This window comes from Cibotium barometz, chromosome 8 (genome assembly GCF_041138505.1).
Source record: "Cibotium barometz isolate CiBa-2024 chromosome 8, ASM4113850v1, whole genome shotgun sequence".
Lineage (NCBI taxonomy): Eukaryota > Viridiplantae > Streptophyta > Polypodiopsida > Cyatheales > Cibotiaceae > Cibotium > Cibotium barometz.
Genome location: NC_141053.1, coordinates 59,015,304 through 59,159,482, shown reverse-complemented (window position 1 = coordinate 59,159,482; position 144,179 = coordinate 59,015,304). Strand labels below are relative to the sequence as shown.

General features: G+C 43.6%; 1 protein-coding gene across 8 annotated transcripts; it reads right to left on the bottom strand.

Moving 5' to 3' along the window:
• Positions 1-50,994: 50,994 nt before the first annotated feature.
• Positions 50,995-133,685, bottom strand: LOC147636485 (uncharacterized). 8 transcript variants are annotated; one of them, XR_015266551.1, is made up of 13 exons: positions 133,402-133,685; positions 132,964-133,166; positions 132,823-132,883; positions 132,584-132,665; positions 127,734-127,790; positions 113,299-113,353; positions 93,265-93,352; positions 92,887-93,011; positions 65,606-65,731; positions 65,430-65,523; positions 58,654-58,808; positions 51,395-51,532; positions 50,995-51,252 (listed from the first exon to the last, which is right to left on the bottom strand). XR_015266551.1 is itself a non-coding variant. In XM_086801940.1 (12 exons), the coding sequence occupies exons 1-12, from the start codon at positions 133,583-133,585 to the stop codon at positions 51,473-51,475; spliced, it is 1,290 nt and encodes a 429-aa protein (XP_086658066.1). In that variant the 5' UTR covers positions 133,586-133,685; the 3' UTR covers positions 50,995-51,472. The 8 variants fall into 8 exon arrangements, 6 of the variants coding, with proteins under 6 accessions (XP_086658066.1, XP_086658067.1, XP_086658069.1 ...); XM_086801940.1 differs by having other exon boundaries at positions 50,995-51,532; XM_086801941.1 differs by having other exon boundaries at positions 50,995-51,532; positions 92,905-93,011.
• Positions 133,686-144,179: the final 10,494 nt, after the last annotated feature.

Sequence of the window (144,179 nt, the reverse complement as noted above, 5' to 3'; positions counted from 1 at the left end):
GGCTAAGTGCACATCTCTAAACTTGACCCTTGCATGTTGTTTATGTTCTTCTCTCCCCCTCTCTTGTGTGCAAGGTGGTATGTTAGGATTAACACGTAATATTTGCCTCTAATGAAATGTATCTGCATTTGTTATTCCTCGTTTCTATAGTCTACACCTTGCTATTCTTGGCTAGCTATACTAGTTATTCTTTTGCTTCCAAATTATCTTACAGATTTCTCCAATATAATCGGACCATGTCGATGAGTCATGTACTTTCCAACCAAAGGTGATGGTTTGGGTGGGTAGGGTCCAATAGGTAGCACTGAGTTTGACGGTTCAAAATATATGAGCTTGCCTATTACCATGGTTGTAGCTATAGAAGAAGGGGTGAAATGTTGTGTAAGAGCAGGAGGGAAAAATCACAAGAGAAGTGAGCTATTATGCAAAAAAAGAGTCTAAAAAATAGAGCTTTAGCTTGTGTGTTGATTTCAAACTATTCTTTACTTGAAGTAACGTGCAGTTTGCTATCTTCCTCAATGAGCATGGAGAGTGGGTAGTAACTCTAGTGAGGGGATCAAAGCCCATATCTATTTCCTTTTTCATGAGGGTGTGTCATATGAGGCATCTTGCAGTTACTACACTCACGCCTATATGTGATCCCATATTGTTTCCTTTTTCCACATCAAAAATGCTAGAAATAGAAAAAGTTTTTCCATGTCATCACTTTTTGGCTTTTCTATTTGTAACTGCACACTTTTTTCTTGCATTTGCCTTCTGCCCTTACATGGTACACTCTTCTTACTGTCAGAGGATTGACCCCCATGATATGGCTTCACTTTGAATCCATTGACTACTTTTGGGAGTGGCATGCCATCCGGTGAAGTCAAACCTGCCCTCTTGTTCCAATTATCTAGTATGGTCATATCCATCTGAACTAATTTAGTTTTCTAGGATGTAAGCCAACTCTTGAGTTGAATGCCAACACTAGTCACCTTCGTGCCTTACTTCTACAGTGCATGACTTCTACCAGAATAGCACTTTTCTACATGTCCTATTCTAGTGCTAATAGTTGTTCTATAAGAATGACACTTTCTTGCATGTCCTCTTCCAGTTCTAGCAATTGTTCTATTTTGTGCTACACAGTCTAATCCCAGGGAAAGATGCTCTTGCACTGCCACCCTCATGTTTGGCACAAGGATGTCCGTGGGCGAAATTTCTTCTAGCCCATACACTAGTTTAAACGGTGTTTGCCCAGTTATGCCCTTGTATGCCAATCTGCATGCACATAGTGTAAATTATAGCTTTTGGTCCCGGTCTGTCCAATTTTGTTAATAATCCTTTTCAATATTTTTAATAAGACCTACTAGTTGGTGGATTCTACCTACCCACCATTACACTATGCACTATGGATAGTAAACTATTTTTTTTAATTATGTATGATCATGTGTTCTTGGTCGGATACCACATCATTAAGGAAATGTCCTCCTTGGTCACTTACCAACTCTACCAGACATCAAAACCTTGTCATTATATTCTCATACAAAAAAATTACCACTAAACTGGATGATTTATCCTTGAGGGCCTTTGCCTCTACCCACTTGGTGCAGTAGTCCATTGTAACCAATATGTAGCAATTTCTTGTCTGGTCAATTGTTGGCAGCAGGATAAACTTTGCCTATGAAATCTAACCCCCACTTCATGAATGCTTCAAGTGGTAGAATTGGATTGTGCGGCATTCTATCTCGGCTATCCTCCTAGCCTCTGACATATATCACATTGCTTAGTAAAATCCCAAACATCTTTTAGCATAGTTGGCCACCGTATGCCTACTTGCATTATCTTGTTTCCTATGATGTCACCTCTAAAGTGACACACCACTTATGCCCTCATGGGATTTTTCCATCAAAATGACTTGCTACTCATGATCTAACACATACATCTACAGAGTATTTGATCTACTCCCATTTTGCACAACTAATCAACTACTGCTAATGGTAATGTAAAGTATTAGATCTGACACACACATCTACAAAGTATTTTATCTACTCCCATTTGCACAACTAATCAACTACTACCAATGGTAATGTAAACATTCTTCTTTTTAGCGTCATCATCTTATCTTGAGTTGATTACTTGCCCTCCGTTTTTAGGAAAAATGACCTACTATAGAGAAAGGTTAACATATCATAATACAAATTTCCTTCATAGTATTATACCATTTGCTACATCTGTCAAATGATCTGACACTCCAGATTTTGTAGGTTAATCTAGCGAATATTTTACTGCCGTCCATTTGTTTTTCTACAAATTCCTCTCCTCTTGAGACTAACTACGTAACCTAGCCAAAGAGCTTCTTCTAGACATTAGTAACTCAGTGTTATGTTCAATTTCATGTCCTTCAATGCATTTTAAAGATCATAGTCTGCTTTTGCCTTGCTCTAGTAACTTCATTCCCTTATCTCCCGCAATATGTTGTGCATCAACTTTTGAGCTTTCTTTTCTCTCTGATGCTGCTATTAGAATTTTTGTAGTGTCATGTACATCCTCCATGTTCATATAGCTATCCATTATACTAGTTTTCTGGTGGCTTGGCCGACTACTTTGGTCTTTCCTTTATCTCTACTAGTAGCAACCTCACTTTGAGTCTCACTCTAGGCCTGCTCAATTTTTCTCGATTAACTTTGGCTATCTTGGTCTTTCGTTTGTTCTTACTACTTATTAGTAGCCTCACTCTAGGTTTGCTTAGCTTTTCTCTTATCATCTTTTCCAGTTGTACCTTAGGCTTCTTCATCATCCTCATAGCCTCAGCCCTTACATTGTCTTCCCATAAGACTACTTTACTTTTCTCATAAGACTACTTTACTTTTCTTATATGCCGGCTTCTTGCACCATCCTCATGGCCTCAGCGCCCTTACACTTGCACTTACACTTGCATGGTCTTCCCATGACACTGCTTTACTTTTCTTATATGCTGGCCTTTTGCGAATTCTACCTTTTATAACCTTGTGACTACCAGTAGCTCCATCTTTTCTTCTTCCCAGTTGTACTACATTTACACCCAGTTGGCTAGTTCCTCCATATTCTCCCAACTGACCCTATAATTCAAAATGATTCCGTATGAAATTTTGGAAGTCACTTTTTCCATGTTGTGCACCTTTGTTAATAATAGTAGACATCCCTTCCTCTTCCTTGGCCTCTCCTTCATGCAGTACTACCTTTGCAACAGATTATCCTCATCGGCTCTGCCACTAAAGGGACTCTATTCTCGTCCTTTGCATCTATAGTTTTGTGTTTCTAGACAAATCTAACATGTCAACTTAGAGGTTCACTTCCTTGAGGTGCCATTCCTGCCTACAACATCCGTAGTATACTCCCTTTCGGAATCCAAACCCATTCAAACTTTTGGCACTCTAGAGAAGAATACTATATTATTGAAGCGATATAATAGATAGCAAATCCCCACACCCATGTGCTCCTATGAAGGGAGCTTCGATGGCTTGATCTTGAACTACTAAAGATGGATGATGTATGCTAGTAGAAGCTCATAGGGATGATTGATGAACTATGTGGAGAAGGGGCTAGCCGTGTATCTATATAGGCCTATATATGTGGGGCAGTCTTGAACCCCCGACATGATTGTATAGGTTCACAGTGGCGGTCATAGTCACACTGCCACCGTCCACAATATAGACTCGGCCCATAAAGATGTATTATCAACTGCATAGTAAGTTTCCCCACCTCCCATGGCCATCTGAGCTCATCTTGGCCCCCCTCAGGGCCCACAAAATAGATAGGGTGTCCCAAGAGTAAAGTCTACCTATTCCATGTGTGGACTGTTATGAGATAACGGGGTAAGTGTAGCATGTAGCCTATTAAGCAGTGTGCCAAATCTAATCCAAGTTATCTCTACACTAACTAGCCTCATAGACCATGTGTGGACCGTTATGAGATAACGGGGTAAGTGTAGCCTATTAAGCAGTGTGCCAAATCTACGGGGATGTTGGGTGTCCTACTGCCATGCTCAACCATGGCTACTCCTCATAGTGGGGGCCATATAAACATGAGCTAGCCGGTGGCTAGATAATACAATATGAGGGTGGAGAATTAATATCCAACACAGTTTGCCATCTTAGAGAATAGTTTATTGAGGTATGCTCAATTCATCAACTCTTTCGACACCCAAAACAAGATAGTTTTCCACCTTGGGGAATATTTTTTTTCCTAGGTGTGCTTAATTTATCACCTCCTTTAGCACCCTCAACAAGACAAGCTGGCATCAAAGGGCTCAACAATTAGGATGTCAAGGTCAATTTCACCCACTCCCTAGTGAGGGAAGCCCTAACCTATCCAAGGTAGATATGCCCTATAAACAATATAGGACCACAAGATAAGACCACAAGGAACCCTCTCTAGGGTATATTGGCCCTACCAAAACAAATACCTAGGCGGAGTGGACAAGTATCAGGAGGCTAGACCTTGTGCTCCTTGCTCAAGTGATGTGCTTTACACAAATTTGAAGTGGCCTTGCTCAGTTGATGATGCTCACACACAGCCCTAACTAAGTACAACAAATGCATAGACTGGTAAGATTGGTGGTGGAAACCAAGGTCACCAACTTGGAGGTCTACTTCCATAAAGGGGTAGAAGCATGGATAGGTGGTGGCCTACTTTTTGTAGTTTGAAGCACATGGTTGTAAGTAGTAGTAGAGAATGGTTAAGTCTATTGCAAAACTATTCCAACATTAAAAAAATGTTATGTTAGCAAAGGCCAAAGGACTCAACCATAAAAGAGAAGAAGCCACATCAATAAAATGCATTAATAAATTTAGCTTTGGATACTGATGGAGTAGTGGTGGTATAACTATATCACTTTTCTTCACTCATTGAATGGCTTCCTCACTCCCTCCCTCGTCATCTGAGTTTTTGCAGTTGCTTCCTCCACTATGTTTCTAGTCTCTCTCTCTCTCTCTCACCCCTTCCTATATTTTCTATTTTTTAAAATCTCTCTCGCTCTCTCTCTCTCTCTCTCTCTCTCTCTCTCTCTCTCTCTCTCTCTATCTCTGTGTGTGTGTGTGTGTGTGTGTGTGTGTGTGTGTGTGTGTGTGTGTGTGTGTGTGTGTGTGCGCGCGCGTGTGTGTAAATGGGTTAGTGCATTTTAAATGGAAGATTAAACCATTTGAATGGAAGCTGAAGTATTGTATACATTTGAATGGAAGGGTAAATCAATTTATGCATTTTGAATGGCATGCTATAGGCTTCAAGCTCCAGCACTAAAGTCACTATGAGGATGCTATGACAAAAATCCTCCTAGAGATCTTCTTCATAGCCAAGTGGGAAAGGTAATTACGCTAATTTCAGCTTTCTTGCATTATACAATGTTTTTCGACATCCAAACAATTATAGGATAGTATATGCATACGTATATTCACACCAATTGTTTCATGCTGTTTGAAATTTAGACTTCTTATCAATGTATATATTATTTTCCAAATATGTGTACATGTTTCATATTCTCTTAGTATGTACAAATTATTCATTTGATCTATTAGATACAAGCAAATATAGGGATGTGTGTGTACAAATTATTCATTTATCTATTATGTACATGAAAATGTAGGGATGTGTGTGTATGTAAACCTAGATATTTTGCATGCTGACTTCTATGTTGGATTCGTGTCTTGTGGGCACTGCACATTAGCATGCACCAAACATAAACTATCCTTAATAGACACAGTTTTGCCAAACAAAGGAAGAGTTCCATGAAGAGTACAACCTCAAGTTTGGAGGGAGAGAACCCTCGATACTTGAATGATAAAGATATTCCTAAAAGAACCAATGGCTCACATTGTTTACAATGTTTACACATAAGCACAACACTGAGAAGATTTGTCTCATATCAGTGTGACCAGAATTCTAAATGGAGTGTTCATTATTATACCATAGGGTCTATTAGGTTGCCTTGCTTATAACAACAAAATCACTGTTCACTTTGCTCGTGGATTTGCATTTGAGAAGTGTAGTTCAGCGTAGAGTCATTCAAAGAAGTGTAGCTTGACATAGAGTCCTTCAAAGAAAGGAAGGCATAAGATTACTTGGGCAATGTTTGCCGAGAGTGTAATCAAGAATGTGATTGGCCAGAAGAATTTGCATAGGAAGGCATAAGATTACTTGGGCAATGTTTGCCGAGAGTGTAATCAAGAATGTGATTGGCCAGAAGAATTTGCATAGCAAGATGGACCGATGGAGGAGAAAAAATGGTCCATGCAATGTGCATATGATTAGCACCCCCTCAGCATCACAGGGATTTATGGGGCATAAAAGCTTTGATACCTCTCCAAGAGGCCACCATGCATTTTTAGCACAACCTTGCAACATGTCCTAAGATGCCACATTCAATGCAGCTTCTTTAGAACATGTTCAAATGGTAGGTAGCATGGTGAGTACAATAAGGGAAAGCTAGAAGAGAAAAAAAAATTGCTAGAGCAGGTCAGAGCCTTGCTAGATGAGGCAAAAAGCAAGAGAGATAAAGTTAAAGGCTTTGAGAAGGTTTTAGGCATGCTACAAGTGCGCTATAAGATCAGATCAATAGGGCTAAGGAAGAGATGCAGGTTTTGGAAAGCGCTTTTATTCTAAAGCAGGTTTCTATATGCAATTACATAGCTCAGATCATGGGATGTGAAGTAACATTAGGTTTGCTTAGCCTGGATGTACACTCAGCCACCTTGGATGCACCTGTGGCTTCATTACATGTTTGTTAAATTCAAATAGCTAGACCTTTTGTTGGCTTTTTTGTTTATAGAGAAGTAAAAGTTATTTGAGAGCTACTTTAGAATAATTACCTATGATAAATTTTATCTTATGTTTTCTACAGGAACAACACATTTCTCTATTGAATGAAGTCAAAGTGGTAGTTATGCAATGTCGCTTTTGCTAAAATAAGTAGAGAAGAGTCAACTTCCTACTTTGGCTCTCGCACCTCCTAGAGCTAATACAAGTGTTTATAAGGGGAAAGATTATAGATGAGTGTTTTCCTTGTAGATTATCAATAGAGGATGGTGTGTGTCTACATTATTCCATGTAGACACCCCTACCATCCTCTATGTTTTGCCAATGTGTGCCATGCAAAGGAAGATTATATGTGGCTTGGGTGCACACAAAGAAGCCTCGATGCTGCAAAAATAATAGTGTCTAGTCATCCCAGATACTTTTTAACCATAAAATGGTGTAAGGTGCATTGTTTTTAGCATTTTTGGCTACCATGTTCATTACATCTCTCACTTACATTGCGTGCTAGTGGTGTGCTTAGTAACATCGTATTACTTGTTTCCCTTAAGTAGTTTCGAGTGCTAAGTGCTATAGGGGGTGCCTCACATGGGGGATTTAAATTAGACTAGATTGCTTAGATATTAGTATAGATTGCTTTGGAGCTAGTATATAGAACTTAGTAGTAGACACTACTTATAAACCATTATAAACTACTTAAAAAGTAACAACAAAAGTATCCCCTACACAAAGAGCATCGGTCAATGTATCATGATGACTTCATCACTTAAGCTCTCATTTGATGAGTATTTAGGACCCTCTCCATCATCATTATCTCTTTTATCATGACAAGAGTGTGATACTCCCACATCTCCACATGTAACCTATTGCTACATCTCCTCCAAATACCTTGCATACACCAAGCACAAAAGCACAATAGCCTTTTTGAGCTTAGTGCACAAGTATCACTTTCTGAATGACCATTGTTGATGCAATGCATTGATTGTGCATTGGGCACTAGATTACAATCCCACTTGGGCCTTCTAGGCATGTCACCTTCCTTGATCTCCCAAAAAACCCTATGTACCTCCCTTTTCTGAAGAGTAGGTATGATGGGATCCACTTATTAGGTTGGCTCTCAAAAAACTCTACCACATTAGCTACACATTTCAAAATGGCACCATCTATTTTTAATCGCTCATGTGTGAGAACTCTTTTGGTAACTACCCCTACTCCATCATGCTCCCCCTTGCCATGCCTCAAACCAAAGAAATTCCATGTCATATGTAGTCTTGTAAGCTACCAAAATTTTGCAACAAAATAAAAAGGATCCTTAGCTTTGAATTGTGATGCCACTTTGTCCCTGACCATACCAATGTTGTTTCAGTGTAAATCCTGATTCTTTCAGCCATATGATCATGAAGCAAAATGCAATGCTACATAAATAATGTATCATGTAACTTATCATCTGAAATAAAAAAATGAAAGAGTATTTTTCAGCAAAGTCAACAATGGACACCTGCGAGGTGTGTTTGGAAGAAGCATAAGATCCTTGTAAAGCATCTTCTTGTATACTAGATCCTTTCGTTTCTTCTTCTTCCCTTCTTCATTGATTCCTATGTCTTGAAAGATCTTAACAGACACCTAAAAATTATTCTCAGCTTGCTCTTGTACACATAGTACTTGTTATGCCACATGTATCATAGTTTCCCATAACACATTTATGTGCATGAAAGGTAGATCCATTGGGTTTGGAACATAGTATGGATTCCAAAATAGTTGTAACACTCTTATTTGCATTCTGTGAAGATTTGCAACCATGTGTCCCTATCTCATCTTGACATACACTATAAGTACATGAACACAATGCACCATGGATCCCAAAATGGTGATGTCACGTTTGATTGATTGCATCCTTGAAAAATATCATTTGTAATTTAGCAACAAGTGTAGCATTCATTTAATTTACGCACAAAAAATGGCTTGAATCTTTCAAAATAGCATTGTGAGATCTCCAACCCTGGATACAATTCATGGAATCTATGGAAGAGCTCAACCTACCATGAAGCAAACACATAAAATAGATTGGTATAGATTAATGTGCAAGCAATTTAAAAGTACATTAATTTAAGCACTATAAGAAATATCCCTTTACTGATTGCATAGACTCCTTTCAACAATTACAAAACAATCCTTGTTGCTTTAAAAGCAGTATGCTGGGACCACTACAAAGCAAAATGCACTTTATAAAAGTGTAAGTTATGTTTTCAACCATTGCTTCAAAGCAATCTGGGCACTGCTTTAAAGCACTCTGAGCACTACTTCAAAGTAGTCTCGACATTGCTTGAAAAGAAATATATGTACTACAAAGCAGTGTCCAACACTCACTAGAAGTGTAGAGAGTTCTTTTAAGCAAAATACACTTTATAAAAGTCTAAGTTATGTTTCCAAGTGTTTCAAATGAGTCTGGGCCCTGCTTCAAGAACTTCAAAGCAGTTTGGGCATTGCTTCAAAAGCAACATATGCATTACAAAGTAGTATGTGGACCACATTAGATGCACAACAAAGTAGTGTCTAGCACTCACTAGAAGTGTAGAGAGTGCTTTCAAGCAAAATTCACTTTGTGAAAGTGTAACTTATGTTCCTAACCACTACTTCAAAGCAATATGGGCACTACTTCAAGCACTTTAAAGTAGTCTGGGCATAAAAAAGTAGTATCTAGCACTCACTAGAAGTGTAGAAAGTGCTTTCAAGCAAAATTCACTTTGTTAAAGTGTAACTTATGTTTCTAATCACTGCTTCAAAGCAATATAGGTACTACTTCAAGCACTTCAAAGCAGTCTAGGCACTACTTTAAAAGTACCATATACACTACAAAGTAGTGTCCAACACTCACTAGAAGTGTAGAGAGTGCTTTAAATTAGAATACACTTTGTTAAAGTGCGACTTATTACTTTAAAGCAATTTGGGAACTACTTCAAAAGCAACATATACACTACAAAGCAGTTTGTGGACTACTTTCGAAGCACAACAAAGTAGTGTCGGAGCACTCACTCTAGAAGTGTAGAAGTGATTTCAAGCACACCACACAGCAGTATATGCTTTCAAGCACCACATAGCACTCACTAGAAGTGTAGAGTGATTTCAAGCACCACATAGCAGTATGTGCTTTCAAGGACCGCATAGCACTCACTAGAAGTGTAGAGTGTGCTTTGAAGCACCACTTAGCAATATGTGCGCTAATTTGAAAGTAGTAAAAAGAGGCAACTTTGAGGATGCCTCCAAGGCACAACAATCTTGGGCTTACTTTACAGTAAAGAGGTAGTTTTAGGGATTCCAATAATCACTAAAACTATAGAGAGTGTTTTGAAAGTAGTATCTTTGATGACACCTCCAAGGAACAATAGTCTCTAGCTTGCTTTAAAATAAGGAAGCAATTTTAGGGCCTCTATTTGAGCATTACAAGTAGTGTATAGCACTCACTAAAAGTGTACAGAGTGCTTTCAAGCACCATAAAGCTATCTCCAAGACATATCAGTCTCTAGTTTATTTTCAAATAAAGCAACAATTTTAAGATTTCTCTTAAAGTGGTCCACGCAAACTAGAAAATGCTTGTAGAATTGATTGAAAGTGTGCAAAGTGCTTTCAAGCACTACAAAATAGTCTTTTCATTACTTTGACGTCAATGCAAGGCATTTCTTTACAAACTAGGTCCAACACATAGCAGTCTTTAAACTGATTTAAGGTGAAGACATAAGTAGTACAAGAAGTGTGTAAAGTGCTTGTTGCAAAAACCAAGGACACTAAAACCAAAAATTAAAAGTGTGCTTCCAAGCATCAGAAAGAAGTCTATGAGAAGTAGTATGCAGATGGCTTACAAACAAAGAAACTACATGACACACATAAAAATTCTCACTTGAGGCTCATCTAGAAGATGAACTGGGTGCTTCATATAGGCACATCTACCTAGCCTCTTACAACAAACATCTTTCTTGTCTCGGGAGACCCTTGTCTCAAACGTCCAAAATACAAATATGAGCTCCTTAATCTCGTATGTAATTTCAGTGGTGTTTGTTTTTCTTCGGCATGTGGACAAAGGCAACAATTCATCCTCGTTAAGTAAAGATGAGATTTTGGTAGTTAAAGATTTCTCTTATGGATCCCCAAAAACTTTATAGCTTTTGGAACATTCACATCTTTTGAATCATCGCCACCACAATTCATTAGCATCATGAAGGCTGATCTCTTCAAAAAAAGCTCATATGTGGTTCTTGGCACCTTCATATGGATTAAAGTGTTGTGAATGTTGGATAAGATTATTGCTTCAATATCTATTGTTGTGTCTTACAAGTCCTTGAAGGGAGGACATGAAAGTAGCTCTTGAAAGATTTCCTATCGAGTACTTGAGTCCACCTGTTGTCTGCTCATCGAAATAGTGTGCCACAACCTTATATTTGTTATGTCTTCTTTTATGCACATCTACTATAGTGTTGTCCTCATCATGAATCAAGCATTGCATATTCCTTGTTCTTTGTCATCTCGTGACTCCCTTTTCTTAGCAGCCCAATATTCTCTAATACCTTGTGATTTGCAATGATAGTTGTGATTTACAACGATAGTTTGCAGAGTTGCAATGGCACGTTACCATGGCTTGACAAAGTAATATGACTACTTTACATTACTAATTAGTATTGCTTGTGCAAGATAGCAATGTTGCTAATATTTTTTACATAGATATGTGGACACACACACACACACATAGAGGAAGGGGTCTACAAACCGAGACACACACACACACACACACACACACACACACACACACACACACACAGAGAGAGAGAGAGAGAGAGAGAGAGAGAGAGAGAATACCTATATATGTAGATTAGAGAAGAGGGAGATGGAGAACTAGGCTTGAGGCTCAAGCCTTTACCCAAGTTCTAGAGGCTTCTATCCTTCCTCTCCCTAAAGTGGATGCTCATATGTAGATTAGAGAAGAGGGAGATGGAGAACTAGGCTTGAGGCTCAAGCCTTTACCCAAGTTCTAGAGGCTTCTATCCTTCCTCTCCCTAAAGTGGATGCTCATTTTCCACTCTCTCTCCTAAATCTTCCCACTAAACTGAGCCCTTTTTATACTCCAAGGTCTCACTTTTACAAAGCGACCTACAAAATGACATGTGTCCAACCAACATATCCAAAATACTTACCACCATGACTCTATCATCAAAATATACAAATTGTGAAATGTACATAGGAGGCATTTCATTAGCCTCCCTCTCTTTTTGCTTATATCCTCTAGGTAGATGAAATCCTCATCAATAGAATCTCCATGACATGGCTCCATAACATCTTCATGAATAGAGAATTCTTAGAGAATGTGACAAACCCTCCACACTTCCATTCTGAGACATGAATATACTCTCAAAAGCATATGTACTATGAGCATCATAAGCATGTGAAAATCCCTCATGGACACTAACAACTCTCCTCAAACAATGAATCAACATCCCTCTTATCTCATCAACATCCCTCTTATCTCATCAATTTCATCACTTTCATTGCTCATCATTCTCTCCTTATCAATTTTATTTCCCCATCAATCTCATTTCCCCGCTTTCTCTCCTCATACAGATCTCTCTTAATCTCATCAACAATTGTCCTATTTGTGAGTTCCTCCCATATGTGATTACAATTCATGTCTAAAGCATCAAGCATACCCTATGATAGATAATGCATGTGTGCTTTGAAATGGTATGATGGTGGAAGAATGTGCACTCTAAAGAGAGTCATGCAATGATAAATTTGAAAAACCCATAAGTAGGCTATTCTCTACATTTGAGGGTGCCTCTTGTTTATAACAATTTCCAAGAGAATTCTCCATGATAGAAGACTCATGCAAAATAAGTACATCATGTTGCTAAAAAAAAAGTCCATGAAAAGTGTCCTCATCATCAAATGAACTAACTGCATCATGAAAAGCTTCCACTAGGTAGAATTACACAGGTAAAAGTAGCCATCCTTCCTTAAACCAAGATTCTTACATGTAGCACTCCATAGGTGCTTCTCTCACTGGTGGTGTGGGTTATCGTTAATGTAGGTCTTCTTCTTATCTCGGATTTATTTGTTGATGTAGCACTATTCAAGGAAATTTGTCCAAAGTTACCTTGAATATGGATGGAGAATTGACCTCTAGACCTAGCGTGTGCATAGTCCTCTCTGACATTACACACATTTCGGCCCCTCCATCTACATACACCCTGGATATCGTGTGACCCTTAACCCAAGCATCTAAAATTGGGGGGACATCTTTTGTGGGGATTGGATTTGATTAAAATCATATGCCTAACATGCTTTTTCCTGGGGATCCTAGTTCTAGATAGTTTTGCCCATCGCTTCCTCAAAAGGGGGGTGATAACTCCAAGATTTGTGGATAAGTAATGTTAGGCTTTTGTGAGCTTAAATCAACAGAAAGATTATAAGATTTGATACCCTTACCTAAAGGAAAGTCTTCCAGCAATCTTTTGCTTAGTCTTCTTGGCTTTCTTGACTCTCTTGTTGCTCTCACCTTCCTCCTTGGCTTGGCTTTTCTTCTCTCTCATGGTCTCCTCTGAATCTTCTACTTTGTCTTCTATATGTTGAGCTCTTGTCCTCTTGACTGCAGGCATGGCCTCTAGTTTTTCCATGGGTTCTTCTTCAAGTGTGTAAAGGCCTAAAACATTGACCACCCGATTTTTTGCTATCGGGTGACAGTTGTGGTGCCGGTGGTACTAGTGGAATTATAGCTCCCTGTTGCACTAGAAGGGGCATCTCTCAAAAGCGGGAGGGGGTTCGACGAACTATGGATACATACCTCCTTGCCAACCCTTCACGTTCAGTCGGTATAGTTAATTTCTACATCAGTTAATTGGTCGATTGGCAAAGCAACTAGGTAATCCAATTTGAATTCCCCAGGTTGCACCAATACACATCCTATAGCAAAATTTGATGCATCGATGTGCACATGGAATACAAGGTCCCAATTGGGTGGTCTCAAAATTGGCGCACTGGCTAGTGCTTTTTGCAACTAATCTTATGCTTGTTGGAATTCGTTAGTCCATTCAAAGATTATGAATAGTCTATATAATGGTCTAGCGATTTTAGCATAGAATATAATGAATCTTTGATAATACCCAACATGCTCCATAAACCGTTGTACACCTTTGTACTTTGTTGGTAGGGGTAATTCCAAAATTAACTTCACTTTGCTCTCATCGGTGTGGAAATACCATTCTTATACACAAAGTGTCCCAATTAAACATTGTGCTTGACCCAAAATTGGAATTTTAAAGGGTTTAAGGATATGAGATATAATCGTCGACATCTCTCAAAAACCTTCTTTAAGCAAGCCACATGTTCAGCCCGTGGTGAGCATGTAGAAAGACCGTCAATGATACCTCAAGCCACTCGTACACATCAATTGTTAGAATGTAGCAGGGGCATTAGTGAGACCAAAAGGCATAACCTTATAAGCATAGGTCCCCCACATTGTGTTAAAGGCCATCTTGTGTTGGTCCTCTGGTGCAATGGACAGTAACTATATCCTGAAAAACCATCTAAAAAGCTGTAGGCTTCTTTTCACACCTGCTACCCATTCTAATACATGCTCCGTAACGATCATGATTGATGATAGCCAATCTGTGTGCTCAATGTCCTCCTTTACAATAGCTGTGTATTTAGGATTCATCTGGTAAGGTTTTTTACCTAGATGGTCTTGATCCTTCCATGATCAGAATAGTGTGTTGAGACACGGGTGGTACACCCTTCATTTCAATATACTTCCAAGCAAAACAATCCAACTCTTTCAAGAGAGCAATGAGCTCCTTTTCTTCAACAACAGTCAAGTCATTAACAATGTAGACAGGTTTGGGAGATCCTCCCTTGGCTCAGCAATGTCTACCTCTTTAACTTCTGTTGTGGTCCATTGTAAGACATGGAATGTCCATTCTCCTTCACTCTTTTGGCCATCAGTTGGACAACCTTCTGCTCATTAATGGTGTAAGTTTTGAAATGGTCTGGCATTGGGTGCAAGTCTGGCTTGTCGTCATCATCATCCTCTTTCTGAGCCATTGCCTTCCTTGCCTCTCGCTTGGCTTCAACCAAAGCCTTATTTAGTTTCCTTCTTCTAGCCTTAGTAAGTTTAGGTGGATTAAAGAGTAGATTTCTCTTCTCGTTTCCCTTCCAAGGTGATCTTAATCAACTCCTCACCCCAGTTCTTAGAGAACTCATCGTGCATCTTAGTGACCTCGGGATATCTTAGCCATTGAACATCCATGGGTTTACTTCACACCAATAGGGCATTGCATCGAGTGATATACCTCTTTTGTTTCCATTATTGGGTGTCCGTGGGTTTACTTCACAATAGGGCATTGCATTGAGCAATATACCTCTTTTGTTTCCACCACTTCCTGAGGTGTTTAGTGTTTATGACCTTGCAACCCTGGCACTTCTATGCTTGAGGTTTCATCCTCTATTTCCTCTTCCATGAGTTGTACGTTCAACCATGCATACTGACGTAGTGGGAATGGTTCCCAATTCAACATACTTTGTTCCTCTGGGAAATTACACATCTATGGTGTGGCAAGTACATGCATCCAGTTTTCACTAAAGTCTGGAGGTGGAAGTGATGCATACATCTCTTTCTCTTTCTCTTCACATGAGTGTTCTTTAATTGGTTGGCAGACTTGTACGATTGTGGTTCATTCTGTTGTGACCGAATCATCTTCAAACGATTTCCCTTCCATGGGGTGTGCCTTCCACGTATGGAGATCGATCTTCACTCACAACTTGCGAATCCTTTTGTATATATACTTGGTCTAATGTCCAATTGTGCACCACCTTGGCTTCCCTCATGAAGGGTCTGCCCAAGATAATATCATATGAATCTGGTTGGCATAGGAATTCCATTACAACAAATGCATGATGGTAATGGAATGAAAAGACATTAAGCTTAACGTTTTTTAATAATTCCATTGACCTTGAGGATGTTCCATCTAAGGATTAGATCCTCTCTTTATAACTCCGATTTTCCCCAATTTTCCTAACATTTCTTGGTGATAATGCTCACACCCGCACCTCCATCCAGGATAGCAAGTGCTTGGTACCCCTGTTATTATGGTGGATTGGAATTTTAGCATTCGTGTCATTGCCCTCATAATACCTTCCGAATTGGTTGACAGGTATTTGGATGAATTTGGTGCTTTCCTTTCCTAAGGTACTAGGTTTTTCTCCACTAGAGGTGTTTGGCTCTCCTTTTTCCAGTGGTCATTGGAATCATTCTTCCTTCTACCTAATCCTTGACATTTGCCCACAATGTCGACGTGCTACGTAGCAATGGTACAAGCGGCATTTTGATAGTTGTGGATAATACTATTGAGAGATTGCCTATATCCCTGGGTTCTCTGGCAAGTGAAGTCTCCTTCCATGTATTTTTCTCATACTCAATTCTAGGGAATGAATGGTTTGACAGTTCTTGATCTGCATCTACAAACATCCCTGTCATCAGATCACTATTAGTCCCTTCCTTGGACTCTTCTAGCATTGGAGTTGGCACATATAACTTCCTTTCTCTTAGCAACTCATTCCGTGATACAATGTATCCCTAACCTTGTTTGCCCTTAATTTGGCTTCATGGTTACGTTGACACTCCTCTATAAGGGCCTTTGCTTCTTTGAGATCTCTTATTTCCTCCTCTGCATTTAGATATTCTCCAACACCCCTCTATAAGGGCCTTAGCTTCTTTGAGATCTCTTATTTCCTCCTCTGCATTTAGATATTCTCCAACACCCTTGGGGGTCGCTGGTCTCTCCTTTGCAGTTCCCTCTGCCTGCTTATCCGATCTCGATAATAGATCGCCTCCTTCGTCTGACTGGCTGGAGCCGGGTGTTAATGGTATCTTCCTTGGATCCATCCTGAATTACAGCCAATATGTCACCTTTGCCCCACCTTTTTTTCTCTTCTCCTTCTTCGAGCCTTAGAAGTTGTAATACCTTTAGGGTTTTGCCCTTTGTCCACCTGTTTCGCTTGTGCGTGTGTTAGGACATTGATTGACGTGATATTTCTAAGCTGCACACTTATAGTCCTAATGGTGGCATGCCTAGATATAGAAGCATTACCACTAGTGCGATAAGGGCAGTCCTTGATCAGATAATCAAATCCACACTTGACATAGGAAAGAGTTGGCATGATGTGGGTCTGTGCCGCTATCGGCCGAGATTGACCAGTATTAGCTACATTTTTTAGAGGACACTCCACTACTTGATGAGGTCCATTACAATGAAAACACTATATTGGTCCCCTTCTCATAGTCGAGTTTATGTCTTTTCCCTTCCATTGTACTGTGGTTTGAAACACTGGTACTGGCGTGCTATTTTGTAGGACATAATACTCTCGTGTGATCTCATGTCATTCCTCATAGTGGTCATTATTCACTTCTACTTCACGCATCGCTTCCCCATCTTCCAAGGGTTCTTCAATCAACAGTTGGTTGATCTTGGCCTGTGGTGCTGTGGTGGTAGAACATGTGGTGATAACGACATCATATCCTGCATCCTAAACATTCCTCTCGATAAATAGGATGCATTGGGCTGCCCTATAGGCACGTTGGGTTGCATTGGTGGTGTTGGTAAAGCTAATGGCACTCTGAGTGCTGGAAATTGTGCTAAGGGTTGGATCCTTGGGTATCTGCACATGGCACTATTGTAGTTCTCTAGTCTTTGACAATGAGCACAATAGAGCAACTATCTCGGTCTTAGGTGAGGACATCAATGCTTGTATGATTTTGTCTACAGATTAAGCACCAAATTAACTCCCTCGAGGGGTAGAGATGGGCATTCGGTGATGCTTCCCTCCCATCCCTAGTTTTTAGCTTCTCCAAGATGGCAGTACTGAGTTCAGTCACTATCATGTTGCCAACTTGCTTGTTTTTAGGTCCTGCGTCTTGAGAGACTCATGATGTTGCTACTATCGAAGCTGCCTTGGCATCTTTTGGTTGTGGCAACTCAAGCATGTTATCTTCATGCTCGATAGCCAACTTACAGCAGTAAGTATCTAGAGTAGTCGGTCGAGCTAACACCAAATAATCATGCATCTTATGATCTCATACTCCTCTTCGAAAACAGGGCAATAACTGATTATCAGCAAGTTAGTCTTTCCCTCCCTCATGGATTCATTTTCTTTCTGCTTGATGTTATGGAGCATGACTCCATCTATCACCACTTCGAGCAAAGCTTGGTATAAACACATTCTTAAGCTGAGTGAAATTGACTTTGTCCTCAGGCTTTCAGGTTCAATACACCTAGTGGGCCTTCCCTTCTAGAGTTAGAGAAAAGGCATGCATCATGGTCACATCATTCACCGAGTTTCACATGTTGACTCAAAGAGATCTCTAGGTGTTGGATCGGGTCCCCATATCCTGAGAACTTTTGCATGAGTTTCAAAATGATGTGTGGCTTCATCGGAGATGGTTTGGATTCAAAGGCAGTGCCCAGTTCCCTAATCATGCCTCTTCCCATTTTTGCAGCCATATTCAACAAATCTATCCTTGTGGCCATATTTAGATCTGCGTGGGAATCCACTATTAGCCTCTGAGGAGCTATCCACCCCCTCTACCAAAACCTCGTCCTCTACCTACATAGGTCCTTCTATCCAATCCGGGTCTATGGTTGGGTCCAAACAATTCCTCATTACCTAGTTTATCATTAGCAACCTCAGCCCACCTTTGTTGAATTAAGAGTTCCATGCTCTGCAAGAATGTGGGATTATTGATCATTTCGTTTATCTCATCCCTTATGTAGAGCCGATCCTCTTCTCTTGCAGATGCCCTAGGTTGATTGTCTACTTCTTCTCGCATTTTGAGGTCTTCCTCAGTCTCGGGCTCCTCATTTATGGGTTCTAGGGCTGGTATCCCTCCTTCTGTCATTCTAATCCCCATGTTATCCACAACATCCCTAGATATTTTTTCTTCCTTTCCACATAACAAAAGTAAATTATCAATTTTCCTCCGTTCCGCCGCCATTCTACGTGTATGGAGCTCTTGCCCTTTTAAGCTTAGAAGTCGTATTGACACTCTGCTTCAGCCATCTTAATGTCGACCTCCACTTCCTCAGATATGGGGAAGAAGATTTCACCTATCTTGTTAGCATCCTCCTTGTCTCGCCTAGCCCTAGGAGTCATTCCACTAAGTCTCAAGGTGTTAGTATTCCTGGGGTCAAACATTAAGGCTATTGGTGTTGTTAACTCCAGTTTTGGACCGTGTCCCGCGCTCGGGAACGGAACCTTGTCTCTGTAGATTGAGCTTCATCTTCTATGCCGGGTTGGAGACTAAATATTCCCCTGTCTATAACAAATATTCCACTGGATTTTACAGGAGAAGCGGGTTTCCCTTCCTCTCCAAGTCCGGAGAACCTTAGTCCTTCTTCCATGGATTCTTCAGTACTAGTTTCCGTAGAGGTCAAATTTCTCCAAGCTGCAACACTCAATTGTGAGTGCTCACCGAGCGACCTGAACCAACAATTTTTTGGTAGGAAGATCCTGTGGGCAATTAGATGCACTATTGTTAAGGATAGGGTCATCTCCCTATAAGCTTTCATGACCTCAAGTGCATGAGAAAATAGTTTAGCAGGCCAACTCACTACTCTAACTTTTATGCTTGGTTGTCTGTCTGACTGATGTTTCACGTTGTGAAATGGGTTTCACGCTATGAGAAGTGGTTCTCACGTTGTGAGATGTATTTCATGTTGTGAACAACTTGTGTGTCACGCCTTGCAATTTCAAGCTAGATTTGCAGTAACGTGAGTTGAGGAGATTACTACAGTGCACTTATGACTTTCTCTTGTCCTTGATCTGATAATCCTTCAATACGTGAACTCGACCTATCTCACATCGTGAGATGGCAGATATATTTCATGTCGCATTTCATGTCGTGAAATGTACCCGTTTCACAAGATAAGATTTTTTTAGTTTCCTTATATCAGTCGTGTGTGAAGATAAGATATACTAACTTTAGTAAGGCAATCCCGATATTTTCGGTGCTAAGGTAGGTAGTAGGATTTCACGCCATGAAATGTAATTACGTTTCATGTAGTGAAACACTTTCTTACACTTTCACGTGTTTGTCAGTCGAGCCAACAAAATGATTTTTTGAGTAATTTGGAGTTTGATTTCTGTGTCCAATGAATCCCGAATGGTCGTGCCTAGCAAAAGGAATGTAATGCAAGTAAAAAACACAATTAATGACTCCTTATTTTTCTGACAGTAGGTGCCAAAAATGTTATAGCTTATTGCACCTCCCAAGAGAACTCCACATATTCAAAACAAGCAATAGACAACCGTTGTGGGGTACCAATGTTCCGAGCTCACATCCCTTCAGGCTCTCCAAGCTTGCTTGTAGAAGCTCCAATCCTCCAATCCTCCAATCTCCACCTAAACTCTATCACCTTTTAGTTGCTCACACCACAATGCAAGGATATCGTCCTCTCACTCTCTCACAACCAAGCATAAAAGAGGCACATGCACTAGAGTACTCTCTCTCTCTCTCTCTCTCTCTCTCTCTCTCTCTCTCTCTCTCTCTCTCTCTCTCTCTCTCTCTCTCTCTCTCGCTCGCTATTTGCCCCTACTCGCCGCTCTCTCCCTGTTCGTTGTTCGCCCCTGCTCGTCGCCCTCTCTCCCGCCTCTCTCTCCCTCTGTTTGCTTCCGCTCTCTCTCTCTCTCTCTCTCTCTCTCTCTCTCTCTCTCTCTCTCTCTCTCTCTCTCTCTCTCTCTCTCTCTCTCTCTCTCTCGCTTTCATTCAGACTCAGGGTGCACGTTCACGCCACTCACAGCCTCAGCATCGACGATGTATGATATCTTATATCCCTCTTGGATGGAGTTAGACATAGATCTGCATAGCATGCTTGTACTACCCCTTTAGCATATAGAGATGCATCTTGCCTTAGCACTCCATCCACATCCCCACCCCCCTTTATATTATTTGTATATGGGCTCCACCGATCCATGATGATTCACAGTTGTATCCAAACACATGCACACGTTTTCTTTTCTTTCTTTTCCTTTTCTTTCTTTTTCTTTTCTTCCGATGACCGGAAGAACACAGTTGTATTATTTTTTGTCTCATAGGCCGACTTTGGCCTCTCGTAGACGTTAATATATCTTTCTTTCTTTCTTTCTTTCTTTCTTTCTTTCTTTCTTTCTCTCTTCATTGTTCGCCCCCCTGCTCGCCGCCCCCTGTCCCCCCTCTCTCCTGCCTCTCTCCCTCTGTTTGCTTCCGCCTCCCTCTCTCTCTCTCTCTCTCTCTCTCTCTCTCTCTCTCTCTCTCTCTCTCTCTCTCTCTCTCTTCGCTGTTCGCCCGCCTCTCTCCCGCCTGGCTGGCCCATCCCTCTGCTGCCTCCCTTTCTCTTTGCTGTTCGCCCGCTTGGGCTGGCCCGTCCCTCTACCTCCGTTTTCCTACCCACCCTTCCTCAGGCCCCCAAGGCAGCAACATAACTCTCTCTCTGCTGAATCTCTTCTCTTTTCTCTAAATGGCTTGACCCCCCCTGCTACTGCTATTTCGCGCTGCGCGCAGGTGTCATGGATTAATTTTCAATCCATTGGCTGTGGGAAGTTCTGCAAAAAGTCACGGCCAAGACCGGAGTTAAAGAGGAGCTCGTGAAGGTGGAGGACAAGCTCAGCACAATTATCAAAGAAAACAAGAAGATGGTCGACTCTTCCGTTACCGCAATCATAAACCGCCTCTCCAAACTCCAGAAGGGATGTGACAAAATCCAAGAGCTCGAAGAGAGAACATCCAGGCAAGAGTTTGAGATTTCAGCCTTAAAGGAGGAACTAGTGGAGGCCAAATTGCATGCTAAAAGTCAAGCGGCTAAAATCTCAGCCCTCAAAAAGGAGTTGGAAGCCACTTCACAAGGCAAGCTTGAGGATGGAAAGTTTCAGCCCTCCTTTATTGAAGAGCTGAATACCATCAAGGAACAAATCAAGATCATTCGAGAGGAGGAGGAGCAACATAAAGAGAAGACATCTTCATGGGTGGAGGTGATCACAGACACAAAAGAAAATGGACGAGGAGGCGGAGAAATGGATCGAGGTCACCAAGAAAGCGAAAGGTAAAGAATCGCCACCCATTCCCACTCCCACCATCATCAACATGACCCTTGAAGAGGAGCAAAGGAGGAAGACCCGGGACTTACATGTACGAGTGTCTGGTCTAAAAGACCGTGAGATGATGCGAAAGGGGAAACCAAGGAGCTCTTCTCTATGATGCGCATTGAAGCAACGCACACAAAGGCATGGAGAGTGGGAAAGAAGAGAGAAGGTAGTGGCAAATCTTCTAAGGAGAGAGCACTTACCATTCATTTCCCCTCCATGGAAGCGAAGAAGGACTTCTTGAAGAGACGTCCTACACTCAAGAAGACGGGAATATTTCTTGGAGATGACCTCACACTCTCACAACTTGCCCACATGAAAGAAGTTATGCCCTAAATAATAAGGGCAGCCCAAGAGAAAGGGAAAGTGGCCTTCTATAGAGATGGTAGAGTGGTGATTATGGAGAGGCGCTCTTCATGATGGCGCGCGAGACCTATGAGACTACACTCAAAGTTGCTACTTGGAATTGTAATGGATCTCTACGTCTTGATGTAGGGGCTTTTGAGGATAGTTTCACTGGGAGGGACATCATCTTCTACTCGGAGACGCATCAGGCTCCTGGACAGTCCATGCCACATGTTAGTGGATACCGATGGGAGACAACTTGTAGACAGGAGACTCGTTCAGAGCATAGAGGACGCGGCTCAAGAGGAGTGGCAATATTGTTTAGAGAGGAGTTGCAGCCCACTGATACATATAGTCCACAGAGATGAGCAGGCTAGGTACATGTGGATTAGACTAAGGGAAGAGACAGGCAGATATCTCTACATTGCTATATGCTATTTTTCTCCTAGTACATCAATGTATGCATCACCTCTAGCGGCGGGCAGTCTCCCTTTTCTATTTTGGATGATGACATTTGGGAGTTCTCCAGGGATGGGGACTTCAATGCCAGGACCACCCATAACCAGACAGTATTTTATGATACCTCAGAGGAGATGTTGAGGGAGCTTGCTGTTAGGGATATGGGCCTATCTAGACTCTCATAGGATAAGGAACATGTATGGGCGGTATTCGAAAGACATGGGGACTGCACATGGATTGGCCATCCTGAATGGCCTACAGATATTCCCGACAGCCGGGCGGTTTCACTAGCTTTCCACATCGGCATGGTGCTAGTACAGTGGACTATGTTATGGCTCAGCCCAGTCTCATTCCCTCTCTTCAGGATTTTATGGAGGCACTAAGCCGGTTGGAGTAGCAGTGGATCATGCTATCTTGTCCTTCACTCTCACATTTCAGTTCAGCATCGCTCCATTGGGACGACAGGTCTCCACACACACTCGTTATACCTTTACAAGGGAGATTGACACGGTGTACACGGATGAGATATACAGATGCTTATGCGTCGAGGAGCCGGGACGGCCATTAGATGAGCTCACTCAGATATTGATAGAGACGCTTCATGCTGTAGCATCGGAGGCATATCCCCATAGTCAGCCTACACGGAGACGATCTGGGAACATGCCCCAGAACAGCTGGTATAATGAGGAGTGTAGAGAGGTGAGGATCAGATTATAGAGAGAGGTGCTCATGGGTGTTACCACTCACAAACAGTCACGGATTACCTTTCAACGCCTAGTGCAACGGAAGAAGAGGGCTTATATCTTGCTCAGTTAGAGAGGGATTTGTATCAGTTATTTATGAGTCACGACTCAGGCGAGGCATGGAGACTATTCCATGAGCATTCACCCATGACCTTCCATTACCTCCACAGAGATTTGGGGTGAGTATGCAGCATCCCTGTACACAGCACCAGGACAGCCGCCCCTGCCAGACCCATCGGAGCCAGGCCCAGAGACATATGCTTTCTTTACTACTGAGATGGTAAGGAAAGCTATTGATAGGATGAGGACTGGGAGAGCATATGATCATGATGGTTTGGTAGAGCAGAGCACTTTATTCATGCCAGAGATATGCTTGTGCAGAGCTTATTGCTATGATGTTTAAGAGAGCCATGTGTGAGGGTTTTCCTGAGACTTGGAATATGTCCACGATTGTGCCTATCTTCAAGTCGAGGGATCCCCCCCATGCTTCCTGGGAATTATCGTACCATCATGATTGGTCACACATTGGCTAGATTATATGCATCTATTCTTGAGCAAGAGTTGAGTAGATGGGTAGAGAGAGAGGGCATACGTGCATCAGGCAGGCAGGGTTCAGGAGAGGTTTCTCCACTCTTGACCATATCTTGACACTCAGAGCTATTATTGAGGAGGGCAGATTATATGGGAGGAGGAGGATTTATTGTTGCTTTATGGATTTCCGCAAAGCTTTTAACATAGTACCGAGAGCCAGACTGATGCGCAGACTCCAGGAGATGGGAGTGCCCACCACATAGCTGATTTGGGGAATCATGGCTTTATACAGGACAGTTGTGGGACAGGTACGTACTACTCAGGGTATATGTGAGATGGTTCACTCCACTATTGGGGTGAAACAGGGGTGCCCCCTTTCTCCCACCTTATTTGGGATGTATGTGGATGAGGTTTTGGACTATGTAGAGCAGGAGGGTGACAGAGGAGCACAGCTAGCAGGGACATGGATTCCGTTGTTATTGTATGCTGATGATATTGTGCTGATCTCAGATTTTCGAGAGGGGATGCATCGTCATTTGGATGCATTGCACACGTTTGCATAGGACAGTGGATTGTCTATTAACCTTGGTAAAACCAAGGTGATGGTGTTTAACAACACCACAGCACAATGGGTTAGGAGGTCAGTACCCACATTTACATATGGTCAGGAGAGTGTGGAGTATACAGATGCATATACTTACCTTGGTGTGGTTTTTAGTGGCCCACTATTTTCCTTGAGGAAAGCAGTGGAGACCATATTGACCAGAGCTTATGCAACATTGGGGAGACTAGAGAGGATGTGTTTGAAGGTTCAGTTTCAGGAACCTCTTTGACACTTTGGTCACTTCAGCCATGCTGTATGGAGTGGAGATATGGGGACCCTCAGTAGATCACCACAGCCAAGCTGGTAGCACTGATGGATGGAGATGTATGGAGAGACCCTTGGTTTCTATGATTTCCTGGATGATTAGGGCCAAGGCCTCCATACCACATGATATTATCCGTGCAGAGATGGCTGCCCCCCCATTCATAGTAGAGGCACTCACTCGATCAGACTCCTTTATACATAGCACTTGGGCTCTCCCTAGAGACATATATGCTCGCTTAGCCCTGGAGTCTTCACGACAGTTGGCATCACAGGGAGACGGATCATGTTCGTATGCACAGATGACAGCTTGGTTCCAACTGCATGGCTTTAGTATGGACAGGATGCACCCTCCCTCTCTCTCACACGGGCAAAGATTACCAGACTTATCAGGCAGGACTTAACTCAGCTGAACACTAGGAGGACATGGATACAGCCGACACACGAGCTTGGTACAAAGATGGATTTCTATAGAGATCATCTTCTCCAGCTCACGGAGGATGGGTTTGTGATTAGACCCAGCTACATGGATACTCATCTTTCTCATGGGGTACGGTGTGCTATTGGTCAGATGCGCACATCCTCACACCAGCTAGAGATTGAGATTGGCAGATTCAGAGGAGTACCAGCAGCTGAGGCCAGGATTTGTCTGTTGTGCAAGATGGAGCCAGAAACAAAGTTACATTACATATGTCAATGTCCAGTATATTATGAGATACAAGGCCGTTTTCACTGCCTATTCAGAGAGGGTTTTGAATCACTTTCCAGAGTCATGAGATACCAAGATCAGAGATGCCTCGGATTAGACTTGCTGGAGTTGCGTAGACATAGAGAGGGTCTCTTGAGAGGGAGGGGATCAGAGAGGGAGAGACACCTACAGAGGCAGATTACAAACTTCTTTCGACCACCAGAGATTGAGCAGTCACAGGCCAGCAGGCATTGCAGCTAGCCCCAGAGTATAGCCGCACCAGAGGTACACTGATTGATCGGGCTATAGAGCTGGGGCGGTCCATGCGCCCCAAGATGAGAGGCCCATCCCGACACCGCAGAGACTACATCAAAGGATCAGGACCATACTAGCACGGCATGGGAGACGTCCAGTCAAAGTACTCACCATGGAGGACATTGAGGATATCCGCCATCGACCGATGAGAGACATCTTTGGATAGTGATGTATATGATGCTTACCTTTGGATAGTGATGTATATGATGCTTACCTTTGTTGCTGGAGTTTTCCTTCCTAGATGTTATCCATTAGGAGCTCCTAGTACCTTACTTTTCCTCATAGTTGTTGTTTCAGTTTTAGTTAGTTGTTTAGTTGTTTTAGCTTTTCTTACACAGACATTGTATCACATCCACCAATTTGTAACCTTTTTGGTCTCATAGGTCATTTTGGCCTTTTGAGGACGTTAATATATCATTTCATTTCTTTTCATTTCTCTCTCTCTCTCTCTCTCTCTCTCTCTCTCTCTCTCTCTCATACACAAGACAAGACGACAAGAGCTCTCATAGCACAAAGGGGGATTGTGCCTTTTCATTATGAGAATTTGCCTTATATACAACTGGCCCTTATTCAAACTAGGGAGCCCAAAACTTATTAACTAAAGCCTTGGCTAGCATCTCATAATGTACAACCTTTATAGTGCCTGTTACATAACACTTATTAATGTTCTCAATGGAAAAAGCATCTTTGTTAATCCAAAATGGGATTAACAACTCACTCACTAAGGGTTACTAGGATAATGGCTTCCCTAGAAACTAGGGAGAAGGGGACACCACCTAGCCAAATGAAAGTGGGCTAGGACACTGACACAAGGATGTGATTATTCATAACGGGAACAAGTGAGCAATAAGATGGGAGATCACCCCAAATGACATCAACTCTAATACCTAACTCAAAAATCTTCCAACGAATAAGAAAGAATGCTAAGAACACATGAGAGTCATGAAGAGGAGAGGAGTGATCTTATTAAAAAGGAGTCCTCATGTACAAAGGTTATCATAAGGGAAAGAGGATGGGGGAGAGTGAGGGTAAGAGTGCACGGAATGATAAAAAACATTGGTGCTAGGTGTAAAACTTACCTAGTGTCATTATTCACATTTTACTGAACCATTTGATGAATACATAGTTGATGGATGCTCCATGATGTGCAAAGTGCAAAAGAGTAGTGGGGGTACTTGGGTGTGCTAGGGATTGTATTGGGTAAGAGGGATGTGATTTGGGGTTAAAATGGGCTGGTATTGGGAGTGGAATTTGGTGCTTAAGGTCTAGTTTGGGGTGTGCCTATGGGGGGGTTTGTTGAGATTATGGGGTATGGAGTGTCTTGATAAGGGAAAGAGGAAAATATTTATAGTTACATGGAGCCATGGGTTAGGGCTTGGGTTGAGCTCCTAACCATGGTTGGAGGGGTTATGGAGGGGACTGCAGAAGTGGAATTTAGGATGAGTACAAGTGCCCCACCCAAAGCCCTCATGATAAAGCTAAGCGTGGTGAAGAAGAAGCTAGAGAGGAGTGAAGTGTTTTTTTACAAAGCTGATGCCATCGGCATATAATTGGCTAGACATGAAATTTAGACGTGGATTTACAGGGCTCTCAAGAGGGAAAAGTTGATGTGAGGATACCATGCCATCTTCACTGCCAAGAGCTCCCGTATCGAAGACACTCTTAGTTTGTCATTGTGATGTTGCTTTACTTGCTTTTTCTATTGGAGAGTATTCATTCACCATGACCTTACCATGCATTGGAGCACATCATCATTTCATGCATGGATGGATGGATGGATTAATGCCTCAAATTCATAGGACTAGTATGCATCATAGCTCATATATATACCACTATGAATTACATGAGAACAATGTTATTCTTAACATAGTTAATACTTATCATCATATGCACATGCTATAGAATTGGTGGGCATGCTTACATGGATGTTGATCTTGCCAACATCCCTCAATATTTCTCATCCATAATATATGATGATTACTTCTTCATATATATATATATATATATATATATATATATATATATATATATATATATATATATATATATATATGCATTTATACATATACATCTAATTCTGGTGAAGAGAAGGAAGAGTAGATACATTCAGCTTGGGAAGAGGTAGTAGGTGGCGCGCCGCTAGGATAAGGATTAAGCAGCCTACTGGGCGATATTAGAATATACAGGGTAAGTGTTTTTGAAAAATGAAGATGGATCCTAATCTTCACTTTAACCAGAGCTAGGGGGTGGGTGGCTAGGTTTATGAGCTTTAAAAAAGTTTTGAATTTCAGGGATTTCTTCGTTATCAACATCCGGGTAATTTATGTGAGTGGCATCAAAATTATAGCTTACGTTTGTGAGCATAGCCTCTAAATGCTTGTGTATATTAGTATAGAGCTTAAGGATGCCAACCGGGTGATATAAGGTAGACTCACCAAGATTTAAATGTTCGTGAGTATTATATACTTCTAACCACCCACGACTAATTAACCATTGATAAGTATTAGCCGCCACCTCGTAGTTGGCTGGCGTCGTTGGTATGCCATCTGGAACAAACAGGTCGAGTTTGTCAACCCTGTTGTCACTCAAGGATTTCTGAATTTTGTAACACACGACACCAACTACAGAGGTTGAGGACTTTAGGATGCAAGGGATAGAAGAAGATGTCTTGCAGGTTAGTTAATATAAGATCCCCCTCAAAATACCCATAATAATTGTTGGGTTAGCATCTCTTTCACTATTTTGTTTAATAAGGGTTAATTCTCCTATGCCTATATCTTCAGCTAAGTTGATGTCATATTGAAATAATGAGAGTGTTAATATAGATAAAAACAAGGTAAGAGTTTGAGGAGGGGCTCGAGGAGTTATTGGCAACTGTCCCAATTCTGAGGCGCGCTCAAGGAGGGTACGCAGATCATCGATGGGCTCCAGTCATTGACTCCTTTCTTGTGCGGCCAATTGGCGAGCCAGATCCTGCATGCGGATATCAGTGTTGCTGAGCTGGTTCGAAATGGCTCTCCCTGGCTGCTGACCATCCTCTCAACATCCAGTTCCTCAAATATTCTTGTCGCCGCCTCCTGTGCTCTTCTGGCAGTAGCTTCTCTTTGATGAGCCTCAGTAATTTGATTTAATTGTTGTGCGGCCAGTCTTTGTGTATCCTGTAATTGTGCTTCCAGTTGTGATATTGTCTCTTGTTTTCTTTGCTCCTCTGCTTGGTTGGTGAGATGATTGTCTCATTGAGGGCCTTGATTTTTTTTGCATGTGCTTTGTTAGCCTGCTTTCTTTCCTGTTGTAGTCCTTGCACTCTTTCTTGTTCTTCTTTGAGGTGGGTTGTGAGGAGCTCTATTTGTTGTCAAAGCATATCCTCAGCTTTGTATTCATGCATTGGCCTCTTCCAACTACTTCCATAGGTTGGCGTTCCTATCATGTAGCATGTGTGTTGTCAATAAATGGCAACGCCACACCTTTTGTTCCTGTTTCCAGTTGGTACTAGTGGCAGCTCCTATTTGTGTAAGGGGATCATGGAGTAATGTGTCTAAGCCTTCCAATGTATCGTGGATGAATTGCTAAGAATCCACATCCTTGAAAGATCCAAGTTGTGACAGTGGCTTATTATCATCCAACCTTATTCGTTTGCTTGGACTAGAAGTATCTGAGGAGTGTGGGTGCTTACTAGATTTTGCTGGATCCTCCAATTCTTGTGTTGCCCCACTGGTGCTTCTTCAATTACTGGTCCTTCCAAGGGATGGTCCTTTGGTGTTTGTTCTTCAGCTCCCTATATTGGTGTATCTGCTAGTTGTGAATCTTTGAGCGGGAAGAGGTCTTTGAAGATAAGTTGTGCAAGGCTCATTGGAGGGGAGAGCTGATGTTGTTGTTCCTGCACAGTTGGGCTTTGTAGCTTTTCTTGGAGGGCCTCTTGATATGTTTTGATCTCAGATGCCACTGCCACTTCCAGTTGTTGAGATTTTGTTGGCACGTCTACTAGTAGCCCTCTCATTCTCTTGTCTGTCTTCTTCTTTTGGTCCTTCTTGATTTTCTTTATGAGCTCCTTTGTTTCCATTAACACTGCTTGCCCCTCTTCCATCCTTCCAGTAGCTTCTATAGGTTGGGTAGGGATGATAGCTAGCTGCAGGCTTTCCTCTGGTTCTGGCTCTTTTAACGGCCTCTGTGCCACATGGTTAAGTATTTGAGTTAAGAGGTACGGGTTGCTGATCTTTGACTGATGGGGTTTTAGGTAATTCTCCATCTCCTTGTGCATGTAAAATGCCTAGTCCTCCTCCTTCTCTTCATAAGCTTTCGCTATCCTGTTTAGCCCACCCTGTTGTACATGTCCACTGACTTTATCTGCATCATTAATGACATTGCTCTACAGGCTTTTTCAGTGGCTTAATCTTTGATGTTTTCGTATTCCACGCCATTGGATTATAAGAATCTCTCTTTAGCATCTCCTTGATTGGCATTATATCTAGGGTGTGCCTAGGGGCTTTCACTACAGCGAGGAGCTGTAAAGCTTCTCTGATAAGGTCTTATGTAATAAGAAGCTCTTCAGTGGCGCCATCTGCCTTTGTTATCTTGCCTCTTTTTGCCTGCTTGTCATATGTTTTGAGGTATTCGACGCAGAGATCGGTGTCGATTACTCGGGGTAGCACTTCACCCATTCTGCCTAGGGCGACTTTGTCCAGCTTAGCTTTCACTTCGGCATCCTCTAATAAGTGGAGGCACTCCTTGTTATGGCATTGAAGAGTGACCTTGCCATGTGGTGTGGTGACCTCCTTCCTTATGAGTGTGCCTTGGAAGAACTGGGTGTAAGGGCCCAAGAAGTTAGTCTTCAACTTGTTGGCACTTTGGGACCCTATAGCACTACTGGTTTGTGTTGCTCTCACGATTCGGATTCTGAAACAGGCATCTGTGGCAACATACATGGTCAGTCGAATGATTGGTGGAAGCTACCTTTTTTTTTGGTTAATTAGTGTTAGTATGTGACACAGGACGTGCAAGAGTAGTCGTGAATGATGAAGGCATAAATTAGCAGACGTGAAAGTGAAGGCGTGAAGTTCAGGACGTGAAAGACTTCACGTGAAAGTCAAAGATGTGAAAGTCCTGACGTGAGGTTGACATGAATGAAAGTGAAGGCATGAAGTTAGGGACGTGATAGACTTCACGTGAGTTAGCAGACGTGAAGTTCAGGATGTGAAGGTCTTCACGTGAAAGTCAAAGACATGAGAGTCTTGACGTGAGGTTAAGGACGTGAAAGTGAAGGTGTGAAGTTAGGGACGTGAAAGACTTCATGTGAAGTAGCAGACATGAATCTCCAGTCTTGTCTTTTATGCATTTCACGCCTATGTAGGGATGTAGTCTTTTTTCTTGTAAAATCACAATTTGCAAATATACATTCAATGGATAATGCATGGCAAGCATTGATCATTCCATGAACATTCAATATAAAACAAGGGATTCTCGACTTGACACAAATTTATATTATCACGAATTAAAGACATTCAAAAAAAGGAAAGCAAAGAAAAGAAAAAAGCAAAAGGAAAAGCTCCCTCCTTGATTAGTTTGGATAGACGATGTCGGGAGCAAGGAAGCGATGGTGCACAAGCAATCGAAGAAGAAAAAACACGACAGCACTGAAAGCAAAGTGACGAGACAAGACGGAGATTCGATTTTACAACATAGCCGTCGGACAGGGCGGCTACGTTAAATGAAAAAGCCATGTGTCATGTTCTAACTGGTTGTTGAGTTCTTACCATTCTACGGCGTAAACTTCTTCGCACTTTTTCACGGCATGAAACACTAAAAAAATGGTTCAGGGGATTCACGGCATGAACCTTTTTTTGTAGTTTCACGTAGAGTCTATAAGATCGAATTTTTATCTTTTGTGCTCTTTAAGATTCCTGCCTCCTTCAGCTTTTGAGGTGTACAGGTGTAAGAACCTTCCCTTCTGATCTTATAATTAAGATCGAATTTTTATCTTTTGTGCTCTGTAAGATTTCTGCCTCTTTAAGAACCTCCCCTTCTGATCTTATAATTAAGATCGAATTTTCATCTTTTATGCTCTATAAGATTCCTACCTCCAGCTCTTGAGGTGTACAAGTGTAAGAATCTCCCCTTCTGATCTTATAATTAATTTCCTCTCTGAAATAAAAGAAAGATCCTGTTTTACCCTGTTTTGGCCTAGAGAGAGAAAATATCTAGAGAGAGATAGTCCAAAATTGAGATATTTTTGGATATAAAAATCCTCCTAGCGTCTAAAATGATTTCTCCTGAAACAAAAATTCAAAAAGAACTTTCCAATGTGCAATTGAAATTAATTGAAAATAGGTATAAAGGACCTTAGCCTAAGGGTCTAGATTTTTAAAAAAATTTAGATTATGATCCAATTAAGGATCCTATGGGCCAATAGAATCAATCCAAGTGTGGGGAGCAGATAAATCCAATTTATAAAAGAAAAATACCCAAAAATGAGTAAATGCCCACATAAGATGTAGAGTTGATTGAGTACAAGGTTTATTAGTAAAAAACTATGAATATTACTAAAAAATGAGATATTTTGAGTATAACGATACATTTTTGACACCTTGGTAAGGAGAAGGGGACACTTCAAGGAGGCGCGTAATTCCTCAATCAAATCAAATCAAGAGGGAGCCAAACTAGGTCCAAATCTTATCCAAATTCAGTTAAACTGAACCTGAAAATTTCTAGAAACTAGTTGGACTTGGTTAGAGGTCTCCCTCACCTATAAATAGATTCTTAGCCCTTTGTAAAAAAATGTATGAACTATACCATGCTAGTATTATACTAAAATCATGATATTTTCTATTATCCTCTAAAAATCCTCTACAATTTTGGAGAGATTGGAGCTTCTCTGTCTCTTCAACCTTCTTTGGAACCTTCCTCAACATACTAACCAATTGATTGATTGGGGATCTCTCCAATGACTAAAGAATCAAGCAAAACAAGAGGTAAAATGTGATTTTATGATCTTTTTCTTACTCTTCTAAATGTTTCACTTCTCAACCCCTCTCAAGCTTAAGAAGTATTCAATTGAATGGTTCTTTAATGCAAATGAAGCTCTAATAAATTTTAGTGATAAATCACAGTGAAAGAATAGATGTGGATGTGTAAGTGAAAGAATGTGATGACAATAGATGTGGATGTGTGTGAAAGAATGGATGTAGATGTGTATGTGAAAGAATAGATGTGGATGTGTGAAAGTATAGATATGTGAAAGAATGGATGTGGATGTATGAAAGAATGGATGCGGATGTGTATGTGAAAGAATGTGATGAAAATGGATGTGGATGTATATGTGAGAATGGATAAGGATGTGTATGTAAAGAATGGATGTGGATGTGTATGTGAAGAATGGATGTGGATGTGTATGTGAAAGAATGGATGTGGATGTGTATGTGAAGAATGGATGTGGATGTGTATGTGAAAGAATGGATGTGGATGTGTATGTGTATGTGAAAGAATATGATGTGATGTAAAGAGATGTGATGTGACATGAATATATGTGGATGTGAAGTGATAGATATGAATGTATGAATAGATGTGGATAATCGTACATGTGAATGATTGGATGGATGTGGATGAATGAGATGAGATATGTATGAACGAGATATGATGTGGATGTGATGTAATGTGGATAGAATGTATGTGATGAGATGGTGATGAGAATGAATGTGATGGATATGAATGAATGTGATGTAATAAATGTGAATGGATGGATGTGATGTAAATGAATGTGATGGACGTGAATGGATGTGATGTAAATGAATGTGATGGATGTGATAGATGTGAATAGATGTGATGTCATGTGAATCAAGATGTGAATGAATGAGATGTGATGACGTGAATCGAAATGTGAATGAATAATATGAGATGTGAATGGATGAGATATAATGTGATGTGAATCAGGATGTGAATGAATGAGATGTGATGTGAAATGGATGTAATGAGATGTGATGTAAATTGGGATAAATGTGAATGGATGATATGTGTGAATGAATATGATGTGATGAGATGTGGATATGGGTAGATGCGAGTGGATGAGATCTGATTAGGACAAATGAAGAAAGATGTGATGAGATGGAAAATGTTGTGATGAGAATGGGAATACATATGAAATGAATGTGAATTAAGTAATGTGGATTGATGTGGAACAATGTGGAAAGAAGTTCGTTGTAGAAACTGTATTTATGACCTGTTTTTAAATGATTGTTTTATGTCAAGAATGCTAGGGAAGCATTTTGACTGTCTTGTGAATGAGGTCGTGGAGAACCAACTGATAAAGTTGCAACAGCTGACGGAGAGTCAACGGAGGACGTCTCACACGTAGCAAGGTCGCGGCTGAGGTCTTGAACAGCCTCGATTGAATTTAAATGGTGAGCTTCTCCGGTACGGTGGATGAGGGACCAAGGAAGCGGCCTATGAGTGAAGTGCTAGGTGACTTGCAAAGGATCCTAGAGGGTGCTGACCATACAGTGCTCGGACTCTGGGTCGCCGAAGATACCCACACGTGCGTCGAGGAAGATACTGAAACAAGGAGTAAGAGTTGTTTTCTGAAACTGATCATGGATCTTGTTGATTGACCTTGCTGGTCCTCAAGGGATGAGTCCATGGCTCTTTTATATGGATCTGTTGGTTGATCTTGCTGATCTTCAATGGAGATTCCATTTTTGATTTTTATAAGTGAATATATTACTCGGTACTATGAGCTAGGAACTATCGAAAAGGCCCTTGAGTGGACAGGTGGTAAGCGTTCTAGTTACCAATGATACCATAGGTACACCGATGAAGGAATGATTGAAAATGAGAATTCAACCGGATATTTTGGAGGATTATGATCAGTGACACTATGGTTTCATTAAATGATTGTTTTAAAGACAGCTGAATCTGTGAAAAAGGCAATTTCATATTGGGTGTGTAAGTGGTGTGACTAGTTTTAAGTTTGCATGAATATCCGGCTAGGAGGCCTGGGAACTCTTTTCCCTCGTACCCGGGACAAAACCTAACCAAATTCCTAATTGGATCCCATCACTACAGTGGTTGGGCGGTTGGCTAACCCATAGGATTGGGTGGGGTTAGGCTAGACTGATGGATCCCTAAAATGAGACTCAATTCTATTATGGTACGATAGATGAAGTAAATCCCGGATAAAAATTGTTCTATGGAAAAGAATCAGCGGCGGCGGCTATGCCTCTCAATGAGAAAAAAAGCGTTGGTCTCTATGATCCAAGTGCAAGTTTCTTCCTTGATCTAACCGAGTGTCTTTACAGGTTCGATCGGATCAGTTTGGTTAGTGATGATGACCTTGACTATGTTAGAGTAAAAATATCCTGGAGGAATTGCCCGCCCTTTCCAGGCGGGGGAAGTTTTTTCGGATTCGGTTTTGAAAGAACCGATGAATTAGTCTCTTGTCCGGACATCCATGGGCGAGGTCCCGAGTGAGGAACCCTGCCCCGCGCAAGAAGTGCTAGTTCCACTGCTAGCACCCTCGAATCCGTTGCGCGGAGGGGACAGGGATCTTCCATGCTCAAACACTCACACATACACATGATGATGCATTGTTTTTCTTATCCCATTAATTTTACCATGGAAACCAAAAGGTTCTCCTTGGCACTTTTTGGCATTTTTTGTTTTGATGTAATCGTTTTAATTCTATTTGGGAGGTTCTTAGTGTTCCTTTCACCCAACTAAATATTTTTGTTGCAGTGTCCGATTGTGTATTGCTTATATTTGGGACACCATTACCTTTACCTTCACGTCTTGTTCCATTCCGTATTCAGTGTAAGTATTATTGTTTCCTGGGTCATTTTCAACTTCCTTTGCTGAATTTTCTTTATTCTCCACACAAGTGCAGGTGTGGGGTTATGCTGCAAGCGCTCACTCTCCTTTGTATATTGATTCGAACTTGTGGTTTTGACCATGGACTTTGGTTTGGGTACCCATATTGCTGTATTGCCTTGATAGCAGCCTTGTGCTTACAGTAAGTCTTTTCGGACCCATTGCTAACGACAATCACGAGGCCTCTGTCAGTGCTTGAAGTTCTGTCACTTAGTAGGTGCCGGCAATGTCCCACTTTTGAACTGGGCCTTCCCCTGAATACGTTCATTACTCATTGTCTCCTTCCTCTCTGGTTGATCCTTGAGTTGATTCTTGGGCACCCATTTATGTGTGCCCTTGTATGTTGGGTATTGTGTAGGCACATTCAACACAGTGGGTGTAGATTCTGTTTTTTGAGGTGTTGCTTCTGGAGTGATGATTTGTTTTCCTTGATTTGCCGAGGTCCATAATGGTATGGACATAACCTTCTCACCGATGCTCAATGATGTTCTTCTTCCTTCCCATTGAATATTACACTTGTTGGCACAGATCCAGGATCGTCCTAAGATCATCTCCTCTTCCATTGTACCTTTTGCAGGCATCACAAACACCTTTCCGACCAAGGGATTATTACTGATGAAAATATTAACATTTAAATACCCTTCGGCTTATAAGGTTATTAGGTGCACACTACGAACTTGCGCATCCGTGGGTTCAAGGTGTGGTCTTTCTAAAGCTATCCAAGTATTAAATGAGATTAGGTTGTGGCTGGATCTTGTCTCTATTAATGCAACACTTGTTGCAATGCCTTTAGCTGTTGTGAGTCCTACCTTGAGTCGTGCTGGCTTAATGTTTAGGTCCCCTTCGTCCTCAAGGATTACGGACGCCATGAATCAGGCCTTTCTGCATTTTAGCTTTTGCTTGCCAAGAGCCTTAGCCTCGTCTTGCGCTTGCTAGATATTTTCTTTTGCTGATTGTTTTTGTTGTTTAAGAGGTGCTCTTTACAAGAGCATCTCCTGGATTAATGGTCCAAAGAACTTTTTCAATTTACTTCCACATTGACATAGCCTTCCATTTGGATGCCATCAATTGTCTCTATTTAGAGACAGACCCTTGAGGTGTGATTTTCGATACTCAGAATGGTCCCAAACCTCGATATTTAAGTTTCTTTTTCCTGGCGTTTCCCACACCATACATTAAGACAAGGTGTCCTGTTTTTAATTCTTGTTATTTGAGGTTTCTATCAAACTAGTGTTTCCTGCGTAACTTTTCGACCCATGAGCCCATGTGATGCTATTAATCGGGTCTCATCCAGTTTTTCCAAGTCTATTAGTCTTTCCGCTAATGCATTCTCAGTCAGACGCTCTTGTACAACAATCCTTAAGCTTGGGACTAGGTATTCCATGGACATAACCGCTTCAACACCATAAGCTAGACGAAAAGGAGTATATCTTGTCGTTACCTTATATGATGTACGGTAGGCCCAAAGAGCTGCTGTCAGCTTATGCTCCCAATCTATTCGATTTGCTTCCAATGTTTTTGTCACACAAAATCTTATTGGTACTTTCTGCTTGACCATTGGCTTGTGGGTATTAAGGTGATGATTTCCGATGGATTACCAAGAATCCTGCAACAAGCAAATGATTAATCACCTCATTGATGAAATGTGAGCCGCGAATCACTCACCATTTCTAAGGGGCAGCCGAATCTTGATATGATTTGCTCATATACAAATTTTGCAGTTGTTCGTGCGTCTGCTTTCTTTGAAGCTCCGGCTTCCGCCCACTGAATCAATTTATATAGGGCCGCAAGCTTGATAAGCCTTTGCATCTTATCCTTGTTCAAGCTTGATATATCAATTAATTGCCGGCCCTATATCAATTGATTGCTATCATCTATGAATATACCATTTTTTGAGACTATGTGCCCCAGTATCACACCATGCTTGACCCAGAATTGACACTTCAAGGGGTTTAATGATATCCGATATAATCGACAGCGTTCAAACACTTTCCTCAAGTAGGTCAAATGATCTTCCCATCGAGAATGTACACATAGATCATCAATAAACACTTCCAACCACTTTTGCAAGTAGTCCTTAAAAGCTATGCACATCAATCGTTGTTTGAAAGGTCGTCGGGGCATTTGTGAGACCGAACGGCATGACCTTGTAAGCAAATGTCCCCCACATTATGTTAAAGGCTGTCTTGCATTGGTCTTCTGGTGCTATGGACACCTGATTGTACCCGAAAAACCCATCTAAAAAGCTGTACGCTTCCCTCCCGGCCACTATTTCCAAGACATGTTCAGTATACAGTAATGGGGGTAATGGTCCTTCCAAGTGGCTGCATTTACTTTTTTAAGATCGACACATACTCTTAGTTTCCCATTCTTTTTAGGTACTATCACAATAGGTGACAACCAATCCGTATGTTCGATCTCTCAGATAAATTCAGCAGCAATGAGCTTATCAATTTCCTCCTTTACAATTGCTGCATACGTTGGATCCATCTGGTATGGTTTTTGCTTGGCAAGCCATGAGTCTTCCATAATTGGAATCATATGTTGTACCACCTCTAGCGGTACCCCTTTCATTTCCTTGTAATTCCAAGCGAAACAATCCTTGTATTCCTTGAGGAGAGCAATGAGCTCTTCTTCCTCTGCAGAAGTCAAATCTTTAGCAATATATACAGGCCTTGCTTCTTCCCGGGTCCCGCAATAATTAACCTCCTTGACTTCTGGCGAGCCACCGTATGATGTCGACAACCCTTCCTCTTTTACCCTAGTGGCTGTTAGCCAGGCCACTCTTCGATCATCTACTGTATAGTTCTTGAAGTGGTCGCGCACTGAAAGCCCATATGTTTTATCCTTATTGTCCTTTTTGGCTTTAGCCACCATGATTTTCTTGGCCTCATGCTCTGCCTCTACAAAGGCTTTGTTGCGTTTTCGACGTCCCGCTTTTGTAAGTTTGGGTGTATCGATTTCTTGAAGGGTGATTTTCTCTTGGTGCCTCCCTTCCAATGATATTTTGCTCAACTCTTCGCCCCAATCCTTTGAGAATTCATCATGTACCTTTGTAGCCTCAACGTATCTCAACCATTGGGCATCCGTAGGTCTGCTTCGTAGAGCAAGGCGTTTCGTCGCGCTAGGTACCATTTCTATCTCCGCCCCATCGTCTGAGGCGTTGAGCACTAGTACTGCTTCGTGCCACATTATCTTTTGTACTTGATGTCTCCCCCCCTGATTCCTCATCCATGGTTTGCCAATTAACCATGCAGATAGAAGTCATGGTGGGGACGGTTCCAGATTCCAAATACTAGGTTCCCTTGGGTTGCATCACATCAATGGTAGCCAACACATGCATCCAATTTTTGCTAAAATCAGGGGGAGGTAATGATGCATACATTCTCGTTTCCTCATCCTTGGTGTCCTCATCTGTAGGTTGGCATATTTGTAAGGATGTGGTTAGCTCCATTTGCTGTGACCGAGTCATTACTCAACAATTGCTCTTCCATGGAGTGTACTTTCCATGCTCTTAGATCAATCTTCAAGATTTGTGAGTCCCTACGTACATATACATGGTCCAAGGCCCAATCATCAGGGAATCCAAATTGGTGCATGATTGGTCCAAGGCCCAATCATGCACCAATTTGGATTCCCTCATGAAGGGTCATCCCAATATTATGTCATGTATCATGTTGGCGTAGGAAGTCCATGACCACAAATGTATGACGATAGCGAAACGTAAAAAGTCTGAACTTAACATTTTCTAAGAGCCCAATGGGTCTCGAAGATGTTCCATCAACCATCTTATAACGATTAGATCTGCTCTTTTTAAATCAAGTTTCGCCCAGTTTTCCCAGCAACCTTTCGTAATAATGATGCTGACACCTGTCCCACCATCCAGGATAGCCAATGCTTGGTATCCATTATGATGAATCGAGATGGTAGCGTTCGTGTCGTTACTCTCATAGTAGCAGCCCAGTTGGTTAACTGGTATTTTAACGACTCGCGTTTTCTTTGTATGCTGCTTCAAGGGTCTTTCTACCAAGGGTGGTAAAGCCTCATCAATATTATCAGGTGGCCTTGGTCCTCCCTCGACCCATTCTTTTACATCTGTCCATAAGGTGGGTGAATTGCGTAACAGTTTCCCCAAGGGTATTTGGACAGGTGTCGATAGTACAGCTACGAGGCTTCCTATATCCCTGCGTTCCTTGGATACAAAGGGTTCTTCCCATCGAGGGGTCTCATACTCTTCCAAGGGAAAGGAATGAATAGATCCCCCCAACTCATTTTCCTCAAACATTCTAGTCATTGTGTTTGTTTCGGATTCCTCTTCAGTTCCTTCCGGAATCGGGGTTGGCATGTTCAAGACCCTATTCTCGGGGTACTTCATCTCTCATGGATAGATGGTATCCCTTACTTGACTCGCCCTTGGCTTAGTTTCAACGAAGAGTCCAGAGTGATACTATTTTTTTTTTAGAAACAAGAGACTAGATGGAAATTTTGAGTTATGACAACTGTTGGCCGATGCTCTATCACGAATGTGGGCTTGTTCATTGAAGGCAATCTCGAAGCTACACAAAGATTGGGTCATGCACATTCAAGAGGAATATCTTTTGGATGAAGAAGTATCACAAGTGGTGCAGAAATTACAACAAGGAACCCATGAAGATTTACCTCATTCTGAGCTCAAGAATGGTCTCTTGTACTATAAAGATAAAATTTATCTTGTACCTAGTTCATTATACAAGAGTACGGTGATGAAAGAAATGCATGCAACCACTATGGTGGGTCATTTGGTCTCTACAAAACCTTCGACAAGATAAGGAAGAGTTTCTTTTGGAAAGGGATGTGAAGGGATATGCATGCATATGTCAAAAAGTGTTTACTATCTCAATTAAAAGAATCCAACACATAAGCCGAGAGGTTTGCTTCAGCCCTTACCTATTCCTGAGGGAAAGTGAATGCAGATATACATGGATTTCATCAAGGGACTTCCTCACACAAGAAATGGTTGGGACAACTTGTTTGTACTGGTGGATCGATTAACAAAGATGGCACACTTTATTTCTACCGAGGTCACCCATTTGGCATCTATGGTTACAAGACAATTTGTGGAGTTTGTATTCAACCTGCATGGAATGCCTCAACAAATTGTGAGGAATAGAGATACCAAGTTTATGGGTTCATTTTGGAGAACGCTATTTGAGCTCATGGGTACCAAGTTGACTCATAGCACCGCTTATCACCCAAAAACAGATCGACAAATAGAGAGAGTCAATAAATAGGTGGAGATGTATTTGATACACTTTTTCCATGATACTCAACATGCATGGGATGAGTGGTTACCTTTGACAGAATTTTCTTAGCACAAGTCATGTACGGATTGGCACGTCACCTTTTGAGGCTACTTATGGGTACAAAGTGAATGCGCCAATGGTGATCAACAAGGAGGAGATTGCAAATCAAAATGCAAATGACAAGGTGAAAAGAATGCAAATCCTCATACAACAATGCAAGGATAATTTGAAGATTGCTCGAAGGAGTATGAAGTAATATGCCGATGCCCACAGAAGATGTGTGGAATTTAATGTGGAAGATTGGGTGCTTAAACGCATACCAAAATCTAGATATGCATCTCTTAAGGATAATACAAACACCAAATTGGCTCATAAGTACTATGGTCCATACAAGATTGAGAGGAGAGTTAGGCAAGTAGCTTATTATTAGCTGTTGCTACCGACAACCACACGTATACATAATGTGTTTCAGGCTCTCAATTAAAGGCTTATGTGGGGCCAATAGTGAAAGTACAAGATGAGCTACCTCCAATGAATGAGGAAGGCATGATTGAATATATACCAAAAAAAGTATTGGGCACTAGAGAGATGGTGTTACGCAACCGTTCTTTGGTGGAATACCTTGTCAAATGGAGAGGGTTACTCAACAATGAAGCTTCATGGCAACCCGCCTCAATCTTGGAAGGTTCTAAGTATCATGGATGCTTTTGGTAGATCACATGAGGGATAACATTGATTTTGCTTACTAGAATTTCTTGTAAATCATTGTTAAAGAGCTTCATACTACTTGGAGATAATGGAACTTGCATTTGGAAGTGTTGGTAAAGGAGGTACCATCACGGAGAGCAAGTTTGGGACTGTTTTGCAGGCCACTAGGAGAACTTTACAGCCATGGATCACTTGGAAATATCTCACATGAGTCATTCTTTTCGACATACTTGGTCGACATGTATTTGAGCACTTTTATGTGGATACCCAATCCATATGGAAGCCTCAATTTTGTAAGGTTTCTGAGATGAAACCTATGGATGAGGATGGTTTGTAATAAAGTGCTAAAGGATTATGGACCTTAGGCATGCACAATATGGAGGCCAAGGCATTAATAGGTGTGAAAAGGAGACCAAGGTATATAAAACAATTATAAGGCCAAGTTATAAATAATCACTTTTATCATCTTTACTCAATATCAATCAAGTCTTGGTCATGCAAGCTTTCATGGTGACCTTCACCCATGTCTTGGATTTCATGTAAATGATGTCCCGTGTTCCTGACTCCATGTTAACAAGTCATCCCCTTCCTCCCTTCTTTCATGTTTGTATGCACCGCGCACTTGCATGCACACCACTTCCCTATATTCACTGTGCACACACACCTCACACATGTGTCCACACATTTTCATACCATGGATACCCACATACATTCGCATGGACACACACGTCCCCTCCACTCCCTCCCTCAAAACAACAAAACCCACCTCCCCTCTAAAAAAACAATCCTAAAATTTTGTTTATGTGCCACTTTTCCGTCTTTCAAACTTTCCCAATCTCGCCTCTCACCCCCCGCTCCATGCTTCCTCTTTAAGTCCCCTTCTTTTTATTTTCCCTTTAAAAAAATAATCTTTTTTTCCTTTTTAAAATTTATTTTCTCAAAAATCCCCTTCTTTATATTTTTTTCTCAATCTTACTTATTTTGTTTTGTTTTTCCATTAAAAAAACCCATTTTCCCTTTTACTATTAACAAAAATACCCCTCCCCTCTTTTATTCTTTCCACTTTTTAAAAAGAATAGTTTTTAGTTAAAGTTATTTAAATTGAATAATCAATAAAACAATCATCAACAAGCCCCTCCCTGCTTCACCTTTTAATTAACCCAAACAAAAGAAAAAAAACTCGTTATCTCTCATTTTTCCCTCCTTTTTTCTATTTTTATTTTTTATCTTTTTCCTTTCCTTTTAATTTTATTTTCCTTTATTATTTAAAAAACCAAGCTTTTCTTTTCTTTTTCTCCTTTCTTTTTCCTTTCTTTTCTATTGCCAGTCATAAGGTGTTGACCGCTTCTCCCAACTACTTGATCTTGAAGAGTCCATGCCACTTCCACAACCAACGGAGCCATTTTCTTTGATGCAGAATTGGTGGCTCTAGGCCACCCTGCGTTTCCCTCCTCTTACCACGTCTAACAACAACCACACCATCGAGGATCACACCTCCCCACCTGACCAACACAACCTTCACCCTCCTTCCCACCTAAACCCTCAAAAAGCCTTCTTAGCCTCTACTTTTGGAAACCAACCCACTGCCCAACTTCGAAGAAGGCGAGATCCTGAAGAGTCTAAACAAATCTTCCCCCCCAAACTGCCCCTTCAACTGGTGTGACACCAGTGTTTGAGAAAGACATTCACGTGATGGACAATCATTTCCCTAACCTTGAGGACCAAGGTTCGTTTCTGACAGGCATCGTGCCCATTTTTGGGCATTTTGGCTGTAACATATAGCCATTTATTTTGCATGCTACCAACCCCTCCTTGTTTTGCCTTTTAATTAACCCAAACAAAAGAAAAACAACCCGTTATCTCTCATTTTTTCCCTCCTTTTCCTAAATTTTAAATCTTTTTTTGTTTCCTTTTAATTTTCCTTTCCTTTATTATTTAAAAAACAAAGCTTTTCTTTTCTCTTTTTCCGTTCTTTTTTAGTGCCAATCATAGGTTGTTGACCACTTCTCGCAACTACTTGATCTTGAAGAGTCCGTGCCACTTCCACAACCAACAGAGCCATTTTCTTTGATGCAAAATTGATGGCTAGGCCACCCCTCTCTTACCACGTCTACCAACAACCACACCATCGAGGATCACACCTGCCCGCCACACCAACACCACCTTCACCCTCCTACCCAAACCCTCAGAAAGCCTTTTTAGCCTCTGCTTTTGGAAACCAACCCATTGCCAACTTCAAAGAAGGGGAGATCTTGTTGTCCGAACAAATCTTCCCCTGCGCGAACCGCCCCTTCAAGTGGTGTGACACCCTCAACTACATAGAGTTTCAGAAAGACATTCACATGATGGACAATCATTTCCCTACACCTAAGGACCAAGGTTCGTTTTTGACAAGCTTCATGCCCATTTTTAGGCATTTTGGCCATAAAATAAATATAGCCATTTATTCTGGATGCAACCAACCCCTCCTTGCTTCACCTTTAATTAACCTAAACAAAAGAAAAACATCCCATTATCTCTCATTTTTCCCCTCCTTTTCCTTTTAAAAAAAACTTTTTTCTATTCTTTTAATTTGATTTTCTTTAATTATTTAACAAACCAAACTTTTCGTTTTTCTTTTTCCTTTCTTTTTTATCGCCTGTCATAGGGTGTGGACTACTTCTCCCAACTACCTGATCTTTACGAGTCCGTGCCACTTTCACAACCAACGGAGCCATTTTCTTTGATGTAAAATTAGTGGCTCGGCCCACAGATCTTTTCCCTCCTCTTACCATCTCTACCAACAACCACACCATTGAGGATCACACCTCCCCGCCTCACCAACACGACCTTCACCCTCCTCCCCACCCAAACCCTTCAAAAGCCTTTTTAGCCTCTACTTTTGGAAACCAACCCGTTGCCCAACTTCGAAGAAGTAACCCCATGCCAAAGAGTCCGAACAAATCTCCCCACCCCAACCGCCCCTTCAAGTGGTGTGACACCCTTGACTACACAAAGTTTGAGAAAGTCATTTGCGCGTTGGCTAATTAATTCCCTACCCTTGACCAAAATCAGCCAAAATGCCATTTTTGGGCATTTTGGCCGTAAAATATAGCCACTTATTTTGCATGTGACCATCTAAAATAAATTGTGGTATTATTTCTATAATGCCATCATTTTCAAGGGTGACCCAACCCATCAAAAATCATCCTTGCTGAGGACCCCAACCTCATCATTCAACAATAATTTTTGAAAACACTAGGCGAAAATACACATAAAATCCTCTCTTTTTTAATCTATGCTAAAAACCATTCCATTTATTATCTATCAAATCCGTTTTAAAAAATATATTTTTTCACCACAAATCAAATTGAAAACTGAAAATCAAAGCATGAACAAAACAACAAAAAAAAAATCAAAGCATAAACAAAACAACAAAACATTGAAACAAAATAACCATCTTATTAAAGTTAAAAAGACCTTGCCAATGGAGACAGCCTAGCGGTAAGGTTCCCAAGCATGAGGTGCTGGGTTCAAGACCTTAAAAGTTCTATGAGACAAAAAGTTACAAAGCTGTGTTACAAAATCTCCTATCAACTGAAATGAAATGGATAAAAGAAAGCTTGTCTACCTCAAGCCCAAGAGCTGTAGATAAATCATGTCAGCGTCAGTGTTGCATTACTACCCACATCCACATCCATAAGGTAGGATGGTTCCGATGTTATTGAAGTGGATATTGGATCTACAGCTCACACATAGAAGGACCTATCCTCTATTGGATTTGGCAAAGCCGTCTCATAAGTAACTCCCCATGGGAATGCGTTGCGTTGGCGGATGTGCTTGGGCTGAATATCCTCCTGCTCATAGGCACATGAGCATGCCGTCTGGTCACCTCTTGTGTTGTCTGGATAAAGTACCCTGTGCGGATTCTCTGTAACGTGTCTCCTCTTAGTCTCTTTTTTTCTTCACATAGAGACTTCTATTAAGTATGAGAAAAACATACAACAATCACAACTATAAGCCGGAAAAGAATAGAATCACCCCAATATGTAAGGTGATTTCAACTACTGAGGAGCATCATGATGCCATGTAAGACATGTGGTACTAAAGGAAAAAAAAGATGCCATGGTCCCATTCCCGCATAAATATCACATGCTTTGCCTGCGCAGAACGAGAGGGCCCCTGAATGCGAGCCCAAGCATCCATAAGAGTATGGATGATATCACCCCATATAGTACTAATGCACTAAGACCCAAAAATCTAGACACCCTCAATAGCCTCCGTGCATCTAGCTCTCCAGGTCTGCCATGTTGTAATACTGACAATAATCTCCTAACTGGTGTCAATCCTTTGTCTAGGGGGTGTATAATCAGAGTTAGGAACATCCTGCAATAAACCATGCTGGGCAATACCTCTACGAATGTTGTAGAATCTGTACCACTACCCTCATAAAAAAGTTGCGGACCGGGTTGGGAGAGCCAAGCAACTGCCCACATGCATGGCTCGGCCACTCAATTTGCCCATAAGTTGGGCTACAGGACCCCAAATCTGCTATGCAGTGCTGCATCCCCATAAACAATGTTGTACAGTCTCAAAATCTGCCGCACACCTAGGACAGGAAGGTGCTACACCGAAAACTGATCTCCACTAATTGGTGGGGAGACCACCATGTAAGAATAACCAAAAGAAATGGGAGATCTGGCTCCTTCTGTATGAGTGCCAAAGTCTATGCCAATATCTGCACTGTATCACTGGAGAAATATCATAGCTCTCCCAATGAGGCCTGAGAGTAGGGATCCATTGCTTCTGTCGAGTGAGGAGAAGCCTGGCATTCCAGATAGTGAAACTGAAAAAAGGAAGGCTTTTCAAAGGATCGAAGGCATCAATCCACACCCACTCTCCTGGATCCCACTGAAGATATCTGATAGGACTGCCACCATATAACCACAAACACCAAGAGCCATGAGTCACTATCTGAGGAGAAGGGTCAATAAACCAGTGCTTCCCCGAGCGACCAACAATCCTCACTGGACTAAGCCTAGTATCTGGAATGATCTCCTCCATACTACATCTCCTCAATCTCCCACCAGGCATGATAGAATAAATGAGGCAATCTGTATCCTCCTGGCCAGGGAGAGCAATGACCTGCAGAGGTATGCCTATTCTCGAAAAAACTCCCAGCCAACTCGGATGATAGTCTCCGTGAAAGGTCCCAGAGAACCACTCATGCGGAATAGCTGCATCAATCTGATCAATACGAATGCGAGAGCCCCTAAGATGCTGAATGGATGCAACTCTCCAATCCTTCAGAAGACTCTTAAAGGTATTCCAAGCAAGAACTGTGTATGCGCATCTCTCCCATCCTGACCATTGCATATAACGAGATGCACCAAGTGGCTGACCAACCTCATCCCTAATGAACTCGTTCCACATAATAGGTTGTCGGTCAGCCTCGTCCAAAGACCTAGCAAGCCTCTGCCGCCAAAAATATCTCATGCTTCTCCATGCTCTGACAATGGCTACAATAAGAGGGAAAGATGGTGCCCTAATATCAGCCTCTGTGAACAAAAAACGTGTGCTGGGCATCCAGTCTCTCCTGACCCTGGGTGTACATCGGGAAATTTGAGATAAGAAAAAATCCTTCCAAGGCTCAATGCCTGGTAGGAAACCTTTGACCACAAATGCCTGGTAGGAAACCTTTGACCACAAGTTTACAAAGCAACACCCTGCACTGAACATCCGGATCCATAATATTCAAGCCCCCCTCTCTTTTGGGCTGAATAACTGTGAGCCAAGCTACCTTGGCAGGAGTGTCTGAGGTGCCATCCAAACCCGACTAGAGAAAATTGCGGATCAATCTCCGCAGTTGCCCAATGCACGCACGAGAGAAGTACCAACAAGAGGCAATAAACCAAGCTGGGGAAAGCAAAAACTTATTAGCCACCGAAGCTCTGGAGGCTAAATCTAATCTCCTGGAGCTCCAATGGAGGAGCTTCTTCCGGATACTTATAAGTACCGAAGCAAACTGCTATGCAGGAGAAATATCAATCCCAACTTGGCATCCCAAATATCTAGGAGTGCATCCTCTGCTGATCCAAGTAAAACCAAGCTCTGCACCCCAATCAACTCTCGATGAATCACTAACCCAAAAACCAACAGATTTGTGCCAATTAATGAGTGCCCCTGCTACCAAACAGAAATCCTCTAGTGCTTCCCGGAAGGAACATAAGCATATATGTGAAGCCTCCAAAAACAGGGCTATGTCATCAGCTAACTCAGAGTCAACCAATTCCTCTTGACTACGAAGAGGCAACCTCAATCCCGAAATACCAGCAGTGGAGCGAAGAAAGATGCTCATGGCCTCTGCAACTATGATATATAATAATGGGGCTAAAGGGCAACCCTATCGTACTAAGCGAGAAATCTGAAACCGCTCTCCTCTATCACTGCAAGCAAGAACTCTACTGTGGGCATCACAATACATGCATGAAACTCCCTTGATCCATCTCTGAGAGAAGCCCATATGGCTGAGAGTACCCTCAAGGAAGTCCCAATCCACTCTATCATAGGCCAAAATGGCTTTAGCCCATTCGACGGCCTCCCAAAACGAGAAAATGTTATCAAAGATGCTCCTGCCGTGTAAGAATCCATTCTGAGTATCATGAATAACATTCTGCAAAATTCGCTGCAATCTGATGCTCATTGCCTTAGTAAGAATCTTATAGGCAGTCCCAAGTAAGGTGACAGGTCTCCACTAGCCAATCAATGTCTTATCCCCACTCTTAGGAATAAGATAAATAAGCCCCTCACTGAGAGAAGAAGGCATAGAACCTGTGTCCCACGTCTACTGCAAAGCCGATGTGATCTCAGCCCCGATCTCATCCCAAAAAGTAATGAAAAAAACAGGGGAGAGGCCATCCTCCCCTGGACACTTACCATGAGGTAAGGCATGAAGAGCATGACAGAACTCCTGCATAGAAAAAGGGGCAACCAGAGCGGCACACATCTCCTCAGTGATCAAATGTGGCAATACATTCCAAACCTTCCTTTGTGCCCTGTGTCTCAAATCAGAATGCGGCTCAGCACTAAGAAGCTGGCGATAGAAATTAGTGGCAATCTGTCTAACCATAAGAGGATCTCAGTGAAGTGTGCCATGTGAATCCTGCAACTGCCTGACACTATCTTTGGCATGAGAAGGGCCGTGAGAAGCAAAGAAATGTTTGTTACATCTGCCACCCATTTGTGTCCAAAGATTCCTAGGCATGGAAACGGTACTCCGCGCGCTGCTCAAGAGAGTGATGAAGTTCTGACCTAACAGTACATAAAGAATCTGCAACCCATTGAGCATGAGGATGTTTCTCGTGCTCTTTTTGCAAGGCATCCAATCTACGTCTAATAGCCCTTTCTAAGTCCAAGGCCTCTTGCCTCTTAGACAGGGCACACATGTGTGATAAAAGTCACTAATATCACAGAGAGCAAAGGCCAAGCTTTGAGAGGCCTGTAAGAAGTCATGAGATCTCCAAATATCAAGCATACGACGTGATAGCTCTGCATCTGAAAACAAATAATTAGGGATGCGTACATGGGGTGCGGATCCATGGCAATTCGGAACTCTAATACATAAAACCACTAGGCAATGATCCGATTTGGAGGTGCCTCTAGCAATAAAAGTTAGTCCACCTCTGTCAAGCACACAATCATCCACATAAAATCTGTCTAACCGTGTATAGATACATCATGCATCTCTTCTCCTGTTAGACCATGAATAAAGAAGAGTGGATGGACTCCTCAAAATGTCATCCTCATGCCAACAATCTCTACCATGAATGGAGAGTATAAACCTCTCCCAAGAAGCTCTTTCAAGAGGATGCACCAGGCCCTCATGTCCACCTCTTTTATCCATTGGCATCTCAACCATGTTAAAATCCCCACCAATAATCCAATGGTAGGCAAGAGGCATCAATGTAGTGAGAGATTTCCAAAAGGCAATCCTCTCACCTCTATGGTTAGGAGCATAGAGGTTGAGAATACCAATGCGTGTAGTACCCTGCATAAGAAGGATCCACTGCGCTCTCGCAGGCAAAATGACACCATGTCCAATAATGCAGACAAGATCAAAGCTGAAACAGAGATACAAACACCACCATTGGTACCAACAACCGGTGACCAGAAGGTGTCCCGAGAGAAGCTTGCCTGATCTCCCACACTGACTTCTCCTCTTGGTCTCTCTATGCTCAACATAGCCGATCTCGGTTGTGACACACCTCCAAGAGAAATAGGCCTAGAAATCACTGGTCCTCATAGTCCATAATCCTAGAGAGTGGGCCAAAACCTCCCCTGAATAGGCAGTGGTATCTGCCTCGTATGTCATAGTACGTTGGGCATCTGCATATGTAATCCTCCCGTCTCTACCTTCCCCATATACATCTTTTGCAAATCCTTTGCTCCTCTATGGCCTCATATCTCCCTGTCTATCCTCAAGCTGTGGGATGATACCCGAATTCGACCCATGGCTATCCTCATAGCATTTCACATGTGTCTCTGTAGGTAGCTTGGCCTCTATATGAATCCACCTGGTGTGAGCTTGATTCATAGAAGCGGGATTTAGGGGGTAGCTCCTCTGGACCCAACCATGTGGTGTGGGTGTCTAATCTAATCAAGACTGTGCGGATAAGGCAATTGATCTCTCTGTGGGAGAGGGGTAGGAGAGGAGCATCTAGACTGTGATCAAAAGGTGGCAAGTCATCAATGTTCAACGAATGAGAGATCAAATATACGCCTATGAAAGACCCAAAGGGTCTATGAGACCAAAAGGCTGTTATATGTGATCCATGAATAAACTAGAAGTCAAGGCAACATGAAAAACAAAAAAAGCAAAAGACTAGCTGCCAAAAGGATAGGCAGCAGAAGAACCTCATGTGTCCAAACTCACGTGTCATCGTTCTCATGAACAGTGTGCGAGGCCCAACATCCACCACCTGTGGAGCTGTCCCTCTCTGTCGCTGAAGCAAGTCCCAGGTCTCGAGCTGGCAAGTGAATGGTCTGGGTCAATGGGGCCGGGGGCATTTGCCTCTCTGGAGAAACTATGCTCTCAGAGAATTCCTTGGGCATGTGGTGCCGGTCTGCTGCTCGTCTGAGGGGTGCTCACTCAATGGGCACTTCTAGCTCTGTACTGGTCCATCCGTCCCAGTGAAGGTAAATTCATGCTTTGTTACCAAGGAAAGTTAGAAGCTTTCTATAATGAAGAAAATGCAGTACCAATGTCTTTGGTATATAACATATTACTTTTTGCACGATCACTAAAATCTACAATTAAAACTGTAGGACAACTCTTACTAAAGAATGTCTTTTCGAAACATTTTCATTAGAGAAAGAGTTATTTTACTTCAGTAGCTTGGCTTAAGGCAACTTTTGGGAATTGGTGTGCGAAAAACTATTTTGCAGAAATGTTCGAAGATCTGTTTCATGTAGTATCCTAAACGTATCGCACTTTCTTGTGTGCGCTCCAAGCTGACATGTTTTATGTCAGCCATATGTTAAGGAACTCATATCCTCCACGTTCCAAGCGACCTAGTTTGGAAGGAACACAACAATTGTCGAAACACTTCATGATGCCACTGAAATTTGCAAGGGTCAATCATACAAAGCATAGTGTACGTACAAAGTAATGTAGGCATTACTTTTGGTTGCAAAACACACATTCAAAACTGACCTATATCTCTCACACCACTCGATGAGCTGCAACACCTTTAATCACGTAACCGCTTGTGAGAGCTGCCGCAATTACACTTCAATGCCTCCATTTTTTTGCATGACCACTTTCCATCTGTGGTTCCAAAAACCCTCGAAACTACAAGAGAAACATAATTCTTATAAGTGACTCAAATCATGTCCATCATGGTTAGAATGAAAGACTATGTTCCTGTAGTGAAAATGACCACTTTCCATCTGTGATTCCAAAAGCCCTCGCAACTAGAAGAGAAACATTCTTGTAAGTGACTCAAATCATGTCCATCATGTTTAGAATGAAAGACTATGATCCTGTAGTGAACACAAAACAAGCATGCATAAAATCACGACAATTGTTCATGGTAATGAGCTAGAATCGTTAAATATGTTATCTTACGTCCATTTTACTGCCTCAAAGTTTATGCATGCCTTTAAACATACAGATTATCCCCCTCATAACAATAAAGAGAGCCAGTCCAGTCTTTACGGACCTACTCTCAAAGCTTTGCACCATCCACGCATTTCATCTAGCCTTTCAACATACATTAGAATGCCTCTTGAAGCAGACCCAGTACCCTATCAGTGTGTGTCTCAATCTGGTAGTAACTTTTATAACTCCTTATGAGTATTCATCTCATCCTTGATTACAGATAAATTAGAACATGTGTTTATACAAGGGGCCTTAGATGTGCAAGTACAAGTGTACTTCTAAGGGCATACCAATTGACACACTTTTTTTTAGTGAAACCACTGCTTCAATAATAAAAATAATGTACTTTCATAGCTGTCCTAGGCCTCCCAAAAGTTTGCTTGGAAATCGTGCCTGTAGGTGCCCTGACAATTTGTCCAAGAGGGCTCGAGAGTGGGAGTAGTACCACAGAAGATGGGGCACAGTCTCACATGGGTGAGCCTCGAGAGCATTGCCTACATAAGGCTGAAGCACTGCGTCTACGTGCCAAAAAGAATCCCCACCAAAAAAACACTCATAATACATCTCCATAGAACCAATCGTTGCTTCAAGGGAAATTTGCTCTTTGATATCATTCCTAATGACGCTTTCCACTAAGGTAAGCATTTAGACATCCTCCATAGATGATTCACATGCTATGAATCTAGAGGGGGACAAAGGGTGGGGGGGGAGGGGGAGGGGGGGGGGGGGGGGTGAGGAACTCGTATGCCCTAGAAACTCTGAGCTGATGAAAAGGAAGAGGCGTCAAAAAGCTGCCTTCTTGAAGCGTAGGCATTGGCTACAATTGTTGCATCATCTCCATAATGACCCTCCAAAACGACCTACGATGCAATCCCAAATGACAATGTCTGACTGCCTCTTCAAGAAACGAAAAAACCATACCATGCTCATCATTAACATCCCATATGTGGCAAATTGCAAGCACAAAAAAGTTATAGGCCTTCCTTGGCTGGGATAATGCAACCCTACTCCAATGAATGCTCTGCATAGTCATAGAGTTTCCCTAGTTTGGGGGCTAGTCCGACCAATGTAAGTGGTCTAACAAAGCTTTGCTATCTTGAACGAGAGCACTAGCTTAGGGAGAACCATAGTAACATAAAACATGTTTGGCTCTCTCGAAACGATACGAAACGTTTCAGAACAAAACGAAACCTGCCCATTGAAACGACGTTTCACCCAAATGTAAAGTGAGGTTAAAAAAGAAGCAAAAGTTTCTTCTTTCAAATGCGATTTCTGCCGTCGTTTTCGCTTCTATTTGCTGCCCGTGTGCCACTTCGTACATCCCACGCTTCTTCCCGACTACAACCCGCTACTCCACCTTTTTTCCTATCCACTCCTCCTCTTTGCTCCTTCGCTTCTTCTCCTCCACGCCTCCTCTTCCTCTTCCCTTCTCTTTCTCTCTTCTCCTACACGGAGACGGAGGAACATGTCCTTTTAACATGCCCACAATATGACCACATAAGAAAGGACTTTAGTACCATTCTAGAAGGATATCATGACTTGGTGGATCTACTCACACATGCCAAGCTTGCTACTGTAGGCATTTATATCACCAAGATTCTTAAACATCATGGCTACCTTACAGCACAATGCGACCATACGACAAGCTCCATATCACTCCCATGAAGGGAGAAGGCTTTGTATTTTCCTCCAATGAAGGGAGGAGGCTTTGTTTTTTTGTTTCTTACAGCTTTGTAATAATTTCGTGGAGGTCCCATGGGCCGTTTATCGGCTCCCAGAGGACGATAATACATTCTTCTTCTTCTTCTTCTTCTCCACTTCCCTTCCAACTTGTTTCTTTCCTTCTCTCTCCTTTTCTTGCCCAAATTTTCAAATTACCAAAAAACTTATTCCCAAAATCATAAATCTCATACCCAAGTCCCAAAAAATGCATCTTCATCTTTCTGTTACCCATGTTATAAATTTGGTATGTGTATATAAGAAGTGCCATTTTGAAACCTTTGTGTTTTGTCCAAAATAGACGAAAAGAAATAAATGTACCTTCGAAATGACAAAACGGACGAAACGTTTCATGTTACTATGAGGAGAACCTGTGATTTTGCCATTAAAATGTCCAAAAACTATATCATCATAACGGGTGACCAAAGTGTTGGAATTAGGGTAAGGGTTGCAACAATACACACACACAAGATAGAGAAGCTTCAGAGCACACAAACTCACTAGATTAGAATAAACAAATGTGTGCCAGATACAAAAGATAAGTACACACCCCAAAATGAATAGATAAGAGAGTGTATATATGCATGGGGAAAAAAACCTTCTAGTGAGGGAAAAAGTGTCCCGGCGGTCCTAAGTGTATTCACACACATCACTACTACATAATGCTACAAATCTCCCCTGCAGTGATAATGTGAACATGTACAGGGTATCGCCAATCAATCCTTTAAAGACAGTAAGCCCAAAGCTTTACGAAAAGCTTCGAACTTTTCACGAGCAAGAGCCTTCGTGAATAAATCTGCCATGTTGTCATGTGTAGGCACATAGACCAAGCTGATCTCTGCTGCAAAGAGTCCTTCCTTGACATAGTGGTAATGCACCTCAATGTGCTTAGTGCGAGCATGAAACAATGGGTTCCTCGCAATTACTAATGCGCTCTGGCTGTCAGTGAAAATCGTAGTACTAGACGACTGCCAACACCCAAATCAACCATAACATGTCTGAGCCACACACACTCAACTGTAGCTGTAGAAGCTGCCCTGTACTCAGCTTCACAGCTGGAAGTGGCCATTGTAGGCTGCTTCTTGCTGAGCCATGATATACATGAATCACCAAGGCAAAAGGAAAACCCACTAGTGGATACTCGTGTGTCATAACATCCAGCCCAATCTGACTCACTAAACGCATGCAGCTATGACTCACCCCCTTTTGGATAAAAAAAAATCCAAAATACTGAGTCAAGGTCACCACGAAACGTTTCACTATCGAAACGAAACGATGCTGCAAAACGTTTCAAAACCACGTAGGTGGACAATAAAACGTTGTGCCTGGTGACACTGTCTCTCTAGCATGGCCAAAGCTGCATACCCTCATGTGAGTCTATCCCTGGATTCCTATGCCATAGTAAATCTTCCTCGCGGAGTCGTAAATGTAATCCCTAGGTACACATATAAGTCTACCACCTCTACCTGTCCTCTTGCTAGTGTGAAGATGGCCTATCGTCGAACCGGCCCTGAGGTGTGGAAAATCATGGCCTTGGTTTTCCCAAGGTTCACTGTAAGCCCCCTCTGTGTGCAGAAGTCATCGAGTGCATGGAGATGGTGCTCTAGTCCCATCCGCGACTCAGAGACCAGAATAATATCATGTGCCTATAGCATAATGTGGACTGTGGTACCTGAGATGTCTACCCCGTCCCCACCACCGTGACCAATGAAGTCAGCCACCTCATCGATGTATAGCCCAAATAGTGTAGGAGAGAGTGGGCATCCTTGCTTCACATCTATGGTGCTAGCAATAACATCAGATAGCACCCCGGGGCATCGTATGCGCCTGAAGACCTGCTCATATAAAGCATAGATGCCCCAAACCATCTCTGATGAGATCCCCAATGACTGTAGGCGCTAGAAGAGTCTCTCTCGTGGCACCGTGTCAAATGCTTTGCGGAAATCCACAAAGCAGCAGTATAATCTCTTCTCCCGCGCCCTAGCCTAGTCAATCAGACATCTCAGAGTGAATATATGGTCAATAGTGGAGAAAGCTCGTCGGAATCCAGCCTGCCCTGGTGCTCGCAGTCCCTCCTTCTCTGCATATGCGCTCAACTCTGCCTCGAGCACTGCGCCATAAAGTTTGGCCAATGTATGACCAATCATGATAGTCCTGTAGTTGCTGGGGTCTAGCATGTCTCCCGCTTTGTGGAGAGATCTCATCCCGTTATAAATAACGAGATGGTGTCGCGCTCCCAGCTCAAGTAAGTGATGACCATATCTGGTGTTATCCGGCCCCATGTCCTCTGACACCCTGCAAGCTCTCGTGTCCTCCACCTCTAGTGTGTGCATCACCTCGGGGTGCTCGAAATCATAAATGTCGCACTGTCGGCTCTGTGTCCGTGCATTGAAGACCCCCACAAGGAGGACTTCCCCCAGGTTGGAGTAGTGTATGATCTCATCTGAAAGGGCTGCATATGGTGACTCTCCCAATGGCCCTGTCTCCTCCTCCTCGCCTCTACTCTCGTCCTATGCTGTCATGGCATATCTCGATCCTCTAGGAGAGAAGTAGCATAGAGCAATGTATAACACCCTGTCTGTTAAGAGCTGCAGTCTAATCCACATGTATCTAGCCTCCTAGTCACATGCTACCACCTGTAGGCGCTCCTGTAGCTCTCGCTTGAAGAGTACCGCTATACCTCCAGATCCTCTCGATGTGCTCTACCGTGTGGTCCCCCTGTATGTAAACTCCCACTGATAGCCCTCTACTTTGGGTAGCCCCCTCTCTTGGCTCTGGTGCTTCTCTTTAAGTAGTATGATGTCCCGTCCCTCCATGACCTCCTGCATCCTCCCAGGATGTGTCCAAAGTCCTCCATTGCAGTTCCAAACTGCTATGTGTATCTGTGAATCTGGATCCTCTATAGCCGATGTCCCATAGGCCGCCTGGCGCTAATCGGTGGCCTTGCCATCGATGATGACACGGCCATCGCGATAGAATGCTCTCTTGCCCTCTTTCCGGGCCTGTAGGACTCTCGGCATGCATGTTTTCCTGTGTTCTATCTGCATCCTTGTAAGGTCGTCATCCAAATAGATGGGATCTCCCTGTAGTCCTCGTAGAATCACCCTCTTTCTCATGAAGGTGACCCTCTTCGTCTCTCCTGCAAACTGTAGGATGAGGGCTCGCTTGCGTGTTTAGTCTTTCCCAGCTCTCCATGCTTTGGTGAAGGGGAGAGGGTCCTCTTCCCTGTAGCCGAGCTTCATGCATAGAAGTTGTCCATCTTTCTCGGGAGTGGAGTCGGGTGTCTCGGCTATACCTGTGACTCGAATGTTGAGGCGGCGGGCATGCCTCATCTTCTCCTCCTCAATGGTGGTGTGAATGATTTGGTGTTCTTCCCTTTGAGTGTCCTACCTCACTTCTTTACGGATGTTCTTCACCACCTCAACCCATCCTGACTGCTCCCACACACACACGCCCAGTGCACACACACACACAAGGGCATACATTCATACAAAGTTCTATGTACTGAGTTTCCGTCAGAGCTCCGGAGATACAGGACATCGGATGCGTAGCAAGGCACTAAGCAGGGATTGGCGTCCCATCTCTTTGATGCCTGTGGTGTACAAGCTTGTGACTAAGATGGTTGTGAATAGAATCAAAGGCTGGCCTTAATCCCATTCAGTATGGCTTCGTCCCAAGAAGGCAAATTATGGACAATATGGCCGATGCTTATATCGGCATTGAATATGCGAAATACACACACCAGGATGTTCTCATTATGCAGGTGGACATAGCTAAAGCCTATGATACTGTTTAGTGGGATTTCATAGCACACGTAATGGATAGAATGGGATTTGGGTGCAAAATGAAAATAGTTATTTTCTGGCCCTATCAAGAAGGTACAATGAAATGCATTTTGGGAGGAGAACTTTCAGCTCCCTGGAAGTTAGGCAAATCTGTCGGACAGGGTTGTCCTAAACCTTCACAAAGCTATTTTTTGGGCAACAATTAAGTAATTGACCATTAAGAGGATGGGCTATTTTAAAACTCCACCGTAAGCCTATCCCATCCTTGGAACTTCCATTTACCCAAATTTTTGACAGCATCATCCAGGTCGTCCTCAATAAAAGATGCATCCATACTAGATGCCTCATGTGTGTGTGTGTGTGAATTCCTAGTCACACCGAATTGACACACACACAAATGCATGCGCAAGATATGTTAGGGATGGTGAAGTCTTGAACTAAAACCCCAAAATATTTCTGTCAAGCCAAAGTCACCCACCAAGATCAAATAGCCGCAAGCATATATATATATATACCTAGATGAATCCAAGAACATGCCCAAATTCACCTTTTAGGAACGTGCATGTTATATACTCATGATAGTCAACCCACAAGACTATATAACTATCAACTCCATTATGCATAGTATGGACTAGATACTACGACATCCCCACTAACGTCATCAGTGACCAATAGTGGGTGTAGAACTCTATATCAAGATATGCTCTCACACACGCACTCCACACACACACACACACACACACACACATAAGAGCATATATTCACACAAAGCCCGTCGTACTGAGTTTCTGTCAAACCTCCCGAGATGCAGGGACGACTCAGCCATAATGAAGCCTAGCACTAAGGGAAGTAGCAAATAGAAAGAATTAGTACAACAAATAAGTAGTTGATAGGGCAAATGCACCGCTAAAGATAGAAAAATAAGCACAATATCAACTGGCCACAACTCGGACGACAACTTCACAATGTGAAATCTGCATGTCCACTAGCATGCCTAGACTCAGCCCAAGCTAGCATGCACCCCTCCTTTGTCTATGGAGCATTTCGAATTACATGCACATCAACATATGGACACAACATAGGCATAAACCTGGAAAACTCATCTTGATCAATATATGTCATCAAAATGTATAGTGAAGAACTTTTGAATGTAATTTGCAGCGGCCTTGAGCAGTTTAATTAATACTCAAGGGACAAGATCACTTTCAGTGCTACAAGGTTAATCCAAAAAAAAAATCAACAAGTTTAAGATTTATTAAGTTTAGAGAGGGTGCATCTAAGCATCATCTTATTGATAAAGAGGAGCACCTTGGTTCCATCTGCTGCCCAACGGGCTCCATAACCTTCCTTCACCCGAATTTCAAAAACAGAGGAGTCCGGAGGCATATAGTGCACGTTCAACCAACAAGCATGCTGGATCAGATGAGTAATGATATTCAATGCTAGCTGATTCTTTGCTTCATCTGTGGCATCCATACGTAAAATATTTAATAGCAAGAAAAGAAGTTGAGCCAATCAAAAATCAACATGAATACTTGAATGCATGCTCACATGCAATTCAGCTTAGAGAAAAAGTTCCAAAAAGTGACTGAAATAGATGAAACCAATAGGAAGTGGAGTTTTGTCATGTTAAGCACCAGTAGCACAATATATTCAGTTCTGGCTCGAAAAAGTTGCAGAACCCTTCATCAATTTAAATGTAAATTCAGTCTTTGCAAGATGTATCACTTTCAACAATCAAAACAAACATGTTCTCTTTCCCTCAATTTCATCCTCATCTCTGGACTCCATCTGTGTTTTCCAAAAATTGGCATCAGAGCCTTCCTACCACGCCTGTATAGTCCAAGCCTCTCTCAACTTGTTTTGTTGCTAATAAGCACCCCAGAAAATACTCTGCTTTTTCCATCCAGTTCTATTTCATCATTTCCCATGAAATCTTTTTTCATGGCTAACTGTTTTTCTTCTGTTCCTTTTTCTCTTGCTTCAATCTGCAACCAGTATAGGTCACTCTGGACCAATTATCCCACTGCATCGGTTGGAAGTCCATGGTATGGTTCCAATTTAAATCCATTTTCTAATTTGAGTAACATAGCTGCATCCAAAATTCACCAATAGGAAAGTGCCTTGCCTAAATTTTGCTGCTATTTTGTATGTCCTAACCATCTAAGTTTTCAGTGTTCCTAAAGGAAGATAATATTTCTATCAATCCATATAGATCTTACAAACAGATTTACAGAGAGACTCCTCATCCTCTCCCATATTTTAAGCCAGAAAGCCTTTAAGTAGGTGAGAAAAAGCCATAACAGCTTGATCATGATGTAGTTTCAGGTATAACTAGAACACAGCCAAAGAGAAGCTTAATATAGCCAAATTGTGATAAGTTCGGGATACGTTTGTTGCTTCTTCTAGTACTGCTCTAAGCCAAGTGACTGCATTCAACAAAAGTTGGGTGACTATGAGAACACTTATATGCCTTCAACTCCTCATCATTTTAGAATCAAGGAGTTCAGATTTGTTATGTTTAAAATATTTGACTGCCTCCAAAAAAGACACACTTGAGAACTCAGAAACTTAGGGTTTGCAGTCCTTTAAAAATTATTTCTCAAAGCCAAAAAAAAACACACTTGGGAACTCAGAAAATTAGCGTTTCCAGTCCTTTAAAACTATGTCTCAAAGAAAAATCCTGGAAGGAAGAGAGTTCTCTAAAGTTTGTCTGGTTTCATATCATAACATATAAAACATGAGTAGATGCCACTATGAGCTCCAGTAGGTACTAAGCCGATGAGCAAATGATCTACGTGCTGTAGACATCCTGGTTTTCTGATTCAACTACTCCAGATGGCAGCTCAGAAGGGCACTCCAAGTTCAGGAGTTTGTTGTGGAACTGAGGGCCTTGATGCTGTCTGTTTGCAGTGTGCTTTTCACACATGCCTCTTGCTTGTGCCCGCTACTAAGCCAGCTTAATTGCCAAGCCTCGGGATCTTCCATCCAGACCAACTCTTTCGCCCAGTCACTCTTCTCCACATGGTTGTACAAAACTTTCCACTAGAATTGTACATAATTTTTTTCGAATGGGTTGAGGGCAGAAGTTGGAAACATCAACTAATGGGGAGGGTTTGAATTTCGTAGAAGGCCCAAAATGAATTACGAATGTTTGCATTTGGTTCCAAATTGATGGTTTTCTTTGCCTTGGCTCTAATTTCAAGGTAAAAAGAAGCAGATTTGTAGGTAAATGCAAAAATTACCAAGAGCAATTTCAGGATTTCTGTGAATATTCTATAAAGTAAGGATAAGGTTCCTTGCATTTAAGTCCCAAGAGAAAGAACAAAAAAAAAAGGAAGAAGGAAAACGGGGGAGAGAAATGAAATGAAATGAAATGTTATATTAACGTCTTCAAAAGGCCATAATGACCTATGAGACCAAAAGTTACATCATGGTGGATCTGATACAATGTCTGGATAAAAAACCCCAGAAAATGAAAAATAAAGATGATACTACCGGCACCTAGAAAATGAAACTGGAACTGGAATATAGCAAGGGGGGGGGGGGGGGGGTACGCTATGGAGGTGAGTGGAGTATAGTGAGGGGATACAATATCATGTGGGACAGAGGGGTACACTATGGAGGTGCCTCCATCTCATAATATGTGCCGCATCGGACATTGGCGGATCTCCTCAATATCCTCTGTGGTCAGCACCCTGACTGGGTGTCCCGCATGCCTCGCAAGAATAATCCGAATCTGCCGCTGCAACCTCCGTCTATGCTGGGATGCCCCCCTCCGTAGTCGTGGGCGTCTGGACCACCCAAGCTCAATCGCACGATCAATCAGTGTACCCCTGGTGTGGGCGGTATCCATGTCCTGCTGCTGCTGTGGTCCATCTGGCACAGTGATGGCTGGACTAAAGAAATCTGTAATGTGCCTCTGAGTCTGGCTCTCTGTGCGCCTAAGCAGGCTATCTCTATGTCTCCGCAGCTCAAGCAAGAACAATCCCAAACACCTCTGGTCCTGGTACCCCATGACTCTGGAAAGTGGTCCAAAACCCTCTCTGAATAAACAATGGAAACGACCACGTATCTCATAGTATGTAGTACAATGGCATATATAATGCAGCTCTGTCTCTGGCTCCCCATGGCATACTCGGCATTTCCTAGCCTCAGCTGATATACCTCTATATCGGCCCATCTCAATCTCAAGCTGGTGTGAGGATGTGCGAATCTGACCAATAGCACATCGTACTGCATGAGACAAGTGTACATCCATGTAACTGGGTCTGATCACAAAACCATCTGCTGTGAGCTGAAGAAAATGCTCTCTGTAGAAAGCCATCTTCGTGCCCAGCTCCTCAGTCGGCCGTATCCATGTCCTCCTAATGTCCAGCTGAACTAAATCCTGACGGATGAGTCTGGTAATCTCTGTCCGTGTGAGAGTGAGAGAGGGTGCCTCCAGAGAATACTGGAAGGGAGGCAATCTGTCCATGCTAAAACCATGTGCCTGGAACCAAGATGTCATCTGTCCATACCAACAAGCCGTGTCTCCCTGTAAAGCTAACTGTCGGGAGGACTCCAGGGCGAGGCGTGCATATCTGTCTCGGGGGAGATCCCACAAGCCATGTATGTAGGAGACTGATCTCGTAAGAGCCTCAATCACCAGAGGGCCAGCCGCCAGCTCTGCTCGAATAATCTCATGAGGTACCACGGCCTTGGCTCTAATAATCCTAGCAATCATAGATACCAAAGGCCTCTCCATACCTCTCCACCCGCCTGCGCTGTGATGGCCCACTGAAGGTCCCCATATCTGCACTCCATAAAGCATAGCTGATGTCACTAGAGTGTCAAAAAGCCAAAGTTTCGTTCGAGGTTCCTGAAACTGAACCTGCGAACACATCCTCTCCAAACCACCCAGGGCTGCATGTGCTCTAGTCAATCTAGTCTCTGCTGCTCTCCTCATCGAAAACACTGGCCCACTAAATACTACCCCAAGATATGTATATGCATCTGTATACTCCACAATCTCTTGCCCATATGTAAATGTGGAAGCTGATCGCCTAACCCACTGTGGCGTGGTGTTAAACACCATAACCTTGGTTTTGCCAAGGTTGACAGACAATCCACTATCATGTGCAAACTCATGTAAAGCATCCAGATGACGCTGCTTACCCTCAGGGGAATCAGAGATCAACACAATATCATCAGCATATAACAATAGTGGGATCCATGTACCTGCTAGCTGGGCTCCTCTGTCCCCCAATCTCTCAATGTAGTCAGAAGCCTCATCCACATACATACCAAACAGTGAAGGAGATAACGGGCAACCTTGCTTCACTCCTATAGTGGAGTGAACCAAAGTAGAGACCCCCTCTGGGGTGCGTACCTGTCCTGCAACTAATCTATATAAAGCCATAATCCCCCATATGAGCTCTGTGGGTACCCCCATCTCCTGTAATCGCCTCATCAATCTGGCTCTGGGCACTGTATCAAATGCTTTGCGGAAGTCCACAAAGCTACAATAAATCCGTCGCCCATGCGACCTGCCCTCCTCAATAATGGCCCGGAGAGTCAAGATGTGGTCAAGAGTAGAGAAACCTCTCCTGAACCCTGCCTGTCCCTCTGCTCGAATGCCAACTCTCTCTGCCCATCTACTCAACTGCTGCTCAAGAATGGATGCATACAATCGTGCTAGTGTGTGACCAATCATAATAGTGCGATAATTCCCTGGTTCCACAGGGTCCCCTGACTTGAAGATAGGCACGATGGTGGACCTACTTCAAGTCTCGGGTAAGCCTTCGCACATAGCACGATTGAACATCACTGCTAGAAGCTCTACCAGCATGTCTCTCGCATGAATAAAGTGCTCAGCGACCAATCCATCATGATCATATGCTCTCCCAGTCTTCATCCTATCAATGGCCTTCCTTACCATCTCTGCGGTAAAGAAAGTACATGTCTGTGGGCATGGTGCTGGCGGGTCAGGAAAAGGTGTCTGTCCAGGAACTGTATATAGAGAGAGAGAGAGAGCTAACCCCCCGGTAGGAGAAGGCGGCCATCAAGGATATAAAGCATGGTGGTAACCTATAAAAAGCTCTGCAGATCCACTGGGCATGTGAAGGTGGCTATTATACTCTATGCCTCTCCAAGATCTCCTCAAGATGGAGCTGATGTCTGTGTTGCTAGCAACGTCCAGGGAATCTGGAAGGTCGGGCTCGCTGTAGTGATGTGGCCTGATCTAGAGTCGCACCAAAGTCGGGCTGATGTCTGTGTTGCTGGCAAGGTCTAGGGAATCTGGGAGGTCGGGCTCGCTATAGTGATGTGACCTGATCTAGAGTCGCACCAAAGTGGGGTCTAGCATGTGGTCGGGCATTCACGAATGTGTGGCTCGATGAGGTTGTGGGTATGTCATCCATGGCTGGTGGCATTCTCTCGTGGTGTGAAGAACTGAGTGATCACTGCTTGGGGCCAAGGTGGATGTCGACTCTGTAATCAGTGAGTCTCTATGGTGATGAAGCTCTAGTAGGAATAGGCCTCCCACCCCCGCCCCTCTCCCCTCAAAAGAATTTCTTCTGGATATGCTTGTCAAAGTCATGCAGCAGTAGCACGCACACCACCCTAGTGCACTGAACAATGTCGGCGGCTAGGCTCCCATTTCCTAGCCGTTGCTCCCCCCCAAAAACCCGGCCGGAGGAGATATCTATGACAAGGTGCCACCACACCCTATATGTGGCTCTTCAACTTCCCATGCTCTTGCATATGGGATAATCCACCACAACTCCTAGTCATGCGATAACCCAAGAGTAGCTACGAGAATTGCCACCTCCAACACCCTCCTTCAATTCAAACACCTCGATCAAACAGAGGTTAGGACTGCCCAGGACCACACAGGCCGAGCTCTGATACCATGTCAAAGTCACGCAGCAGTAGCACGCACACCACCCTAGGGCATTGAGCAACATCGGCAGCTGGGCTCCCATTTCCTAGCCTTGTTCCCCCCCCCACAAAAACCTGGCCGGAGGAGATATCTATGACAAGCTGCAACCACACCCTATATATGGCTCTTCGACATCCCATGCTCTTGCATATGGGATAATCCACCACAACTTCTAGTCATGCAATAACCCAAGAGTAGCTACAAGAATTACCACCTCCAACAATGCTGACTGCCATGTGCATCCTTGTACGTTCCTTTTCAAGGCTCTGGTGGGTCTGTGTAAAAAGCAATGTGAGGACCATGCAAGGTCTCGATCAATTTGCACAATGCAGATCATATGTTCTGTACGGAACCTTGTGAAAGGAGTGCATTCTTGTATTTCTGGTAGTCCCCTTTTAGGACTCTGGTATCTCTGTAAAAAGCAAACCATTCAAGGTCTCGGTCAATTCGCACAATGCAGACCATATGTTCTGTATAGAACCTTGTGAACAGTTCGAAAGGTGTTCAGATTCTACCATGCTCCCTGATCTCCATTTACTGTGAAATCACTGTGCCGGCATCCACGTTGCTCAACTTCAGAATTCTTCAAAAATAGATGTGACACCACCAGAAGCCAGCCACGTACCTCAGGATGAGCATTAATTTCACAAAAAACTTTCACTACATGCCTGCTGCTCATCGGTATGTATGTAATCATCCATCCCCACTTTACTCAGTACCATCACAAGTCCATGAACGCATCCTCAAACATTCAAAGCCTCTTGGAAACATCTGATCTTGGATAATGCATACATTGCATGTCCATGCATGCATTATCCATTCTCCTTCCAAAATTTGAGAAGTGCTCATGCTGCCTGTGCACATGTATGCCTGCATGCTCCATGTATGTGTGCAAGCATTCACAAGAGCAAAAATAGCTAATCCAAATATGCATGCTACGCTGCCAGTGCACGTGTATGCCTGCATGCTCCATGTATGTGTGCAAACATTCACAAGAGCAAAAATATATAATCCAAATATTGTGCAATGTATCTTGAGTTATTCATGAGCAAAAATATATAATCCAAATATTGTGCAATGTATCTTGAGTTATTCATGAGCTATCACAAGAAGAATATCCATACATTTATAAATTCCTTTCCTCATGTTTGCACTATCTTACCATTCCCTGAGAATGGACCCCACCAACCAGACGTGCTTCGATGAACATGTTTTGCCAAAGCCCTTCCGCCAGCTGTTAACTTAGTACCTGGAACCTTTACTATAGAAGAATCGATCACTGAAGAAAAAATTTGACAAGATGGTATATAAAAATTGAAGAACGGCACAGCTACTTACATCAGCACCATCAGCAGCTAAAAATGATTCCAATAGAGCAGACCGTGCTGGAGATAGTACATCTGTGATACTGCCAATGGTGGACCGAAAGCCCATCAAAGCTCTTACACCATCTACATCCAACACCTGTGATGCAAAAAGAAAACAAAATAACTGAATCGGGCACTATGTGAAGGCAAGCAAATATATTTTTTAGAGACAAAAACACACAGATATTGAAGGCAAAACTCGAACTCCTTGCAAAGATTAAATTACTCAAGCATGTCATTCACTTGCCGACAGAGTGGTAGCCAAGTGGTTGATGGCATTATCAAGCATGCCCGCGCGGGGGGGGGGGGGGGGGGGGGGGGGGGCTAGGTGTGGGTTGGGTGTTGGTTTTGTTTCCCGGGGTCAAACCTCCCCAAGGCAATACACATTTAGAGATGCAAAGTCGAGAGAAGGTCGCAAGGTAGAAAGCCCCGATTACCCAAACGGTCATTAAAAACAGTAAAACAAAACAGGAAGAAAAAAAAAGGACAAGAAAAAAAAAGTCACCCAAAAAAAAAGCCATTTAAAAAAAACAGTTTTGCAATAGTTTCGCTTGCATAGTTTCGTACTGTACCGTTTTTTACGTACCTCATGAGCGGGGCTAGTTTCGCAAACAACTATGGCCGGCCGAGTTCCAATCTAGGCTCCAACAGCCAGGAGAGGGGTGCGCAGCCAGTAGCCAGGCTGGTGTTGCAGCTGACAGAGCCAATCTTGAGATCTGGCACACAAGGTTGTAGGGCCTAGACCTAGCCATGCAGAGGCCTCTCAGGCTGTCCAGCCGGGAATACACCTGAAACCGGCCGTACAGGCCTTCACAGGTCGTACACAGGCCATAGGGTTGGTGCATATAATAGAGCAGGCAGATAGCAGCAGGGCAGTGCGCAGAGAAACAGGGAAAGCAGAGTAGGTAGCAAGTTGTTTTTTGGCAGAGAAAAAAACATGTTTAAGCCATCTATAGGGTTACTGTTTTCTTAACAAACAAGCATGCTATTTTTATTATAAAAAAAGCGTGGGGGGTTGTTTTTATTAAAACACAAAGGAGGCCCAAGGAGGAGGGGGGGGCAGGGGGGGCAGGGGGTTATATTAGCGCACACTTTTAAAAAAAGGCCCCTTTTTTGAAGAAAAAGCACTTGGGTGTTTTTTTAGCCATAAAAAGAAAGGCCTTCGGTCCATTCTACTCAACACATGACGAAATCAACTGAAGGCATAGGATTCTCCCCCGGCTCTTCATCTCTCCTGCGTGGAGTACAGGTGGGAAGCCTTATTTTGTGTGCTTTTCTCCACTTTCTCACGTGAAACTTGTGTTTCTACCCCGAATTTTGAGGATCCGTCACATAGGTATCTTGCAACAGCAGAAGTTTCGTTCTTTCTATTTCTCCCTTACCATGGCAGCATGTCTCCGACCGTGCGGAGGATCATCCTTAGGGGTCAAGGGAACACCTCGAGGTGCAGCAGGAGCAGTCAAGGGGGTTAAGAAAGATTAATTCGAGAAGCACATGGCACAACTCTAGGCAGATTTCTGAGAAGAGATTCAGCTTTTGCGGGATCAAATGGTTGTACTTCAACGAGCGGTGATTGGTGCAGTGGTGGCTCCTGTGGGACCGATAGCAACAGCTCCTTTGTTCGCAGTTGAGAATTTTGTAGGTGTGAAAAAGGAGAGAATCCAAGAGTGGTTAACTCTTGGCTCAACTACTGGAATGTTCACTTTGAGTTTCACCCGTTATCAGAAGCTCGGAAGATTCAAATGGTTAGGAGTCTCAGAAGGGGAAAGCCCTAACATGGTGGAGAGAACTCTACCATAAACCAATGTTAACCCATTCCTAGGGTTAACAAGAGCTACTACCATTATCTTATATCAAGGAGTCAAGGTAGATACACCAAAAAATCATATACATTCAAAATATGAAGCAATGGTGTCCAAATCTACAACTTGGACGGGCGCCCGTGATGATCCGTTGGAATACTTATGGCAATTCCTGCTTCAAGAGCATGTGGTAGCAAGTTAGGATGAAGTCCCAAGTGATGTACTTCATGGATATATTATGAGAGTAGTCATTGTAATAAAATTAGCCCTCTTATGGGCCTGAAGTGTCTGGTCGGCCACAGTTTAAGTGAGTGTGAACACTTATGACCATGTATATAAGTGAATCTCTCTCATAATACAAAGGACTATCCCATTGTGCAATAGAGTCTTTCTCTTACTAATCCTCTTGCTAATCTCTCTTTAATGCATGCTAGTGAGTGTGTGTGAGTGAAGTGAGATGAGAGGAGGGACGAGTACACGTAGTACAACAAGGCGGTGTGACAACGCTCGCGGGAGACGCGGTGGAATTGCTTCTCAAGGAGTTGTAGAGCTTAAAGACCTCAAGGATTACGAGATCGGCCATTGGAAAGATCCTACGACATTTGCGGTTCACTAAGTAATCTCTTGTTGGATGTGTTTCAAGAGGGGTTTGCGTAAGCCACAACATTTTTGGCATCGCTACCACAGACTTTTTCCTTGACTTTTTCCATCGTTTTTCTCTAATCTACGCATTACCCATTGCCCATTGTCTTTATTAATGGTTTTCCAAAGAGGTTCTTTTGATGGAGATCTGTGTGTGATTTTGCAAGAAATAGCTCTCTTTTTTATTTTATAAAGAATGTTTTTTTGCTTAATTTTTAGTTTAAATCGTTGTTTTTGTTGTTGATAATTTGGTTTTTAATGTTCCTAGGGCTTACACATAGAGTGTATTAGACTTTGTTTGCTTCCGTTGCATCAAAAAATGCAATAGAATGCAATTTTTTGTGATTTTAAACTCTCTTTAGAGTTAAACATAGAGTTAAACATAGAGCTAAAATCATTAATTTTTATTTGATTTGTGTGCATTAGAGTGTTAGCAAGTATTAGAGATAGCTTAATCCTTTAAAAAAAATTTCAAAAACACTTGAAATCGACTAATCTTCCTTAATTGACTAATTTTTGTTATTAAGGGTGATTAATCCAGTTCACGAGACAAAAAGATTACAAAATGTACTTTTTGGGAGTTAAATTCGATCATGTAAGACGTTGAAATAATTGTTTTGAGAACATCTAGATGCATCAAAACACCAAATTACATCAATTTCTTCATCAATTGAAGAAATTTCTCTCTTTTGCTTAATTTTGCATAAAGAGAAGAGACTAAAATTAAGAGATTAATAATTCTCTAATTATAGATTAATTTACACATTAGTTGATGCACATAACTTGGTAATTTCATGCTCTATCTAATGATGTGTTCAATGGTGTGTATTAGTTAGTGATTCGTGGTTAATTAGAACCCTTGATTAGTCCAAAAAAAGGAGAAAGATTAGTGAAAGAATTAATCTTTAATTAATTCGCAAGCACCTTTTTTCATAACTCATTACGGCTAATGAGCATTGAAAGAAAAGATGCCAATGAGTTGTCAAATTGTCCATTTTGGACGTCATTTATGAAGGGTGCAAGGAGATGTCATAAAAGGACTTTTTTGACTCCCACTTGACTTTTTGGTAAAATGTCCATAGCTCCTAAATTTAGAATATTTCCTCCACACAAGAAAACTCAAATTTCCCACTAGACTCCAAAAAAGAAAAATCAAGCATAAAACAGACCCCATGGCCCAAAAAAAAAAAAATCACGATGTAAAGCAAACCCTGCGGTCACCCAAAAAAAAAACGTGAAACCCCAATTCACGAATTGACCCTGCGATCCAAAAAAAAATCCATGAAATCCTAGTTCACAAATTAGCGTTTCACGAATTAGCATTTCATGAATTAGTACTTTACGAATTAAGGGTGTTTTACGGATTAATGTTTCACAGATTAAAGGTGTTTCATGGATTAGTGTTTCAAGCCCAATATATATATATATATATATATATATATATATATATATATATATATATATATATAGTCCATTTCACATCGTGAATGGTAGTGCTCATCGGAAAGCCAGTATCAAGCTCTTCGAGATTGGTCTTGAGCGTCCGAGGACAAAATCCATCATTTTGGCCTCCAAAGTTCAACCAATAGCCTCAAAACTGAACCCGAAATCCAAGACAAAAAACAAACCTTAAAGCACTAAAAATCGTCCAAAATAGCCCCGAAAAAGATTGTGAACTATATTCAAATTCCTTTTTGAGTGTCTAAACGACAAAATCCAAAAAAAAAAATCAAAGAGGCTAAGCTGTAGTACTCTAAAAATGCTACAACTCTCTCATACAAAGTTTTTCCAAATTCCTTTTGAAATACATTCAAAAACGGACTGCCAAACAAGAAAAATCTTTCCAAAAAACAACTTTCATCTTGAGAGTGATGGAAAATAGGTTTTGAGACCTCCTCTTCCATCTTGGATACTACTGACATGTAATTTTTCCAGAAAAGTTCATCCTAAGAGGACGTTCACATACACTTTTGAGACCTCGGCTTTCATTTGGAAAACCAGTGGCATGTACTTTTTTCGAAAAAAAAATATCATTGTTTACGTACGCAAAGCGCCTAAGCAAATCAAGGCAGACAAACACTCGTTTGACGTAGCGAAGGGTGTGCCAAGTCTCCTGAGGCTGTAACGAGATGTAAGAATACGAAAGAAAACCTAAAAAGCAAAAAAAAAAAAACACCACACGTGTACTTGCTCACTAAGGAGCAATTAAACATCAAGATATAGCAACGATAGAGAGATTACGTGGGCTCACACCCAAACTGAACCCAATGGCTGAAATCTTCGAGCCATTGAGATCCATGACCCAAATACACCTCCCAATACCATTTACGATACCGACAGCAAGCGTGTCATCGGGTTTTACATCCCCTGCCACATCAATCCCTCCGAGATTTGGTCCCTTACCAAGCACTACCACAAGACCTAAACCTTTAGAAGTGCTAGGTACCAACCCTTTGCAACCTCTAGATGCCCACACCTTGGACATATTGACTAATCTAGGAAGGGGGGTTTCCCAAGGACTAAGTGAGTCCCTAACCGCATTAGCATCCACACACGGCTTTAGTGACTCATACAAAAATACAACCATGCAGATTTTCAAAATCATGGACCAATACGCTAGAACGATTGATCCTGTTCAATTCATACAAATGTTTGAACAAAGATGTGAAGCCTTTCGAAATCCAAATTGTCCCACCAAGGTACATGCATTGAACCTTTGCCTAGTTTGAAAGGCTAGTCGATGATTTATCACATTGATATAGGCAACTAAGACAAACTTTAGGACCTTGAAAAAAGTCTTTATCGAGGGCTTTTCAAAACAAGGTGATTGGTGGAGTGCAACAAGAGAACTATATTCGATCGAGCGAAAACAAAATGAAATTAGAGATTTTATCCTTCGGATAAAAATCTTAGACTCACGATGTGAGCCATGGGAGAAACTAAACGATGCTCAATTGAAGAGATGCTTCATGATGGACATAAAGAATAACAGCTTACACAACTTTATCATTGTATCCAATCCGAAAACATTCGATCAATGTTGTAAAGAAGCAATACATTTTAGATGACAACATGATGGAGGATGATCACGATACAAGATGTTCCTCATCTAAACCAAGTGGAGCAATGGCTAAAGAAAAACTGATCTCGGAATTGTCATTCCCTGAATTCTATACAGCGTTACTTAAAGGCTTTGAACCAGAATCCCCAAGAGAGGATGAACCCCCTCTCAAAACCAAACATCCTTAATGCCTCTCAAGGTGATGCGCGAAATGCCTTGCGTTCATTGCCATCACTATGTCCATTCCAATCCCCAATGTGCGTACAATAGGCCTCTCTTTCTGTACTGCATATATTGCAAAACCTTTGGTCACGACACGCCCCAATGTCCCAATTCACCTACAATTAACTCAAAATCTCCATCTCCTGTGCCCCAAGCAAAAACAGTCCAAAGGGTAGAAACTGCTCAAGAAATGGTTAAGCAAACACTTCAGTTTTTCTAATGTCGTGGACCACACAAAGTGACAGAATGCAAAGTTTGGAATACTTTCATGTCCACAGTCACGGACACCTTGCAACCCATATGTGAACAATGTCGCATCGATCACATATTTCAAGATTGCCCAAGGCGAGTTGCTTCACTACAACCTGTCTCACAAAATACAACTCTTAACATCTTGAGTGTGCAAAACGGGCAATTGTCCATGGTACCCTTGAATGTGCTTGCACGCTTACAGGCTAAGACATGAGCATTAGTCAAAAAGAATGCCCAAAAAAAAAAAAGACTTCAAAATGAGTGGAAGAGCATGTTTTAAAGCAAAAACCAAAAGAGGAAGCAAAAGCTTCTAAACCCAAGAAAAAAAAAGAGACAACAAACTATCGAAACCAAGGTTGAAATAAAGGACAAAGGAAAGGAGCTTGTGGCGGTCCTAACCCCAAATGAGCCAAAAGCTACACATAATGCAGAAGCATCTATCTCAAAGGCTATCACTCAAACCACAAAAAAAACAGATAAGACAGAGAATAAAAAAGCAAAAAAGAAAGTTCGTTCTCGACGCATGGGCAAACATAATGAAAACCTCGCGATCCAAAGAAAGTCAAAAGATGAAACAAGTTCTAGTACGTCACTAAGTGAGGATGAAACAAGCTCTTATTCCTCACTCAGTGCACCTTACAGACCACTCAAGAAACTAAAATCCACCCAACCATCCCAAACTGAAAATCATGATCACATGACATATGCGCAACACAAAAAGCAAGCTCAAGAGAGCATGCTTAACATTGTTCAGTGTCATACAAGATCACCGGTTGTGATTGAACCTCATAATGTCAAACCTAAAAAAGCAGCTAAAACTCAAAAATTGGAGTATCGCTTCCCCTTTCAAGAGGAGGACGTACTCTCTACCGAAATAAACTCATCAAGCCAAGAAGAGTCTTTAGAGGCAAATTGCAGGAATGATGCAATTGACATAGCACGTGAGGAATTCAATAATTTCCTTATGAAATTAAAGCAATCTCTCAAATCCTCATTTAGAGGAGTGCTCTTCTCTCGTAGTGAAGCCAGCATCGCGTCAACACTTGCACCTTGAAAGACTAAACATGAGTTATACCAAGGTATCACGAGCTACATAGAACATGACTGCGAGGATTTGCAAGTTTTCCAACAGACCTCTGTTAAAGTTGTCGAAGGACCAAGTGTACCATTGTACACATTAGGCACTCTTTAAAAAGCTGAGAGCCAAAAAGAGGATGAAAGTGAATGGGAATATGAAACCGCAACGGGATCTGAAGCTAAAACAAAATATGATGCTGAATGCAAAAAGCTACAAGCCTCTTCCTCAGAAGCCCCTCTACATGAAGACCTCCCATCTGCGTCACTAACCAACTCGGACAATGCATCTACCCCTTCACCTCCATCCTCACCAACAAAGTCAAATGCCACAACCCCGCAATCAACAGCTATTCCTGACGAAGTCTCCCAAGCGCAACCATCTATCTCTAAAAAGGACCTCAAAGCAAATATATGAGTTATTGAAAATTATAAATGCACAACAAAGCACTCTCAAAGAAAGAAATGCAAGGTCAATAAATGACTATTGAAAGATACATGAAAGAGGAAATAAGGGCTTTAAAAATCCTAGCCCAAGCCTCAAACCTACTACCCTTTTGCAACTTTCAATGATGACTTTCATGCGATCTAATGGCAATTAACCTTCTTGATGGGTAGCTCCTTAAGGGTGCATCACTCAACTTGTCAAACATAGAAACCAAAGAGGCCACAAAAATATATATATACAAGAAAGTACATGTTTTGAAAAAAAGGAAATTTTTTTTGAGATTGTCTTAAAATTTTACGAGCTTCTAAGTTATTGTACATTGTCTTGTTCTTCATGGCCTCGACAGTTTGCTGCGTTTTCTGCAGATTTCAACGTAGAAAGTGCTGCGTTTTCTTCCGGGAGCAGAGGATTCCTCAAGAGTGCTGTGTTTTCTTTATCCAACACTTGGGACTGTTGTATTTCTGAATTTTCAACAAAGATTGCTGATTTTTCTGATTGTTGAAGCCCTCTTCTAAGTGCTAAGAATAGGGAACTACATCTTGGAGAGATCTTCCTCCTCCCTTTCAGTTTCCCACCCTCCCTCCCTTTCTTCTTGTTGTGCACAGCAGCCTGAGAGGAGGACTCGTTGATTTTTTCAGCTCCTTTCTTCAGAGAAGGTTTCTTGTCAGAGGACATGGCTTCACGAGGTTTCTCTGCTGCTGCTCCTTCTCCTGTTGATTCTCCAGCACCATCACAGCCTGGATCCCCTGCTCCCGCCGCTCCACAGGTGGTTCCTATTCCCAATCTTTCCTCTCTGAGTTCCTCTCATCCAGTCTTGCTCCCACCCCTACCCACATACCATCATACAATCCTCCCCAAGTCAGTGACTCCATGAAGCTTACCGCAACCAACTATCATACTTGGTCTTTCTACACTCAGTTGTTGCTGGGAGCAGCCGGTGTGTGGATGGCTATCTCCACATCTCACTTGGTGGACCCTGCTTTGAGAAGCATATTGGATACTCAGGCTCGTCTTATCATCATCCATTGCATGACTCGATCCATATAGGCACAGTTTCTCTCCTCCCGGAGAAATGCTCATCAAATGTGGACAGAGATCCAGAGGAGGTACGGGAGAGTTTTGACAGTGAAGATTGCCAAATTGGAGTCAGATCTGGAGAAGCTTCGTCACAAAATTCCTTACAACGTCTATGTTTTTCTACTGTTCATGTGTGGCATGTGGAGCCTGACATGACATACATGTATGGCTGGTGTGTCTGTGTGGCATATGGCTCTGGCATGCTGAACTTTAGTTCAGTCCTTGACTGCACATTCCCAATTGCAGCCCCTCTCCTCTCAACAAATGGACACTCTCTCTCAGTCAACAGCTCTCTTGCAAGCTAATGACCGACGGAAATCGGCCAAGTGGCAGGTTCGGGCAAGGATGACTCAATTCATGGATAAAGGCTGCTCTTCAAAATCTTTCTTTCAAGGATTACATGCTTCCAGGAGGAAGACCTCTTGCCTCAGAGTCCGTAAACTGGATGGTGAATGGACTCGGTCTTTCTCAGAGCTCCAACATGAATGCTTTTCTTATTTTCAGAAACTGTTTGCACCCCCTGCTACCACTTCTTTGCAAGAATTACAAGCTCGGGATACTCTTTTACAGCATGTTCTTCCCATTCTCAACCCACAGGAAGCTCTCAAACTTGATATGCCTTTCACTGATGTGGAGCTTGATGATGCCTTGTCCCATCTCAGCACTGGTAAGGCACCAGGGTATGATGGCCTCACGGTGGAATTTTTCTTACACTTTTGGGAAGACCTTAAAGGTGTTATCCTGCAAATGATTAATGAGGCTTGGCATACAGGAGTACTCCCCCAATCATGGAAGCATGGCATAGTTAGACTCATCCCCAAGCGGAATTTGTATGAGCATCTCATGGATTGGAGGCCCACCACATTGATGCCTGTTGTTTACAAACTCTTTGCTAAAATGCTGGTGCACCGTCTTCACCAAGTGCTTTATGAGGGTCTGCATCCCTTGCAATATGGCTTTGTTCCTAGGCGGCAGATCCATGATAATATTGGCAATGCTCTCATGGCTATTGAATATGCAAAATATTCTGACCAGGATGTTTTTATTATGCAAGTGGACTTTGCTAAAGCTTTTGACACGGTCAACTGGGATTTTATCTCACAGACAATGGCTCAGATGGGATTCGGGCCAAAAATGGCTAATATCATCTACTGCTTGTATGATGACTCTACAGCCCAATGCATCCTTGGCAATCATCTTTCTCAATCTTGGTCCTTGGGTCGTTCGGTCAGACAAGGGTGTCCACTCAGTGCCCTCTTATATGCCATTGCCACTCACCCACTTCTCAGATACTTGGATCATCTTACCGCGCAGGACCTTCTCATTGGTCTTCAGATTCCTGGAGCCCCTCCCTTTATGTCAGGCATATGCAGATGACTCCTTCTTTATGCAGCATAATTCTCCACAGCAGTTGAAGACTCTTATGGACACTCTCTCTATATATGGCATGGCTGCTGGCCTGCATGTCAATTTTGACAAATCCAGCCTCATACCTCTGCATCTATATGATTGGCATGTTCTTTTATGGCCCGGACACATTATACAGCCCTATGATGTGGTCCGCCATCTTGGTTACCCTATTGGCTGGTACATCACTAGGAAACAACAGTTAAAGTGGATTTTTGACAAACTTCATGCCAAGCTCCACTACTGGAAGCTCTCCACCTGGCCACTCCATGTTAGGCTCCGGATTGTCTAGTCGATTATCATGGCCTATGTTCAGTACTATTTGCCTTTGATACATTGGACCTCTCAGGACACTTTTGCTTTCATGTCTCAGGCTATGGAGCTGTTATGGAAAACAAAGTCTTCTGCTAAAGCTTTAAGACTTATGCGGATGGCAAAAGTTTGTTTCCCGAGGATGCATGGCGGATTGAATGTGCTAAATATTGCGCATCATGTCTTGGCAAGGAAAATTCCTCTCCTACTCACCTTTTTTCGTCAGACGCAACCATGGACTCATATGCTTGCAACCATGTGCACGGCCCTACACACTTCTGCACATGGTGCATGGATCACTGATCACTGGGAGGTCATTTTGGGCAGATTTGTAGGTTCTATCCCGGGCTGCCCTTTTGCCACTTCACTTATTTGCGATTGGAAACAGGTCCTTTCGCATGCTCATTGGGCACCCTTCCTTTTGTCTCATGCCAATTCCCTTCGGCAAGAAAGCATTTACTGGAGTGCTGTTTTTGATTCTCCATTGGCCCTGCAAGAGCCGATTCGGGCATACAATCTCAGCAAATTGGGGATTAGGTGCATAAATGATGTTGTTGATGCTACTGGTCAAATGCTTTCCTTCCCTCGGGCTATGGCTTCCTATCCACTAGCCATGCATCACAGGTTCATTTGGGGGAAAATTGCTGACTTGTTGCAGCCTTTTCTTCCCATCCCTCCTTTATCTAACAGGGACAGATTACAGGATTGGCAGTTACACCCGGTGGGCTCAAATTCTCGTCCTGTTATTCTTTCTGACCTAACGGTTAGGACGACATACTCTTTCCTCCAGCCATCACCATGGATTCATTCACATGCTAATTCTCTTTGGCATATGACAAAATCACTTGCTTGGTGGCGAAAGAATCTTCGCAATTTATGGAGGAGTAAATTGCCTTTCAAGCAAAAGCTTTTCCTATGGCGTTGTCTTACAGGTTCCTTATCTGTGGGGGTCACTCTTGCTAAACGAAGGATTGCATCTGCTTCTTGTCTTCGATGCATGGCCCCTTCTGAAACGGTGCCTCATTTGTTTTGGACGTGCTCCAGCACTAAGGCCTTCATCCGCAAAATTTCCATGTTACTTCGCCTTCGTTGCCCTAACTCTTTTTTTGGGAAACACTTTTGGCTTTTTGGCATACTCCCTACAACCACGGTCCATTACTCTTTACTTTTGTACTGGGTCAGATATTGGGCTTTCTGGACCATATGGCAGGATCACAACATGAGATATTTTGGGAAACCGTTTTTGCAATCTTATCAGTATTTTAGAAGCTCCTTACGGCAATCTGTTTATGATGCTTACCACCAAGGAGATCTTCATCAGTCATGCCTGGAAATAGTTTCTCTTTGCTTCTGATTTCCCGTTGAGGCTCTCCAACGTAGGTATGACGAGGAGGAGGATGTATTAGAGCGTCGGGATGCCCGTCATGGCAAGAAGGCCAAAGAGTTCAAATCAGGGGACAAGGACATTAAATTCGAGAGCTATAATGGAAAGTTGGATACTACCAAGGCACTTGCTTTCATAAGGCAATTTGAAATAGCCTTTTGCGCTGAGGAATTTACCGAGAAATCTATGCTCAAGCATGTGGGTATGCATCTTAAAGAGACTGCAAGTGATTGGTGGATGGCAAAGCTTTTGGATAGGACAGCTGCCCGTACATGGAGTGCTTTCAAAGAGCAATTTTATGATCAGTTCCTTCCTCCTCACTTTGAGAAGGATGTACGAAAGGAATGGGATTGGCTAACACGGGATGAAGGCGAATCCGTTTCTTCTTATGTTTCAAAGTTTTGGCGGATTCTTCTCAAAGTCACACATTTCATGACGATTAGTGAGGACGAGAAGAAAAGAAAGTTTGAGTCAGGGCTGCAACAAATCATTCAAAAGAGCCTTGCAGTGTACCCCCACAACACTTTACAGGAGCTCATATACTCAGCAACTATTTGTGAGGAGTTGCATGGCAAGGGAGCATCAAAAAGACAAGAATTTAGCTCATACAAGGGAAAATTCAGAGCTGAAAATGAGCAGAAAAAGGGTGGACAGACACCTAAGTTTATGTCTCTTGAGTCCAAGGATGCAAAAGGGGGCTCAAAAAAGAAGCCGGGGGGTAAAAAGGATGATCCTAAGTTGTCCAAACAATATATCTTTGATTGCATGAGAGAGGGGCAGTGCTTCTCATGTGGGAGCAAAGATCACATGAAAGCTCAATGCCCCCAAAATCTCATAAAGAATAATGTGCAGGATGCCAAACCGAGTGTGAATGTTATACCCGATGTTTAGGGAAACACTGCACTGCACATGAACCAAAGAGCAGGATTTTATGCAAAGCTTGGGACAAGTTAAAGGATCAAACAGCTTTATTCCTTTTTGATAATGCCTCAACAGATAACTTCATATCCATACAAATGGCTACTGCTCTTGGATTAAAGCCTAAGGAATTGGACATGGACTTTCATGCAGATGCTGCCTTTGAGGGCAAGGGAGTTAAGGTCACTCCCATCATTGGGAAGCTTCGCATACAGATTCATGGATATTTGGATCGTGAAGACTTCCTCATGGCACCACTTACGGGATGTGATGTGATACTTGGGATGCCTTGGCATTACCGATTGGATCCCAAGATTTTGCACAAAGATAAGAAAATTATATTTACTCATAGGAGTAGGGAAGTTTGTATTGATGCGAGTACTACTGGGAGTACCATACCCGTTGTAAGCCATATATTTATTTCAAAGGCAATATAGAAATCAGCTTGTTCTTACTTGGTCTTTGTACGTGATAATGTTGAGCATGATGTTGTAGCTCCCGTAGATCATGATAAGATTGATTTCTTAAGTGAATATGCTGATTGTTTTGTTGATTCACTACCAAGACAGTTACCCCTAGACAGGACAGAGGATCATTGTATTGACATAATCCCTGGGAGCTCTCCTCCTAACCGACCTCCTTATAGGGTGAATGCTGCCCAACAAGAGAAAATCATGACTCAAGTAAATGATTTAGGACTTGATAAGGCCAAGTCCTTCGCCTTGTTGTTCTCCAGTTTTACTTGTGCAAAAAAAGGATGGGACAAACAGGATGTGTGTTGATTATAGGGCTCTTAACAAGATTACTATCAAGAACAGGTTTCTGATTCCTCGAATCGTTGATATTTTTGATAAACTTGAGGGAGCCGCTTGTTTCAGTCGCATTGATCTTAAGAGTGGTTACCATCAGATTCGAGTGGTACCTCAAGATGTGCAAAAAACGGCTTTTCGAACATCATTTGGATTATATGAGTATTTGGTTGTGCCATTCGGACTTACGAATGCTCCCGCCACTTTCAATCGAATGATGGACAGAATTTTTAGACCTCACCGCAAGTTCACAAGAACTTTCTTTGATGATATTATCATTTTCTCAAAGAGTGAGGCTAAACATAAAGAGCATCTTGCCATTGTTTTTGAAGAGCTAAGGAAACATAAGCTTTTCATCAATGGGAAGAAGAGGGTGTGCACATACACGTCCACAGGGTGCCTAGGCGTCCCCGGCCCCATGGACAACACACGCAAAAATCTCAGGCATTGTCCAAGCAAACAGGACAAGTCATCCAAAGATAAAATCAAAGTCATGCACACACATGAGTGCAAATATATTGGAAGAAACGCCCATCTGCTTAGTTGTATCCAATAAAATGTCCACGACTCATGATCCTTCCGGAACCTTCACAGAACATGAATACACAAGATCTCCAAGATAGCTAGTCCCAAAGACTTTCATGATGTCAGGCTCCATGGCCATACATGTACACCCTATCAGGCCCCACAAGCCACACATGTACTATCATGTCAGGCTACACCAACCATACATGTACTACACCAGCCATACATGTATTGTCATGTCAGGCTCCATATGCCACACAGACACACCATGTCAGGCTACACCAACCATGCATGTATGTCATGTCATGCTCCACATGCCACACATGAACAATAGAAAAAAATAGAAGCTGTAAGGAATTTTGTGACAATTATTCCCCCCGGCTTCTAAGCAGTTGGCTGCAACTGAAAAGCTTCCAAGTAGGCCTTCAGAAGTTCAGGATAATCCGCAAAATAATCCTCGTCCATCCACCATAGCCGAATAGCTTTTAAACTTCACAAGATACCTGCGCACTAGCTTGCCACTTGCATGCTTGCGCTCTTTATGAAAAACTATCTGCTTAGGTTGCAATACCTCCTCAAGTTCATCCACTTTTGGTGGATCTTCCAAAACTGGTTCCATAGGAGGTGGCCCCACATAAGGCCTCAGCAAACTGACATGAAAGGCTTTGTGTATTTTCCAGTGATCGGGCAATACCAATCTATATGCCACTTCATTTATTTTTTTGCAACATTTGGAATGGCCCGTAATACCTATTTGAAAGCTTAGGAAACCGGCCTTCCTTACCTGGCCACTTCCGAAGACGTGCTTTCTCAAACTTTAGTAATACCCAGTCACCTTCCTTGAAAACCACCTCTTGCCTGTATTTATCAGCTGCCTTTTTCTACTTAGCTTGAGATCTTTCTATGGCTGTCCGAACTTGTGCAAACGCAGTATCCAAATCATGGACATACTCATATGTTGCAAAGATTTCATCTTTTGTTCATAAGATAGGTGGAAGCACCACCTTGCCATAGACTATCTCAAATGGAGCCTTATTAGTTGAGTTTGCTATTTCACTCTGACCATCCGTCTAAGGATGATAGACTGATGAGAAACTCAACTTTGTGCCCATATTATCAAACAATGCCCGCCAAAATAAACTGGTAGTCCGAGGATCTCTATCCCCCACAATAGACTTGGACATGCCATGATGTTTGAAAATTTGAGCTAAGAACAACTTTGCCATGTGCTCTGGCTTGATTGTTTTCCTCACGGGAATAAAGTGTGCTTGTTTGCTAAAACGATCTATAATAGTCCATATAGCATCATTTCCATGTGCCGATTTCGACAGTTCCATAATGAAATCCATAGCAATGCTTTCCCATGGTTCTGGGAAATGGGTAAGGGCTGAAGTAAACCAGGTGTCTTGTGTCTATCAAACTTTACTTTATGACACACTATGCATTCTTGCACATAAGCTTCAATATTCCTACGTAGAGCTGGCGAAAAGAAATATCTTTCCAAAGCCTGTGTAGTAGCCAGAATACCACGATGACCAGCATATGGCGGAGCATGACACTCTTCCATAACCTTTTGGCGTAATTCACTCACTACACAAATACGATTCTGCATCATCAGAAACCCATCTCTAATCGAATAAGATGGGACAGCAGTACCATGATTCAAATCAGCCCAAATAAGCTGAAAATCTGTGTCCAAAGCATATGTATCCGGCATACCTTATAAGTCCTGATGGTAGGCGGTAGTTACAGCATGCACTTGTGGCCTGCGTGACAAAGCATCCGCCACCAAATTCTTCTTGCCCGGGGTATGGAAAATCTGAAAATGGAACATGGACAAAAAGTTTGCCCACCTTAGATGCTTTTCCGAGAGTTTAGGTTGTGTAAGAAAGTGCCTTAAACTCTGGTGGTCTGTTTTTACCATAAATTCAATCCCCAAAAGATAATGCTTCCATGTTTGAAGGGCATGAATAACGGCTAACAACTCTTTCTCATAAACTTGCAAATACAATTCTGCATGTTGCAGGCGACGGCTTTCAAAAGCCACTCCATGTCCCTCTTGGTTCAAAACAACCCCCAAACAATCTCCACATGCATCACACTCAACCACAAAAGGTCTATGCAAATCTGGAATAATAAGAACTAGCCCTGATATGATGGCATCCTTCAACTTCTGAAAAGCTGTCTTTTCAGGTTCCGACCAATGGAATGCTACTTTCTTCTTCGTTAGATCATGTAACGGTGAAGCTAAGAAAGCAAAGTGTCGAATGAATTGACGATAGTACGAGCATAAACCAAAAAAGCTCCTAACGTGATGCACATTCTGCAGTTCTGGCCAATCCTTGATTGCTTGAATCTTTGCGAGATCCATGCGTACTCCATCCTTGGAAACAATATGCCCTAAATAGTGAATTTCTAACAAGAAGAATTCATGTTTGGGACTGACAAGTGGTCTACATGTGTTTTGCAAGTGGTAAGTATTCCCAAAAACTCAATTTACAACTTTATGAGTTCACATGTTAATAATTATGGGTGCAAGTTCACACTCACTTATAAGTGACCGGACAACTTATAAGTGAGTACACATTGAGTAGGACTTATTTAATACATGTGGCGGCCAAAGACCGGGCACTGGACATTATTTGGACCTCCTTCATGTACGCGCCCCCTTTTGGACCAGAAAAGCACACGTGTGGGCTGTTTTCAGCGAGGAAGCCTCTATTATTGACAAAAACTCCTGATTGGAGAGGGGCGCATGCTTTTCAGGGTGCATGAGGGCTGGTCGGCTGGTTTTCATCCTGTTGGCAAGTTTCTACAGCCATCCATCGTGACTGAAGTTCACCCGATGTATGGGAGAAGCTGGCCGACTCCTTCTGCATGTTCTCCACTGCTGGCCGGCTGATTTACAGCTTGAATAGAGGCTGGACAGAGGTTAAAAACAGGGAGGAAGAGCTGGTCGTGGGCTTCTAGACAGTTTTCTTTCCAACCGGAGGTTTGCAGGCTTGTGTACAACTGCTGGTCGCTTTCTTCTGTGGCTACTGAGGGATGGTCGACTGCTGAAAACAGCCTTTGAGGGCTGGTCGACTTGCTCTCTGAGAGACGGACCGGAGGAAGATGATGATGTTGGGTTGTCCCGGGCTGAAATGGGATGTCCATAGTTGTCCAGCATGTGCTTGATGCCAGGATGGTCGACTGCTGAAAACAGCCTTTGAGAGCTAGTCAACTTGCTCTATGAGACAGACAAGAGGAAGATGATGATGTTGGGTTGTCCCGGGCTGATGTGGGAGTGCTATGGGCTGACCATAGTTGTCCTGCATGTGCTTGATGCCGGGAAGGCTCAGTTGTGCTGAGAATTGTCAGCAAATTCAGATTATGTGATGTTTTCTTGTTTTCATATTGTATTGGAAGAAATAGGTGCAGCCAGTGGTGAACCTTGGGCACCCGCAAAGTTGTATTGGAAGGAAACTCCTTTTTGGTAATCTAACCATAAAGGGAGGGGGGGTCAGCCCATCTTCTGGCCCCTAGTGTGGTGTACTGTGCAGATTTGTCATCTTGTTTTATCTGGCCTGCTAATGTGTATTTTCAGATTTCATGATTGATTAGATTTTCCGTATTCAGTTGCCCCTTCCGTTTACAAGCTTACCATCACTCACTCACATAACCTGATTGAGAAGATTGAAGAGTTTTCCCGTATCAAGCTGCAACTCAAGGAGTACGGGAGCACCATCAACAATCCCATCCATAAACTTCTTGGTAAGTTGCATGCTTCCTTTGATTATTTCAAGGATAATAATTATTTCCGTGATCCTCTCCCCCCTTTTGAGGAAGTCGTGAGTTACCTCCACGACAAGTGCATGCTTCGCGGAAAAGGCAAGTCGGAGTCTGCTTTTGTTGCCTCTGACAAGAGCAAAGACAAAGGCGGAAAAGCAAACTCCAACAACAACAACAACAACAACAAAAACAAAGGCAAAGGCAAGGGTAAACAGGATTCTAAGGAATCCAAGTACAAAAGCATGAGTATAAAGCCAAAGATGCTTCTAAAGCATCTGACAAGGACAACACCAAAGATAAAGGCAAAGTTTCAGAGGAAGGATCTGCCAAAGTTGCATACATGGCAGTCACAGATTCATCCACTTTTTCACAGAATTCATTCCTCGTGATCACAGACATGATTTCTGATGAAGAGGTTAGTGTCACACCTGAAGCAGTGGAATGGGTTGGTGATAGTGGTGCTTTTGCCACATGACCAATCACGCCCATATCTTGGAGGACTACTAGACTATCTCTTCTTCAGTTCGTATCGGCGACAACTGTTCACTTCTTGTCACCAGTGTTGGTAATGTTTCTTTGGGTTCCTCTGCCACCTTACATGATGTTCTGCATGTACCACGAATTTCCAAAAATCTGTTTTCAATATACAAAGCTTCTCGAAACTTCGTGTGTACTTTGATGATGAGGTCATCGAAGTAATCGACAGGAAGTCTCTCTCAGTTGTTGCCAATGGAATCCATGATGGGGGTCTCTACAAGATCACCAATTTTTCTTCCCAAATCCCTCACATTGATTCCCATATTCATCAGCTTTTCTCACCTGTGTTGGCTTTGGTTTCTGAGCCAGATACTTCTTTGTGGCATTCTCACTTCGGTCATGTACCGATTGCTACCTTACAAAAGTTCCATTATAAACAAGTTGTCAGCGGACTACCTCAGCTCAGGTCTCTCTCACACATCTGTGGGGCTCGATATTTTTCTTCTTCTTGTCGATGATTTCACTCACAAAGTTTGGGTATGGTTTCTGGCTCTCAAGTCAGATGCTTTTGCCAGTTTCAGGACTTGGATCCCGATGGTGGAAAATCAGTCTGGGGGTAGAGTTTCATTCCTCCGGACTGATAATGGTGGCGAGTTTGTACCATTTGATGACTTCCTTGCTTCGAAGGGCATTCACCGAGACAGACTACAGTTCCTCAGCAGAATGGAGTTGTGGAATGAAAGAACCGGACCGTCAAAGAGATGGCTCGTGCTTTGTTGCATCGTGCAGGTCTCCCTCCTGCTTTCAAGGGTGAAGTTGTGGCTACCTCAGTTTATCTCATTAACCGCTCTCTCACAAAAGCAGTTGAGGGGATGACTCCGGAGGAGGCCTTTACAAGACACAAGCCTTCTGTATCTCATCTTTGTGTTTTCGGCTGTGTTGCTTATGAGCATGTCCTCGATAAGAAAAGGACCACACTCGCCCTGAAGTCAAAGAGGATGATCTTCACAAGGCTACAGTCTGAGATCCAAAGGGTACCGCTTCTGGGATCCGGAGATTGATGACATCATCATTTCCCGTGATGCTCGATTTGATGACAGCCCTCTCCACTTGATGCGTCTTCCGACTTTCTGGATGATCCATTCCCAACAGATGCTAGTGATCTTTTACTTCTTCCACATCCAGTTCCTCCTCCTCCCCTTGCTGCAACCCCGGTGCCAACTGCTCCTTTACAGTCACCCGTTCCCGTTGCATCAGCTTCTGCAGCTCCCAATCCCTCTACGAGTCCTGCTTTGACACCGGGATTACCCTCACCAGTGCTTACCTCATCACCAATTCCAGCAGCATCGGATGAGTCCTCTACTGTAGCTGGATCTTCTTCTTCACGCTTTGAGAGGAAGGCTGGCCTACCTTGGTGGGTTCAGCAACTCTTTAGACATTCTGGTCTCACTAATGCACAGCTCCATAACCAAATCTCTACCACCACCCCTGGCCCTCGCCGTTCATCTCGAGCTTCCACATCTCATCACACAGTGAATTATACTCCCATGAGTTCTCTCCAAGAGATTGATGAGCCTGAGAGTCCAGAGGAGGCTCTTTCACAACCACAATGGCGGCAAGCCATGGAAGCAGAGATGGCCTCTATTGAGAGGAATAACACTTGGTCTTTGGTACCACAGCCTTTACATCGTCGTGTTATTGGTGTGAAATGGCTTTTCAAAGTCAAGTTTCATGCAAATGGTACTTTGGACAAGTACAAATCCCACCTTGTTGCACGAGGATATGCTCAGAAGGCAGGTGAAGACTTTCATGAAACATTTGCTCCTACAGCCAGGTATACCACCATCAGGATTGTTTTGGCTCTGGCTGTACACTTCAGATGGCCCGTGTTCTAGATGGATGTCATTGATACTGGGAGGTCTACATCTGGATATTGCTTCATGCTTGGTATTGGATTGGTTTCTTGGAAGTCTCAAAAGCAGAGGACTGTTTCTGCTTCTTCCACCGAGGCTGAGTATAAATCCTACCTTCTCTCCTCCACCGAGACACTTTGGATTCATCAGATTTTGGAGCATTTGTGCCATGCCGACACTTCCCGTTTACTATTTTCTCGGATTCTCAGAGTGCTATTGCTCTAGCACAGAATCCTGTGATACGGGGACGATCCAAGGAAATTGAAGTGCATTATCATTTTGTACGCGCCTGGATCGAGTTGGGCCTTCTTCGATTGGCCTATTGTTCTACCAAGGACATTGTGGCTGATCTCTTTACCAAACCACTTCTGAGAGGAGCTACTATGGAGAGGTTACTTCAACGTGCTAGTATTGGACTGCCCCTCTAGCGCTGAAGAGGAGGTGTTGGATTATATCATCTCTAGAGGGTCTACATCACCTTTTTTCATGACATGGGGTGGAGGTGTAGTGCACCAAGACTTGGTAGGGAAAAGATTGATCACCCTGAACTGCTTTAAATGTCTGGAGGAAATTTTATATGGTCTATATCCTAGTGGTATGGGACGCTAGGATCTGCAGCATGTAGAGTGTTTGGGCGTGTGTATAGTTTATAACCTTGATATATCCTATCCTTATGGGGGTAGTTACCCTACAGTAGATAGTGTTACGCAAGACTTGACCAAGGTAATTTAAATGGGGTTGCTAGGATTGGGGTGGGTGAATCAATTAAATAGTTTTTGAGTGGGCTATATAGGGCAATGGGCATTTCATTCGGTATTGGTAACAGGTCCAAGCGAGGAGCTCCATTGATTTAGACCATGACTCATGTATCATTCCACCTGTTAGAGTGGAAGACAGTCAATACCTTTATTTGTTGTTCCGGGATGATAGAGTCTGTGTGCCGGATTGTGCTAGGATTATGAGAGGAATTCCTTGGGATTATGAGAGAAATTCCTTGGGATTGTCGCAACGCTTCTACACCAGGTTATCTAGAGATTCAAACGACTTGTGTTTTTGTAATCATCCTCAATCCGATGGGCAGACGGAGAGGGTGGGATCGGGTTTTGGAGATTATGCTTTGTGCATACTGCTCTAAGTGACCATTTTATTGGGAGAGATGCATCCCTATGGTCGAGTTTGCCTATGGTACTACTGAGCATATGGTTCTGGAAATAGCAAGAATATGTTAGTAGGAGTTGGGTTAAACCCCAGATTCCCTCAAACTTTGATAGCTTAAAGGAGACACAATTGTGATACTTGATAGTTTTAGGATTCTCTGGCTATTGGGGGACCTCTCCTGAAGCCGCTGTAAAGAGGCAAGACGACTCCTCAGACTCCTCTCCTGCTCCCGGAAGCCCTCCAATCGGCTCTGGGCTGCCTCCTGCAAGAAACTGTTGATCTCCCTTAAGCCCTCATCCAATGTGCAAGCAACAAAGCTTGAAAAGAAGTTCAATACCGGCCATATCTGCTCTATCCTGTTGCATATCTCGGGGTTCTGAATGAGGCTGTCCGGAATCCTCGACCTCACATGCTTGTTGAGCCTCCAAGGGTCCTCTAAAGAAATAATAACAGGGGCATGATCAGAGAATGAAGTGCCTCCCAAGATACCAATCATACCCACTCGGCTGCAAGCACATTCATCAACATAAAACCTGTCTAGTCTAGAGAGGTTGGGGCCACTACACCTCCTATCTGATCTCAAGAAGTAAAGGCTCCCAGCGCTACGCCCCCGAACTCAGGAAGATGCCAAGGGTCCTGTCCTCTGAGTGCAAGAATCATACTCAGCTCCTTAAAGTCTTAAAGTCACTGCCCAAGCACCAAAAGTCAGCCTGAGGGAGGGCCTATCGGACTAAGCAAAGGCAAATGACCTTGTTTTTATTAATGCAATTTTGCGTTTGCTTAACAAGGTTGCTAGGGAGTTCAGGAGGAGCGCTTAAATGGCTTCGGGTCTCATAGTGATGATGACTCAGTTGATAGTCACAGAGCAGAGGGTTATGCAATCGATGCATGTTTTGACAATGCCACATGCAGACTTCTCATTCCCATGATTGATCATTGTACTATGTAGTTTTGATTTATCATGTATTATTGATTCATTTTGTCATCGTAACCTCTTGCTTTAAGCTTGACTCGTCACTCTTCATTGTTGATCATCTATGAATTGAGTCTTGACATTGATCATTGATGTAATTTGTAATCTCGTTTTTCCAAAGGCCTCAGCCTATGAGTCAAGACTTGAAACTTGAAAGTTGTAACTCCGTGGTGTTCCCCCGTTTCCCCCATCCCCTGAAATGTTCCCGTTTCCAGGGGTCAAAACGTTCCCTCGTTCCCGTTGCTTTGTAACTCCGCCTTCAATCCTCCAACTCCTCATGCAATCAGAAACCTGAAAATGCCAAGACAAATATCTGCTAGCTGCAATATAATACCCATCCTTTTCAAGATCTGGTAAATCCTCGCACCTAGGGGATATCATACCTTCCTCTCAGCAGATCGAGAGTCAGCTTGTTGCCGCTCGCACAAAGATTAGATCCATAGAGAAGAGGAGGGTGGAGTAGAGGTATCACACCAGGGCCTCTTTCTAGACTCAGGCTGTCACGAGCTTGGACATTTCCCAGTATGAAAGGGGGTGGACTCCAGGATGTCTGAATATTTGGAAAGTACAAGCTTTGGGAATGGGGGATTATCCTAGAATACAAAGGACCACACTCCTAAAATTTAGGAGAGTTGCTATTTTTGGCCCGACTCCGATGGAAATTCTGTTCGCGTCGGAATTGAGCAGATACCAAGAGTTGGCAAAGTGCCTATGACAGAATGTCTACCAATTGGGATATTTTTAGAGATAAAGTTTATGGAAGGACCCATCTCTTAGATTGGGACATGTGGCAAGAAAGTGGACCAAAGTGAGACAAGTGGCCTGACACTTGTTAGAAAGTGGATCAAAGTGAGACAAGTGGCCTCACACTTGTCACTTCAGCTATTGTGTGGCTCTCCACTTGTCATTGTAGCCTTCTCTTGCCATTTTAGTTCATGGGAGGCCCAAATCTATAAATTGGAGCCCTCTCTCTTCATTACTGGAGGCTCTCTTGCTGCACACTAGCCTCTACCACCGTTACAGGCTGCCCTAATGATGGCTACTCTCTTTCTCTCTCTCTTGAAGGCTGCCCATGAAGAATACCGGCTATTGGGGACTGTTTTGGAGGCTTCCATCGCGAAGAAATACTGAAGGCAAGGGTATTTAATCATTTATTATGATTTCTAGCCATTGTACTTGTTGTACCAATCCTTGTACCGGTTGTACCAGCTTTTGTACTTGTTGTACCTGCTGTACCAGCCACCGTGCCAGCTGTACCAACCACCGTACCAGCTGTACCAGCCATTGTACCTGCTGTACCGGCTGAATGCAAAGTTGTACTTGCTGTACCAGCTCTATTGCATGAAGACCCGTGGTTTTTGGGGAAGAATCAGTACCCACACGGAGGTATATGGATTATGTTGTTGGCTCGGCATTTCTACAGCCTATGTTCCGGCTCAGTTGCCTTGTGTTGGGCTGCGTTATGGCATTTGTATATGGATAATCCGGCATCTCCCGTGGGGAGAGTAAGGCCCTCAAAGCTTTCAGCCCGCACTCCGAGTCTTGGGGGCTCTTGGCCGTAGAGTACTAGATGGATCTTCACAAAGATGCGAGCCCGTTGGTTTAGCCCGGCTTTTGAGGACAGATTTGCAGCCAGTTTGCTTCGTGCTTGGGACCTCTTAGGCCAACCCTCAGACAAATAGCTCCAGTTGCCTCAAAGGGGCGGCTTCAGCAGCATTTGGTCTAGAACCCCCTGATTCGTTTACTCAATGGCCACATATTAGGGTCCCGACCACGTGTATCTTGGGGTGCCTTCAGCATGGGACCAACCAGGTCTCGTGGAGGTTGGATCGCCCACAGACAATTACCACCGGAGATGCAGGAGAGAGGCCTGACTAGGATCCGCGGTAGAGATAGGCTCAGCACCGACATTGACTCAACTATCCCTCTGGAGTGGCTGACTCCCCCAAATCCGCCCCCCCCAGTGTGGCTAGGCGTCTTTACCAGACATGATACCCTCGTGGCGGTTCACGGAGCAGATGAGGACAGAGGTTTGCTCACTTTTTCTATTGGATCCCATGGCAGACTAGAGAGATCCGAGCTTCCCTTGGAGGATTTCAGTGGCTGACCTTGCAGAGGGTGAGGGTGATTGGTTTTTAGGCATGGGAATGGCACATTGATCCAGCACCCGCCAAGGTGGCCATGTAGAGATTATGGCGGCTATGGATATGGGAGTGCCGACCTCTCACGCGCCTTCACTGGGACCCAAGAGAGTGGACTTGGCATGATCCAGCGGATTGCGAGGAGACTCTGGATGCCTCCTTCTTTGCATATGCTACGCGGCTAGGCTGCAGGATCCAAATGCCTTAGATAGACGGCACACCGGCAGCAGCAGCACATTGGCATTCTCAGGACCTCTCACAACGTTTCCTTTCAGATTTTTGGAAGAGACTGTGGGATAGCTTTTGGGCTAGAAAGATTCCCTCTTTCTTTGGTTGATAGCACGTAGAAGTTTGGCGGTAAGTACTTGGCTAGTAGTTGGAGGTCGACCAACAGCTTGCCGGAGTGGCGGCCTACCCCCAGGAGTCTCAGCGACATTGCCTTTGGGATTGCCCGAAGGCTCAGCAGATTTGGCAGCGGATTCTCCGCATCTTCGCTATGGACAGGGCACCGACCCAGATCATTACATGGGGCACTATCACTTGGGCCACAGAGGCTGTAGTGGTCAGGGCTTACGAGGAGGATGGGGGAGGACTAGGCCTTTAGGTCTCTCACCATCGTATTGCAGCAGTACCACCCACAGCCCACCTACACGCAATTGGCAGCCAAGCTCATGCCAAAGATGGGAGATTTGCAATAGCATAGCAGCCTGGCACATTTGGCGTGCTAGATGTAGTGAGGCTATCAAGGGTACCCACACTCCGTCGACTGAGACTATCAGGAGCATATGGCTTGATATCATTCACACCCTCCATGGTTAGTGGGGGACGTTACAAGGAGGTTTAGACCGCATGCGGAAGCGGTGGGAAGCGTTGTTGAGACTTTGGAGGCCTGGCCCTTTCCTCACAGAGAGAGGCAGTGACCCCATTTGGCATTATAGACCACTAGTGTGGTTGTTTCCCCTCCCCCCCCCCCTCCCCCTATATGAGATAGCCTTCTTCTCACAGAGCGGCCAGCCAGAGGAGAAGCGTCTCTTCCCCTTATGATCATTTGATTCCCGCCCTTAAATGAGGCGAGTTTGTATTTAGACCTTCGTAGTTGTATCTAGCCCTTCGTGGCTGTTTTTTCTATAACTAATTAAAGGATCTTTTTCCCGGGGAAAAGTAAATACCAATCCTAAGAATATCAAAGTACTAACTCAATTTCATAGATCCTTGACAAAAGTCTACAATCGGATATATAAACTCGAGAAAACAATTCCACCATTTATTTTCAGAACTTCAATGCTCTTGTATGCCATTTTCCCTTAGTAAATAAGGGATCACCAGACACTTGTACATTTAAATGTTTGAAAAATTTTGTTTCTGTCATTTAAGACAGCTGGTATGTACCATAGCAGAAGAAGTGCTTCCTGGCACCATAGCCAAGCTAGGAGTATTGAGGCTTAGTTCAAGCACGATTCTCAGACACTGGACTCAAATGATAATAGGACAGCTTCTAAAATCAGGCAATGTTTATACACCCCCCAGACAGAGGATTGACACCAGTTGGGAGATTGTTGCCAGTATTACAGCATGGCAGATCTCGAGAGCTAGATGCATGGAGGCTATTGAGGGTGTCTAGATTTTTGGGTCTCAATGCATTAGTGCTATATGGGGTGATATCATCCATACTCTCATGGCTACTTGGGCTCCTATTCAGGAGTCCTCTCGTTCCACGCAAGCAAAGCGCATTGTATTTATGTGGGAGTGGGGGGACCATGGCATTTTCTTTTCCTCTAGTCCCATAGGTCTCTCATAGCATCATGATGCTCCTCAGTGGTTGAAATCACCTTACATATTGGGGTGATTCTATTCTATTCCATCTTACAGCCATGGCATTTTCTTTTCCTCTAGTCCCATAGGTCTCTCATGGCATCACGATGCTCCTCAATGCTTGAAATCACCTTGCATATTGGGGTGATTCTATTCTATTCCATCTTACAGCCATGATTGTTGTATGCTTTTTTCATACTTAATAGAAGTCTCTTTCCTGAAAAAAAACAAATCAGGCAATGGAGTCAATTTCGTGAGCATAGCTATAAAACCTAAGACCAAGATGAGGAAACTTCCATTGCTTCATTGTTGGACCCTGAAGAGGAGGCACCTATTGGCTACAATGGATACATGTCCTAGAATGATGGGAACTCAGTTTTGATGAATACGGAAATGAAATTGTTCCTAACAGAACCATATCTATCATACTCTCAGAACCAAAAAGAGTTGAACCGATTGAAAACGACAAAAACTCTCTGCTTGTTATTGATACCATTAAGAAAAAGAAATAAGGGGCCAGTGTCCAAACTAGCAATAAAGCACATGCTTGTGCTTTCAAAGGTGATAGGCACAAAAAAAAAGAGGAGCAGTAGAAGGAAAAGGAGAAAACACAAAAGGTCAAGCTTCAAGACCTTTCACCAAGAAATAAACCATAACTTGCAACCGGTGATTAAAGAGTAGACTTGCAGGAGTAAAAGAATGATTGTTATCTATTGCAAGCTTTTGGACATATGCTTATGCATGCATAAAACACACCCTTTCCCAGCACTTCTGCAAACTGGAAAGGCTGTCCTTGAACTCCTCAAAAAATGGCAGATTTATCATGCAAAAGTTACATTTAAAAGCGCAGCTTAACAAATGCAAATTGCAATCCTTGCAATGTTGATGATCTCACAGGAAGACGATTTGATACATGTATATATGATACTCACTAACAAAGGCTGCAAAAAGAACTAGAAGAGCAATGAAAAGTAGAATAACAGAAGTCCGAAAGCAACTTCACCTACTAAACTTCAGGTATTTTACTTTTTTTAAATGTCGTAACAAGAAATGGTAAGTATACAAGCACACTACCTCTACTATATCACCCACAATTTTTAGTGGTTGCCTGTTGTCAGGCAAGCGGTGCATCTGAATTGCTGGGACAGCTTCTACCATCTCCTTTTCCTCCTTGGATGGACTTCTGTCCACCAGCACACCTGTTTTATTAAGTTAGAAATGCTTTCAAACACACTGAAGTCAGTGGCAAGGGATAACTCCTTAGGAAACTACAAGCCGGAAAATATGCTTTCCTCCTTAATTGTTGCAAAAGAAAAAGCTGGAGACATTAAGAGTTATGAAGGGAGTAAGTGTACATGCCCACTACTTTTAACTGGCATCATGTGAAGGATAAACATCGATGCTGAGACAAAAGCCACCCTACACCTTTACGTTATTTAAGTATAAATGTACCTTTGGTAGCACCTTCCTTATGAAGAAGAGCTGCATACATGTCTTCAATTTTTAACATTTTACAAGAGGATTCAAAGTGATCTACGGCCTGAAAAAAAGCACGTTCCTAAAAGGTGAATTTGGGCATGTTCCTGGATTCATCTAGGTATATATATATATATATATATATATATATATATATATATATATATAGAGAGAGAGAGAGAGAGAGAGAGAGAGAGATCAAAACAAAATTCATAGGAGCTTATAAACGTATCAATGCTTTAAGAAAGTATCATGACTCTCATAGCATGCAATCTGAGACTTCAAAAAACTGACTACACATCCAAAAAGGTAATAATTCAGCCGAAGATAAACACAGCTCTCAAACCTTATAACCCATAAGATTATATGAAAATTTTTGTTCTTTTTTTTGCTATGAACACTATAATTTTGACCTTCCTTTCACCATAGCCCCCACTGCAGCCTGCCAGCGAAAAAAGGGATTGAGAACGAGTTTGAAAGAAAAAAGCCCTGCCTACAAAAGGCTAGAGTTGCATGACCCAAAACAACACTTTTTACCTACTTTTATTCTCCTACTCTTACCCTTATGCTACTCCACTACTTTTATCTCTCACCCTCTATCCACCCTCTTCCAAAACCTTTGATTTTAAGGCTAAACATTAGCGACCAACTTATTGCTTTTGCACAGCTCCAAATAGGGACAATTGTAACTGTACCCAACACACCTTGAATCATCATTAGCCACTTGATTGTCACACAAACCTAAAGCCCACTTCTTAGAGACTCAATTCAACAGATGCATTCTAGTCCTCGATTGGGAATTCTATAGCCGTGTAACAGCATAACATGCACCACATTCTCTAACAGGAGGGGACAAACTGTATCTTCTTGTGAAAGTCCTCTCCATGGCTCCCTCTGCTACAACACTTCTATCAATCGAGGCCTTTGTTCACTTGGGCTCCGACTCCTACAACTCTAAGTGCTGACATCTTACATCAAGCAGCTCCCACCGTGTGTTGCTCTCACCGGCAAGCCTTAACCATGTAGGTTCCTTTGTTGCATGAACCTACTCCTAAGACATCTTTCCTTGACTCTGCATCCCATGTTCTTGATGGTCTTGGTGTAATTGATCTCATGTGGATTCCTGCTGCTCATTCTCTTGCACTCACATTGGGGACAATCCCCTGTGGTCAAAACAATTTCTTGCAGATAGAGGCCAAGAGCTACAGGGACCTTGGCACCTTATCTCTTCTTGTTTGTTGCCAAGGTAGGGCTACAGGAGTTGCATCTTCCCATCCACGCACAAGAGAAGTTTCTTGACTCAGAGTTTGCCGATGACACAATAGCAGCATATTTACCTAGGAGATGAGGGGAATCTCCCAAGGATTCGCCAATGCAATAGAGATCTTCTGTCGTGCATCCGGTGTACAGTTCAACTGGAACAAGTGTCACCCATAGTTGTCACGGTACGAAAATACGATACCGTACGGTACGATATGAAATTTTGGGGTACGGTACGATAAAATACGGTTTTTATTTTTTACACTTACAAGCTATGGAGCTTCAAGCTTGAATGTGAGGGAAGGTTGGGAGGGGAGGAGTCTACAGTGCTTGAGAAACCAGTACATGGATATGTGTCTCTCCCGGTTGGATCTCCCGATTGTCTCCAAAAAAGAACCTGGATGGGTAATGCAATACCAAAGGTCTCCCAGTGTAGCATTTATGACTAAGGGACCGTCCTTGCACAAATACGAGGAGTGCATCTAGGGTGATAAGTTTAGGGATTCCTCTCTAGATCAAAATGGCCATGTCCAAATGTTCTCCCTTGTGCATAACTTGAGAATCTAATTGTCTAGCCTACCTATACGAGGGATCCCCAAGTGATGTAGCAAGATTCTCTCATCCTACCAATCAAGTGTTCACTACCAGTCTACCTCGCCAGATTTTTTAGGTCTCTATGGAATACTCAGTGGACACGAAAGTTGCGAAGTATTGCGAGCATTTGGGATCTTCGTAAAGCAGGGTTTCTATTTTTTTTTAGCATTTGGAAATGTTTTTTCAAGGAAAAAAAAATTTGGGGGGGGGGGAAAACTAACTAACTAACTAACTCGTACCGTACGATATCGTACGAATTCGTACGATATCGTACCGTACGACTCGTACGTACGAATAGGTTCGTACGCGTACGAGAAACAACTATGGTGTCACCATTTGGCTCCCTGAACAACAAGGTATCCTCAAATAAATGCAAAGAAAGATTCTCTCCGGATCTTTCTATGCATTTGGACACTAGTTTGACTGGTGAATCACCCTCGGGATGTCCAGTATTTGGGCTTTGCTGATATCATCAGTAGTCCTATGAGATGGCTTGATATTTCCAGAGGAATGAGAGCTTTGCTGATATGATCGGTAGCTCGTCTGGCAGTTCTAGTGTTACTAGTAGGGCTGGAGGTGTGACCAGTATGACTAGGAACACTGGAACTCGGGGTCATCTAGTATGACTAGACCCCTGAGTGTGATACATGGCTTGAGAACGAGGGATTTCCAATGTATATATATACCTAGATGAATCCAGGAACATGCCCAAATTCACCTTTTAGAAACGTGCATGTTATATACTCATGGTAGTCAACCCACAAGACTATAATTATCAACTCCATTATGCATAGTATGGACTAGCTACTACGACATCCCCACTAACGCCATGAGTGCGCAATAGTGGGTGTAGAACTCTGTATCAAGATATGCTCTCACACACGCACTCCACACACACACACACACACACACATAAGAACTCTATATCAAGATGCAGGGCAAACTCAGCCATAATGAAGCCTAGCACTAAGGGAAGTAGCAAATAGAAAGAAATAGTACAGCAAATAAGTAGTTGATAGGGCAAATGCACCGCTAAAGATAGAAAGAATAGCACAATATCAACTGGCCGCAACTCGCACGAAAACTTCACAACGTGAAATCTGCATGTCCGCTAATATGACTGATTTCCAATGTATATTTGCATATGCACTTCACATTATGTATGTGCGAAGATAAAAGAATTTTAGGTGCATGACTTGTTTTCGTGTCCTACATGCTTGCCCATGTTTGGTCTCGTAGCATTGGGGACGCCCAGAACTACTGGCTACGAGACTGTGTGGATGCCTTTGCTTGTTGATTTGCGATTGGCTTTTTGCATGCACCAAATCTGGCCATCGAAAGGCTCAAAAACAATGTCTAAGGCTTAGTTATATTTTATAAGGTGGAGTGTTCACACCCGCATTAAAAATGGGTGTCAACACCCCAATGGGCACACAAGCATTTAAGTTTTTTTTTTTTTTAAGTAAAGGGCTTGTGTTTAATACGAAGGCTTGTGGTATATAACATAAAATAAAAATAAAGGACTTCAATAGCCACGTGGAAACTTCTAGAGCCCTTTTCACCATGGTAGTCGTTGAACTGAAGCGAAACGAATACTCTCTATCTCTCTTTCCTGCAGCCAACTGAAGCGTACGATGCTCTCTCTCTCTACCACAAGAAGACTGAAGCATTCGATAGTTTCTCTCTCACACACCAGTCAATTGAAGTGTTCAAAGCTATTGCCCTTCCTCTCTCACACAGGCTGAATGAAGTACATCATTATGGCTCCCTGGCCGGACTGAAACACAAGCATCACTCCTTCCCTCCTTCCGGGACTGAACCAGTGGCAGGCCCCATCATGCTATCTTCTTCTGTTTCGTACAGAGCTGCAACCTAAAGGAGAGAAAACAGCTGGTCACACCCTTTACTTCTTTCGTACAAGGCAGTTTACTGTGCTGGACTGCATACTGGCTGTTTAAGGAGTGAGACAACAGGCCATCCCTCTCATCAACATTTACACGCTACAAACAGGGAAAGACACCTGATTGACATCATCAATTTGTCTCTCTCACACACACACGAAAAGATGGTGAACCCTTCATAAGATTCAGATGTAGAAACTGCTGAAGCCTCTTCATTGAATAGCTTACATTTGATACAAGAGAAGTATCCAAAAAGAAGGTATGTGTTGGAAAGAGTTACTGCACATATATGTTTCCATTTATGTGTAAAGACTAGATGAGCCTGGTTATCGAGGAGCATCTAGTATTGTGTGAGACTGGGAGTGCTTGTGAGAGCCACATAGTAGACTATGTGAGACTGGGCACCTCCTGTGAGATCCACACAAGGCTAGTGTAAAGCAGGAAACACCCCTTGCCTTGGGCTTGGGCGGAGTAACTAGTTTTACTTTGTTTTCATCTTTGATACTTGGAAATCCGGTGCAAGAGCACCCTCTACATGTATCTGCAAATACTCCTTGTAATAAAGTTTTATCTGGCCCCCCGCCCCCCACCCGTTCCGGACCCATTGTGTTGTCAACTTCTCTAAGTCTTTTATACTCATTAAGTGAGTATGGGTGAGTGTGGTTCATAGTCACAAGGGACGGGGGACAGTAACGGGGGACGGGGACGGGGACGTGGACGGCCATAAGTAGGGAACGAGGACGAGGGAGGAAACGGCACTCAAAAAATACTTTTTTTTTAAGTTTTTCTACTCTACACTTATTCTACTTTTGGAAGTACATCAAAATGAGTACAAATTTACACTAAAATGGTAAGCTTTTGAGTCATATTAACAAAATACGCCGATCAAAGAGTGAAGGTGTTGACGGTTCATTGTATTAATAATTACGTAGATACAAAATGATTCATGACTCAAGAGTCAGGACTAAGCCTTAAGGAGGCACAATACATGGAAGGACTCAAATGAGTCAATGACAAAAAGTGCTAAAGCCTAGAAGCTAGAGGCTAGAGCTAAGTAGTAAAGGCCAAGGCCCATGAATCATGATCCATGAATGATCATCCACGTGAAGTGCTCGCCTCATGGTCATGGGTAGCTTGTGCCAAAGGAGCATCAAGCTCATCCTCACTGGCATGGTGCTGCTGCTCCACCTCATCCTCTTGTTGCTCTTCTTGTTGACTCATCTCCCACTCAGTGAAGGGATCTGCCTTCTTGGTCACGCTCTTGCAAAGCATTCGCAAGTTCGCGCAGGGACAAAGACAAGGTCATTGGCACGCTCTACCTGTCAGAATATGCAGCGGAGATGATGACCAAATCTGGGAACACAAGAGCAAAAACGCAGGCAGAAAAAACAGCACAAAAAGAGAGAGATGTAGGCGTGTAACTCTGCTCTGATATACACAAGAAGATCCCGAATATGATACAATCAGTGGTATGGGGGTGGGGGCCTATTTATATGCCCCCACAAGTGCAGTCGGCCTGCTGAAAAAGGGCTCCACGACTGCATATGCAGTCGGCCAGCAGCATGCACCCAGTCGGCCAGCTCTGAGGAGTCCACGACTGATCAAATACAGTCGGCCAGCTCCAATACACATATCAGATGTAGTCGGCCAGCATATAGATCCTCCTACCAACTCAGGGATGCATCCCAAGCCACAGAAAAATGGGAAAAAATGGGGGAAAAATACGGAGAGTGGGGAAAAATGGGAAAACACCTCATAAGGGCGGGCACACCCACAACAAAGGCCCTGGTGTATAAATCTAGACAGGAGATGACTTCTAACACCCCCTCTCAGCTCCTGGCTGTGTGACCAACCACTGGGAGCTGGGGTGCCGCCTGAGCAAATCCTGAGAGCGACTTCGTGAAGAGGTCCACCGTACTGTCCTCCGTCGAACAGAACTCCAGCAAGATGTCATCAGCAACAATCTGTTCACGAACAAAGTGCCTCTGGATGACCATGGGTTCCTCCAGTGGAAGCCCAAACCTGCAATGTAACCTCCTCCTGCTCCGTAAAACTGCTCCTGGGGCATAAGTAGATCTCCTCGTGTCCGGATCTCCTCCCCAAACCGAGTCACTCCAACCGTGGAGTCGGACTCCATCCAACAATCCCCCTCCTGTGTACAAGAGTCCATGATCCTTCGCATGCCGCAGAAACCACAGGAAACGCAATCCTGCCTCACAAAGAGACATCTGCAACCAAGAGCTCAACTGCCTCATCAGGAAGCTCCCGTCCAATCCGGTGTCCATCAACCAGATCAATGAACCATACAGCTTCTGAGTCACAGAGACATCACACAGCTCACAAGGATCAACACCTGTTACGGTGCACAAGCAAGTCCTGGAAACCTGATGAAACCTGTCAACCACCCCCTCTGAATCCGGAACCACAAAGCCTGGAGAAACCACCTCCTTCTGCAAGTAAGCACCTGCCACCTGCCTAGCTTTCCGAAAGGTCCCCGTGGAAAGAACATCCTCAACTACTGGAAGTTCTATGTCCCGAACACGACGAGACATCAGAGCATAAGTGACCTGTTCAGCTTCCTCTGACTCACGAACACAAGAACTACCAACCTCAGTACTGGAAAGTTCCTGCCAACTGCTGCCATCTACTGGTAAGCTATCCACCACCTGGTCTCGGAAAGCCTGTACCTGCAGCGTATCCACACCTGAGTAGCTATTACCACACTGCCACTCATCACAATCTTGAGGACCTGGGAGAGAGAGTGCTGAAAGCCTGTAGACTCCATTCTCCACTCCACCTTCCCAAACCACTTGGCCTGTTGCTTTGTCCCGGAGAGCAACAAAATGCTCATCAAACTCCACCCGTACGCCAGTCTTGCAAACCTGATGCACTGACAACAGATGAAAACCAAGTGCCGGAACATACAACACCTGGGAGGAATGCTTCCCCCCTCTGCCATCGGGAACTATCTCCATCCTGCCCTCACTGTGAACTGGGATAGTGGACGTATCCCCAGTAAGAATATGACCAGAAACCATGCAGAGATCCTGTAAACCGGAACGGGAAGGAGTCATGTGCCTGGAAGCACCACTATCGAGAATCCACTCCCGAGTATCCATTGCGGAGAGTCCTCCAATCTCCTCCCTGCCTGAAGAAAATGAAACATCGGTGTCCATCACCTCCAGGTGCACAAAAGCCGGAGTCTTCGTGATTGCTGAGGAGTCTTCACCCTTCTCGGTCTTCCGCTTGGGACACTGCCTCCAGTAGTGGCCTTTCTCGCCACAATCATTACAGGTCCTCTCTGCCTTCAGTTTCTCGCGGTCAGCGTCGGACATCTTCTCAGAAGACTTCTCCGATGAAGCCTTCCCCTTGCCCGAGTTACGGCCTTTCGACCGTTGGCCAGTAAAGGCCTCCGAACCTCCACCCTGAGGAGGGTTCGTGAATCGTTCCTCCTGGTCCAAGACCATGGGCACAAGCTCCTCCCACGTGATGGTGCTGAGCCTGCCACTGGTAATCAACGACGAGTAGAATGCTGAGTACGAAGAGGGCAAATGTGACAGCAACGTGATGGCCATGTCCTCTGACGATATCTCCTTCCCAGCCTGAAGAACCTCCTGCTGAAGAGCCTGCAGCTTGTTAATATGCTCCCGCATCGTCGACGACTTTGCAGGGCTCATAACCCGCATCTGTACTTCCAAGGAAATCCTCTTCATGGGCGATACCCTGTTGTAAAGTGAGGCCAAATGCTGCCAAATACCTCTGGCCAGCGTCATATGCTTTATATGATTAATTACCTGTGGTGTGCAGTTGAGGAAAATAAACGAACGGACCCTGGCGTTGACGCGATCCCACATCTGCGTCTGGGCCTCCCGGTCCTTTCGGGTTGACGGTAACTCCCCTTCCTCTACTTCCGGCCGTGGAACACCAACAACGACGAAATCGGCGAGATCGTAGGACTCCAGAACGGATTCCATCATCACCTTCCATATGCCGTAGTTGCTCCCGTCCAACTGACGGTCCACCGGGAACGTGGGGAGTGTCGGGATCTTCACATGTCTCTCGGCCATCTCAAACAGATCTGCCATAGAGGGGATGTACTCTGAAAAGGGTGGGTGGGTGGGAACAAAGAAGAACTGATACCTGCAAGTGGCTGTCCAGCAAATCAGCCCGCCTTCCTCTTGCTTCTCCTCTTCCCGAACAGTCCAAAACAGTCCACCAATCAGCCACAAAAAACAATCCCCCTCTTGCTCACACAAATCCCAAGACCTATCTAGAGCCTATGGCTCTGATACCATGTCAGAATATGCAACGGAGATGATGACCAAATCTGGGAACACAAGAGCAAAAACACAGGCAGAAAAAACAGCACAAAAAGAGAGAGATGTAGGCGTGTAACTCTGCTCTGATATACACAAGAAGATCCCGAATATGATACAATCAGTGGTATGGGGGTGGGGGCCTATTTATATGCCCCCACAAGTGCAGTCGGCCTGCTGAAAAAGGGCTCCACGACTGCATATGCAGTCGGCCAGCAGCATGCACCCAGTCGGCCAGCTCTGAGGAGTCCACGACTGATCAAATACAGTCGGCCAGCTCCAATACACATATCAGATGTAGTCGGCCAGCATATAGATCCTCCTGCCAACTCAGGGATGCATCCCAAGCCACAGAAAAATGGGAAAAAATGGGGGGAAAATACGGAGAGTGGGGAAAAATGGGAAAACACCTCATAAGGGCGGGCACACCCACAACAAAGGCCCTGGTGTATAAATCTAGACAGGAGATGACTTCTAACACTACCTCGAGTCGGTTCCTCTTCCTAGAGGCAATGTGGCTGTAGGTGTTTCAAAGTTGCTCCAAGAAAGGAGAGCTGACGGCCTGGCTAAGTATGCAGATAGCCAGCTGCTGCTGTAGCTCCGGTCCATCCGAACCAAAGTCCTCCCACCATAGAGCAGCACCAACTTTGGAGCGGTCGATCTGTGCATCATGACAGCCATAGGAGCCATGAAATGACCTGTACATGGAAAGCTGGTCCCTAATCTTGCGCCTAACCGATGCATCAGGCACAAGACGGTCCAAGATGATCCTCAATCCAGTGCTCACCTCACGATCGCTATCCTGCTTGTTGCCTTGGAATTCTGGGTCCACTACATAAGCTGTTGCATGCAATGGAGAGTAGTAGGAATTCCACCTTCCTAGACACAAGGCATGGATCTCCTCGTATTTGTCTTCGTCAGGCACGAAGTCTTTCAACTTCTCTATCATGCGATCCATGGCCTCGTAGACCTTGCCTATGCATGGTTCCATAGCGTCTACAATCCTCAATAGGTGGACTATGGGCCTCACCATAGCATCCGTGGTCTTCACACGCTCCCACCAAGAGGCATCATCCACCCGTAACCTACACTCTTGGCCAATGTTTGTCTCGGTGTCACATGCACTCTGCACTCAATGCATGGTGACAAACTGGCTCATCATCAGCAGTGCAACATTTGTACATTATTAGAACCCAATAGGATGATATTTGTCGTACGCCGTGACCCCATTGTACATCCTCAGTCCAAGATAAGTAAGGCACGAGCTACGTAGGTCATTCCTCAGCCTTAGCGGATCAATCAGTCAGTCAAGTCCTTTAACCCACTTCGAGAGAATCATTCATGCATGTAGAGTCAGTAGAAGCCTTAGGGTTTGCATCAAAAAGCACTCTGCATTTTGCATAATGTGCATTCATATGCCTGTGCATCATTTAGAACATCACAAAAGCCTTAAGGATTTTACTAGGATTTATCTGGTATTTTTTCCATATTTTATGGTATTTATTTAGCATTTAATGTCATTTATAAATATAAACTTTATTAAATAAATGAACAGCCAACTTGACCAGCCCCCCCTAGTTAGTATAAATAGGCTTGCATAGGGCTTAGTTCTCCCATTCAGTCTTCAGTGAGCTAGGCACCTTCATCCTCAGCATTAGGAGCAATCCCGCCTTCAGCCTAGACTGGTCCCAGCCCTTTTGGAGCTTGCGTTTGTGCTTTCAGCCTTCCCTGTAGCTTAACGCAGCCATCCTGCAGTCCCATTCAACAACCAGCAGCTCCACAGTCCCTACAGCCATCAGGCACAGCCATCTGTACCCTAACGCAGCAGTTGTGTCCTTTCAGCCTACAAGCTGCATACAGCACACTTTCAGGCCCCAGTTCAGTAGGTACCCTCTGCGTTTGAGCATAGATCACCACCAGCATGTATTCAGGTCAGTTCAGTCTTGCGTTTGCAGTTCTACAGCAGTTTACCTTGCGTATTCAGCCCAACAGCAGTGCCTCCCTCCTCTGTGCATCATCCATACATGCTACAGTCATCTCGTGAAGGTAATATATCATTCATAAGCATTTTCAGCATATTTACATAGCTTAGAACAGTCCACCGCAGTCCTTTCTCAGCCTCAGGTGTGCAGCCCTTCCTCATGCCCTTGGGAAGAGTGCATAGGCTCGAGATCAATTCATTGAGGTGTTTCTTACAGCCGTGTATAGTTCAACCAAGCTTCCGATACTCCAAGATCTTGCGTTTGGCTTATCTACAGTCCACAGTCATTCTCTCTAAAGTAATAAAGCAAATACTATCTCGTTAATGGGATAGGGAGCCCTTCAATGGGTAATTTGGGACCCAATCTGGTGTACAGTTCTCATATCTCTCTCTCGTATCTCTTTAAAGTTTGAAGTATTAAAGTGGATTGCTAAACTCACGAAACTCAAGATACAGAAGACGGTGTGAGCATTTGTGTGACAGAATCCTTCCAATACGAAGACTTCCGCTGCATATTACACTGGGACTCTTGCATGTCTACAAACTCGTCTCGCAGGCACGAAGTCTTTCAACTTCTCTATCATGAAATCCATGGCCTCGTAGACCTTGCCTATGCATGGTTCCATAGCATCTACAATCCTCAATAGGTGGGCTATGGGCCTCACCATAGCATCCGTGGTCTTCACACGCTCCCACCAAGAGGCGTCATCCACCCGTAACCTACGCTCTTGGCCAATGTTTGTCTTGTCTGGGACTCTTGCATGTCGACAAACTCGTCACTAAGGAAAAGCCCCCTCAAAGCACCGCTACAATCCTTCAACCGGCCCAACATGAGGAAGTTGTAGGCAAACCAAGTGTCATAATATTTGAGGAGAGAGAGGAGAACCTCTTGTTGAACTCATGCCGAAATCTTTGGTGGTTGAGGACAAAGGAGACCATGGTGTTGGGCCTTGGCCTCCTCAATGAGCGGGGTAATCCATGGCAATGCACCCATGTCCTTGAGGAGGTTGTTTAGGCAATGAGCCACACAAAAGGACATCGTGACATGTCCATACATACCTTGGAGGATAGCTCCCGCCGCCCTATTGGAAGGCTCCCCATCCGCAACAAAGCCCACTACATGCTCGAGGCCAATGATCTCCATGGTGGTAGCCCACTCCGCCGCAAGCACATTTGCGCTCTTCTTGGTGCCGGATGGATCATGAGATGAGATGAAGTACATCTCTCCGCGGAAATATGCAACCACGCCATGAATAATCCTCTTGCCGGTGTCATTCCATCCATCCACAATGAGGGAGACTCCATTCCTCTCCCATTGCCGCTTTGTGTTGTCGGCCGCTTGCTCTACAATGCGCTTCTCCTTCTTGAGCAATGTAGTGCGCAAGCTCTCGGATGAGGGGGCGTACAGGTTGAGCAATACACCCCAATCTTCTTAACCACGATCTTGAAGTATTCCGACCTATTCAAGAAAGCAATTTACTAATGACAAGGAGACTAAGATGATGAAAACATGAATGATGAATTGGCAATGATCGATTGCACTTACCTAGCCGCTTGAAAGGCAATGTGGTCATGGAAGAAGAAGCGGGCCACCGCCATATCCACCTCCTCCTTCAACTTGGGTTCCAATTCTCCCCAAGTGTAGATTGTCGTCGTGGGCCACGCAAGGGTTGAGAGACCGTGGAGATGGAGGGTGCCAACGTCATGGATGGAGCAATATTCCGACTCAATGGTGATGGTGATGGCATGCATGATCCCGATCCACCACATGACTCCATCGTAGAGACTTGAGTTCCTCTCCCCATTGTCACAGGATCCACGGCCATTAATGGTGTCCTTCTTGCCACTTCAACTACCTCATAGACGGCAAGCTTGTCAAGAAGTTCCTGAGTGTAATGTGAGATGGGGGGTGGTGGCGGAGGGGCAGGTGGTGTTCAGGTAAGCGTGAAAGAGAGATAGGCATGGTTAGCCTCAAAGGGGGGTGGCCGGATGAAGAAGTCGGGGAGAAGGTGTTCCAAAGTCGGAGATCCCATAAGGTAGTCCACTGTGCTACTACCTCCTGAGTGAGGGAAGGAGGTGAGGGCGTCGGAGGAGGGCCATCAAGACATCCCATTACAAATAACGAGACCACGTGCAGCTCCCAGCTCTAAGAAATATCTCCCATACGCAATGACCTCCTCACGGTCCTTTGATTATCTCTGTAGCCCTGTGTCAGTGATGTCCAACTCCTATAGTATGATAGGGTCATCCAGATCGAGTAGTGGGACCTACTGACTTCCCGTCCTAGCATTGAAATCCCCAAGCACGAGGACTTCCCCCAACTGTGAAACTCCATAATATCCCCATATAATGGTAAGTACGGTGACTGGCCATGCTGTGCGGCGTAGGTGGAGCGGCGTGGTGCAAAATAACACACAGCACCCAAAGATACCGTGCATCCACGTCCTTCCGGACGATGCTGAGAATCTGTCGAAGATGGGATCTAAAAAGGACAGCTACCCCTCCAAAGCCACTACTCCTGATGTGTGGGTCTCGCCTCGAAAAGCTGACTCCCTCTCATACCCGGCTATGTACGGTAAGCCCCTCTCAGGGCTTTGATGAGTCTCGGTATAAAAAATGACATCCTTGCCTGTGAGAATCTTGTTCAAGCCTCCTGGATTCGACCACAGCAAGCCATTTCAGTTCCATACTGCCAACCTCAGGTGTTTGCTCTCACAGGCCCCGCGTCCCTATTTGGGGCGGCGCTCAGTGATAATGACCCTACCATCTCTATAGATAGCACACTTGCCTGCTCTACGGGCCTCATGAACTGTCACCATGCTTTTCATGAGGCAATGGTGCCACCTATGTTGGGGTGAGATCATCTCCCATGTACACCTCTGCGCCCTTGAGGGCAGCCCGCCGGTCTAAGAGGGTCTGTCTGCTAGTGGCATCAGGGAATCTACTAATGAGGGGCCACTCTCATGTCATATCCTTGCATGCCCTCCATGTATCCGCAAAGGGGGGGGGGGGGGGGGGGGGGGGGGGGGGGGGCGATCCCATCCACTCCTAGCATCTGGCAAAGCGTCATGGCATCCCCCTTGGGGGAAGCCGCCGCCTGTAGCCCCCGCACTCACACATGGAGGGCCCTATCCATGCGTTTCTCCTCCTCGAGAGTCTCATGTATGATGCTCTGTGGGGGTTTGTGCTTCTTCACCACCTCCACCCAAACTTTCTTAAGTCAGTCCTTAGACCCTCCTGAATATTTAGTTCCCCTTCCTCCACTGTATGGTCCTTGACCGTAGCCTATAGGGCTTCCATTTCTGCCCGGAATTCCCCTATCGCTGGGGCAGCCTCTAGCATCTTGTTGTTGCAGCTGGGTCTCTTTCAACATCTGAATCACCTCCTCCTAGTGGTTCACCTATGCTGCCAATACTTCAATCTTGTTGTTCTTTCCCTATATCTACTCGTGGAGGCCTTCTAGCTGTTTTTCATGTTTGTTCAGGACCTGAAAGAAAGTGAAGCAAATAGAAAACACATATCTAGGCCCAGGTACAAGACCTGTAAATGCTGGAAACTGATGTTTATTGTTGAAAACCGAGCACAAGGGAAGCCCGTAGGTGCTGTACAATGGTAAGAAGCAGAAGCAACTGCTAATGACCTCAACTGAATGCAAAAGAATGAGATAAACTGGGGGGAAAGGGAGTCAGCCCTTATATATTCCCCTTGGGTGTGCTGGTCGGCCAACTGTGGCAGGCCGACAGCAACACATTACAATAAAATGCTACAAAAATGCCTAAAATTACCCCCCAAAAAAATGGTAGAAAAAAGCTCAATAATCTCTGCTAAGATATGCCAATGCAGGCCCTCATAAATGGCCAATACAAGCATGAAAAAAGGTGACATAGACCCTCTAGAGATGATATAATCAAACACCTACTCTTCAGCGCTAGAGGGGCGGTCCAATACCAGCACGCTGAAGTAACACCCTCCATAGTAGCTCTCGGAAGTGGTTTGGTAAAGAGATCAGCCACACTGTCCTTGGTAGAACAGTAGGCCACTTGAAGAAGTCCCAACTCGATCCAGTCATGTACAAAATGATAATGCACTTCAATATGCTTGAATCCTCCCCGTATCACAGGATTCTGTGCTAGAGCAGTAGCACTTTGAGAATCCAAGAAGATAGTAACCGCGGAAGTGTCGACACAGCACAAATGCTCCAAAATCTGATGAATCCAAAGTGTCGGTGGAGGAGAGAAGGTAGGATATATACTTAGCCTCGGTGGAAGAAGCAGAAACAGTCCTCTTCTTTTGAGACTTCCAAGAAACCAATCCAATACCAAGCATGAAGCAATATCCAGATGTAGACCTCCGAGTATCAATGCAGCCTACCCAATCAGAATCTGTGAAGCCAACCAAATCAGCACCACTGGAGTAGGTGATGCCATAATCTGAAGTACCTCGAAGATAACGAAGAACTCTCAAAGCTGCCTGCCAAATGAGACCTTCGAGCGGCTAATGAGAACTGGCTAAGGACACTCATAGCATAGGAGATGTCTCGACGGGTGTTGTCAAGGTAAAGCAATGAGCCAACAATCTGCCGGTACACTGTGGAATCCACCAAGGGTGTATCATCCTCCTTAGATAACTTGGCATTGGGATCCATGGGACAAGAGAGAGGTGTACAATCTGACAACCCATAAAGTGAGATTAGCTTCCTCACATACTTTTGCTAAGAAATAAAGAAAAAGTCATCTTTCTGCCAAACCTCGAGCCCAAGAAAATAATGTAGAAGGCCAAGATCAGTCATCTCAAATGTCTCTGAAAGCTTGGACTGAACCTGAGTGATCAACACTGTATCTGAGCCAGAAAGAATGAGGCCATCAACATACAAAACAATGACACAAATATCTCCATCAGAAAGAAGCACATAGAGATTGATGTTAGCATATGCCCTCTCAAACCCAAGAGATAACAAGAAGGCATCAATCTTTTGATACCAAGCACGGGGTGCCTGTTTGAGACCATAAAAAGCCTTCTGCAGAAGATACACATGGGTGTCTTGTCCCTGAATCACAGAACCAGGAGACTGCTCAACATAAACTTCCTCCTCTAAATCTCCATTCAAAAAAGCGGATTTGACATCCATCTGAACCACGGGCCATCTAAAGTGTGCAACCAGAGCCAAAACAATCCTGATGGTGGTATACTTTGCTGTAGAAGGAAATGTCTCATCAAAGTCTTCACTTGCCTTCTGAGTATATCCTCGTGCAACAAGGCGGGCTTTGTACTTGTCCAAAGTATCATCTGCATGAAAATTGACTTTGAAAATCCATTTCACACCAATAACACGACGATGTAAAGGCCATGGTACCAAAGACCAAGTGTTATTCCTCTCAATAGAGACCATCTCTGCTTCCATGGCTTGCCGCCACTGCGGTTGTGAAAGAGCCTCCTCTGGACTCTCAATCTCATCAATCTCTAGGACAGAACTCATGAGAGCATAATTCACTGTGTGATGAGATGTGGAAGCCCAAGATGAACAACGAGGTCCAAGGGTGGTGGTAGAGATTTGGTTATGGAGTTGTGCATCAGTGAGACCAGAATCTCTAAAGAGTTGCTGAACCCCACCGAGGTAGGCCAGCCTTCCTCTCAAAGCGTGAAGAAGAAGATCCAACTATAGTAGAAGACTTATCCGATGCTATTGGAAGTGGTGATGAGGTAACCACTGGTGAGGGTAATCCCGGTGTCAAAGCAGGACTCGTAGAGGGACTAGGAGCTACAGAAGCTAATGCAATGGGAATGGGTGACTGTAAAGGAGCAACTGGCACCGGGTTGCAGCAGGGGGAGGAGGAGGAGTTGGACGTGGAAGAAGTAAAAGATCACTAGCATCTGCTGGGAATGGATCATCCAGAAAGTTGGAAGATGCATCATGTGGAGAGGAATCAATGCCAAACAAGCTCTCATCAAATCGAGCATCACGGGAAATGATGATGTCATCAATCTCCAGATCCCAAAAGCGGTACCCTTTGGATCTCAGACCGTAGCCTGTGAAGCTCCTCTTTCACTTCGGGGCGAGTGTGGTCCTTTTCTTATCTGGGACATGCACATAAGCAACACAACCGAAAACACGAAGATGAGAAACAGATAGCTTGTGGCCTGTAAAAGCCTCCTCCGGAGTGATCCCCTCAACTGCTTTTGTGAGAAAGCGGTTAATGAGATAAACTGAGGTAGCCACAGCTTCACCCCAAAAAGCAGGAGGGAGACCTGCATGATGCAACAAAGCACGAGCCATCTCTTTGACGGTCCGGTTCTTTCATTCCACAACTCCATTCTGCTGAGGAGTGTAAGGAAATGTAGTCTGTCGGTGAATGCCCTTCGAAGCAAGGAAGTCATCAAATGGAACAAACTCGCCACCATTATCAATCCGGAGGAATGAAACTCTACCCCAGACTGATTTTCCACCATCGCGATCCAAGTCCTGAAACTGGCAAAAGCATCTGACTTGAAAGCCAGAAAACATACCCAGACTTTGCGAGTGAAATCATCCACACGAAGAAGAAAATATCGAGCCCTGCCAAGAGACTCAACCTCCATAGGTCCTGCAAGATCTGCATGTATAAGCTCCAGTCTTCAAGTTGCTCGATGAGTGGCCTCCTCTGGAAATGTATCTCGATGATGCTTCCCATCATGCAAGATGAGCATATGTGTGAGAGACCTAAGCTGAGGTAGTCCGCTGACAACTTGCTTAGAATGGAACTTTTGTAAGGCAGCAATGGGTACATGACCGAAGCGAGAATGCCATAGAGAAGTATCTACCTGAGAAACCAAAGCCATCAAGGGGGAGAAAAGCTGGTGAATATGGGAATCAATGTGAGGAATCTGGGAAGAATAATTGGTGATCTTGTAGAGACCCCCATCATGGACTCCATTGGCAACAACCGAGAGAGTCTTCATGTCAATTACTTCGATGACCTCATCATCAAAGTACACACCAAGTCCTTTTTGAGAATCTTTGTATAGTGAAAACAGATTTTTGGAAATCCGTGGTACATGTAGAACATCATGTAAGGTGGCAGAAGAACCCAAAGAAACGTTACCAACACCGGTGACAACAAGCGAAGAGTTGTCGCCGATACGAACTAAAGAAGAGAGAGTCTAGTAGTCCTCCAAGATATGGACTTGATTGGTCATGTGGACAGAAGCACCACTATCACCAACCCATTCCACCGCTTCAGGTGTGTCACTAACCTCTTCAGGAGAAGTCATATCTGTGATCATGAGGAATGATTCTGTGAAGAAGTGGATGAATCTATGACTGCCATGTATGCAACTCTGGCAGATCCCTCCTCTGAAACTTTGCCTTTATCTTTGGTTTTGTCCTTGTCAGATGCTTTAGAAGCATCCTAGGCTTTATACTTGGCTTTGGCTACTCGAGAATCATCACGACGAGCAAAGCAACGAGCCTCAGCATGACCTGACCTGACACAACAATCACATTCATTGCTTTTGTCCTTGGATTCCTTAGAGTCATGTTTACCCTTGCCTTTGCCTTTGCCTTTGCCTTTGCCTTTGTTTCTGTTGTTGTTGTTGTTGAATTTGCCTTTTCCACCTTTGCCTTTGCCTTTGCCTTTGCCCTTGCCTTTGTTTCTGTTGTTGTTGTTGTTGAATTTGCCTTTTCCACCTTTGCCTTTGCCCTTGTCAGAGGCAACAAAAGCAGACTCCGACTTGCCTTTTCCGCGAAGCATGCACTTGTCGTGGAGATAACTCACGACTTCCTCAAAAGGGGAGAGAGGATCACGGAAATAAATATCATCCCTGAAAGAATCAAAGGAAGCAGGCAACTTACCAAGAAGTTTAAGGATGGGATTGTTGATGGTGCTCCCGTACTCCTCAAGCTGCAGCTTGATACGGGAGAACTCTCCAATCTTCTCAATCAAGTTATCTGACTCAGTGATGGTAAGCTTCTCCAGATCTAACTCCAATTTGGCAATCTTCACTATCGAAACTCTCCCATACCTCCTCTGGATCTCCGTCCACATCTGATGAGCATTACTCCAGGAAGAGACAAATTGTGCATGTATGGATGGAGTCATGCAATGAATGATGATAAGACAAGCCCAAGCATCCAATATGCTTCTCAAAGCGGGTCCACCAAGTGAGGTGTGAAGATGGCCATCCACACACCGGCTCCTTCCAACAACAACTAAGTGTAGAAAGACCAAGTATGATAGTTGGTTGCTATAAGCTTCATGGAGTCACTGACTTGGGGAGGATTGTAGGATGGTATGTGAGTAGGGGTGGGAGCAAGACCTAGATGAGAGAAACTCAGAGAGGAAAGATTGGGAATAGGAACCACCTGTGGAGTGGCGGAAGCAAAGGACCCAGGCTGTGATGGTGCTAGACAATCAACATGAGAAGGAGCAGCAGTAGAGAAACCTCGTGAAGCCATGTCCTCTAACAAGAAACCTTCTCTGAAGAAAGGGGCTGAAAAAAAAAATCAGCAAGTCCTCTCAAGCTGTGCATAGCAAGAAGAAAGGTAGGGAGGGTGGGAAACTAAAAGGAGAGGAAGAAGATCTCTCCAAGATGTAGATCCATGTCCTCAACACCTAGAAGAGGGCTTCAGCAAAAATCCGAAACCAAAAAAATCAAGAGTTTCTGAAACGTTTCTTGCGTTTCGGGGTTTCGGAGTTTCTCACTCCAGAAACGTGTTTCATGTGACTATGTGTACAATGGTAAGAAGCAGAAGGAGCTGCTAATGACCTCAACTGAATGCAAAAGAATGAGATAAACTAGGGGAAACGGAGTCAGCCCTTATATATTCCCCCAGGGTGCTGGTCCACCAGCTATAGCAGGCAGACAACAAGACAATAGCATAAAATGCTGCAAAAAGGCCTAAAAATACCCAAAAAAAAATGGTAGAAAAATGCTGAATAGTCTCTGCCAAGATATGCTAATGCAAGGCCTCATAAATGGCCAATACAAGTATGAAAAAAGGTGATGTCGAGCCTCTAGAGATGATATAATCCAACAAGACCCTGTCCAGCACCTTCTTCTATTTGCCCAACGACTTCTTGGTGTTGTCCTCCATTGTCTTGATGTATGAGACCAAAAGTGATACAATAGTTGAGAGAGAGAGAGAGAGAGAGAGTTATATTAAACGTCTTCAAAAGACCCAGTGGATCTATGAGACCAAAAGTGATACAATAGTGTCCATGTAATCTCATCATGGTACAAAAGAAAACAAAGATTGGAGCTCTGAGCTGGGAATGTCAAATCCGAGCCATATGATACAAAGTGGGACCATCATCATCATACAACCTATGGAGCTAACCCCCCAGTAGGGGGAGGGGGCCGTCAAGGATATCAAGCACGGGTTTAGCCTATAGAAGGCTCTGCAGATCCGTCGGGCGTGGGAAAGTGGCTATGCGCCTGTCCAAGATCTCCTCAAGCTGGGGCTGATGCTGGCGCGGTCCAGGGAGTCTCGGGCGTCGGGCACGTTGTAGTGTTGTGGCCCGGTCTACGCCAAAGTGGGGTTGGCAAGGGGTCGGGCACTCAAGAATGTATCGCTCGATGAGGCTGTGGGTATGTCATCCATGGCTGGCAGGGCGTCCTCTCGTGGTTGGAAGAACTGCAGATTCGCCGGGCGTGGGAAGGTGGCACTATGCCTCTCCAAGATCTCCTCAAGCTAGAGCTGATGTATGTGTTGCTGGCAAGGTCCACGGAGTCTGGGGCGTCAGGCTCGCTGTAGTGCCGTGGCCCGGTCTAGGGTCACGCCAGAGTGGGGTCTGGCGGGGATCAGGCATTCAAGAATGTGTGGCTCGATGAGGCTGTGGGTATGTCATCCATAGCTGGTGGGGCTTCCTCTCCTGGTCAGAAAAAACCGAGTGATGGTGGTCGCCTGGGGCTGGGCTAGATGTCTCCCATGGGGTCTCGACTCCCTACACACACCTGAAATATAAGAAGAAACAAACATTACCTGCACTTCTTGAAGCAAGACATTGTTTAGAAGGAATAAATCTCCTTGTACATATCTGCAAAAGTAATCAAAAAAACTAAAGTTACGAGCACTCCAATACTCAAAAAGAACATCGTAAGATAATTTTGGGCTCCTAGAACATCTGTTATTTTTGAAGCAAGACAATCTTACGTCGAGTACGAACTCTCTGTTTTCACATTCACAAACCTTACGTCGAGTACGAACTCTCTGTTTTCACATTTAACTCGGAAGTATACAGGAAAAGACAGTCGACGTGGATTTCATCTCACGAAACTCATTCTTTATTAATGTAAAAAGCACTCAACCACCATCTCTTAGACAGCTGCATTGAGCGTGCTCAAAAATCCACCCACTAGCTGGAGCAATGAGCAAGAGCATTGCTTGCAATACAACATGCATGGCAAAGTAGTAAAGTGTAGTAGTCAATTGTCAAGTACTCAGTCCAAAGAGTTACTCCTTTACAAAAATTTGTTTCTCACAATTGCTTTGACATGAATTTTTCCCTTAAGCTTAGAGAAACTCATTCCCACACAGCACTAACTATAACTCCCTATGGCCAAGGCACCCTGCTTCCTCCCTCACAAAAAGAGTACTTTCTACATTGATATGAGATAAATACAATACAAAATAGAGCCTTAAAACTTTTAAGACAAATACCTCACCATGCTCGTTGTGCAATAGCACGCCATGAAGAGGCATTAAGTCTATAACTGGAACGTTTTCTCATTTGCTGTAGGTTTTGGACATAAATCTTCTACTGAATTCTGCTATTTGAGTGAAAAATTGATGAAGTGGAGTTGAAGGAAGAATGGCTCCCTTATACAGAACCTCGTCCAACTAGCCAGCCTGTTGTAGTGAACTGCATAACCTCACCAAATTACGTACTATAAATTGTCAGGCTTTGTGGGGTGCACCAATGCTGAGTGCAAGGAGCAGAGAGGGAAATGCTCAATTTATCAAACCATCACAGGAGTTGTGAAATAGACTTTGCGGAAGAAAAGAAGCTTTCATCAAAACAAAGAGGAGTCGTCTCATGAACAAGGAATCTATATCACAATCATTGGAGTTGAATCACCACCAAGTCGTTAAAGGTAAGCCGACAGCTTCACATACAAGCTTCCCATGCCGCCATCAACTTCTTGGGCAAGCTTTCCATATAGACATTAGCTTCTTGTACAAGCCCCTTCTTTAGTATTCCCAGAGAGCATTATCGGCATACCAAAGCTTGAGTACCGCACGGGTAGACACCACACAGGGATATTAAATGTTATGATGAAGAATCCCCAAGACAAGGAAATTTTTGGTATTATAAAGAAAAAAACCCACTAATAAGGGCCTTACTGGTCCATTCACATGCCCAACCCATGGCCGCTCCTTGGGCGCCAGGTATACAGTGCCATGGAAAAACTAAAAAAGAACGTGAAACTGAAACATGACTCTATAAGCTTCCTGATAGCAAATGTGGCTATGGTGAGGGCATGTCATGTCGTCAAGGAACTCCTCTCAGACACGATACCCCATCCCTATGTAGTCGGAGCTCTATTAGGTACATCCCAAGACACTCATACTGCTTGACCCGTGCCAATAGCCCAAACTCCTGCAGGAAGAGGCAGTGAAATCTCCCACGTATCGCATAATACGATGGGCATGTTGGAGACATAGAAGGTCCGCATGGAGAGGGTCCCCAATCCCCCCTCACTTAGCCAACCTAGGGCCAAGGATACCCCCAAAAGGCATACACAAGGGATACCCAAGGCCCCTTGCTTCTTCACCCTTTATATGCCAAGAATCTAGTGCACACCAAGCCTACGGGATTAACCAAGGGGTCTACTGCCACATGTCAGCAGAAGGGAGACAATCTGTTAACACTGACGGCCACCAACAGACACATGACTGCCCCCATCAATAGAAGGAGCCAGCCCTCAAACGCCACAAAATTTCAATAGGAGGCGCCAAACATAAAACAAGTCACGGCCAGAATCCTCGAAAAGCAGTAACACCTTGCGGCAAAAGCAGAGACCCCACATGAGCAGCGCCCAAACCCATGCTGGCATGCTCTAATACCATGTTGGCAATAGAGGAGGTCAGCCTGGAGCGGTCCCCAGTCCCCTCCCGCCTAGCCAACCTAGGGCCAAGGCTGTGCACAGGGGATACCCAAGACCCCTTGCCCCTTCACCCTTTATACGCCACGAATCCAGCGCACACCAAGCCTATGGGATGAACCAAGGTGTCCACTGACACGTGTCATCCAGGAGCGGTGATGGTTCATCCAACAGGGCATATGAATATATAGTGGGCCTCGTACTCTACCTCCCCTATGGTGCATACTCTGCATATCCACCCCTCTCGTGGGATGTCCTCGGCTCTCCAAGTCTCTATATGAAGGCGGTGGGAGGAAACTTTGAGAGCTGCTCAATCGCGATGCGCATAGCATGTGACATCTGGATATCCATGTACCTAGGGAGCTAAAAGAATCCATCCCAGTGAGTCTCAAAAAATGCTTTCTATAAAACTCACATTTCATCGCTAACCTTAATGATGACATCCAAGTCTGGCGTACGTGTAGGCCAAGTAGATCCAACCAGATCATGTCGTGTGAGAGGTCAAGTTGTGGGGAGCTTAGATTGTACTAAGATGGTGGGAGATGATCCATCAGCAATCCATGTGCATGAAACCATTCAACTACCTCCAAGTACCATGCCTGCTGTGGTTAGGGTGGCGGCCGTCTTCTCTTCAAGATGGAGGGCAATCTAGTGGAGCATGCAGAAGCTTGATGGGTAGAATCGGTAACTTCAATGGATAGAATTCAGTAATCTTTCGCGATGAAGATAACACAAGATAGAGAGACAAGTGCAGAAATATATATATATATATATATATATATATATATATATATATATATATATATATATATATATATATATAGAGAGAGAGAGAGAGAGAGAGAAAGAAAGAAAGATTTTATTAACGTCTTCCAAAAGACCGAACTCGGCCTATGAGACAAATCGGTGTACTCGTATGGGGTATCCTCTGTCATCCCAACAAAATGAAAAAGTACTCAACTAAAAAGCTGAATCTGGGTGTGCAATAAGTACAATGAGTGGGGGAGGGGATGGAGCTCTACTACTAGGAGAATGCAAAGCTATATGCATGGAGTATACAATCATGATATGCAACCTAGCTAGCTCCATCCTGTACCATACTGGGGGTATAAAATGGTATACATCAATGAAGGGGGTGTCCACAGCTCCCTGAAGAACATGCCTGGGTGTGCTCTAAAGCGAGCCAGTCGCTCTGCACCCTCTCTGTGAAACTGACCTCTAATCTCTGTCATCTCTCTCTGGTATAGGCGTGGTGTCCGAAAGCCAGGTGTCCTCTGTCTCCTGCGGGCTCCGAGTGTCTCTGCTCTCTGGAGAGTAATTCCCTGCCGTGTAGGGGCTGGGAGTGGGATGGATCTCTGAAAAAATGTAGTAATCTGTGTCTGTCGTCCCCCCTCTGGAGCTGTCTGAGCCTGTAATGATGTCTCTCTGTGGCGCTGTGTGTCTAGAATGAATCTTCCCAGTATGCGCTGGTCTGCTGCCTCAAAGATCTAGCGTAGGGAATGTGGCTCTCTGAATAAAATGGGATATCTCTCTCTGATGGCTGTATATGCTCTGCATCTGCATACATAATGCTCCTCACTCTCCACTTCCTCTCTGCACAATCTCCATACCCTCTCCTCTCAGGGGATCCGTGCTACTCTGCCAGTCTCAATCTCCAATCGGTGTGATGAAACTCTAAGCTGACCAATAGCCACTCGGGAGCCGTGTGGTAAAAAGCCCTCCATGTATCTAGGCCTCTCTATAAATCCATCATCAGTGATACTCATGAAGTGATCTCTATAGTATAGCATCTTCGGTGGAAGAGGCTGTGTAGGCGATATCCATGTCTCTCGTGTATAGAGCTGCCATAGGTCCTGTCTCAATACTCTGTTCCTCTCACTATGAGAGAGAGAGACGGATATGTGGTGCATCCCTGTCATACTGGAATGGTGGTAGATGATCCATGTCTAGGCCATGCTGTGAGAACCAATGTGACCTGTGCATACCATGATCCTCTGTCTCCTGCCTCAGCCAGCTGTCTAGATGCCTCAAAAGCTCTGCATGACAATCTGTCCTGTGGCATCTCTCTGAATCTGTCTAGCAGGCATATGGTCTGAAATATGGCCTCTACCATCATAGGAGGCGCAGCAAACTCTACTCGGATAATGTCATGAGGTACTGACAGTTTGCTGCGTATCATGCGTGCCATCATGAGGGCCTGTGGTCTCTCTATCTGTGTCCACAAATGGGTAGCAAGGCCTGGCGCCCATACCGCTGCTCCATATATCAATGCTCTTTTGACTAACGTGTTGTGACTAACGTGTCAAATAGCCACCCCTTCGTCCGGGGCTCCTGAAAATGCGCCTGGTGGCACTGTCTCTCTAGCATAGCCAATGTTGCATATCCCGTGTCAATCTAGCTCTGGCTGCTGAACCCATGGTGAAGCGTGTGGCTGCTGCAGAGAAGGTAGCCCCTAGGTACACGTATGATGTCACCACCTCCACCTGGCGTCCTGCGAGAGTGAATGTCAGCTGACTCCTGCCCTGTCTCGATGTATGAAAGACCATAACCTTGGTTTTCCCAAGGTTCACAATAAGACCCCTCTGTGTGCAGAAATCATTGAGTGCATGTAGATGCTGCTGTAGACCACCTAGAGACTCAGACACTAATACAATATCATCAGCATAAAGCATAATATGTACTGAGGTACCTGCTAAATTAACTCCATCTCCGCCTCTCCGTGTAATGAAGTCAACCACCTCATCAATGTATAACCCAAATAGCGTGGGGGAAAGTGGGCATCCTTGCTTCACACCAATGGTGCTAGCAATAGTCTCGGACATACCTCCTGGACATCTGACTCGCCCAAAAACCTGCTCATATAATGCATAGATGCCCCATGTCATATCTACAGGTATGCCAAGAGACTGCAGGCGCTGAAAGAGCCTCTCTCGTGGTACTGTGTCAAATGCCTTGCAGAAATCCACAAAGCAGCAATAGAGCTTTCTCTTCCTCACTCTGACCTGATCAATCATACATCTCAAAGTGAATACATGGTCAGTGGTAGAGAAAGCTCTCCTGAAGCCTGCCTGCCCTGATGAGCGTAAACCTGCTCGCTCAGCATATAAGCTAAGCTCTTGCTCCAACACTGCACCATAAAGTTTGGCCAGCACGTGGCCAACCATAACCGTCCTGTAGTTGCTCGGATCGAGCATATCCCCTGTTTTAAGAATCGGCACAATGGTGTGCATCGTCCACTCCGCAGGCAAACCCTCTGCTAGTGCCCTGTTAAACAGGTGTGCAAGAAAAGGAGCCAAAGAATCTACTGCATATATGAGATGCTCACCCTGCAGGCCCATATGGTCGGCGGACCGTCCATGCTGTAGGCGGCGGATAGCTTCTTGTACCATCGAGTGGGTAAAGAAGCTAGCTGTGGTAGGTCGAGGCTCCTGTGGTGGTTGAGGTATAGGTGGCTGCTGTGGGGCGTGGTATAGGCCCTCTGCATATGTGTGCCATGTCTGTGGGTCTGCAATAGGTGTCGGTGTCCAGTGCTCTCTGAAGTGCCACCATGAGATAGGGCTATCTCTACTCATGAAGAAATGAAAGATCTCTAGCTCTTGTATCTCTGCGAAGGCCCGCCTTTTGCGGTGAGTAAGTCTCCTCATCTCTCTCCTCGACTCCTGCTCTGTGATGGCTCCCAAGGCTCTCTGTATGCGGAGCCGTGAGTATAGGGCTCTGCGCTCGTCATCATACCATCTGTTTTGGGGCATAGTCCCAGATCTCGCAGGCTCTCCTGAGTGGACACGATGTGGGAAGCTCTGTAATGCAGCCGTGTGTAGGAGTGATGCCAGCTGGGCTGTAATGGTATCCATAGGTGGACACGATGTGGGAAGCTCTGTAATGCAGCCGTGTGTGTCTCCTGTCTCCTCCTCCTGTGGCATGTCCTCTGTAATGACATAGGAGGATCCTGATGGAGAAAAGTAACATAGAGCTATGTATATAACCCTGTCTTGTGAAAGCTGTAAGCTGATCCACATGTATCTGGCCTCTGGATCCTGTGCTACCACTCTCAGTCTCCCCTATAGCTCCCGTCTGAATAGAACTGCTACCCCCCCGACCCTCTCGAGGTACCCTGGCGTGTGGTCCTCCTGTATGCTGACTCCCACTGGAATCCCTCTACTCGAGGTAGCCCTCTCTCTGGGCTCTGATGTGTCTCTGTCAGAAGTATGATGTCTCTCCCCACCATAACATGCTCCAGTCGTCCAGGCTGCAGCCATAGTGAACCATTACAGTTCCATACTGCCATGTGTATCTCTGTCAGTGGCTTGGTTTGTGTCCCATAGGCCCCAAACCGCTAATCCATGGGCCGGCCATCAATGATGACCCGACCATCTTGATAGAAGGCCTTCTTGGCTTCTCTCCTCGCGTGTAAGACTCGTGGCATGCAAGCTCTCCTATGCTCAAGCTACATCCTCATGAGATCATCATCCAAGAAAATAGGAGCTCCCTCTAAACCTCGTAGTATGACCCTCTTCCTCATGAAGGTGACCCTCTCCGTCTCTCCTGCAAACTGTAGGATGAGGGCTCGCTTGCGTGTTGAGTCTTTCCCGGCTCTCCATGCTTTGGTGAAGGGGAGAGGGTGCTCTTCCCTGTAGCCAAGCTTCATGCATAGAAGCTGTCCATCTTTCTCGGGAGTGGAGTTGGGTGTCTCGGCTATACCTGTGACTCGAATGTTGAGGCGGCGGGCATGCCTCATCTTCTCCTCCTCAATGGTGGTGTGAATGATTTGGTGTTCTTCCCTTTGAGTCTCCTCCCTTACTTCTTTACGGATGTTCTTCTTCAACACCTCAACCCATCCTGACTGCTTGGCTTCGAGTTTTCCCTCCATGTCCTTTGTGATCTCCTTGGAGATCTCTTCCTTGATGGCCATGAGAGTGTTGTCATTGACCTCCCCTTCTTCCTTCTCAGTATTCTTGATGGGTACCATTTCCACTTTCAACGCACTCACCTCCTCCTTGAATGCTGTGTTCTCTTGTTCGAGGTTCATGACCCGTGCTTCGAAAACCATGATGTGCCGGTGTAGTTTGTTCTCCACCTCATTGAGGTTGGAATCGGATGTCTTCTTGTTCTCCTTCATTAGTGCCTTCATTGCCGTCTCGAGGGCCTCGAGTTTCTCTTGGAGACTCGGGGCCATTCCTCCAGATCACTCTGCAGTCCTTCCCACAGGCAGGGAGGAGAGAAAGAAAGAAGAAAGAAGAAAGAAAACTATATTAACGTCCTTTAGAGGCCACATCTGACCTATAGGACTAATCAGATACATCCATGTGATTACATTCCACTTCGGGGGCAACAAAATGAAAATAGAGATAAAACTAAAAATAGTTCAAATTCCCTACATGAGACCGTAGGAGAATCCTAGATAACATGAAGGATTTCTCTAGCAGCTACTCTTCATTACTACCATGTTTGGTTGTCCTGAAATCTGCAATAACAGCTCTACCTCTACGGTAGACTACCCATTTTCCTTGTTTCCTTGCTTCGTATACTTTATTGAGTTCTTGTTCCCTGGTTTTTAGTTGTGTGGCTGTGAGTTCATCGTGCCATCCACACCTTCGTTCCCTTAAGTGACCTTGTTTGCTTCATGACTTTAATTGTCTTTCATATCTGCGTACCTCAAAACCACATGTTTTCCTTTGATTGCCACTGAGGGATCTCCAATGTCGATGAAAGGGATAGCTCTGCACAGCTTTCTTTGTAGAATCTCGCATTCCGGGACATAAGTATCATTCGCAATCTCCTCGTCCTCCAATACCTCCACCTGTTCCCAACCCTCTGACAAACCACCCACCCTAATTTCTTTTGCAATCCATTGCTGCTCGTTCTCTTCATTAATCTGTGATATTACTTCTTTAATGAGAATTTCTTTAGGCTGTGGATCAAGTAAATTTACCTGTGTGATTTCCTCCCTGTTTTATTTTTCGTGTTGTTGTTCCTTAATCTGTTTCTCCAGGGTTGAAAGATGTTGTTTTGTCTAATGTAGTTCATTTTGCAAGGCTGAATTTGTTTGCTGAAGATGTTGAATCATGCTCAGGAGGTACCGCTCCCATGGTGATGGTTTTTCATTGGGTTTGGTAGGAGGGGAGATAAGGGTTTTCGGAGAAGGTTTTCTTGCTGGCCATGTCAAACTGCTGGACTGTTTGAGAGGTTGCTCTTCACGAACCCCACCCCCATGAGGTGCAAGCCCTTACCTGCTTGGAGGTGGGTTACAACCCTACCCTACAACTAGGGTGAGCAGGTGGGCAATAGGTGCACAGGTCCGTATGTGAGTAGCAGGAGAGATGGGCAACGGGAGAGAGAGAGAGAGAGAGAGGGAGAGTTATGTTGCTGCCTTGGGGGCCTGAGCAAGGGCGGGTGGTGAAGGGAGGCGAGGGGCTGGTGGGAGGCTGGCGCAGATATGCGAAGGCGAACAGGCGACACAGGTTCAAGGGAGGCTAACTGAGAAAGGGCGGGTGGGGAAGGGAGGCGAACTGAGCAGCAACGGGTAGGGAGAGAGAAGAGAGGCGAGGGGCTGGCGGGAGGCAGGCGCAGAGGGGGCTGGCGCAGATATGCGAAGGCGAACTGAGTAGGGGCGGGTGGGGAGAGAGAAGAGAGGCGAGGGGCTGGCGGGGGGGCTGGCGCAGATATGCGAAGACGAACAGGCGACAGGTTCAAGGGAGGCGAACTGAGAAAGGGCGGGTAGGCGAACTGAGCAGGGGCGGGCAGGGAGAGAGAAGAGAGACGAGGGGCTGGCGGGGGGGGGGGGGGCTGGCGGGAGGCAGGCGCAAAGGGGGCTGGCGCAGATATGCGAAGGTGAACAGGCGACACAGGTTCAAGGGAGGCGAACTGAGAAAGGGCGGGTGGGGAAGGGAGGCGAGAGAGAGAGAGAAGAATCGCCTTTGTCTGTAGCAGCTATGGAGGCAAGCAACCAGCTATAAATCAGCCCTGGCAAGAGTCGGCTAGCTCTTGGGAGGTGTTGTGCGTGCCAAACTGACACCTGTGTGAAGCCCTAGAGAGAGAGAGAGAGAGAGAGAGAGAGAGAGAGAGAGAGAGAGAGTTATGTTGCTGCCTTGGGGGCCTGAGCAAGGGTGGGTGGGGAAAGGGGGGCAGCCAACGCAACGAACAAAAGGCGCAGGGGGCGGCGAAGAGAGAGAGAGAGTGAGAGAGGGCGCAGAGTGAAGCGACGGGCAAGCAGCGAACAGTGAAGCAACGGGCACAAGGCAAAGGAGAGAGGCGATCAGTGAGAGAGGGGGCGGCGGAAGCGAACAGAAAGCGCAGGCAGGCAACAGGAGGGAGGGGCGAAGGGCAGGCAGCAGGAGGGAGGGGCGAAGGGCAGGCAGGCAGCGGAGATAGAGCGAAGGGGGGCGCAGGCGCGCAGCGGGAGGGGGGGGCGCGGGCGCGCAGCGGGAGGGAGGGGGGGCGCAGCGGGAGGGAGAGAGAGAAAGAAAGAAAGAAAGCTGTATTAACGTCTACTAGAGGCCGAACTCGACCTATGAGACAAATCAATGTACAACTATCAATGTCTTCTCGATGTCCAGAAAAAAAAAAAGGACAAAATGAACATGAAATAAACTATGACAGCACTGAGCTAGTGGGGGGGTGTGATGGATGGAGCACTACTGCTAGAGGCTCAGTATGCAACCTATATACGCAGGGTATACAAGAATGCAATGCAAATCCATCCAGCTCCAACCAGTACCATAATGGGGGTGTAATATGTGATACATAGGCGATGGCGAGGCAAAAATACCTCGGATCATGATCTCTGGGTGTGAGTGTAAGTGAGCTAGCCGCTCCTGGATATGGTGCCGATGTCGAGCCCGTATCTCTGTGATCTCCCTCTGATGTAGTCTGGGAGTCTGGTAGCCTAGTGCTCTCGGTCTCCATCTGGCTCGGAGGTCCGCAGTGTGCTGAAGTGTAACCCCCTCCTGTGTCAGAGAAGGCTTGAAGGCTTTTATCACGAAGAATCGCGACAAATTGAAGATTTCAACACTCGAGACGCTTCCATCACGAAGACTTCCGTTGTCTCATTGACTCTGTTTGCGATTGGTAAGCTTTAATGCTCTATGGAAGCAAGTAGCAGGCAGAAGGAGCACGACTCCATGTTCACATACCCTATGTAGTGTTCTCTTGTCCTACATGCTCTCTTACAGATTGTTTTTACCGTGTTGGTAGAACAATAGAAAGCATATGGTAGAGAACACGGGCACTTGAGAGGGTATTGTGAGTTACAGACCTTCACCGACAACCATATTGTTTGCAATATTGTATTCACAGGCATTGGGAAGGTGGAAAGGTACGGTAAGGTAAGGTATGCATTCAGGTTCGGGTTGAGATTTTGAAGTACAATAAATACATAAGGTCCATAAAAACATAAAAAAATATACTATATAGTGTACATGTATATACAAAAAAATGAATGAAAAAACAATTCATTTCTGAACATTCAACAACACAATTACCAAAATGAGAGCTCCATTTGTCAACATGTTTCCTTCGCTATCATACTCTCAGCTCTGGCTCTGCAATGGCGGTGACTGCAGTGGGGCTGGCACCGCATCATCATCATCTCTCGCTGCAATACCTATATCAATGAGAGGAATGGCTATGTTCACACTTTACATAAGTCGGCTAAAATCGGCAATGGCAGCCAACCTAGGGTTTTTTTGGCCCAAAGTAACAGCCACGTACATGCCAATGAGGTGATAGCTCAAGTGGTGAAGGTGTTTGCCTAGGACCAAGAGGTCTTGAGTTCAAAACCCTCCTTGGCGCTTCCTCGATGGCATCGCTCTACAGGTGGATAAATAAGCGCCTACAGGCGGTGAAAAATCGGTAACTACGGGAGGATCTTAGGCCAAAGGTCAGTCGGGGGCGGGGGGAGGGGGGTAAAACTACCACGTATGGATCTCTGCAGTCCAGTACTATACACTAAAACATACCTTATAATAAGGTACGTACGTACAGATGCAACCTTGGGCATTGGTATGGAAATCTCGTCAGCTCCTCTCCTCCAGTCAGCCAGCATATTCAGCTCCAGTCGGCCAACCCTCCTCACCTATAAATAGGTGGGGCTGGCCTCTCATTATTCATTCAGTCTTGTACATATTTTGCTCCCTCACTTATGAGACTTGTAGTGTCTCTTGCTTGTTGGGACTGTTTTGCTTCAGTATATTCAGCATAGTTTTCTCCATCTCTCTCTCTCTCTTGCACTCTCTGTTCAGCACATTCTAGTGCCACTCTGCTTCCGCTCTGTGCACTCTTTCACGGTATCATGGCTCCCGGTTTAGCAACCTCTTTGCTGCCCCAGATTCAGCACTGTTTTCAGCACCTCCTTCTCTGCGTTTTCCTTCAGATCTGCAGCTCTTTCATGCTGCATTTTCTGGACTGAACCTGGTCACTTTGCCTCTGCGTTTTTTCTCTCAGATCTGCAGCTTCCTTTGCTGCGTTTTCTGGACTGAACCTGCTGGTTGCTGCAGTTTGGCTTCATCAACACAGCCTTCAGGTACTGTTTGACAAGGTTTCTTCTATTCCACGTGGAGTTTGGGACATAGGTGGCCTGTTTTCTTCAGGACAGCAGCTTCCTTTGCTGCATTTTTCCTCTCCCGTGGGTTTGCTCCTTTGTAGAGAGGGGGTATTTGGTGTTACAGGCTTTGGTGGCACTCTTGGTACCTGTGGAGGACACTTCTACTTCAAAGATTGTGCGTTTTCTTGAGGAGAGCCCAAGCTATTGTCCTTGTTGTTGCATTTCCCTCTTGCACCCTCTTTCAGCATATTCTCGGGTGCTGTCCAGCCTCTTAGGGCGGCGTTTTGGTGGGAGGAAATACCCTATATCAGCGTTTTCTGATTTGGATAGTTTTATTTTATGAGGGTTGGTCCTATTGATTGGATCAATAATGATAGCTTTATATTTGGCTCCCGTACCACTCTCTTGTTATTTCCTTGATGAGGCAGACAAGTTGGATGGTGGTAACTTTCAGTCATGGAAGTTGCAAGTTACTTCTATTCTCAGGGAGTATGGTTTGATGGAGTTTCTCTCGTACAAGAATCGGTGCTTGCCGGACCTTGCCTCTGCGGAGGATGTGTGTCGGTGGAGAAAGACTGACGGATAGATCTATGGCTTTCTCCTCCTGAATTGTCAGGATTCGGTTCTTCGACACTTCATCTATGCTCCTGATGATGCTTCTACTTTCTCTGTGTGGCAGTTGCTTTGTGACTTGTATGGTGATGCCAATGATCAGCAGATGCTTTCTGCTTCTGGGTGCTCTACAGCTAGTGATCTTATGGATACTTCTATCGGAGATGTTCCTGCAGTGAAGAATAGTGGGCCAGTTTTGCTCATTGCATCTGAGGAGTTTGTTTCTCCTGTTGCCCTCCCTCAGTTTCTGTGCATACTTCGCCTTGCCACGATGATATATCTAGTAATGTTTTGGAGGAAGATAGTGGGCTGTCTTTGCTCACAGCTTCTGAGGGGGTTTTCTCCTATTGCTTCGCCTCCGATTCTTTCTTCATCTACCAGTAACCAGGATGTGTTGCTGGTCCCTTTGCCTTCTATGGAGGAGCCTGCTTCTACACTGTGTGATGCTATTGAAGAGGCTACTACTACTTCAGTTACTATTACAGTGGATGTTCCTCTTCCTCTTACTCTATGTGAGGATTCTGGATTGTGGTCAGGTGTGTCCGTGACCGTGCCTAGGGCACAGACTCTCTTTGTTCAAAGAGAGTAACTAGCCATGTGTCCATCCCAGCTTGCACACAAGTCACTTTCCTCTCTACCTGACATCCAAGGTGGACATCTCATCATCTCTCTTCCTTCACTCTAGAAGTTGACACCCTCCTTCATGAGGCCTTTTGGCTGTATTTTCTGAACTTTCTCCTTCCGAACACCATATCCAAGCTTATTAGTGTGTTTTCCAAGCTTCCAAGAGTGTTTCTAGATCATATTTACTCTCCTACACACTCCCAATGACTGAAATTCAACAAAACAATCCTTTTCCTTGCTATTATTTATGGTCCTTTGGCTGAAAGCCCTAATTTCAGCCTTCCTTTCTCAAGTTGAACCATAGGAGAAGCTTTCGAGGGTTCCCTGCATCCACGCTTTTGTCGCGAAGAATTACAACAGATTGAAGATTTCAACACTCTAGACGCTTCCATCACGAAGACTTCTGCTATCATCAACTCTACTTGCAAGTGGTAGGCTTTAATGCTCAATTATAGAAGCAAGTAGCATGAGGGAGGAGGAGGACTTCATGTTCACATACCCTATGTAGTATTCTCTTGTCCTATGAGCTCTCTTGCAGATTGTTTCTACCACTTTGAAGCATATCCAATCTGTACACATGCAAGAGCAACACATCCATAAGTCCACCTATAATGGCAGATGGAGTTGATCCTTAACAAGGCACAAGAAAGCCTCCCTAGACCATGCCCATTCCATGGAACAATCGTCATGGTAAAGAAGTGGTTTTGATTCCGGACCCGAGTAACTGCTTGACCATAGCATGATAATTGAGTACTTTAGGTATAGTGCAGTACAGTACGTGTATGGTACGAGTACCTAAAACACACATCATGATAATGATTTTAAGTACCTTTACTTTTTCAATTAGTATATATATATATATATATATATATATATATATGTGTGTGTGTGTGTGTGTGTGTGTGTGTGTGTATATAATACGATAATAATCATGGATTAAGCATGGATTATTATACGATAATCTTCGTTTGCTTACACACACACACACACACACACACACACACACACACATATATATATATATATGCATCAATGTCACGGGACCCTTTAATCTTCTTGAAGAAATAATTAAAAACTCATAAAATATATCAAAAATTAAAACAAAGACTTGAATTTAATTGAAAAATCAAATCACATAGCATAACATAAGACAAGAGAGAAAGAATAACATCACCATCAAGACAAGATTGGGTGCAATCTCTCCCCTGACATGTGTGGCTCCACTCCCACACGCGGTATTTAAATCATATTACTACATTTAGCCCTTAGAGCCATAAATAGCATAGCTTTTCCAAAATTGGGCTTTTTATAAAATTGAACCTTAGTCCAATGCTTTTTAAAGCATTTCATCAAAAATAAACCTTGCCCAATATATAATTGCTAGTGGGCCTTGTTACATAAATGACTATGTACACATTTACACCTATACATTAATCTTGTGCCTATTTGCATATTCTATTAAACTGAATCCTGCACAAATTAAATTAAACATATTTTTGTAAGATTATTAATTCATCAAAAATATGATAAATATATACCTATAACAGTCCTCCCGTTTGAGGAAGCAATTGTCCTCAATTACGTAAAAGAAAACGCTACAACAACAACAAAAATCTCGTGCAACACCAAAATTGGTTATGCCCGCACCATCATCAAGTCACAAATAAATAATAATAATATGCTATAGACAAGATCCCTTATGTGTGACACACACACATTGCTCATCACCTATTTCTGTAAACATATCCCAATATGATACATTGATAGGCACAAAGTTAGCATATATTCACCACTTGTTTCACTATGATGAGAGTATCACTATTTACACATCATCTAGCATGGTGTGAGCTGTCACTTGTTACACTCCAATGAGCATAGCACATCAGCTGCATAAACTATTGAACGACGAATTCAAGAGCTAGTATTCCGTCTATATTTATTTGCGTTATTAAATTACAATGGCTACTTTACCCATTCTGCCCATGGTTCAAGAACAAATCTTAGCACTTCAAGAACAAATTACTAATGAATGAGAACTCCGACGCAAATTAGAGCATCGAGTCAAGCATATCAAACGCAAACGTGATGCTTCTGATTCTTCCGACTCAGATAAGGAGAAAAGTAATCAAGTTAGAAGCACTGTTAAAGCTACATTGCGTACTCAAAATTCTAAGAAAGACTCACGAATCAGTCGAAAGGCATTCACTTTCCAAAATTATGATGGCAAGAAGGATGCACAAGTTCTCATTGCTTGGATTAGCCAACTAGATGACTATTTCTCAGGCAAGAAGTTCTCAAAAAAGGATAAAATTAAATGTGCTTATAATCACTTGATCGAAAGTATTGCCTTATGGTGAAATGTAATCAAACAAGGTGAACATAGACCTTCAACGTGGAAAAAGTTCCAAAAACTCTTAAAGAAATATTTCCTACCTTCACAATACAAAGCTAAGACTCGACAACGATGGTCTACCTTCAAACAGCTTAACACAGAAAATATATCAACTTTTGTGGACAGGTTTTGGCAAACTTTATTACAAATGCAAGTAATCGAGAAGGTTCGCACCAAGGATCCAATAAGAAAGTTCGTAGCAGATTTGAAACCTACAATTCCATCTGAGGTAAATATGTTTCGACCACATTCTCTTAGTTCAGCTATTTCTCTAGCTTTGAATTGTGAAAAGAAAAATGATTTTTCTAAGAAAACAATGACTCCTCAAACCTCGGCATCAACATCTTTGAACCCTAAAACCTCTCCAAAATCACTTGACACATCTCTTAATGACCATAATTCACAAAAAGCTAATAAACATGATTCCAAGAAGTATTACAGGTGTAACGAGATTGGACACATCGCATCAAATTGTCCATGAAAGTCAAAGTTTATTTCATTAGGACTCAATATGATCGATGAAGATGAAGATGAAGATGAAAAAGAAGAATACCACGACGACTACTCGGACTTTTGAGGTAACATGTTTATTGCATTTGGTTATTTAACACTTTTTGGTAAACTCAAGGAGAGTTTTTATGCATCAAAAGTATAACTTCTTGAAGGAACTGGCACTTCCATCTTGAATTATACTTTATGAATTTTTCACAATGTATTAATCTTGTGGTATGGGACACGAGATTAATCCTATGTGAAGGATTGCGATGCATACTTATCTCTACATCTGTGTGGGATAATTTCTGGTGATATGGGACACTAGAATTTATTACACATAGAAATCCTCGAGATAATGTATTTTATTAGTGAACATACTTGAATTTAAATAGTATATGACAATTGATCTCCTTTGCTCGCATAAGCAAACAAGCATTTAAGGTCAGTTCCTTACCCAGGCAGGAGGAATGTTACATAATGTCCATTCTTTAGTTGTACAGGGACGCCCGGACACTAGTGTGCCATGCTAGTGAATTGGTATCGTGGTGGGTGACTCCACATTAAATATTGATTACCTAGTGGTATTGGCATAGCTTGAGACCATGCTTGACGGGTGTATGTTGTTAAAGTGTAACAAGTAGTGTCATGCTTGACAACTATATTGTGGCCAAGTGAACCAAGAGGACTATGCTTGACAACTACACACGGTCGAAGTGAAACAAGTGATTTATGCAACTGATGTGCCATTTTTAGGGCTAAATTTATTAAAATGATTTAAATACCGCGTATGGGAGTGGAGCCACACACGTCAGGGAGGAGATTGCATCCAATCTTGTCTTGATGGTGATGTTATTCTTTCTCTCTTGTCTTATGTTATGCTATGTGATTTGATTTTTCAATTAAATTCAAGTCTTTGTTTTAATTTTTGATATATTTTATGAGTTTTTAATTATTTCTTCAAGAAGATTAAAGGGTCCCGTGACAGTGGTATATGTGTGTGTGTGTGTGTGTGAGAGAGAGAGTAAACGAAGATTATCGTATAATAATCCATGCTTAAGAATGGGAAGTAACCTCACGAGGTGAACTGGGAACAATTGGTGAGAATAGCCTTTTCCGACGACGGAACAAGATCGTAACCAACTACTTATCGGGGTGGGGTTCGGGACAACCGAATGTTCAAGCTCTCTGATCAAGGATTATAGAGCCAATGAGGATTTAAGCTCTTAGGAAGAGCCGTGTGAGGCCTATAGCTCATGCACGGTTCGGAAGCCAAGCCCAGTAATAATGATGTGGCTTAGGCTGCGTCTATCTGGCAACATGTTGAATAGGGCATAGTCACCCGAAAAAGACTCCAATTTGCCAACTTTCGGCCCCATCTTTCACCAAACTACCGGGCTTGCACGATGATCTTCATTCGTCTGAGACGCTTTGTCGTCAATCGTGCTTTTGTGACATGCTATGGTCTCGTCCACCCTTCGCGGGGGTTCTGGTGAGTCCCATGCATGTATGCAATTATGGCCTTGCCTCTTTCGACCGCAGATGATCTAACGGCCGCCCCACCTTTTCCATCAATATATATATATATATATATATGACTTACGAGTTTATACTTCACCTACAAGGTGGTCAGGTATATGTAGATGTGGTATGAGATGATAGGTGTAAGGTACAACTATGGTATGATGCACATGAGGATACAATATAGAACATGGTTAACAAATTTGGTTAAAACCATATATAAAGAATGAACAATCAAGCACTTATCAATCACAACTAACATGAAATGGACAAGTAGAATTGAAATGTCAATCGACTATACTCTTAGACATGAAATGTCAAATGCACTTAGGCACACAAATAGATCACAGACACTAGTGTAAATTTGAAATCATCAATATCAATATATATATATATATATATATATATATATATATATATATATATGTATATATATATATATGTATATATATATATATATGTATACATATATATATGTATACATATATATATGTATACATATATATATATATATGACTTATGAGTTTATACTTCACCTACAAGTTGGTCAGGTATATGTAGGTGTGGTATGAGATGATAGGTGTATGATACAACTATGGTATGATGCACATGAGAATACAATATAGAACATGGTTAACAAATTTGGTTAAAAACATATATAAAGAATGAACAATCAAGCACTTATCAGTCACAACTAACATGAAATGGACAAGTAGAATTGAAATGTCAATTGTCTATACTCTTAGACATGAATGTCAAATGCACTTAGGCACACAAATAGATAAGAGACACTAGTGTAAATTTGAAATCATCAATGACACACAAATAAGTATGAAAATAAGGAAGCTATCGATGTCAAGAACCAGTACAAGCTGAAATATAAATAGATGACCTTCCTTGGCTCGAAACTACAGCGTGAAGATGCCTTATTCTTGACCTTCAAGTTCACCCAACGTTAGCCTTCCCTTTGGCTGTCCTGAGCCCTTGGAGTGCTTCAGCAACTTGTGAAGAATGAGATGATTTAAGCCTTATGCTGCCAATTTCTTATATATGACTCTACAATGTTGGTCGGACTGTAGAGAAGTTGTCGGCCTGTTATTTATTGCTCCACAACTTAAAAACACCATCAAGTAAGCGCCTTTTCGTCACAATGCTTAAGAAAAGAGGTAAAATACTCAGTCCTGTAACAGTGTTTAATCGCATTGATAGTCATGTGTGAAAACCCCACCCGGTTACAAGAGCCAAGTCTATAAATCCTATCCTCCCTCAAAATGCACTTTGCTCTCTCACTCTCCACATGGGATGAGACTTCATACTCCAGATAGAGCTTTGTGGAAGTTAAGGAAGGTCTATCCATGTGGTGCAAATCTGTAGTTGGAGAATGTCAGAGCAAATGAGCCCGTTAGTATCCTACTGATGTTTGACATTGTTGGAAATGTGGGATGCTTGTATTCGGGCATAATCAGTAGCAAATCAGCATAAAGCATAAGTGGACAGATTTCGGGCAGTTTTGGACCAGTTTTGGGCAGCCTAAGCATTTTCAAATAGCTTGGCCAAGGGGCACCCTTTTAGCCCAGTAGGACTTGTCAAGTGACTTTTATCACACATTTAAAGGGCTGGCCAACTTGTGTGTGTTAGAGAGGATTTCCCAAAGCCCATCATCCCTCATCATCTTCCACTTCAGCATCATCCACCAGTCTTTAATTCAATTGTCCTGATTTAACACTTCTGCAAAGGCTCCCCTTAACATATGTGTTCTACTCCCTCTCCTCTCTAAAACTCTTCCTCAAAATCCTTCCTCTTTATTATCATTAGATACACCCTATGTGGTTAACATACTTTCATATAGAGATACTTTGCAAAGATCATTTTTATATATGTTGTATGTGCATGTAGGAGGCATGTCAAGAAACCACAAAAAAGTTACAATACATATATGTTTATCAGCCAGCCATAGTATTTGGAAGGGAATGCTAAAAACACCTGTTCTGTGTAGTGATTGCTGATGCACCCTCGACAATATGTGATGTCTCTACAGTTGTATAGAAGACATCCTCTGATTTCTCTGCACTTGTATAAAACATGTATGAGCGAAGCAGCCGATTTCGGTCACACATCTTTGCACTAAAGACCAGCAGGTGTCTCTCATTTATCTTTGCACTAAGAAAGACACGATTATTTGTTTTGTATTTTGAGCTGGGGTAAGATGTGTTCTAATTCACCTCTTAGCTGTGAGAAGAGGGGTTCTTGTACTTGAAGCCGGAGCTTCACACGTTGCAACAACTGCATGCCAGTGGGATGAAACACTGTCAAACTAGTAGTACCGATCATAAACTAATCAAGTAAGGACAGCTTAGCTTTACATTTTGCAAGGTTGCCAAGGGTTCTGTAATCTTCTCAGTCCAGAGCTGCGCTTTGTTTTCCAAAGAATCATCCTCTGATAAGCCGGGTATGGATTCTAATCTCCTTGGGAAGAGGGAGCTGGCCATCCACTCGCACAGAGCGCGTGCTAGGTACTTACACAAGGGGTAAACCGGCACACCTTGTTTGAATGAAACGGGTGCTTCTGCAGCACAGAATTAAAACCCTCAGAAACCCTAGAATAAATTCAGAATCTCATCGCGCATAGGAAGCCCATCCATCTTAAAGCACATAAGGGATGTGAGGTTTCATTAGATTTTTTCAGTGTGGAAGATGAAAATTGATCTGTTGAAGATTGTTAAGGATCTCCTGATTCGGAGTTTAGGGCTTTGCAGATGATTAAGGTTTTCCTGCTAAGAGAGTTAAGGTTCATGTCTTACCGGGGGAACAGAGGCGACAGGCTTGGGACTTGAGAGCGGCGGAGATGTTGAAGGCATGAAAGTCCTCCTCGGCTCGCAGGAGGGCTGCTCGGAATGCCGCCGGAAGGGGGCACGGGGAATCATCCTGCCGGAGAAACATCTCCAAGAGTGTCGCAACGTCATCCGGGAATGAAAATGCAGACATGTAAGGTGAATTCTGAGAAATATTCAAATTCAAATCGAATGGAACTCACAGAAAACATTATTCCTCAACCCTTAAAATCTTAGTGTGAGCTAAAATATACCTAAATTGCTTAAAATCTTAGTGTGAGCTAAAATATACCTAAATTGCCTTAAATTTTGCACATTCTTTGAAATTGATGAGAAAATAAAATTTGCAAGTGAAAATGAAAACATTGCAAGTGCTGTTTGCACGCTTTCTGTGAACCGTCATCTTTTGGCATACCATGATCCATGTCATTACCCTTGAGCCACGTGCTTCTCTATCTCTTCTCTATATTATCTTAAGGAATTGTTTCACAAAGCTATCACGTGGTAAGAATCTCTATATTATCTTAAGGAATTGTTTTACAAAACTACCACGTGATAAAAATCTCTATATTATCTTAAAGAATTGTTTCACAAAGCTACCACGTGATAAAAATTACCATGATCCATGTCATTACCCTTGAGCCACGTGCTTCTCTATCTCTTCTCTATATTATCTTAAGGAATTGTTTCACAAAGCTACCACGTGGTAAGAATCTCTATATTATCTTAAGAAATTGTTTGACAAAGCTACCACGTGGTAAGAATCTTTATATTATCTTAAGGAATTGTTTCACAAAGCTACCACGTGATAAAAATTTGGAGGTTCGGGAAGGGGAGGAGGAGGTTTGGGTAGAATTTGAATTTGAAGTCTCAAAAGACGTGCGAAGCACAGGTTGCCCACTAGCGCCTCTTAAAAAAGAGCGCATCTAAATAAGGTGCACCCTTGCTTTTGAAAAGAGCACATCAATTATTGTAAAATAATGATTGTTTCTTTTAGATCACTAGTCGGCTGACCCGTGCTCCGCACGTCCAAATTCAAATTTTACCCCAACCTCCTCGAACCTCCTCCTCCTCCTCTTCCTGAACCTCCAAATTCGTGCCACGTGGCAGCTTTGTGAAATTCCTCCTTGAGATAATATATACAGAGAAGAGAGAGAGGAGGTGGACGAGTGGACGAGCGTGTGAGTTGTAGTGGGTGGTACTATCAAGTTAACTCACTCGTGTTAGGACACATGCCCACGTACGTCGAGGGGACCTTATACATGCATGCACGCCTGGGATGGCTATTCCTTGGCTGCAAGAGATGGTGGATCATGCAGACGCTTGGGGGGATTGGGAGCTTGACCAACATAAGGAGATGAAGCGCTCGCGTGTGAAGATGAAGGTGGTGAGAGGGCGAAGAAGAAGAATGCCCCCCGGACTGGATCAACGAGAGGCTTAGTAAACAATCTGTGAATCACGGGAAGGTATGCATGACAGTCAGCTTGGGCAACTCCTGCTAAAGCTGAGGTGGGCAAGCGGTTGCAGGAGGACATCTTTCATGAGAGAGTGGTTTCGAATGTGTTCTATCTAGGTAAAGGGTTTTTTAACGTTTTGTTTATTAAGGGCCAGTCTATAACATAACTGTTTGTGAAGACTCCTCTCTTTATGGGGCATAGGTTGGTGCATGTGTTTCCCTTTGATCCTTTGTTTGATGTAAATAAGAGTCTGCAACAGGAGGCCTACCCGATGTGGGTAGAAATTACTGGGCTTCCTCCTTGGCTTAGACCTGCATTAAGAGATATTGCATGTGCCTTGGGTCCAGTTTTATACCTTCCAAGTGATGACACTGGGGATCGACAAGCTAATAGTGTGTGCATATCTTGGAATACTAAAGTTGAAATTCCTAAAACTATAGAGGTTGACCTTGGGATGCTAGGGAAATTGGAATTAGGCCTCAAATTTGGCCCTTTTTCGGGCGCATGTTTTAGATGTGGGGGCTTTGGGCACATAGTAAAAAATTGCCCAAGACTATTGCATGCAAAATCTAAGAAGTAGGGGAATCAGGAGGGGAAAACAGTGCTAAGGGGGTGGAGCCTATTGCAACCCAGGGAGGTGAAGTGAGAGGGAAAGATAAAGTGTGTGAAGGGGAAGAAATGCATTCAGAAGGAGAGTGGGTGAAGACAAAAGGGAAAGTTAATATTAGGCAAGTTAAAAATAAGGCAAGAAGAAATCATACCAAACCAAGGAGGGAAGGGAAAGGGAATAAATCTCAGGGTAGTGTGAGTCCGTTGATATATTCAAATCCATTTACTTCCTTGACAAAAGAAGATACTGACACATCCTCTATACATAGATTTGATTGTCAAGTAGAGGAGGCTTGGAGGATGATTCAAAAGGAGGATGATGGGCAAAAGGGGATTGAGGAAGTGGACATGGTACCTGAAACTGTCTTGTCATGAATAAGTCTATAGATATTTATGGGTGCACATGGAATGTTAAAGGTATTAAGGATAAAAGTAAGAATATTGCTTTTTAGGGTTTGGCTAAGGAATGGGGATTATCCATTATGGCTATTCAAGAACACAATCTTTTTGGGTCCAAAATCTTTAGGAAAGATAGGTTAAACAATTAGGTTATTATGTATGGAGGGGTGAAGACTCGATATAGCGGTGTTATGCCTATTATCAAAAGTGATTTGAACCCTAGTGTAGTGGCCAATCACCCTAATGGTAGGATTTTGATAGTGGAGATTCAGTTAATGGGGAGAAAATGTGGATAGTTAACATCTATGGAGCTCACAACCATAAGATCAAGAGTGGGATGTGGGATTGGATTGGTAATTTGAACATTCAGAATCACTATATCATTTTGGGGGAGATTTTAACATGGTTGAGAGACAAATAGATAGATGTGGGGGGAGTACTACTTTAATGGGTCGGGAAAAAGGGAGATGGGATGAGGGGAGAGGGGAAATGGGATGAGGGGAGAGGGGAAAATGGGTTTGGTGGATGGGGAAATGGGATGAGGGGAGAGGGAAAATGGGTTTGGTGGATGGATGGAACCTTGGGGATTGGAGGGACCATCTTGGACACACCTATTTTAGTCTGCAATACATTAGTTCCTCTTCCAGGATTGATAAAGTCTTCTTTAAGCAGCAAGCTTCTTGGGTGCCTCACACTCGGAGGGTGTCCATGGACTCTAGCACTGCTTTATCTCATCTCATGCTTTTGAAATGGGGCCGGCACTCATCTGGTTGGGAGGAGACTGAAATGAATTAGTTCCCCACTAGGAAGCTAAGAGTCAATAATCTGCTGCTTAAAGATGATTTGTTTATTGACTACACTGAAGAAGCCATTAGGAGATTAATAATCTGTTGCTTAAAGATGATTTGTTTATTGACTACATTGAAGAACCCATTAGGAGATTAAAAAGGAGAGGGATGGTTGAAGGTTCATGGAGGTCTTTTGCCAATGAGATGCAAGGAATTATTAGAGCTATTGCGAAAGGAGAGAAGACAGGAAAGGAAGATTTGGGCAATACAATTGGAAAATCTTTAAAAAAAAAGACAGATTGCCAAGCTCACAGAGGATGAAATTAACCAATATGTTAGGTGCCAATCTAGTCTAAAATAGGAGGATGAGAAGTGTGCCAGAAACAAGGAGAGTTGGTTAAAATGGAAAACATTCAATAATAAAAGGAAACCTGAGAGATACCTTTTCAAACTCACAAAAGGGAAAAATAGTAGGGAAGTGGAGGGAGGATCTTAGATGAGAATGGGCAATAGTTGGAGGGGGTGTTTAGCAGATTGCTAAAAAGTGGGTTGAATTTCTTGGATCTACTCTTAGTATGAAAGAGGATTGTTCTTATAAAAGGTTCCATGCTAAGAATAAACTACTTGGACTGGTCAACCACCATAGTGTAGACCCTGACAAGGTCAGATGTTGGCTGGAGAGAGAAGTGGATATTGAGGAATGCTGGGTGGCCCTTCTTGAAGCTCGGTAGAGATAAAGCTCCAGGATGGGATGGTTTGTCTATATAATTCTTTATTGCTTTTTGGCTATCCTTAAAGGATATAGTTAGGGAAGTCTGTAAAAAGGCTTTTAACTCTGGCACTCTATATAAAGACTTCAAGGAGAGACTTGTGAAGCTGATACCTAAGCAAATTGCTTGCAACAGATTTGGCCATTGGAGACCCATCACCCTTTTATCTGTCATCATCTACATAATCCTTGCTAAGGTTATTGCCCTCAGCATCACTCCTGTTCTACAAGAGGTCGTTTCTAAGAAATAGTATGGGCTTATCAAGGGTAGAACAATTTATGACAATATACTTGTAGCTATGTCGGGAAGAGACGTGGCTCTCAAAACTCATCAAAAATGTGTTATGCTGCACCTCGACTTGGAAAAAGCCTATGATAAAGTGCACTGGTCCTTTGTGGGCAAGAGTAATGGAGAAGCTTGGCTTTGGGACAAAGATGGCCACTTGCGTCTACACTCTTACTTAGGGAGCCCCGTCTAATGTCCTGCTGAATGGTAGAGTGGTTGGAGGGTTTGAAATTAATAGGTATGTGAGGCAAGTTTGTCCTCTTTCCCCCCTTTTGTTTGCTATTGCTTCTCATCCTTTGATAGTGGCCTTGGAAGATGCTTGCACAAAAGGGAGATTAACTGGATTGAAGCTGAGAAATATTGAGTGATTGATTATTCAATGCTTTGCTGATGATTCATTGTTGTTTCTAAAAGTTGATAATAACAATATGAGGAGGGCTTTGTCCATCATATAGGAATTTGCAGAAGCTTCTGGTTGTAGGTGCAATATTCACAAATCTAGAATCATAAGTCTCACTAAGGACAATGATTTTGAACTAGAGAGGTGGGGATGTGAGAACTAGAGAGGTGGGGATGTGAGGTAGGAAAGAGAGGTGGGGATGTGAGGTAGGAAAGAGAGGGCAAATTGTTAGACACTTGGGAGTTCCATTTCGGGTTGATGTCACAAACAAGCAACTGACTAATTGGGCCTTAGATAGGTTCATTGGAAAGCTAAAGAAGTGGGAGGGGGTCAGAATCCCTTTTCATGATAGAATTGCAGTATGCAACATTGTGCTAAATGCTTATGTAATGTTTTTGTGTCCTGTGGTGCTAGAATTTGGAAAATGCCATTGGAAGAAAATAGTGGGCCCAATAAGAGACTTTTTGTGGAGGAATGGTAAAACTAATAAGAGGGTCCCCTTGCTTGCCCGGGATAAGCTATTTGTACCCAAGAGTGAAGGGGGAATTGGTATTTTGCACTTATCAACTCAAACCTTAGCAAGGATTGCTCTGCTTCTTCCCAAATGTTTGCATCAAGAAGAAACACGGACAGTGATGGTAAGAGAGCTTATGGAGGTGTCCTTGGTTTAGTCAAAAGACACTTGGAAAGGCTTGGGATGGAAGGACAAACTATTTTCCTATGCTCCCTTAAAAGTGGTGGGTTCCACCTTGTGCAAAATGTTGTGCAACAAATGGAAAGATGCTTTGAGTCTAATGACTTGGGATGGGGAGTTCAAAGTCTCAGGTAATTCAATGCTCAGTTTAGGGCTATGGTGGTCTCACAAGTTCAACCCCCCCAGGTCTCATGGATACCAGCTCAACCCAAAAAAAAAAACAAAGGGCTAAGGAGAATTGCAGATTGTTGGGATTGGGCATCTCTGAGATGGAAAGAACTGGAGAAATTGGAGCCAAAATTTGACTTGTTTACTAGGGAAAGAGATGTAATGAGGCAAGTGCTACTGCATATTCATATGGGGTGGTTCTCTACTGCATATGATGAGTATTGCTAGATAAAAGACTGGGCTTGGTTTAATGGGACCAAATTGTTAAAGGGAAAAACTAGGGATCTATAGAGAGAACTAAGAAAGGGGGAAAGTAATGTGGAATATTGTAATAGAATTTGAAGGGTGAGCTCGAGTCCTAGTTACTCGAAGAGGAAATGGAAGGACCCGTGGGACAGCTATATTTCTGTTAAGTTTTAGGTTTTTCTATGGAGAGTCTAGATGTGGGCTTTGCCCATTGGAATTAATTTATTAGATTTTTTATATACTAGCGGATGTCGTCTCATATGTAAATCTGCATTGGAGGATGATAAACATGCATTTTGAGATTGTCCAGTTGTCAGAGGGGCATGGGGTAAAATTGGCAAGTGGATTGAACATTGTCTAGGGATTTAGGGGTATTGGGGAGACTAGATTTTGGGGAAATGGACACCTAATGATGGGGATGCAGACACTTTGTTTAGCATTATCAGAGCCCCTTGCTTGTGGGAAATTCGAACTACTAGGAATTGCATTGTGTTTCAAAATGGATCTTCTATTGGTTTGGATGTGACAAAATTGATGCATAAGAGTGTATATATGTGCTTCTATATTGTCTGTGTGAACAAATTGGATAAAGATGGGATAGCTCAGCTTATTAAGAGGCTGCAAAATGGCATCACTTGATTTTTCTATCTCTTTGGGGGATTGTCATGCATACTAGGGAAACCTAACACATGATTGACATGATGCAAGTCGGTATTGGTCTGGATTGGAGGCCCAAACAAGTTAAATTTGGTCCTAAAACTAGAAGATGGTATCTCAAGGAGAAGCAAGTGGACCACACTTTTTTAGCATTCATAGAGAACCCTGTTGGGACAAGGCCTACAATCAAAATCTAGTCCAAGAAGGGTCATGTGTTGGAAAAGCATACTCCTAGAGGATGTAGCTGGAATACCATACTTTTTGGGGGAAGTATAGTTTTGTAATGGAGGATGACAGATGGAACTCGCTATGTAAACTTTTGAATGATAATAAGTAAGGTGTATGATTAGGTAGTAGAGCACTCAAGTAGATCTTTTCTGTTATCTAGATATAGAGAAGAGAAGAGTCACTAACATGGCAAAGTGTAAGTAGTATAACTCACAACTTTCAATGCCCCCATATGGGTTTAAATCCTATCACAAACTCACCTTTTTGTGTGAGAGTGTGGGTTCACCAAGTGAACGACGTTGTCGTGCCATGGCACGTCTATGGTGTGAAACCATGCATGTGAGGCCATTAAATGCAAATCCAGATGCATGGGATTAAGTGCCTGTGTACATATGGGATGTATGGCGTGTGGAGAGTTTTGCCCTGGAATGCGTTGCCAGGTGTTCAGTGTGGATGGATTTGTTTTGAGGCTCGTGCAGGCCTGTCCGAAATGTAGTTCGATGGAGGTGATTTCAGCTGTTCGGCCATCTGAGTGTGCATGCGTCCAAAATAGAGTGGCATTGGAAGCTGTATGAAGGTGTATGGAGTGGGCACTCGTATGCTGTGTTTGAAGTGGTATGGAAGCATGGGCAATTTAGAGGTGAAGGGGCCAAGGTGGCAATTAGCATTGGTGTGAAATGGGAAGTGTATAGTGGTCATCTCTTAGGCATTAGAGGAAATAAAAAAAATGAATAATGATATAAAACGAGGCCAATTTGTGTAAGGCCACATGGGAGCTTTAGGTGGCTGCCAGCGCATATTCCAGAAGCATGGCGAAGCTGGCGAAGTCGGCAGGGTGCAGGAAAAAGGGAGGCCGCCGCGTTGGTAGGGGGGCCCTGGTCATTCTGAAGTGGGTAAGCGTGTGGAGCTGCGGGGGCTTCTAAAACGACAGAGGGGAGCGCGCAGCTTCTGCAGGTATACAAGGGGGGCTCTGATCGAGAACTGCAGAAAAAGAGAAAGGTGAAGAGCAGCGCAGCTGCTGACAGAGGGGTGTGCCTGGGTAAGAGTGAAACAGCTGGGGTCCAGAAGGGGGGGTTCTTAGGCGGGCGTGGCCGCAGCCATACGCAGAGGAGGAGCTAGAGCAGTCACAGTGGACTGGCTGAAGGAGCCCACGGGTGGAGCAAGTAGGGGGAAGACAAGCGAACCGCCTGGGGAAGAAGGCCGTGCATAGCTGCAGATATAAAGGAGCGACGGGCTGGTGAGCTAAGCCGGCGCAGAGCTGCTGGTGGCTTTCGAAGGTGGTGGCGAAGGCCTCTGTGAACACTAGCTGACTGTGGGGGAGCCGCTAGGTGATGCTGCTGGGAGTGTACAGACATCAGAGGCGAAGAGAGGTGGCGAAGGAACTTGAGGCCGGGTAAATGAAGTGGTCACAGAGTGGCTGTGCAGAGTGTGGGTTAGCGTAGTTGCCGCCTTGTGTGAGGCCAGTAGGTGGCTACGATGACTGGGCAGCGGTGTTCATGCCATGTAGGATTTCAAATTACAGAGGAAATTAAGCTGCGTCGAATGATATGCTTCCTGAAACTTTCGAAAAATGAAGGTGATGTGCTGCCGAATTCATGCAAGGACGACTGGCTGAAGCGTTGGGGAGATGCTTAGGTAATTGTGTAGAAGCTGAGGTTGCCGCTTATGATAATAAGCTGCTGCTGGTGTCGACTGAAGCTGAGGAATCGCTTGCATCAACCTGAGGAGCTAAAATGGTCGTGGAGTTGACAAAGGGTGATTGTCTGTAAGTTGCAGTTTTTCGCCATCCTTCTTTTGTCACTGTTAATGATATCAAAGAGGCATAGATTCCTTTAGCAATTTAGGTGGCAGAAATAGACAAAGGATTTTGCCTGCTTGGGGAAAACATTTCAAAGAATTTAGAGTGCAAAAAGGAGGTAAAGAATTTTGTGAATATATCCAAGTGCAGTCTATGAATGGACTACTCGTTATGATGTGAATGATGAGAAGGCAGTTAAAAGGGCGGGAGAGGCACATCAGAAAATTCTAGACTGGTTTGGAGATCAAATACTTTAGAAGTGCAGGTGCTATGGATATGGTGAAGGCTGATGTATGCTAGCTGGGATACCGTCCTTATCCATCAATACAAATACAAAGTAAATTTGTTCTATCTTCGGATGTACATAACCTATAATATCAATGTATAAAGGGGGAGATGGACAATCCTTGAGGATGCCACTTGTTGGGACTTAATGAGTAGGATCTATGATGCATTGATGGATTAAAGTTGTTAATCAAGTATGATGCTACCCAATAAACATATGTATCAATAGTTTGGCAGTTGCTTCATTGATGCTCTTAGGGGTTACTCTCACAGCTAGAAGTCTCGCACTTTCCCAACGACACCGTCCACGTCACGACAGCTTTTTGGTGAACCCGACGTGAGACCGCTGGGGTGAGAGTACGTAGAGATGGCTAGCAAAATGGAGCATTTATATGCAGAGATGAAAGAGTTTGAAGAGCGGTTCAGGAAGATTGAAGAAGAAAAGCGAATTCAGGAAGCGGTGGAAATTGCGGTGCAATTGGTATATGACAGGGTCAATATATTTGATGGTTTCGATCCAGAAAGCTATCTAAGGTGTTACGAGACAGAGATGAAGCATCAAGGGGTTCCAGAAAACATGATGATTGCATCTTTTGCATACCTTATAAGTCCTGATTTAAAAGATGAAGTGCTGGAACTAGCAGAGTATCACTCCAAACGATGGAGTGATTTTGCAGATGCACTTATTTATGCGAGTTCCATGAACCTAAAGCAGGAGCAACTTACTTGGGAAAAGAAAAAGCAAAAGGGTGATGAAATGAGGTATAATGTGATCTGTGATAATGTTCCAGCAACGATCCGAGCCAATTTAGAAGCGGTTCGCGATGCATGTCTTATGGAGGATAATCAATTGCTATTCAAGGCTGATACAGAGATTGTGGAGGCTGTTTATGCTAAATTGGGACTACAAAAAGCCATTAGTGAGCAACAAGGCCTTCACAGTGCCAAAAGCGATGCTTTCATAAAGATGCAATGGGTGAACTGTGCAAGTATAATCTGTCTTCCTTGTTTGAGGGTGCAGACATACAGGGTCCTATAATCATACCACGTGATGTGTGTATGCCTATGCTTGAGGAGACACTTGATTCAGAGAGCTTCAGGACAGGTGCTCAAGACCCAATACACGAGGAAGAGGACATCGCTAATAGTTTCCTCTTGGGCTGTGAAGCATGTAAGCTATGTAAACTTGAGGATTCTCATGACAAAAGTGCTCCTTCGAAGGGTATTCCTCCTCAGGTGTCGTATCATATGTGTGAAGAACAGCAGGAACCAATGCTTCTTGTTGAAAGCATGATTGCAGAGTTTGAAGATCTAAGACAAGAAGAAGATGCTATCATTACTGCATTCTTATTTGGTTATGATGCTTATAAGCAAGATGATGTGAGTGGCTTTTGTGATGAAGTTCTGGATCAAGATTTTGAACTTGAAGACGAGGGACCAACTACTTTGCTAATTGAAGAGCAGGTTTTAATAGAGGGTATACATGAATATGCATGTAAGGAAAATAAAATATTACAAGATGGGCCACAAGTATGTGTGATTGATTTAGAGGGGGTGAGTGATATGGGTGATTCCAACAGTGATGTTGCTTCTGAAGCTGGTTGCCAAGGTTCTTTGGATTTGGGTTATCCTGGAATGCTAACTGGGTGTTCCAACAATAAACAGGGTGATGCTATGTCATCAGTGTCAGGGTTACCTTGCAACCACATTTGTGAGCAACAATCTCGAGCTTGGAAGCTTGTTTATGACGATGATTTGGAGAGGGAAATTGAATCTGTCTTTTTGGATCATACAGGGTTCAATGACATACAGATTCAAGGGTACTCGGGTGAGGGACCCATAATTCTAAGCCCATCTGCAGACAGGTATCAAGAAATACTGGGAGATAACATGCATGATATGCAAAGTGTGGTCACAGAGCCTCATGAGGCTGCATATGAGCAACCAAATGGATATAGCTATGG

Excerpts from the sequence above, each read along its gene's own strand:
- LOC147636485 (XM_086801940.1), bottom strand. The coding sequence starts at position 133,585 with ATGTCTGCATTTTCATTCCCGGATGACGTTGCGACACTCTTGGAGATG. Across the intron at positions 132,666-132,822 it reads CCTCTTCTCACAGCTAAGAG|AGAAATCAGAGGATGTCTTC; the intron begins GTGAATTAGAAC and ends ATACAAGTGCAG. Across the intron at positions 93,012-93,264 it reads TAAGGAAGGTGCTACCAAAG|GTGTGCTGGTGGACAGAAGT; the intron begins GTACATTTATAC and ends TTAATAAAACAG.